A 144,179-nucleotide genomic window follows, 5' to 3' on the forward strand; every position below is an offset into this window, starting at 1 on the left:
AGAAAAAGATGTGTTGATGTGAATCTCATGGAGCACAGTGGTGGCAATGGAAGTGTACAGTAAAGCCAAATCTGCATTGGCTGCTGAGTCTCAGAAACCTTGACAAATCCTCAAGTGTCATTTAAATGTGCCCTCTGTGCCAGAATCATACCAAAGTGCCTGTAAATAGGATTTCAGATGCTTGGAAAAATATGAGGACTATTTTTTTTCCTGAAGCATTTTCAATGAAACTGGATTGCTGGGCCCTCAGTTGAACTTTCTGGATTAGGCTTTGATGTTTTATGTTTAATATATTTTGCAGGTTATAAAACGGTGTAGTGTTAACGACCCTACACTTTTATAAATAATAATGCATGAAATTGTAGGTCATAGTCTGCAGATGGTGCTATTAAAAGTTGGCTATTTACTACTGACAGCAGTTCAGTTTATAGCGATGGTTTAAGTTATTTTCCGTTTCCAGTATATGGAAGATCACAAATATTGTTGTTAAAGGAAATACAGCAGCTTGGTAAACATCCATTTCTTTTAAAATGTCCACTGAATGTGTTAAAAGGACATGTGTTATAATATCAAATAACTACAACAGCTTTTCAGTGGACTATATTTCCCCCAAAAGGATTACTATACTGCCCACAACTAAAAATCCATTATTTTATTTTACTTGTGCCCAAAAAGCTTGGGCACAAATCCATGTCTAATGTTTTCTGAACAGACATTTGGTACATAAGTATGTGTGTATTTGTGGCAGATGCTTAAAATGCATCATCCAAAAAGTGCTGGCTTCAGATCCTGCTGAAACATGGATGAATCACTGCCTAGGCCACATTCATATCCACAGCTATGCTAGCTGAACAGCAACATAGCTGCCAGATATGTCTACCTCTCCTCTCTCATGCTCTTTTCTCTATGCATGATTTCCCTTCATGAATCCAATGGGATCAGTGAACTCTTTCAAGTTGATAGCCCCTTTGGATTTGGCAGAATTATCATGGATAGAAGAAATGTATTAATGCTATGTCCAAAAGTGGTTGTACATTTATATACCCTGCAACACATTTGCCATGATCAAAAGCAGTTCTAGGCTTCAGCGGATCTCTGTGTATGTGGTGGCTGTCCAAGTATTTAAAATGCCAGGAAAAGCTCTGTATCCATATCCTGTCTACAAGCTGTCTACAAGAGTGAAGAGAATGGGTAAAGCTTCCTAGATTACAGTGGAATGAGGACCAGGGCCCCAGCCCTAGCATATAACCAAAGCTCCTAGTTTGGAGCAATTATGCAGACGTCACCAAAAAAAGCATGCTTTGAAGTTGACCCCCATCAAGAAATTTCACTAACCTTATAAGAGACACTCAGCTATAGTTCTCCTTTACACCTGCAGGTGAGGCAGTGAAAGTGGTGGACTTTCCTCGGTAATGGACTGGATGCGAGCCAACAAAGTAAAAGTCAATCCGGATAAGACTGAGGCACTGTTAGTGGGTGGTTCCCTAGACCGGATAGGTGGGAGATCGCCTGATCTTGATGGGGTTACACTTCCTCTGAAGAAGCAGGTTTGTAGCTTGGGGGTACTCCTGAATCCTTTGCTGTCGCTCAAGGCTCGGGTGGCCTCAGTGGCCCAGAGTGCCTTCCATCAGCTTTGGCTGGTGACCCAGCCACGCCCCCTATCTGGACAGGGATAGCCTAACTACTGTCGTCTTACTGCAATGCATTATATATAGGGCTGCATCTGAAGATGGTTCAGAAACTTCAGCTAGTGCAGAATTCAGCAGCCAGAGCGAGACAGTTTGAGCATATTACACGGATCCTGGTCTGACTGCGCTGGCTACCAATTAGTTTGTGGGCCCAATTCAAAGTGCTGGTTTTGACATTTAAGGCCTTAAATGGCTCAGGATCACAATACCAAAAGGACCACCTCTTTCCATACCAACCTACCTGGCCCCTGAGATCATCTTCTAAGGCCCTTCTTTGTGTGCCTCCTTCTCATGAGGCCTGGAGGGTGGCAACACAAGAATGGGCCTTCTCTGCAATGGCTCCTCGTCTGTGGAATGCTCTCCCCAGGGAAAGTTGCCTGGCACCTTCATTATACACCTTTAGGCACCAGACAAAAACATTCTTTTTTAACCAGGCCTTCGATTGATTTGATTGACATCCTATGCCCTTTTAGAATGTGGTATTTTTTGTGGGGAGGGGGTTACTGGGTTGTTGTTTTTATTTTGATTATGTATTTTGTGGTTTTATATTTTGATTTTATTCTGTGAACTGCCCTGAGACCTCTGGGTATAGGGTAGTATATAAATTTAATTAATAATATAATAATAATAATAATAATAATAATAATAATAATAATAATGTGTGATTTTACTTCTGTTCAAAATTCTTGGAGATTATTTGCTCAAATAATATTTGCTATGCCCGAGCAACCCTTACCTTATTGCTATCTCACCTCATCCCTGCCCCACTGCTGCTCTGCTAGCCCCTTGTGCAGAGCTGCTGTTCTTATTGAATGACTTCTGCCAGAATGTTTCTCATTCCCTGCAGTTATTGCTTCACTAAATTGGCTAATTTGAGTTTCCATGACGGTTGCACAAATGAAGCCCTTGTGCTTCTTGGACAAACCATAAGCCAAAGACCGAACCATGAATACAGAACCTTAGGTTAACATTGAGAAGCTGTCATAATGAGGAATTCAGAACCTGGGAAGTGTGATCCTACCCTACTCCCAAAGCATGAATGTGTATTAAAGGTACAATAAATCTCTCCATTCACCATTTAATGCCTATTGAAAAGTTCCCAGCTGATACCTATCAAAATATAAGAGCGTGAAAGTCTGAAGATGACATTCTTACTATCTAAGTATCTCATTCTTCTGATTTACTATAGTGGATGTATTCATTTTGCCCAATTAGTACTCCAGGGATAAGAATTTCAGGACATAACTACTGAGTAATTATCATGGAAGCAGTAACTGATTTGTGTTAATTATGATGGCTGGAGAATTAATGTATTTGAAGAGGACATTTCACTTATAGGGTGTGATTATATTATATCGTACTAATGTATGAGCTATAGAATGACTTAACTCTGAAAACTGCTGCAGTCATTTAATGTTACTGATGTAGATTCCTTGTGTGCAACATCATAGTATTAAGTAATGAGTTGTGTTTCTTTTTTAAAGTGATACAAAGACTTGGAGACCAAACTCTCAAGACACTACCCAGGTCACATTCCCTTTCCCCAGCCCACAGCCCTCACAAGCTTCACTTTGTACCCTCCTTAAGTGTTTGCCTGGCTACAATGTGTCCCTAAACTCTGATAAACCCTGCTTACCATTTGGGCCGCAGCAGCAGTGGCGGCCCACCACAGCTGCAGGTAAATTGGGGTGGCGAATCTCTTCCTATGTGGTCAGTGAACAGTGTCAGTACCTCCGTCGGCCACAGGGCTTGATGTGCCTCACCGGAGATTCAAATCAAACAATCACAGGCAAGATAATGGGTGGGGTGTCTGGGGTGAACCTGATTGAAGCTGACCCTTGCCTAGCTTCCCTCACACTTGGTAGCACAGTCAGCAATGGATGTCTCACACACACACCCCATGCCCTTCATCAGTCAAAGAATCAGGGTACCCTGGAGTCCAGGGGTGAAGGATTCTGTTTGAATGCCCAGATGTGGGTTAACAGACCATATAACTCTTCCAAATGGCATCACCCTGATTTGATGTACATCATAGGGTGATCTTTAACCCAGGATCAACCCAGAAGGAATAATCAGCCAGCAAATGAGCTGGTTGGTTCAGGATACATACCCAATGCCTAAGCCAAGGGTCAGCAACCCTTTTCAGCCGTGGGCCAGTCCACCATCCCTCAGACCATGTGACTGGCCGGACTATATTTTTTTGGGGGAAATGAACGAATTCCTATGCCCCACAAATAACCCAGAGATGCATTTTAAATAAAAGCACACATTCTACTCATGTAAAAACACCAGGCAGGCCCCACAAATAACCCAGAGATGCATCTTAAAGAAAAGGACACATTCTACTCATGTAAAAACACGCTGATCCCCGGACTGTCTGTGGGCTGGATTGAAAAGGAGATTGGGCCACATCCGGCCCATGGGCCTGAGGTTGCATACCCCTGGCCTAAGCCTAAGCCTACTGATATCTGTAATCAATAAAGTTGTGACCATTTCAATCCCAATATATTGTTCTATCTTTATCACTGCTTCCCACGTCCCAACCCTGACAACCTCATTGCTCATTGCACCTGGACCCGCAATATGTTCTGCTTGCCCAGACAGAGGGCAGAGAAGGGAGTTTGAGAGTATATATAAACTAGCCTCCAGCACAAAAGGCTACATCTATATGTGTACATTTACATTGGGTTCTGCTCGCTTTTGCCACTGGCCCAAACGCCACTGATTTGCGGACCATGAAATGAGGGTTATAAGAGAATGTGACCCTCAAGCTGAAAAGAATTCCCCACCCTTGGTCTAAGTGCTCACCAACTCATGGTTGGGCAAATAACTATGTTTCGGGTGGGTGGGTGGGTGATAAACCAATATTTTTTTCATGCAGCTTATTACATCCCCACCCCACCCAAGAACACGCACTCTCTTTATCATTGTGTGGCCAGGTGCATAGCAAAAGCATTAGCCCACTTGTCTCCTAATTAAAGGAAGAAGGTTCTTTGTCCAATACTAGCACATGAGTGGAGCACCGCTTCTTTGAAGATGTTGTCAATGTAGCAGAAGCTTTGAAATGCTCTGTACAAGTGTGTGTGTGTGTGTGTGTGTGTGTGTGTGTGTGTGTGAGACTATAAGTGAGGAGGGAAAATGCCCCACTAATTCTTTCTGCAAAGAATTGCTGTTTTCTTTGGTTTTGATTCAGTGCCTGCCAAGTAACAGGATTGAAGAAAAGAACCTTTGTAATATGCTAGGGAAATACTAGTACCTCAATGAGCAGCACTAACAGAGATGGCTAGACAATAACAATACCTGTACAGTGAAATATATATTTGCAAATATACAGTTTGAAAGTTGGGGGTGATTGAATAATTTCATGCCACTGCCCTCTAAACTAAGTATGCTTAGTATGCTTAGTTTAGAAATACAATACTTGTAATATAATCCCAGTTCATTTTATTTATTTTTAATTTATTTTATTTTTAATATAATGCCAGGCACAGCAACCAACACCCCCCTCCCAAATCTGCCGCACTAGGGGAAGATTTAAGGAGACAGAGTGGTCCCTCTGACTAGCTCTGGCCAGTTGTTCTGGGCTTTGCTTCCAGATAGCCCCCACTACTCTGACCAGCAGAGTATTGGTGGAAGCTACCAATAGAGATATCCCTACTGGAAAAATGGGCTGTTTCAGCAAGGAGTGAGCAAGGATCCACTATGTCCTAAGGTAGCCCCACAAGATCCAGGCCCATTCATTGCCCAGCTCTGAAGCTGACATAACAAAAAACCTGATGTCACTGGTCCCATCTCTGGCATCAGGCATGACCCCTAAAGCTGGACCAGTGTTGGCTCTAAATTTTGGAGGACCCTTTCCCAATGAAGCCTGCCCCCTCTACTTCCTCAACACATGTAGTTGCTCCTCCTCCACTTCCTCATCACTGGTACCACCTGCATGCCTGCCAGGCAAAGAGTCAAAATTAAACAGGCAGTGGCATCTACTGGTCCTCCTTCTGAACCATAGCAAGAGGTCCGTGAACAAGCAGGTTGCAACAGTGAAGAAGAGGAGCTCTCTGGTGGGTTGTAGACCCTAGATAGATGCTCAGCCATGCTGACTCTTAATGCTGGCTCAGCCCTGGACATCCACACATTGAGGCACATGTCTGAAAGGGGAAATATATGCTTCAGTTGCAACCAGGGTGCGTTGGAAGTGCTGACCCACCAGAGGCAGTGGTCCTGCTTCACGTCTCTGTAATCGCAGATCTCTTTCCTGCCACTATCTGTCTCATCATTGGAGGCTACCGTATCTGTCTCATCATTGGCTCTGAAATCCTCAAAGACCTCACTACAGATTCCTTCCCCTCATTCCTTTCCTGAACGTTTCCTCACCCAGCTGATCTCTGCCTGCCCTTTTAAGTTACACCCACCCACACACGAATGATTATTAGTGCAATATAATACCTAAATCTGGTAACTTAGAAGTAATCCCCACTGATGTCAATGGGATTTTCCTCTATCTTCTGGGTGGTACCCTTTATGTGCCATTATAAACTTAAGCCCCGTTTGATAGTGCATGGCTATGCAGTAGGTCTTCTGGGTTTAGTGAGACTATAACATGGCTTGCTTTATCGGGATTGCATTCAAAATATTTTTATAGCTAGGAATTATGTTTCTGGCTCCTCAATAGTCATAGAAATCTCCAGTTCTATTGGTGTAATGAATAGAGTGGTGGTTTGATTTTGGGATTCTTGGCACTGGATACTTTTTTTGTAAATAATAATGATAAAACATTTAATATGGCCTCTACGCTTAATGGGAACGCAAAATGCAATGTCTTGGCTGCTTTCTAATCTGCATTAGAGAAATGCCAAACTGTCAACAGCTCCTGAGCAATATGAATGCTGCAGTTCTTCACACCCCTTTGAGTTCGTATCAATCATTTGAAAATAACCACTTTTTTCAGAATGAGCTGTCACTATTAATTTGAATAGTAGCTGTTCAGTTGGAATTCATCCAATTTTTCCGCAGACCATTTGGTTTCTCATACCACAAACAAAATGACATGCAAAGCAGATTCCCCTGATCCCTTTACTCTTCACTAGAATGACAAGGTTGTCCCCAAAATTTTGGATTTGCATATTCTCTTGGTTTATTTGAAAGGACATTTTAGTACTTTATTAAGATAGGATCCTATTATATAATAATGTTCCACATGTCTACAAGCCTCTGTGCTCCAACTGAGTTGCTTCACTGGTGTGGGTGCAATATAGTATTACTGAAAAGTTGAAATGGAGGGCAAGATAATAGGTTGTACCTTGTAATTGGGTAACCTTTTACAGATGAATACCCTCAAATGCCCCTACTCCCAAGGAACTGCAAAGGGAAAAACCCTCCCAAAGAGCCCTTAGTACTCTTATGGCATCACCAGCCAATGCACAGACTCCATCCCTTCTCTTCACAGTTATTTTCATTATTTGAGCACAAACTACTAGAGAAGATGTATTTTCCATAATAGTAAAGTCTATATTTTTCAAATATTTGATACCTAAGCTAAGTGTAAGGGCAGGACCAGTGCTATTTTCCTTCAAAAATAGGTGCAGGAACTCACCCTTGTTCCCTTAGAATGGCAACGGCACCCACCTGAGAGGTGCTGGAACTGAGTTCCAGCTGAAAGAAGGCCCTTAGCACACCTCAGTCCAATACTAGTTTCAGCTTTCAGTTCAGTCTGAAAAACAGTTAACAACTAGCTCACTTTTCAAAACTAAAGCATAAGCTATAACTTCAAACTAGAAGGCAAATTACATTTTTAAAATTTAAAAATAAATTTAAATATCTGTGCAAGATGGCGTCTTGAAGGTAGCCTCGGAGAGTGCCTGGTAAAGATTCTTCCTTATTCTCCTTTACTTAGCCTCACAAGCCTCACAAGCTTTTTTTCCCGAGGGTACTAATGGCGTTTTAAGATTGTTTTAAGCTTGTTTTTATGTTTTTATACTTTTATGCTTTTACCACTCCCACATACCTGCAAATCTGCAAACCTGCAAGTCAGCGTTGTAGATAAAGACTGAAAGGGAGTGAGTTGTTAAAGAGAACGCACACTAACTAGCACAGTTCACTCTGCTTTGGGCTAAGTGGGGTTTCTCCCCCTCTCCGTCTGTGCTGGTATGAGAGAGAAAAAGCGTTCCAGGCACCATTCCAATGAGACCGTGGACGCAGCCAAGAAACAGATGAAAATCAGTGACTTCTTGCCCAATAATGACCTGGCAGAGATTTGCAATAGTTTCCCTACTGAAAACAGTTTCGCTGCTCTTGCCTCTAGTATTACCCATAAAGTGACTGGCTGTATGGTGGGCGAGGGGCAGCCAGCCCCGGGATTACAAGAGGAGGCCCCTCCCTCTGAGCAAATCCAAACTTCTCTATCCGAAATACCACAATCATCCACCCAACTTTTTGCGGATCGAGAGATGTTGGAATTGCTAACCTGCCAATCTGAACTGATATCGCATACAATCAGCAACCTGTATAAAAGGCTGGACGGCATTGAAAAGAAGCTCGAGGAAGTGCTCAGCCTGGCCAAACGACCACCCACTCCTCCCCAGTTTGACTACATTGCCAGTCCGGCTCCCCCCCCGCCCAAGTCTGCAGGTCGACTCCGCACAACAAGCAAAGGGCCCGGACGAACAAGCACATAACTTGAATCTACAACTCCAGCCTCATAAACTGGCTGTGCTAGTGGGAAACCACCCCTTGAATTACAACAATTGGGTAGATAAACTCTCAGTTGCCAACTCTCTGTCCCAACTGCTGGGGCACGTCCTACGTCCATCAGAGATTGTGGACATTCTATGGTTGCCCACTGGGTCCTTTCTGAAGCGGCTGGTTATTAACTTTAGATCTACTTATCCACCTGCTAGAATCCTAAAACTAAACGGTTGCACAAGGAAATGGCATATCTATTTCACAAGAGTGTTTGCTAACCAGATCTGCAAACCATTACCCATCAGGACAGGGGCCATCTGCTCTGAAGCTAGGCCTGTCTGTCTCAAGAAACCAGTGAACGGGGGGCTGGAGACGAGGCCTTCTCGTATGGGCAACGCCATCGCCCAACAGGACTCGGACAGCCCTGCACTGTACCAAAGTCTGCCTGCAATTGATTTAATTGACTTTTTACACCCTCCTCTTGGCTCCCAGGACGCTCCATGTGACGCGCCCGCCCCCGGTCCGCCTAAGCAACTCCAATCTGAAATGCGCTCTCCTTCATTCGCCTCGATGCCTGAACTGGAGACTTCCGTTACCTCCAGCCCAATACAAGGCGACAAGCCACAACACCCATTAAACTTTAATCCCCTAATTGATCCACCCCAAGATACAGTTGCTGACCTTTTACAATCTACACCACCCGGTGAAGTCTATGCCTTCAAAACAAATCCGGAACGCCATGTAACCTGCAATAGAGTCATCGAGGACCCTTTCGGCCACATCAATCTGTTGGCCTTTCAACCCAAGCCATCTCAGTCTCCCAGTTCCCAGCAATCTAAGGCCGGTCGGAATCCTTATACGGGGCAGAGTGAAGAAGTCCCCCAAATCATCCTAGCAAAAGACTCCAGGGCCCACGGACCAATAACTGACGCTCCAACGGTAGTGGTGGAAACGCGCCTGGGGCCGCCTGGGACATCAAGTGATAACCATCCTCCTGATATTCACCTAGATTGACTTGATGCCGCGTGTGACAAATTGAAGCACTTTTAAAATGTTTATTTCTGCCCGGCTGGCAAAGAGTTAACCCACCTCCAGCCTGACTGGCATAGAACTCTGATGGGGGCGGGACTGTGCCCGGTTTGAAAGGAGGGAGTGTCGGTTTGGTCAGTTAGGAGGGAGAGGGAGGAAGGTGTGGTGTGATGTTATGTGGTGGCTTGTATGAAGACAGTTAAGAGGCTAGGAAAACTTAAAGTTAAATGTTTGACTGAGTTTATTTTGTACAACTGGAACAAAGCTAATTAATAAATGACACGTTAAAGAATCACTTATGTTTTTAACACAATAAAACTTCATCTCTGTTTTTGCCAACAAGAGGTCCGTTTGTATTTTTCCAGCGAGGTACCAGGACTCACAGCCGTGGTGACTCAAGAGAGGGCCAAACTCACCTCAGGCAGGGAGGTGGTGGTTTGTGTCCTGAAGTTACACGGAGGAGGCTTAGAAGGGTAACCTGAGGTGCCAAGAAGTTACCAGAGTGCCTAGGGCAAACTTCTACAGTGGGGGAATCCAACTGAGGGAGACCCTTTACAGGAGGCAAGGGGTTATTCCTGGGGGACAGCCTAGAGTTTCTTAAGGTACCAGGCCACGTAGGCTGGAAGGCTCTCCTTACTTAGAAACCCATCAGGAAAAGGGGTTTATTTTTGAGGCGGCAGGAGAAGAGGGTGGGTGTTTTCCCCTCTGGATTCCTGTGTCGCAGTGATAGTAAGGTAGAGTGGGACCTGGGTTGTCACATTTTTTTGGTGGCAGCGTCGTGATCGAAATTCAAAGCTCACGCGCCTAGTTTGGTTTGAGTCTGTCAGGATTTTCCTGTGAGGAAAATGACTCACGTAAGAAAACCCAGAGAGACAAAAGGAGATGAAAGAACGGAAGGGGCTGAGGGAAGCCCAGGTTCTGAGGTAGAACTGATGAAACTACGAATTGAGATGGCCCGAATTGAAGCTGAGAGGGAAAAGATAGAAGCTGAAAATGAGAGGGAAAAAGCCAGAATTGAAGCTGAGAGGGAAAAGTTAGCATCTGAAAGTGAGAGGGAAAAAGCTAGAATTGAAGCTGAGGAGAGAATGCAGTCAGAGAGGATAAGGGCACAATTAGAACAGGACAGAATGAAGCTTGAAGAGATACGTTTGCGATCAGAATTAACTCGGAGTCCAGTTAATAATGATAGTACCGCAATTAATTTAAAAAGATTCCCCAAATTTGGAAAAGACGATAATGTCGAATCGTTTCTATTTACCTTCGAACGTGTTTGTGTGGAATTTCAAATACCTGAGGAGAACTGGATGCTTTATTTAAGACCTCAAATTTGTGGGATACTAAGCGAAATTTATGCTGACCTGAGGGAAGAAGAGCTGTCATGTTACCAAGTATTTAAGCAAAGGGTCAGGGTTCGATGTGGGATCACGGCTGAACAAAGCAGAAAGGCTTTTCGTGAGGCAAAAAAGGAACATAAAGAGACTTATGCCCAACTAGCTAGCCGCTTAGATAAATTACTTGACAGATGGATTCAAGGGAGTGGAGTGAAGGACTTTGATGAGTTAAAACAATTAATTTGTTTAGAACAATTTTTTAAGCAAATCCCTAGCAATTTACGTTGGTTCTTGAGGGATAAAAAACTGAAAACTGTGGCACAGGTTGCTGAGGTCTTAGACGAACTACAAGGAGATTTCAATGAAATAGCATTCCCAAAACACTCACAGAAGGGTAATCCATGGAGAAACAGAGAAAATAAAGACAGGCAAGAAAATTTTCCTGTCAGGGAATCAGTTTCTGACAAGACAGGGTCTAAGAAAATCACTTGTTTTTTCTGTAATCGTGAGGGCCATGTACGTGCCAGGTGCCCCCTGCTGGTTAAGTCGCAAACTACACCTACTGCAGCTAAACAAGTAAAACTGGTAATGCAGTCACAGGAAAATAGCTCGCCTCAGACAGAAGGCTCAGAGAAAGCAGACAGTCCAGCTGAGACTACTTCTAAGGTCTTACAGGTCTGGAGGGCTGAGCAGGAGTGCAACCAAGATTACATGGAGCCAATTGAATTAAATGGTCAGTCTTTTTTAGGTTTGAGGGACACAGGAGCAGAAGTCTCACTTGTTAAATCCCAATTTGTTCCAAAGGAGCAGTACCTCAAGGGTCAGTCCTATAGTTTAAAAGGCATATGGGGCCCACATTTTGAAGTACCATTAGCTGAAGTTGATATTACCTACAAAGGATTTTGTGGCAAATGGAGAGTAGGAATCCTAAATGAATTGGAGGTGCCCTTTTTAATAGGGAATGACCTAGCTAGTCAGAAGCACCGTATTCAAGTGATAACTAGGTCACAGTCTCAAGTCACTGAGAGTAATCCTCCTGCAGTTATAGAGACACCCATAGAACCTGGTGAGGATGAAGGGCTGATTAGCGTGCCAGTGGTCCAGGAGCACGGTGCCCAATTCTTGAGTGATCAAAAAGAGGATGAAACTATAAAAGAGCTGTGGGGTAAAGCACAAAGTCCTACTGCAGAAGTAACTGTGGAGAACCCCTGCTTATTTACCACCATTGAGGGAAGACTGTATAGAATTTCTAGGAGGAGGAAAACTGCTGCTGTTTGGGAAAGGAAGAAACAGTTAGTGTTGCCAAGAGCTTACCGGTTGCAAGTGCTACAAATGGCACACGACGCACCCTCAGCAGCGCATCTAGGCATTAGAAAGACTAGTGATAGAATCCAAGCAAGATTTTACTGGCCTGGGATGGGCAAGGACATCAAAGAGTATTGCAAGTCCTGTGTGATCTGCCAAAAAGCAGGCAAAAGAGCGGACAAAACGCGAGGCTTGTTACAGTCTATTCCTGTAATTACTGAGCCCTTTTCCAGAGTAGGAGTGGACATCCTCGGGCCTATCTCCAGAGTTACAAAAAGTGGGAATAAATTTATTTTATGCCTCGTGGATTATGCTACGCGCTATCCAGAAGCAATACCTCTGAAGGACATTGACTCAAAGACTGTAGCAAAAGCCCTCATGTCGGTGTTCTTAAGGCTTGGATTCCCCAAAGAAATTATAACAGATTTAGGGACATCCTTCACGTCCAAGACCATGGAAGAGCTTTTAACTCTTTGTGGAATTAAGCATGTTAAAACTACGGCTTATCATCCACAGTCGAATGGCTTGACGGAGAAATTTAATTCGACCCTGAGCCGGATGCTAAAAACCTATTCCATCAATCATCCTAACGACTGGGATGAGAGGCTGCAACACTTCCTATTTGGTTATCGCGAAGTGCCGCAGGAGAGCACAGGGTTCAGTCCTTTTGAACTCCTATTTGGACGACAGCCACGAGGACCCCTAGACTTGATGAAAGCAGCGTGGTCAGGGGAGGAGCAGATCGACAGCCCTGATGTTGTGACGTATCCACAGGAGCTGCAGAGCGACCTTCAAGAGCTACGGGAGCAAGCTGCTCACAACTTGCAGCAGGCACAGCGTCGACAGAAGCAGTGGTATGATGCACACGCAAGAGACAGAACTTTCCAGCCTGGTGACAGTGTGCTCGTGTTAAGAACAGGACGTCGAAAGAAGTTGGAGATGTCGTGGGACGGTCCCTTCAAAGTGGTCGAGAGGATATCTGCGGTGAACTATTTGGTAGAGTTAGATGGGGAAGGGAACCGATGTAAAAACTTTCATGTAAATTTACTTAAGCCTTATTTTGACAGAAATAAGTTGGTGTTACAAGTAAAGGGGAAGGTGACCCAAGGGATTCATTTAACTGGGTGGGGAGAGCTAAGTAAGGGCACAACTCTAGCAGAGGTGTCATTCGACGAAGGTCTGACCCCAGAGCAAAAGGAGCAGTTAAAAATAGTCCTTGCTCAGTTTGCTCAGATCTTCTCAAACATCCCAGGGAGGACCAGCCTAGCAACTCATGTAATAGACACAGGGTAAGCACATAAGTGGGAAGGAAAACATCATAGCGGACGCCTTATCCAGGTATTTTTGAGAGGTATAGGATGGTGCAAATTATTATATGAAACGGTAATAACCCTAGCAGAACATTTGTGCTTAGGCATTATAGTCTGACACATGCCAAACATGGTTTATCTGTGTACAAGTTTATGAGATGTTAATTTAGTTGACTTTGTAATATGAATGTTATAGAATGCATTGAAGTATTTTTAACCCCAAGCCCATTGCTTTGGCATTGCTCTAGTTAGTTAAGAGCAAGCCGACGCAATGTCTTTGTGGTGGGGGAGATATGTGACAAATTGAAGCACTTTTAAAATGTTTATTTCTGCCCGGCTGGCAAAGAGTTAACCCACCTCCAGCCTGACTGGCATAGAACTCTGATGGGGGCGGGACTGTGCCCGGTTTGAAAGGAGGGAGTGTCGGTTTGGTCAGTTAGGAGGGAGAGGGAGGAAGGTGTGGTGTGATGTTATGTGGTGGCTTGTATGAAGACAGTTAAGAGGCTAGGAAAACTTAAAGTTAAATGTTTGACTGAGTTTATTTTGTACAACTGGAACAAAGCTAATTAATAAATGACACGTTAAAGAATCACTTATGTTTTTAACACAATAAAACTTCATCTCTGTTTTTGCCAACAAGAGGTCCGTTTGTATTTTTCCAGCGAGGTACCAGGACTCACAGCCGTGGTGACTCAAGAGAGGGCCAAACTCACCTCAGGCAGGGAGGTGGTGGTTTGTGTCCTGAAGTTACACGGAGGAGGCTTAGAAGGGTAACCTGAGGTGCCAAGAAGTTACCAGAGTGCCTAGGGCAAACTTCTACAGTGGGGGAATCCAACTGAGGGAGACCCTTTACAGGAGGCAAGGGGTTATTCCTGGGGGACAGCCTAGAGTTTCTTAAGGTACCAGGCCACGTAGGCTGGAAGGCTCTCCTTACTTAGAAACCCATCAGGAAAAGGGGTTTATTTTTGAGGCGGCAGGAGAAGAGGGTGGGTGTTTTCCCCTCTGGATTCCTGTGTCGCAGTGATAGTAAGGTAGAGTGGGACCTGGGTTGTCACACCGCGGTTAGGAGTCAGGTGCACAATTCTCTGCAAATGATATCATGGAACGTGGCAGGGTGGTCTCCAAAGCTATGCCTTCCAGAGTTCTCAAACTTATTAAGGGCTCATGATGTAGTTTGTTTACAAGAAACCTGGTCATTACATCACATCGAATTTGCAGGTTTCAACGCTTACTCTGTTCCGGCAACTAAAAGCCACAAGAAAGGCAGACCTTCAGGTGGATTGTTAACTCTAGTGGCTCCCCATATAAAATGCGAACACATCCTGTCGACAAATGATACCTGTAAACTACTAGTAACAAAGATAGTGCTGGAGAACCAGGAAATGTTACTGATCAACGTGTATATTCCTCCCACTCCCACTGCCACAGTCAAGAACCTTCAATGGAATCTCATTACACATGTGTTCGAGAATCTGGACCTCATCTGCCCTGATTTACCTATCATTCTAACTGGAGACTTTAATGCTCGCCTAGGCCAAGGGTGGGAAGTGTACACAAAAGCCTGGGAGCTCCTGGATATTTCTGTCCTCCCAGATTTCTGTCTTTGGGAACGCAGATCCCTGGATCCAGTAATAAACCAGGCGGGTCTGCGTCTCACCAAGTTGACTACCACCAGGGCCCTGACATGGCTTAACGGGCTAACGGAATGGGAAGGCTCCGGGAACTTCACCCATATCTCCCCGCAGGGGAACAGCGTGGTGGACTATATTATAATACCTGCTGGAATGACGCCATTCGTGGATGAGTTTTACATAGGCGATCCTATGCTCAGTGACCATCTCCCTCTTCACTGCAAGCTTGTCTTTCCATTGAGCAAGACTGTACAGTTAAACAGCCCACTCCCCCAGGAACCAAGATTCCAGCTTCCAAGGATACAAACCAACGAACACACTCTGTCTCTCTTCCAAGGCCTGGTAAAAACCGACCGCGTGACCCAATTGTTTTCAGCAGAGAAAGGTGCTCTTACTCCAGCTGAGGGAATTACTCGGTTCGAGGAATTTATTAACATCTTAATAACAGAACTGTCCCACACGCACTCACATAGGCCTCCTAAGAAAAGGAGCCCGGGTGATTGGACCGACAAAGAGACTTTAGCTATGAAAGCCGAAATCAGGAAACTGTACAGAGAATCCAGAGAATCGGGCAGTTCCCGCCTACCTGACATCTATTTTTCTAGAACTCAACAACTAAGGGAGTCCATCCAGCTCGGCCGGTTAAGACATATCCAGAAAAGCTGGGAAATTTTACTCTCAGCCATACAATCTAGAGATCACAAAAATTTTTGGAAGGCCGTAGCAGATCCCCCACTGCCACAGAATGAGCAGCTAACCTCAATTCCATCGGGCACATGGATAGATCATTTCAAGTCAGTATTTTTTGACAACTGCATCCCACCGGACAGGCAAGATCAGAACACTCTCTCTTTCCTAGATGAGTGGCCTCCAGTATCCATGTCAGAAATCATAAATTTAATTGATCAGATGAAAGTAGGGAAGGCCCCTGGCCCGGACGCCATTCCATCTAAACTGATTAAAACTAAACCGGAGTGGTGGGCTCCGATATTGGCTGATTTGTTCACGTTGGTCGATAGCTCAGGAATTATGCCCAGCTCCTGGCAACAATCCATAATTATCCCTATTTTCAAAAAAGGTGACAAAAAGCTGCCGGCAAATTATCGGCCAATAAGTCTTCTCTCTAACATTGGGAAATTATATGCTAAGCATCTGTTAAACAGATTAACTACCTGGCTCGATGACAATAACATCTTAGGCCCTGAACAGGCTGGGTTCAGACCAGGAAAATCGACCCTACGAAACTGCACGGTGCTGTCTCACCTAGTCGCCAAATCCACACGATTCTATAAAGAACATCTACATGTGGCCTTCCTGGACATTCAAGCGGCATTTGATACCATCGACAGGAGGTTGCTTTGGGCCAAATTGGAGGCTATGGGCTTGAACCCAGACTTCTTTACCTGATCAAAAAGCTTTATACCAAAAACACCTGCTGCATAAAAATCCATTCTGGGAATGAAATCACAACACCAGTCAGTATCAACAGAGGAGTTAAACAGGGCTGCGTACTTGCTCCTACGCTTTTCAATCTTTTTCTCAACGATCTAGCCCCATTACTAAAGCAGGTGGATGCCCACACTCCAAAACTGCAGGCCATAAACATTCCCATCCTCCTGTACGCGGACGATATGGTTTTGCTCTCGCGGACCAGAATAGGTCTAAAGCGTCTGGTAATTGCCTGCATTGAGTACATGGCCAAAATGAACTTATGCTTGAACTTTGAAAAAAGCAAAATCCTGGTGTTTGGTAACTCACGCACGAGTTATAGCTGGGTTTTTGGAGGTAAACCCATCCAGCAGGTCTTTAAATTCAATTATCTAGGAATCACCTATCACCATAGGCTCCTCTGGTCTCCACATCGAGGCGTGGTGGTGAACGCCAGTAAGATATCCACGCAGGCAATTACGCGATTTTTTACAACAAGGGGCAACTCGCATATCCCTTCTGCGCTCAAGATCTTCAATGCCAAGACCATTTCACAACTGCTCTACGGCATTCCAATCTGGATCCCGGGGTTCACCCAGACAGTAGAGCAAGTGCAATCAACCTTTCTCTACAAGATTTTCTCTGTTCCAAGATGCGTCCCATATGCAGTTTTATGTCTAGAGGGAGCTCAACACAAGGTGGAATCTGTCGCCTGGGCAAGATTCCTTATATTCTGGCTAAAAATCTGCCTCGACTCTGACAGAGATCCCTTCCTCCAGGTAATGCTTTCGGACACCTTCCTCCCCCCAGGGCTGCAACACTTCAATAGGAAGGTACAGCAACTGGGGCTTTCAGTAGAACTCCTCCGCTCAATGTCCTTACAATCTGCCAAAGCCACAGTCATTACTAGGTTGTGGGACATTGAGAGACAGGATCTTATAGCGGCAGCAGGCACAACATGTTCCCCCCTTCTTTTCCACCTCCCGTGGGCTCATGAAACAAAACCTAACTATCTTGACTTCCTACTGAACCCACAAGAAAGAAGGGCATTTTTGTTGGCCAGGTTCAATGCAAATCCATCGAACCTCCTGTGGGGAAGATTCTCGGGCAGGGCGAAGGATGAGAGGATCTGTCCGTGTCATGACCCTCAGGTGGAAAGCCTTCCACATATGGTTTTTCATTGTAACCTTTACGTCGACCTTCGTCAACGGTTCCTGGACCGGCTCTGCATTCCCAGAGGGAGACCAGAGCGGGAAATCTTGCGGTTCCTCTTGCTGGGGAAGGACCCGGTCCTCACCGAGATGGTGGCTCAATATCTTAATTTACTATTTTCTCGGCGTTGTACTCTGCAGTCGTCTGAGTCGCCGGAAGCCCCATTGTCGTGAAAGCGGATGGCGGATGATTCCCTTCCCTCTCTTGGCACAGCGTTTGCCACAGTGACATTTTTAATCTGTTATTATTTTGTATGCGAGTTTGTTTGATGCCAATAAAGGTTTTACTTACTAATTTAAAAATAGAGTTCAAGCTTGGTGTAGGCTGCACTTCATATAGCCAAGCCTGCACCTTGAATGGAGTTTTTAAAAAAGAAAAAGAAAAAAAGTGTAATTTAAATTCTAGTTTTAAAGTTATAGTTCACACATCAGTTTTGAAAGGTGAAATAGTTTTTTAAACTAGGAACTATGTTTTAAATATGATAGCCCACAATACATGTGAAAAGCTCAGTTTTTTTGTTCAGTTTCAAAATCAGATAAAAACTAGTTCAGTTTTAAAACTTTCAAATAGAGTCAGCTGACCTAAGCCTACCTTTCAAATTTCAACGAACTGGTATTGGGTGCTCTTGAGTTGATTGGACATCACAGCAGCGGGCATAAGGTAGCCAAGACTATACATTTAGGACAAACCTGCCAACAAATCCACTCTACAAGCAACATGGACATCCCAGCAATAAAGTTCAAGGTAGCAAGTGAGTTTTCCCACTTCAGCAAAGAGGCTATCCAGACAGGGATAGTCTAACTTACGTTGCCTATGCTGTGGCAACCTTTAGGCTAGATTACTGTGATACACAGAGCTGTCGTTGAAGACATTTTGGAAACTGCAGCTGGTGCCGAATTCAGTGGCCACTGCCAGGTTGTTGGAGCAAGGTGGTCTGAACACATAACACCAATCCTGGCATGACCAACTGGTTTCTGAACCTGATTCAAAGTGCTGGTTTTGACCTATAAAGCCTTATGCAGCTCTGGAACCCAATATCTCAAGGACTGCCTCTTCCCACATAAACCAATTTTAATTCTGCACTCATTGTCTGAGGTCCTTCTGCATGTGCCTTCTTTGAGGGAGGTTGCAACATGAGAATGGGGCTTCTTTGTGGTGGCCCCACTGTTTGTTGTTGTTGTTTAGTTGTTTAGTCGTGTCCGACTCTTTGTGACCCCATGGACCAGAGCATGCCAGGCACTCCTGTCTTTCACTGCCTCCCACAGTTTGGTCAGACTCATGTTGGTAGCTTCGAGAACACTGTCCAACCATCTCATCCTCTGTCACCCCCTTCTCCTTGTGCCCTCCATCTTTCCCAACATCAGGGTCTTTTGCAGGGAGTCTTATCTTCTCATGAGGTGGCCAAAGTGTTAGAGCCTCAGCTTCAGGATCTGTCCTTCCAGTGAGCACTCTGGGCTGATTTCCTTCAGAATGGATAGCTTCCTTCAGAATGGATAGGTCGTGGCCCCACTGTTTAAGGAATACTTAATTTGATCTTTTCTGATCTTTCCAATGTGGTGGTGGTGAGTTGGATCTCTCTGCCTCTCTCTCTCTCTCTCTCTCTCTCTCTCTCTCTCTCTCTCTCTCTCTCTCTCTCTCTGGTGTGGTTTAGGTTGCTTTTTTTTTTGTAAGTCTCTTTGACTAAAAGTTACTAATATAAACAAAAACAAACAGACAAACAAAAATGATGATGGAGAAACTCACTAGCTTTGTTTGGCATCAGAAATACAGTCACATACCCAAATCTGATTTATCAGATAGTACTGCCATATCAAAATATTTACCGCATAGTCCATGTCTAGCTAGGATTTCTATAGCAAGCAGAAATCACCCCCAATCAGAACAATCAAAAGAAGTGACTCTGAAGCAGTGATAGGAAGAAAAAAAAATGTTGTTGAGCAGAACTGAACAGGGCTGGAAAAAAGCCTGAATGACAAAATGGAAAACATTCATTGCTATACTGGTATTTTTCATGTGTTGTGCTTTGAGAGCAAATGTCAAGGTTTGCTTTATAAATATGTATCTCAAATTAATTTCAAAATATGAACTGACATAAACAGAAGCAGCAGCTCACTGATGAAAAACTCCAGACATATTGAAACAGAATTATCTAGATGTATTGGTGGGTAGGACTTCACTAGACTACAATATAGCAAGGTATAATTTTCGAAGAGTAAAGTTCAAGGAAGATGAGAGTTACAGCTGGAGATTTCAAATGCTTTATCTCCCCCCCCCCCCAAATTGAAGTTAAGATTCTTCATGTTTATACAAAAAAAAAGACTTTGAATGTTTATGATGATGATGTTATATATACTTATCAGTCTTTAAAAGAAGTCATCTTTGTAGAAAATAGTAGCATCATATTATCCATTTTAGTAGACATGGCAATAATGATTGAACCTGACACCTGAAGGTACAAACTGCATTTCAGCTATTAGATCTGATTTGTATATTATCTATTATTGATTTAATGCTCCATCTTTGAGATCGTTGATTTGAAATTCAGGAAGCATTATGAATTTTATTGTTGTCAAGAGATTCCAACAACTAATAGAAAACAACTTAGTCAATTAAAAAAATGCAGCTTTATTGCTTTGCCAAATGAAAATTCCTGTAACTGCTTTTAAGACTGCACCATATTATCAAATGGAATATGATCTTATGAAATAGGCTGTCCAACCCACATCTCAGTCCTCCTAAACTTGCATATAAGCTGACTTACATTAGGTTGACATCAGGCTAAATCACACTGAGAGCCATTATAATTAATGGACCTGTTGATTTTCATGAATGTACTCTGAACATTATGGACATTGGATACCACCTTTCACCATATATTTATTCATTTTATTTATTATAGATCTGTGCCAGTCAAAAATTTAAGATCTCTGGGCATTTCTTTTCTTTTCTTTTACAAAACTGCACCAAGAATTCAGGAACTTTAAAACAGCATATATTTCTGGGATTTAAACAGCTGGATTGAACTAATCTTGCTTGCTCTCTCTGTGCCTCCCCACCTCAACCACATGTGGTGAATGGTTCTAAGACCAAGCCATCAGTTACAAGTATATACACTGTATGGTCAAATGCTTGAAATGAATTTTATGTTATCTGTTTTAAGTCTCAATTGATTTTGCTTAAATACAGAAACACTAGGAAGGAAGAAATACTACTTCACTGAAAAGAAAGAAAATATCAGCGGACCACTTGTGTCTGTTTATGTCATGCTTTGTTACACAGTTTAGCCTCAATTAATCCCCTTCTAAAACTCAGCAGTGAAGCAAATTCTTGGCGGACACATATATTAACTCCTTAGATATAATGAACTTGGATCATGTAATGAATTTGATTTTGGGCACTGTGGCATAAACTACTGCTGCCCTCTGCCCCACCTGTAGATTCCTAACAGGAGATGGGCTGGACTGCATAAAAACTGGGAAGATCATATTTGGCAAGAGTCTCAAAAGCCTGGTCAAGAGAGATTTTATTAGTAGTATTAGTAATATTGACCAATGGCTGAGTCAGTTTATATTAAGGGAGTTCTTTTGTTAAGAATTGCAGTCTAAGCCATACAAGGCTGTCCAGATTAAAACCAAAACTTTGAATCTATCGGTGCTGTTGTGCTAAAACAGGTGTTATATGATCAGACCACCATCTTCCCACCAGCAATCTGGCTACTGCCTTTTTCACCAGCTGCTGTTTCTAAACCACCTTCAAAGGCAGCCCCACATATAGCACATGAAGCTCCCTCTATTATCTGTGCCCACATAAAGCACAGCTGGGTAGAGAAAGACAAAGCGGGTAGAAGGCACTGCTCTGTGCCATTGAGACCCCATGTGCCTCAAGTGACAGTGGTGGATGCTGGAGAGCCTGGGGAGTGCATAGGGGTTGCATGGCAATGGCATGCCATGTTGCGTTTTAGTGGAATCTTCTGTACTAAAGTACACAATTGTTAGCTTTATCAGATATGATGGACAAATATATATATACAAGCATCTTCATAGAACACTGTATTATATGTCTGTCTTACTAGTGAATATACCTTATCTCATATTTTCTTATCTAAAGCTATCACTGGAGTATGGCTTTATTTGTCAGTCTTGCTGAGGATGCTCATAAGAATGTCTGATCTGCCTGTAAAACCTGCCATATTCATGTTGTTTAGAATCGCTCCCAAATTCTACCCTTGAATATCCAAATGTTCTCAGTGTTTCCATGCTACTAAATGCATACCAGACTTGTGCATTAAAGTAAGAGTGTCTCATTTTTTCTTCTGCATTTACCAACTTGAGTACCAAGTCAGTGTGTGCTCCCCACATTCTACAGTTATTGACTGCCTGGAAATAGCAGAGATGAGGAACCTTACATTTTGGGAACAATGTGGCCTGTCTTTTTAAGAGACATGTTTGGCCTGTTACAGGAATTCCCTTCCCCTCCCTGTGTGTGGTTTTCTCTAAAGCTCAGTGAGAACTAGCTGGGACCTTATTTATGTCTAGATGCTTTGCTTAGTTGTTGATCTGCTGTTCACAAATAAATGCAATCCAAATTTTCTTGGCTCCTGCTGTTCCCTTAGATTAGCTCAGACCTTTTCCAAGGTTACTTCATACATTGAGTACTCTTTTCAAACCCACCACAGAATCCCCACAGTCCACATCTACAACTCGGGCCACAAGCCCTTTCTTTTCCCAGGCTACACCTTTTATTGGCCTTGGCATGCTCTGTTTTTGCACACCATGACCCCCTTTTCAAGGATAGAAATGTGTCCTTGAACTCTGACAATGCTTCTTGTTTGCCTGGATGAGGGATAGAGGATAGAGCTTGCCTACTGTCAAAATTCACATCGTTGCTCTGCTCACTTTTGCCTCTGGACCTGTTCACCAATGGGCATGTAGCTCCCAGAAGGTATTGTGGCCTCTATACTGAAAAAGGATCTGGCCATCTGTCATGGATGCTTTAGTTGAGATTTCTGCATTCCAACTCTATGATTCTATGATCTCTCAGCTATAGAAACACAGAAAATCCACCTTTTAGAGGATGACAGAGAAATCCAATTACTCTACTGTGTAATTTAGTGATACCAGAGGATGACCCTTTTGACCAGACTTCTTATGCTTACTGCAGAGTTCTCTTGGCAACCAGTGGTAAAGTTTAGTATGATATCACTGGAAAATAATCGAACCTATTATGCTACTATCCTCGCATCACTTTCCTGAAACAGTTCAGTTGAAGTCAATACAGCTATTCTGGAAACAGCAATCTGAACAATGTAGTCCTTGGTTCTTTCATTTACATTTGTGCCAAAACAAACACACAACCAAAACCCATGACAAACTGTAGAGTTTATTATCGCTTTTTTATTTTTAGAAGGAAAGGACATGTCTCTGTTTTACAAGACAGAAAATGAACACCCTGGAGGTTGTTTAACAACTTTCTGTAGAGACAAACTTAAAGATGAGCAGGAGAGTTTGATTTTGACTAGAGTACTCAGCAATTGAAAGCTGTCTCATACAAAGGAGTTGTCATTTTTTTTAAAAAAGGCTCATAAATATTCATAACCCCACATAAAAATAGAAAGCAAACACGGGGGTACTCTCTTATCCACGTTCAGGGTTGTCTACTTTTCTGGACAGTTTATATTCTTCATAATAAATAACCAATGGACTGTACAGATTTCAACATTGTCCCTAAAGTAACATTTCTCTTCCAAGGGCTGAAACCAGGAGGCATCTCTAGGGCATCATAAATCTTAGTTTTCATTTGGAACGTAGAAGACATAAAGACTATAAAACAACATTTCTGCCTCAGAGAAGACCAATTTTAAATATAGAATAGGATTCTTTTGACAGTAAAGAAATGAGCAGATGAGAAGAGGAACTCTTCAATTCACCAAGGTTTTCAACAAAGAGAATACCTGCTAATCTGAGCCCAGGGGAGTGTATGCAATAGCAATGACCAAGCTGAAAACTTCCAGAAAGATTAATTCATTTTGGTTTCAGGCATATGTGTGATAGATCTATTACAGATAGAAAATATATAATATTAACATTCCATATTTCAAAATCAAATAAGAAACACATCCTGCATGAACTGCTGAAAGTATCAATTTCAGAAGTCACATGCCAAATTGCTTTTTGCTTTTTACACACAAAAGCATCCAAACATTTAAATAAGGTTAAATAAGTTGATGGAATTGGGTCATATTAGATAGTATAATTGCAGACAGCATCTTGGAACTTTTAAAAGCCATTACAGCATAGCAGGGGTCTGAAACATCCAATTCTATGAAAGGCTTTTTGAACAAATTCACTTTTTAAAGCTCACAGAAAGTCAAGAGAAACAGGATAAATAAATACCCGAATTCTTCTGTTCTCGCATCCCCATTGTACTGTAGTTTGTTTTGTGGAGAACCCCCTGGGTTTCTACCAGACACTACTGGACAAACTTCAAAGCATCAAAGAAAAAGCTAGCAAAAATCCCCTTTATAAGATAAGAAATATGCTTATATTTGTTTAAAGTGTAAGGATATGAGTTATGTCAGCTGGGGAAATACTTCTAATAACACAGCAAAAGAAAGGGAATAGACTTGTCTTTTTTCCTGTGAACTACAATCATTTAAACCACCATATATTAGGCCTGGATGAACACTGTGTATCCCCCTACTTCACACAATTGGACCATTGCTTCAGAATAAAACAAAACTGGAATCCTGGTACAATGGAAAGATTTTCCCCTGTCCCACTTAAGTGTAAAGACTCATTGACAGGACACTGAGCATACCCTCAATCCAAAATCAGCTCAGGAGATGAGGCCTTCCTCTAGCTAACTCACATTTTGCTAATATTGAATTATTTATTTCTATTGATACAAGTATCAACAGTTGCAAAGAGGCTCGTAAAAATGGTTTCAGCCTCTGCAAAAGTGTGCTATTGATTCTAAATTTTAAAAACTATGGGGAGCCAATGAAAGGGCAGAAAGTCTGAATTTAGCTTACAGACAATATTGAAATAGTAAAGTTCAAATATTTAAAAGGAAACAAACAGAGCATTAAAATGAGATATCAGCACTGAAAGAGATTCCTGCTGTGCTGATGCCCTTGAATCTAGACAAATGACTGTGGGTGAGCTGGATGCTGGGAGTTAATTTCCTCTTAGAAATATTACAAGGTTTTGGAGATCACAAGTTTGCAAATGAAAATGCAACATAAAAAGAAAGGAAGAAAACATTATTCAGCATTGGCAAGTAAGACAAAATGTCCAGGAATACTGCAGAATACTAAAAAGAAGAGGATGCAAAAGCATTATATGCAGATTCCCAACTCCAGTGTTACAATCTCGGATGGAAGGTTACCTATATAATCTGCATGTGTCTGTTAAAAAAACTGAGCAGCAGCTGAATGGGAAATGGCTTGAGAGCATTTGGGAAAATCTTGACAAGAAAAACAAACTAACAAACCAAGAGGTTAAAATGCTAAACTGGCTATAAAACTGCCATATACTATTCAACAGGGGAGTAGTTTAGTTTGTTGCATTTATTTTCTGCTATTGAGCAAGAGTTGCTGGAGGATGAGATGTTTCAAGCAGCCTGAAGGATTCTTTTTAAAAAAGGAAAAAAACAAGTTTTTTTGGCACCTTGAAGACTAGCATATGTATATATTTAATGATGGCCCATAAGCTTTGTTGGACTTGACCCAACCAACAGGAGCCTCAGCTGTTATCTTCAGCTGGTGTGTGTGTGTGTGTGTGTGTGTGTGTGTGTACACATCAGTCCAGTGAAAAATATAAACAGTGAGGTTAAATAGCAATGAAATGATTCAATTAAAGCTTAAATATATGGAAAAGACATATAATGACCATTCATGGCAGGAGTAATTGAAGCTAATTGACATCTTTAGTTGGATAGGAATAGACGCAGTTAACCTGAGTATGGCTGAACTGTGTGCTAATCAGCTGGTGAGCAAAGGGTTTAATCCTGCTGTTGCTGGGGTCTCCTTTGGCAGAGTATTCCTCACAGGGGAACTCGTTGCTGCTAAGTTAGGGTGCCTCCAGACAGTTGCCATTTGGGGGTATGATTCATTCTCATAGTGGAAAATTCAGGTTGCATGATTTGTCAGGTTGCACAATTGTAGGTGATTGGAAGGTCTTCCACATCAAACCCGCTTCCCCAATGGTTGGACCTCTCCTTTTTTGGCAAAAATGAAGGGGAACTGCACTGGAAAGTGAGGGATAACACTTGCTTTGATGCAACTTTGTCTAACCTACCTGGAAAATGCCAGAATTCTCATTAAGTACTGTAGACAAGGTCATCTAGTCTCCCTGCAAAGGAATCAGGATGAATGCTCAATAAACAGGTCTTCTAGCAGTGTCCTTGGCTAAAAAATGACCAAAAATTTTTTTTACTCTACTTCCCATTGGTTCTGGTTAATGCCCTAATGGTGTAATCAGATCCATGTGGCCTCAGAAGTGTGGGCCACTTATTTAAATGGACTTTAAATGTAAAGGTAAAGGGACCCCTGACTTCTTAAGTCCAGTCGCAAACGACTTTGGGGTTGCAGCGCTCATCTTGCTTTCCTGGCCGAGGAAGCGAGCGTTTGTTCACAGACAGTTTCCGGGTCATGTGGCCAGCATGACTAAGCCGCTTCTGGTGAAAGAAGAGAAGAAGAAGAGTTTGGATTTGATATCCCGCTTTATCACTACCCGAAGGAGTCTCAAAGCGGCTAACAATCTCTTTTCCCCTCCTCCGCCACAACAGACACCCTATGGGTGGGTGGGGCTGAGAGACTTCAGAGAAGTGTGACTAGCCCAAGGTCACCCAGCAGCTGTATGTGGAGGAGCAGAGACACGAACCGGGTTCCCCGGATTACGAGTCTACCGCTCTTAACCACTACACCACACTGGCTCTCAAAACCAGAGCAGTGCATGGAAACGCCATTTACCTTCCCGCTGTAGCAGTACCTATTGATCTACTTACACTTTGACGTGCTTTTGAACTGCTAGGTTGGCAGTAGGGACTGAGCAACGGGAGCTCACCCCGTCATGGGGATTCAAACCGTCAACCTTCTGATCGGCAAGCCCTAGGCTCTGTGGTTTAGACCACAGCGCCACCTGTGTCCCTAAATGGACCTTACTCTAGGCAAATGATTGCAGCCTTAAGTTTCTTAGTAGCAAATCTAATATTTGTCAGTAGCACATGCTTTTTAAAAATCAATTAAAAATATTCCAGTTAAACAGGAAAATAATTTGAAATTACTGCTCTAGGTTGGAATGAGTGAACCAGTCCATTGTAGTCCATGTCACCTTGGCAGCCTCATAAGTCTGTTCTGTTCCATTTCCACCTAAATCTTTTTTTAAGCAAGAAGGAAATGTGCATTTTTGTATTGAAAATTTGTTTTTGCATTGGGGGCTTCCGGTTGACCGCGCCATCTTGCTCAGACGGGGGTCCGCTCAGCGGAGCGGACCTCGGCGCTTCAGAGGTGGAGGGAATCGCTCCAGCGAAGCGAAACCTCCTTAAAAGCCCCAAATCGAGCTTTTTGGGGACGGATTTTGCCTGGCGGCGCCAAAAGCGGGCTCTCTCCTCCCCGGATCGGCTTTGTTTAAGCCCCCGAGAGCGAGGAGGTGAACCGCGGCGGACAGGCTGACACTGCTGCTCTGAGAGCGCGAAGCTGCGTGTCTGGGAAGTGGAGGCGGCCAATTCTTCCAAGAATATTCAGCAAATGAATAGACTGTGAGTAATTTGGATTGTTTGGAATTTAAATTAAGGCTATAATTTGGACCTGGGAGAGAGGGGGAAAAGAGGAAGCCACCCCCCCCCACGGTAACATAAGAGACAGTAAACAGAAACCCGAAGCCGTAAACAGAAGATTTTAACTTAAAAGGATCCCTCAAAGGCATCAAAGAGAATCTCCCCTAAATGCAGGGTAAAAGGGGAGAGAGACTGTGGTTGTGAATACCCTGCAGAAAGAGGTAAAGACTAAGAAAGACCTTTCTTTTCCTCGGGAGCCGGCAGCCCAGACAACCCAGTGAGCTGATCAGGATTTATAGTCAAATTTTATTTCTATCTTTATTTCTGGACTTTTTGGAAACTTCTTTTTGGTCTATATGCTTTTGAAATGTGAGTTCGAACTTTATTTTTTTTTTTTTTTTAAAAAAAAGACTTGAAGAATGCAGCCAGCTTGTTAAAATGGAGTCGAGAGGATAAACTGTGATCATATTCCACCCCATGTGACAAGTTTTGACCTTGACAGGATTGAACTATGTCAACAAAAAGGTACTCGCCTGAGTTTCAGCGGACTGTTTTGACCTTAATGTGGGAAGCAAGAATAGAACTATGTCAAGAGGAGACACAACGGCGAGAGTTACAGCAACAATTCCGGATGGTGATGGCAGAATATGATTTCATAGAGGGTGAAGCTATTGAAACTGAAGAAGATGAGAGAGAGAATGACAAGGATGGAGACTGTGATTTGGAAGAAAAAGAGGAGGATGAGGACTGTGATAATATAACACAAAATGAAGCCCACCAGGAAAAAAATGACGTTTTTACTCTACAAAAAGTCGGATGGAGTGCCTTCCCTTCGAGGGGGGCACGATTGGATTTACTGGAACTCCAGAAGGACCACAGGGAAGAAGGAAAAATCAAGCAGAGAAGAGAAGAAGCTCAGGGGTCTGATATGGAGGCCTGGATGGCAAAAGACTGTAAACAGGGGGTGGGGTGAAGGGAAAGTGAAGTTGTGATTGTAAGGATGGGTTAATAGGATTATAACTGGACTGCTGACTATGGAACTTGCTGGATTGGTGGGGTGGAGCCGGTACTCGGGGGTGTAAGGTTAGATTGGGAATAGTTATAGGTTTAAAAAGTGAATTGATTCTGGAAAAAGGTGAAAATATGGAGGCTTATAGAGGGGGTAAAAATTAGGCACGGGAAGAAAAAATGGGAGTTTGATTTTTCAGTGATTGGACATTAGGTGAAAATGATAATAGTTAGTTTAAAAGTGGGATAAGCTATAAAGGTGTATGTTATAAAATATGAAACTATGAAACTGTTGAAGATGATAAATAAGGGAGGAAAACTGGGGAAGGGGGGAGGGTGGGGAAGCCCACAAAATATGGTTTAACAATTATGAATTTATGCTGAATTTTTTTTGTCTTTTTTCTTTTTTGTCATTTTTTTTCTTCTCTTTTTTCTCTTTTTCTCTTTTTTGGATTCTCTTTTTTTTTTGGTATGATAATAGATGGTTGGATGGATGACCTCCTGCGTACTGCCTTGGTTCGCTGGAGCTTCCTGGTGGCAGGGGGGGGCTTCGGGGGCAGGGGAGGGGGAGGAGGACAGAAATTCAATCATAAAATGGACCACCTCTGACTGTTCACCTGCATGGGATACTTCTGTGGCAGGGGAGGACCCATGGGGGGGGGGGAAGAAGGCGGAAAAGGTGTTCATATATGTACCCTCTTTGTAATTTGTAAAAACAATAAAAATTATGTTTAAAAAAAAGAAAATTTGTTTTTGCATTGGAATATGCATATTTTAAAACTTGTTTTATCTCGCAGTGAGGGAACCGCCCTCGGCGCTGGATCTCAGTGTCTGGGCTGAGCAACACGGGTGGAGACGCTCCTTCAGGTATATAGGACCGAGGCCGTTTAGGGCTTTAAAGGTCAGCACCAACACTTTGAATTGTGCTTGGAAACGTACAAATTAATGGTGGCTGTGGATTTTACCCTGGTGGAACAGCGGTTTGACATTTGCAGTGTTTCTCCTATGCATTGAATACAACCTTCCGATTGGCGTACAAATTATAGAAATGTCAACTTAGAAAAACTAATGATAATTGACAATGCTTCAGTAGCCAAATCCAAAGATTTTAGCCATTCAAACACCACATGTTCCAAACTTATTAGATACATTTCCTTACCTTACAATAAACGATTAATAAATACTATCATGTGGAATTTACCTTAATAAATTACCTTAAAAAAGAAAGGTGCAGTCAAGCAACAGCTGATTTCTCACAACCTTATCAATGCTTTAATTAAATAAATACCCCAACATGATTTAACAGCTGTAAACGTATACCCCAGGGATATGTGCTTATTTTGTGCTCTGTCGTTCTTTCTTTTTTTTCCTCAAGAAAACTCGGCTTAGATTGAAAATATGTTTCATTTAAAAAGATTTTGTGAAGTTAATATAATTACATGGAAGTTTTAGAAACCAGTAATTTTAATTACTGTGTATGAGAGATGTGTGAACAGTCTTGAAAATTGGAGCCTTATATACTCTTTAGTGTAGTAATTGGTTTTGATTTTGATTTTTTTTTACATTTTACTTTGGTTTAAAATGTGTCTTTCCGAGTCTACAATTACCTAATTACACAGACTTGAATCAATAGCAATTTCTTGGCTTTGAAAAGGATAAAATTCAAAGATTCTAGCTTGGAAAATGATATATTTATTTAGTTACCTTATACCTAGAGGTTTTACTGCAACTTCAGAGAATTGTCTACATTTTAAATGGCTGAACACAGATGATTCATTGGATTATTACTATTTTCTTTTGTATTTTTGTACAGTCATACCTCATGTTACGTCCGCTTCATGTTACGTTTTTTCAGGTTGCGTCCTGCGGTGACCTAGAAGTACCAGAAAGGGTTACTTCCAGGTTTCGTTGTTTGCGCGCACACAGTAGTGCTAAATTGTGCTTTCTGCATGCGCTCAAACGCCAAATCGTGCCATGCACAATTACGGTCAAAGACCAGCTCGCATAACACAATAGTGACAGCATTCATAAAGATAAAATATACAATTAGAATGGATTGCAGCAATAGCTATGAGTTAAAATTGGAATATATACATACATCCGTACAACTGAGATTTGGGCTACCATAAAAAAATGATCCTAAGGTACCCCAAGAGGGGACTTCAGCTTTTCCCTAGTAAGCTATTTTATTCTAAAGGATGATCTGTGCCTACAAATCTGGGAACAGAATCTGGCTACCAGCCAAGTCGTCTTGTGATCTTTGCCTAAGAGGAGAGAATTAAGTTTAGACTTGTCTGGAAGATCGGCTAGCCTCTTCAGCAAAGGACCGATGGTTTCTCTACGAATCTCAGCATAAAAAAGGACATCTAAAAATATATATGTTCGGGGCTTCCTATTTCCCCTAATGGGCAGGCGCAAAGTCTCTGTGCATACGGGACTCTTCCATAGGAGCCTGTGGAATAGAGCCTATGAGGCATAGTCTATGCTCACCTGGGAGCATCAGCACTGGGAGTCATTCAAAAGGAGATAATGGGCAGCCGGTGGTTAGAATGTTCTCATATTGAGATGATAGCAGGAGATAGAGAATGATCAGAAAGTTCTCTCTGACACCATCTGCTCTACACATTTAAAGCAGTATCATACCAAAACAGTCATGCATTCCCCTGGATTGTCCTGCAATTCATTTGTTAGGAGACTCTATTCCCCCACAGAGCTACAATCCTCAGAGTAGCTTATCACCTTTCCAAGGATATTAGTATCTGACATCCAGCGAATGTCTTGGCTAAGTAGGGACCTGGACCTTGGTCTCCCCTGTCCTAGTGCAACACTCTAACTGCTCTGCTATATTGGCTCGTGGTGTCTACAACCATTTGGGGAGGACCACATCATCACTGGAACATTAGTATCTGACACTGGTACCCTTCTTCCTCTTCGTGATTGCTGTTCATTAGTATTCAATTCAGTTCTTACATATTTCACTTTAAATCCAACTTAAATAAGTCTTACATCTGGTCACTGTAATACTGTAAGCCTTACTCTGATATAATGCCATTGTATAGTCAATCAGTTTCATAAGGGCACTTATACAATAAAACCATGATTTTATGAAGCACTTTATCTTTTTGCAATTTTTAGTTTCAGCTGACCATGGCGAGCAAAGTTAAGGGATGCATTGTAGAGCATTTTTGCCTCTGGCAAGAATATATCTTTTCCTCGAAAAGCCATGGATTTTAAGAAAGGAGAGAGAGAGAGAGAGAGAGAGAGAGAGAGAGAGAGAGAGAGAGAGAGAGAGAGAGAGAGAGACATGCCCACTGAAGTGATAATGTCCACAGTAATCACATAACAGTTTTATTTTCATTCTTTCCATGTGTCCCCCTTTTCCACTCCTCAGTTTCATCTCACGGGCTGCAACATACCAAGAGCTACTCACAAGTAACTCCTTCTTATTCAGCACAATGGGGAGAGTGTGCAGGATGATTGTCAGTAGTGCATCTCATTACAATAACAAAGGATCATGGAATGCCTTAAAGAAAATGGCATGGTCAGAACATATTTTTGCAAAGCAGTTTGCCCTAAAATATGGTACAGGTAACATGCAACTTATGTGCATCTAACTTGTGTGCATTCAGCTTTACTGGCCTGATGAGAGATAGATAGATAGATAGATAGATAGATAGATAGATAGATAGATAGAGGAGATAGATAGATAGATAGATAGATAGATAGATATAGAGGGGTGGGAGTCCAGGGACAAAAACCTTTGGCAATCCCACCTGCCATTGAACACAATGTGTTTTGACTATACTATTGACTTTAGGTGCTATCCCTTTAACGTAACCCAAGCATATGTTCAGAGGACCCTGTAATGCACTTCTCTCACCCTCCCTCCCTCCCTCCCTCCCCCCTCCACACACTGGATAATTTACCCCAGTAAATGCATTTTTTCACACATTCCATGGCTGGAGAATTGCATTGAAAAATTCAGAGAAGTGAACATTTCTGAGGTTGGCTGTGTTCCCAGTTCACATAGCACAGGCAGCCCCAAACTCAGCCTTCCAGATGTTTTGGGACTACAGTTCCCATCATCCCTGACCACTGGTCCTGTTAGCTAGGGATGATGGGAGTTGTAGTCCCCAAACATCTGGAGGGCCGAGTCTGGGGATGCCTGACATAGCATTTCAGAAACTGCAAATTAGGTAAGTTTGCCTTTAAATGCAAAGTGGATCAAGATTCTCGCCCCCATCCTTAGGCCTCTCCCACCACTGGCATGCAGACCCTGGAAGCAACCATTTAAATGGACATGCTCTAGTCATAAAAGAAGCATTGTCTTGCTCTGTAGGAATCCATATCTGTCAATAAAGATAAATAAAATAAAGTATGCCTCATCCCTATTTATACTATAATGTCTTCAGAAAGTCTTTACAGTACTCTTATTTGAAACTTTATTCCTCTTAGGAAAAGTTTTAAAATATAACATTTTGACCTTTCCCATACTCCTTTTCTTACTCCATGGCATTGGGCTTTTGTCCAGATTGGCCAATTACAGAAAAAGCAGTCGAATGGGATCATTAGAAACCAAAGATTAGTTATAAATCTTACAATATTTTTAGAATATATAACTCTGTAATAGAGACAATAATTGTGACATAATTGCACTAAGTATTGTGTTACACCTCAGTCTCTAACCATTACTGCACATTAAAGAATTTCCATCCCAGTAACTCTGTTCTGAGCAACTTCAATCCATTCATCATCATGAAATGTGCAATACCATGAGTGCATTACACTGATGCAAATTTAATAATACTACTACTCGACACTTAATTAACAACTCACATGGCAGGATCCCAGGTCACTTTGCAAACATTAATTCATTAAACTCCTGAACACCCCTGTGAAACAGAAGCTCTGCCACATAGGCTGCCAATGGGCAAATGTGTCCATCTTATTTTTTTTTAAAAGAAAAACTGTTAAGTGTCTTGCCCAAGGATTTAAAGGTAATAAGAACTGCACTTGCTGATCTATGGAATTATGTCTGTTGCCAGCAGTTAACAGACAAAAAATTGACTAGATGTGGGGCAAATATATTTTGTAGGGAAAAGCTTAAAATATGCATATTGAGATATATAGGGGCTCTCTAAATCTTTGAAGTGAAAAAAGGGAAGAAAGATATTGGTAACATTCTGGGGCAACAAAAAAAAACTAGCTGGTGGTCCTTTAAAAATTTTTTAAAGCAGGTAAAAAAGATCTTCGGGTAGGTCATTATTGAGGGTAGCAATGGTTTAATCCATGCTATAATTTATGACTATTTTACACATGCTTACCTGGAAGACAGCATCACGGAAAACATCTCTCTCTCTCTCTCTCTCTCTCTCTCTGTGTGTGTGTGTGTGTGTGTGTGTGTGTGTGTTACACACATAAATATATGATTGCACAGTAATATAATGTGATTGAAAGCTAAAGGGACTAAATGCTGTACTGATCAGTATGTGGAGGAAATACCTATTAGTAGGAATAGGGGAGAAATTTGATTTAGTTCCCATTTAAAGGTGAACCTACCCCATTTGAACTTTCCAAAACAATATGCAAAGCAAAACACAGTCTTCCTATAAAATTTTACACTTCCCCAAATTTTGCAATTCTGTTCGTCAGCTAAGTAATGTCTACAAAAATGCAGAGAGTGAGGTAAAAGAACACCTATTAGTTAAAATAGAATACAGAGTGCATTGCATTGGGTAAAAAATTGCTTTGCAAAAATGTATCTTAGGAGAAATTTGCACCAAAATGCTGATGAACTTCTATGAGAACTTTATAATAATAAAATTGCAAAATAATGTGGAAATGTAGACAACTGAACTTAAGAGGAAAAAAGAAAAAAGAAATGGAGATAATCTGACATCCCATTAGTGTTCACTGGTAAAATGTTCTCATCAGAAAATTCAATTTTTATTCACGGTATCCCAGACTGACACAGCCAGATAGGATACAGACCGTGAATCATGCAGTGGTACAGTTGCCAGCCTTCCCCTGATTTTGTAGCCCACAGCCTGCAGAAAAACAAGTGAAAATATTGAGTGTTTGGTGAGCTTCCATATAGCTGGAATGTGTTCAGTTTGATGGGTCACAGTTTGTGATAGCCCAGCAGTTGCAGCAATTGCTTCAGGATGTAAGTGAGATGATGCTAATACTACGAATCCTGTATTGTATCCTGCCATGTAATCAGGTTCATTTGTCTAGACGGTTAACTTTCAGAGAATCCAGTGGTAAACGGGGGGGGGGGGGAATTGGCAATGGAAGGAGTGGATGGAGTTCTCAGTTAAACTATATCTGCTTTCTTATATTTGTAAGGAAACCAAGATACACAACAAATAGCAAAGAGATCTGAGAACCTGCCAAGACCATAAATGAACAGGGAGTGTGGATTTGTCCTTTACTTTCTGCTATTACTACAGAAGTGAACTGTTGTTGTTGTTTGCTCTTACCATCTTTCCAATTTGCAACAGTTGAAGGTATTATCTTCCTTTATCTCACCAACCCTAGGCTGCAGCTTTCTCACTATTTGGTCACTGTGTTACAGCTCAGATACCAGCAATGTCCAGCATCATGAAATGGTCCTTCTTCAGCGACCATCTCATTCACAGCATTTATCTTCTGATAAAGCCATGCATTGAAATGAGCCATCTATAATCTCCATTCCCTCTCTGATCCAGCCTCCAACTGTAATATACTTCTATTGGAGCATATCAGAAAACACCAATCATCCATCAAGATGTCCCTTTAAAAAATCATTTCACCAAAAAATGAGACATTATAATGAAATAATCTGACAAGCTTTATACACACTGTAATGCTGATTGAATTTCATTGATATTTAAAACTGCTTTTAATTATCAAATTTCCACCTTCCAGTGCTATGGGCAATGAAAAACAATGAAGGGCAAGCAGCATATTGTTTTAGGCAAAAACTGAAATGCACTAAAGTGTAGCAGCTAAATATTTCCTGCAAGTCCTATCCTGAAGAAGTCAATATAAATATATTATTTCAAAGCCTATATTATATTAGGATAACGAAGGATCAATGAAAAGTGCCCAAACAAAACATTAGTACCTAGAATATACTTAGCTGGCAAAGCTGATGCTAATCATAAGACCCTCAAATATTACTTGATAATTGATAATTGCCAAAGGGGAGCAAGCATACTTCTAATTACCTATTTTCTCTAAACACTGCATGTCCTTTCATCAAGGACAGCTAGTGTTGCATAACATCTTGCGGCCCAGATGATATTGTGGGCATACTGTGATACTGTTTGTCTCTGCCCATCTGTGGGCAGAGACCAACTACTGTAGTTATGCTGCAGCTTACTTCTACTTCAGACAATCAGATTAAAGATAATTAGATTCCCCACCCACCCATTAGACCACCCCAGAACCTCCACAGACCTTTCCAAGCCAAAGTGCAAGATTTAAAGTCTCCACCACAGTATAAATATTAAGAACCTCATCCCTCCAAACTGTTAGGTAATTTTGTCACTGTCACCAGCCATGAGTTGATACCACATAATTCAAAATCAACCTTTTTTATTATTATCCCCAACACTGTGAAACCCACATACATTGTAAACAAACTGAACTTTACATCAGCAAATACAGATAAAAGGTGCTTTATCCACAAGCACCTTGAAGCAGCCAAGACTGGATATAACTAATGAATGTGTCACAGAGGCAAGGAGATCATCAGAAGTCAAATGACAGTAAGCAAAACTTAATGGGACCGTGGCTGACAAAGGTCTTCCAAAAAGAGCATTCAGACAGATGAATTAATGCCTGGGAGTAGGTTGTAAGTAATTTGTTGTATTTCAGATACTGAGCTACTTATCATGGAGATCACTGATCTATCATTTATACGCACCTCTTCAAGCACTTCACTCTGTTTTACTGCATAGATCAATTGTGTTTGTAGGGTGTAAAAGAACCACACACTTGAAGACAATGGAATATACCCTTGACAAAATTGACTTCTTCCATAAGAATGTATGTGCTGTTGATACAAGAGTAAACATCCTGGGGGGTATTAGTGGAACCTAGGTTCTGGAGTCTGAATCTCTGTCTCATCATTTCTCTGGCATATTTTGGCTAATAATGTAATGGGTAGTTTACAAAGCTAGTTATTGATAAACTTGAACATTCAGAGTTCAATTGTGTGGTTGATTGGACTAATTGTTTAACATTAGCCCTTTGAAACCTTTGGACCAGAAAATTGCCTACAAAATACTGCTTATTAATTTGTTCATTTATTTCGTACAGTGGTACCTCTGGTTAAGAATTGAATTCGTTCCGGAGGTCCGTTCTTAACCTGAAACTGTTCTTAACCTGAGGTACCACTTTAGCTAATGGGGTCCCCGCTGCTGCTGCTGCGCCGCTGCCACACAATTTCTGCTCTCATCCTGAAGCAAAGTTCTTAACCTGAGGTACTACTTCTGGGTTAGCAGAGTCTGTAACCTGAAGTGTTTGTAACCCAAGGTACCACTGTATAGGAAATTTTGTGCTACCTTGCTAGCAGCCATCATATTCGAATCAACTTATGGATGAAATCAGAAAAATAAAAATAAAAAAATAGATGAGCCATAAAACAACAGTTAGAAACAAATAATTGGTGCCTCTGTTAATTAACCAAGAGAAATCAAAACAGTCCAGAAGATGTGGCAATAAAACAGCAAACAATGTAAACAGAAACCAAATTATGAATAACCAAAGGCTGAGGCAAATACCACAGGCTATGTGTGGTGCTCAACAGATAACAAAGTTGGCCACACAAAAATATATTTGAAATGGGTGTTTTGCTATGATGAAGAAAGGGTTATATCCATTGACCATCCACCTGACTTCCATAGATAGGAACACCCAGGCAGGGGTCTCTAGCTTTCATATAAGTTGCCTGCTAATGAAGTATCTAAAAAAAGGTCAATATTTCTATGAAGAACATCCAAGCAAATATACCTGTGATGAAATTCTATTTCCTCTGCATAAAGAGCTGTATGTTGATATCAGTATGCTCATACCTAAATAAAATTAAAGGAGTACTGAACACAGACACACACAAATAAAATAATAAAGATTATAGATGCCAAAGTCAAAGAGAATATTATGCTTGAAATACTGGCCAGTAAAACTGTTTGTGTGAAACCCACACTACAATCCCAAACAGTTTATTGTTTCAGAAAAGCATAAATTCAAAACTGGAGGCTCAAGACCTTGCAGATAGCATCTGCTATACTTTCCTTGCCAAATGCATAAATACAAGCCTCCAAGTTCAAGTGAGGGCTGTACACAATTAATGTAGAGTTGTTTCCTTCTGAGTGAAAGACTACAGCAGCAATATTTCTTTCCATTAAATCTGGAATGAAGAATGTGCCAGTGAACACAATCCTAAATAACGAGGGAAAAGATCAGAGGAGAGCAAACAAAACAGTGTAATAAGAAAGGCAGGCTCATTCTGAAGAGCTGATAGGAAAACAAGCTTTCCCATCAGAAAAACATGGCATTATTGTTTGGATCCTTTTGTTTTTGATTCTGTAGCACTCGCTGAGAGTGTGCATGTTTTGGGCTTTGTTGCAATTCTTATAAGCTCTTAAGTATCGTAAACTATTTTAAGATTGCGAACTCATAATGGCTTCCAACCTAATTTAACAACGAATAAAAGCACTCCTCAACAGTAGAATTTGGCAAACTCATTTTCAACAGTTAATCAAAACATTTAGTTTTATGGATAGAAAACAGACTTTCAACCCAATCCTGGGTTGAACCAAAGTTGGAAGTACGGTCCAAGTTCATTAGATATTCCTTTTGAGCTTGAACATTTAGGATTGGGTTGATTTCCTACAATTCTCTGAGTTTGTGCTTCATCCCATATAACAAATAACCACAATGATTTGCAGTAGGTCCACAGGAAGCTGCCTTATACTGAGTCTGATCCATTTTGCTCATTACTGTCATCATTGAGCGGCAGTAACTCTCCAGGTCTTCATAGCATCATAGAATTGGAGAGCTGGAAGGGACCATGAGGGTCATCTAGTCAAACCCACTTCAATGCAGGGATCTTTTTGCCCAATGTGGGACTTGAACACACAACCCTGAAATTAAGAGTCTCATGAAGGAATCCTTCCCAGCACAACCTGGAGATTTGAACCTGGGACCTTCTGCATTTTTACTTTTGATTTAACAGATTGCAAAAGGCCATTCTCATACTTCCTGCTTTAAACCTCTGGTGTTGCAGGTTGAAGGGGGCAGCATGGGGAATGAAACTGCTGCTGCCACCACTGTAGATAGCCAGAAAGAAGCATGCTTTTTGAAATGCTGCCTTCTTACTGGCTTCCCTTTGCAGCAGGCACTTAGGAACACTGCAAGGCATTTTGAAAGTTGAATCAAATGTGGCTGATCTGCCCCACAGAGGCATAAAGGTTCCCCATCCCTGACCTAAGGGGGCTGGTGGTTTGGCAAGCTCTAGAGGTTGGTGAGAGGTAGGATTGGTGAATGTGCAAGATGCAGTCAAGATATGCACATTTCACAAGCCTTGTTGGGTACTTTCCATAATAACTGGCGAAAGTTCAGTATTTAGTCAATATATGCATATTCCCAAGGCCTCTTGGGGATTATGTATATTGAATGCAAAATGTGCACAATTCCTTCTTCATCATGGAAGGAATATGCATACATTCTCAATGAGGCTGGTTAATGTGCAGAAAGGCTGGCTATTATGCACACTAACCATTCAGCTTACATTCCCTTAACACAGATGAACAGATATAACTTCAGAGTCCTTAAAATATATATAATAAGATGTTAAAGATAAAGGGGCCCCTGACCATTAGGTCCAGTCGTGACCGACTCTGGGGTTGCGCGCTCATCTCGCATTATTGGCCAAGGGAGCCGGCGTATAGCTTCCAGGTCATGTGGCCAGCATGACAAAGCCGCTTCTGGCAAACCAGAGCAGCACACGGAAACGCCGTTTACCTTCCCGCTGTAGCGGTTCCTATTTATCTACTTGCACTTTGACGTGCTTTCGAACTGCTAGGTTTTGCAGGAGCTGGGACCAAGCAACAGGAGCTCACCCCGTCACAGGGATTTGAACCGCCGACCTTCTGATCAGCAAGCCCTAGGCTCAGTGGTTTAACCTACTGCGCCACCTGGGTTAGTGTACTATTAAAAACTGCTTTGAAACCAATGGAATTTAAAAGTGCTCACTGTTGACTGAATTGTAACCTGACTTATTTTTGATTAAAATGCAGCAGTACCTGGTCTAAGGCCATGGAATTCATCTGTGACCGCTACTGCCTTCCAGACTTTGCTGCCCTGACCTCATGGGATAACGATAAAATCTGCAGTTGGATCCTAGTTGGATCCTAGCTAGGGATGAAGCTGTCGATCTAGCACAGGCATCCCCAAACTGCGGCCCTCCAGATGTTTTGGCCTACAACTCCCATGATCCCTAGCTAACAGGACCAGTGGTCGGGGAAGATGGGAATTGTAGTCCAAAATATCTGGAGGGCCAAAGTTTGGGGATGCCTGATCTAGCACAATCTAAAGCGGCCAAACACTCCACGTGGCTTCCCCACGTGAAGGCAGTTAGATCTCTGGCCCACTATCTGAGCGAATTGACAAACCCCATGCTAAGAAGGACCTTCACACTAGCTCGATTCCACGTCATCCCCACAGCTTTCTTACGTGGCATTTTTTCCAACACACCATTGAACCTTTGACTCTGCCCTTGCAATGAGAGAAAGATTGAGGACTATATACACTTTTTCTTTTACTGCCCTGTATATGCCTCAGTAAGATCCAGGCTTCTCTCTTTATTCCCGATGACCATCGCACGGGACATCGACCACATGAAGTACTTATTGGTGGACACCAACCCCTTGGTTTCACATGATGTGGCCATCTACATTTTACAGGCCCTGAAACTCAGGGCCACCTTTTTGGCTAACTTGCCCAGCCCTAGTCCTATGTAAACCCCTGTTATACTCACAGTTGACACGCCTTGCTTTGTCTTTTACCTTACCAGCCGCACTCAGCTGGATTTTATATTTAATGTTTTACTTACAGGTAGGTGGCCATGTTGGTCTGAGTCGAAGCAAAAAAATAAAAAAATAAAAAGGAATTTTTTTATATTTAATGTTGTAGTTGTATTTGTTGTATTCTATGTTGTTGTGTGACAATTGCCTGTTTGATCTTTTATATGTGCTATGGCTATATGGCTAATGCAATAAACTTTTGATTGATTGATTAAAATGTTACTGCATCCTGATGTCCATCACAAAAGTCAACTGGAGTCAAATTAACACCTATAATGATGCATTTCAATCTTGAGGATAATTTCTCAGTCTTTCAAAGCATTTCCTCCCACCGAGCAGAGGTTGTACACCCTCTTCTAAGCTAGAGCTAACGTCTCCTTGGAGTCAAAACTTTTTAAAGAAGCATTCAAACAGGCTTTCCCTATATTCCAAAGTTTTCCCACAAAGAGGAATAAAAGGCTTTCCTTTACTTCATTAGGCCTACAATCCTATGCACACTCTTGAGAGTAAGCCCATTGAATTCAATAGGATTTACTGCTGAGACTGCACTGTAAATTTGTCTCATTATCCAGCTACTGAAATTAGATAAGGCAGAAAGGGCCACTGTAGAGGTAAAAGAGGAATCAAATCACTCTGAAAATATTACATGTGTATGCAGCCTAAGGTAACAATGTATTAAAACTAGCAGATGTTGCCTTTTTTTAATAGAGAAAGAGACTGTTGTCTTGTTAAAGTATTGTATGAAATTTAATTATCTATGGTTTATGCCTCTAGATTTTATCAACCGTTACTAGCTTGAATTTATCTGTATATAAAGTGTCATTGCTGCTAAAACTATACAAAGGTTTTCAGATAGAATTGAGACTGACTGAAATTGGTGTATATGTTTTCATAACTTTAAAATAAACTGAAAATACAGTTGTCAAGGCAAAAGGAACAAGACCTTTGCAAATTTCTGCTTCATTATCACTGTTTTCTACTGCACAATGTGTCTTGTGGTTGTAAGGACAAACAAATGACTGTGTTGCATTGTCAAGCAGTACAGTTTTAAATATAGGACAGAATGTCATATTGCAGTGGCTAATTACACTGGAATTAGGTGATTAGCTGCCTTGCAAGCAGACTACCTTTTGACTTTGTCAGACAGTGACATTTTCAGATACTAGTATCAACTTTCTTTCCAGCTGGCAAGATGGGGTGACAAAAATGTCACAACTGCCTACAACGTTCACAATGTATGGTCCTGTAGAACATGAAACTTTACAGGCTCAAATCAGCCCAGAACATTTGACTCAGATGTACCCTTTTCACACTTGGCCACCGATACACATTCTGAATCCTTAGGAATATGAGAACGTTTAGGTGTCGTACTTCAGCAAAGAGGCACATTGTTAATAGCCAGTACTTCCCAATGTGCTTGGGATTTTTTTTAAAAAAATGTTTGGCAGAGGATCACTTGTGGTGATTCTGCCCAAAGGTTACCAGATATAGTGCATGGTGTTACCACATCATAGTTCCTGCTGAAGGTTGTGACCCTTCTTAAATTGTGGCACAATTTAAGAAGGATATTGACAAGGTGGAATGTGTGCAGAGGACAGTAATCATGATTAAAAGTCTGGAAACCAAGCCTTATGAGGAACGGTTGAGGGAGTTGGGTATGTTTAGCCTGGGAAAGAGGAGAGTGAGAGGAGACATGATGGCCATCTTCAAATGTCTAAAGGGCTGTCTCTTGGAGGGTGGAGTTTGTTTTTCCTGTTCCAGAGGGGATGTAACGGTCCGGTTTATGGGTGGTTGAACTCCTGGCTGAAGACACCGGGACTGGGGGCAAGACGGCGGGGTGGGAGCAGGAACCGGAGTCCGGAAGCCAGAAGTTCGGAAGCCGAGGGTCCGAAAGCAAGGAGTCAAGAAGTCAACTGCACCAAGGCAGGAAGTGTGTTGCTGTGGCAAAGAGCCAAAGGGAAATGCTGACCTTATATCCCTTCCCGGCTCTTGGCATTAGGTGCTGTGAGTTTCCAATTGGCCTCACCTGTGCAGCCACGCCTTGCCTCTTCAGAACAAACATAGGAAAGCCCCAGTCCTGCGAAGCCCTACTGGTCACAGGGCCTGGCTCCTGCAGATAGGAGATTCTGATCAAACATCAGGAAAAACTTTCTGATGGTTAGAGCTGTTTGACAGCAGAATGAACTCTCTCAGAAGGTTGTGGAGTCTCTCTCATTGGAGGATTTTAAGCAGAGTTTGTGTGAACATCTGTTATGAATGCTTTAGTTAAAATTCCTGCATTGCAGGGGGTTGAACTAGATGACACTTAGGATCCCTTCCAACTCTATAGTTCTATGGTCCTTTCCCTGGCTATTAGAATAATTTAGCTGCAATTTGCTTTGAGTTCAGTCATTTTTCTATCATGCACATGAACGGGGATACTGCAGAATGTAGAGATAGTAAAAAGTCAGTGTGACCCTTTGATATGTCTCTTTGAGAAACTGGACCTGCCTGTGTCCTCCCATTAAGGACATAATGATTCTCCTGGTCTTTTTTATTGTTATCCATTAGGGAAGGAAGGAAGTCAAGGAAGGGGCTATGATAATATGAATTCTGTGCTAGAGTGGTGTCATGTATTCATCAGTGCTCATTTAGTCTAAAGGCAACTCTGCAGTTTGATGATGCAGGAGCCCCCAACTGCAGTGAAGTAAGTGATAATTTATTTCAGTTGGAGTGTAAGTTCTAAGATGTATGTACACTTTTAACATCCAGTGTCTGAAAATATTAACCATTTGTGTGTGCAGGTGTGGTAGTGGAAGGTATGAGGAGAAAGTTGATAAAAGGGTTATACAAAACAAGATCAGAACCATAGAGAATAGTACACTTCCTTAAAATGTATCCATTTGGATTTATATGAGGAATAGGATGCTACTGTGCTCTGATGTCAATCTTCTTTGCCTACTGTCATCAATCTGAGGAGATTTAAAAGAACATGTGACAAAGTGCTGGAGCAACTTACAGTACATATTTTTGCAGAAAGGTGCAATTTTGGCTTTGACTATTTTAAAAACTAAAAAATTGAAATACCGGTACATGGATTTTACAAGGGATGTGTGTATAGATGCATCACACACACACACACACACACACAGAGAGAGAGAGAGAGAGAGAGAGAGAGAGAGAGAGAGAGAGAGAGAGCAAAGCTGAACAAAACTCAGTGTGTTCAGGAACGATATTGACTAGAGAAACTTTACCAGCATTTGAGCAAATAGCTTACACAAAAGGCAGGCCACAAAACACATTACAATCTAGTCATATATATTTTTTCAAATGAAACCACCAATTGTATTAACCTCAAGTAACTTTAAATCAGCAACACGCTCACAATAGTATATTTAATTTGCATGGTAAGTAGCAATGGTTTAATATTTAAAAGCTGGATTTATAGCCAAACAGACTCCAACATGTGCCCAATTGCACACCCGCAGGTTCTTAGAATCATGAACCCTAACATGAAGGGAGTAGCATCAGGATTCTCAACTTGCACATACAATAGATACAATCCCTCTTCCCCCATCTATGCAGTCATGTACACCCTTTTAGGATGAGGCTTTTTATCACATCTACAGTCATGTTCATAAGAAGTAATAGTAATTAGATATTCCCATTTGGATATTTTTGAAAGCTTATTTTTTGCAGTGCATATAAGAAAATTCCCATTCCTTTTCCTGCACTGGGGTTGGGTGCGGGGAGGAAACCTAAGAGTTTAATTTATGTGACAGTTTGGTGACTTGCGATCAGCAGTGTAATGCACTTGGCAATGTAAACGCCTGAAATCCTTGAGAAAAATCTAACATTGTCAGCCGTCATAAAGTTTTCAGACATTATTAATTGATCAAAGATTATCACATCCTCCCAGCTGAGCTCTCAGGGTGCCTGTCTAGCCATATCCCAGGGCACTATAATTCATGACAATCTCAAATGACAACTGATAGACGTAGCATGTCTGCCCGTCTGGCCATGGATAGTAGCACTGAAATAGGCTGCCAAACTCTCCGTAATGGCCTTAGTTTCCCTGCAGTATCAAGCTAACATCTCTGTTGAGACTTAACCCTAATGGAAGTAACAATGACAGTATGCCAAAATAACATATGTGGCAGCCAGTTTAAATTTCACTGGAGTATGTTCCAACAGTGAAATTTAGATAGAAACCAGCATAGCATTCTTTCCCTTTCTGCATGCCTGCTGACTTCTCACTGTTCACACCCTTCAGGGAATGGGCCTTTGTTTAATTTGCTTTGGCACCTTTGACTAAATTGAAGCAGACTTATTTCCACACTTGTGGCGTAGAGCAACAGCAATTGCATAACATGGAATTCAAAAAGAGTGGTTTGAGAAACCATGGCTGGGCAAAGTGACAGACACTTCTGTAAGCTTCCCATTCGACGTTTGCAAATGTAAAGCTAATTTGACGTCCCTGCTGCTCGCTGCATACAAATCCACGGTAATGCTTCACATCAAATGTCACTGCAAATGTCAGTAGGTCTCTGCTAGTAGACATGGTGACTCTCTGCTCATGTAGACATGTCTCTCATTTGCTTATTCCAGGCTAGCTACCTCCCTGCCTTTGTCAGCTGACTTCCCACACTAGAAATTACTATTTTTCATTGAAAGTAGCCTTCACTAGTGGCTCACCAGATGGGGCAGAGCTGCTACACTAGCTTTTCAACACAAGATAATATCACCAATATAAACAAACAATAAAAGTCCATAAAAATGGCAAAAGTAGTTTCTTTCCCAAATAGGTTTTATCTTAAACAATTGCAAATGCATTAAATAAAGAGTCCACTTGTGATATACCAGTGGTTTAGTGTTCGGACGTCATTCCAGTGAACAGATGTTTCATCACTAAAGAGCTTAGTCATTGAGCTTTCTGGTAAATAATATACAAGAGAAAACAGTATGTAAATGACTTAAAGCAGGGGTAGAAGAGTTTGGATTTGATATCCCGCTTTATCACTACCCGAAGGAGTCTCAAAGCGGCTAACATTCCCCTTTCCCTTCCTCCCCCACAACAAACACTCTGTGAGGTGAGTGGGGCTGAGAGACTTCAAAGAAGTGTGACTAGCCCAAGGTCACCCAGCAGCTGCATGTGGAAGAGTGGAGACACGAACCTGGTTCCCCAGATTACGAGTCTACCGCTCTTAACCACTGCACCACACTGGCGTATTGTCACACTGGGTGTATTTGTCCCCATTTGCATATTTCCATTGGGAGGAGCATAGAAAGAGGACGATGTCGTTCAGTTTGTTAAACTTTGGGAAAGAAACTACTTTTGCCATTTTTATGGACGTTTATTGTTTGTTTCCAGATAGTTGCCCTGGTGATATTATCTTGTGCAGATGGCAGTAGTCGTTGTATCACCACCCTGCTCATTGTTTTATTGTTACATTAGCTTTTTGGCAGGTAGGTTGCTGTTGTTTACTGGAAGTGAAAGGGGGGGGGAGAAAGGAGGCAAGTGGGAGACAGACTATCATTTGTTTAACACTTTCCATTTAGTGTCTTATTCATAGAAGGTTCCCATTTCCAACATGCTGAGCTAATTCCATTCACATATTGCCAATATCATAACATAATAATAAGAGCAGAGACATAGTGTCCAGGGTCGGATGTCAGTTATGAAATTAGCTTGTTTCAGTATACCATAGTTAAGATGTGGCACAGTTAAGGGCTGAATGCCGAACTGTGGTTACTAACAAATAGATGGTAAAGCTTCCAGTCTTCTCCTTGCAGCCATGCCAGAGGAAAGCGGAATGAGAGCACATGAACCCTAGGGGAGGTCTGGGTCATTCTGCTAACTCTAAACCATGGTTTAACTGCAGCTTGTCTCATTATCTACAAACTTTTGATTTGCTTTCTGCGGCGGCAAGAAAACTAGTGATTTTTTTCCAGGCTTCCTTCAGAGAAGGAAGGATTGGAACAATCCAAAACTGGCAGGTATTGTCACCAACCACCTGCCATTATAGAACTTGGTGCCATGTTGGCATATTGCAGTATGTTGGAAGTGTTAGGAAGGTCCAAATGAGTGCTGAAACCCCTTACAGCTGCTTGGGCATTGGTATAGAACATTCACATAAAAATGAAAATGTTTAGTTCTTAGTATTACCTAATTTAGCACAAGCTCTTCTAGTTTCATCCTTTCTAATGCTAGGGAAGTGGACAACAGTAAGCCAATAATGCTTCAGCTGAGATGACCGTGTACAGAATTTGGCCTTCAAATATACTGTCAAGTTTTTCATAAACTTGGTTGGCAGTGCAGCTATAGTGACGCAATATCTGAGAGCCATTCCTAGGTAAGAGTGGCAGCTGGAAGACAAACTTCCAAAGCTTCTTGGACATCCACTTTACATTTTGATAGTGCCTTTCAAATATTCAAAGTGCTTCATACACACACATATATAAGAGGTCCATAATTCTTGCAACAACCCTGCAAGGAAGACTAATATTATTCACATAAATAACTTTCCAAAACCACCAACCTTCCTTGTACTGATGCTTATTTTGGCCACTGCCTTCTCTCATGAGAGTTCACAGATGTCAGCTTCAAGTACATCACCGATCTCCAAAGTTATGAAAAGCATCTTCAATGTCATTGTTGTAACACTAGTGGAGATACATGAGCACCACAGGTTATATTGTTCAGATAATTAGGCAATTCCTCAGGTATTAAAAAGGCTAATGAGAAAACTCCATTGGTCATGTTTCGATTAAGTTTACCTAAGTTTTACTTGCAACTCTAGTCATTTAATTTCCCTTTGATGTGCACACAGATGCTTACATATTGAGTGTGGAGTGCGGAATAAATTTTTGTCAGCTTGTATAATTTCCAGTATTTATTATGTTGCAATAAAATGGGGAATACTAATATGACAATTGGATAGATCTAAAAACATTGGGTCTAATCAGATTTATTTCCATGTTGCAACATGCAGCGGGCAGGCAGGCATATACTTGACTAATTTCTTCTTGTTAAACTATTCAGGCGTGCCTCCCTAGTACTTATTGTGACAAGATGGAACAATAAAATCAATATCCTTAACTGTCAAAATAGCATAAGGAAATTGCAAACACTGAAAAGCTGCCTTTGAGAAAGGAAAGGGAAAAAATCAGTTTAGTGAATTCAGAATAGTGTATCAGCAATATTGTTAATCTCCCCTAATGCACAGCTTATCCAAAATTGTATATTATTTACTCTGCAGTAAATCCAGCCTAAAATCAGTGTTCGGGTAAGTAGAGTAAGTATTATCATTTTAACTTGCATTTTCTGGAAAATGGAATAAAAATGCTTATTTGCCCAAATTGGCCGAGATCTTGTGTATCTAATAATGAATATGATACTACAAATGTGTTCCGTTTCAAAGTCCAGTTCATTTGTTTTAAGCCCTGACAAAGCTTTTTTTTTTTTTTTAAAAAAAAAAGAGCTATATTGCAATTGGGACTGAATTCAAATGAGATTCTGGCATCTTGCACCAACAGCATTTAAGAGAAGCATCCCTAGCAGCAAAATGGAAGGAATATGCTTTAATAATGGCGATTGATAACTAAAAGGGAGAAGGGTGGATACTGAGCCTTCCTAAAGTCAATGAAACAAGCCTGGCTGTTTGGATCTAACAGCATTTCAGAACCTGCTTGTGGCACTGTTTTCAACGGAAATGCTACAACAAATTAAGAAAATGAAATAGATATATATTACCATTGTATACGACAAAAATATGTTTTAGAAGTATCAACAATTAGGTATGTGCAACCCATTTGGACAAATCCTGAATTCTGAGCCGAACTGGGCTATTTAAGGCTAAATCAAATTTAGATCAAGGCAGCTCCAAATTGGTCCAAACCAAATTTTATAAGTTCAGATTTATTCTGACCAATTTGGAGGTCAAAAACATTCTCTAAAAGAAAAAAAAGAACCAGTCTCCAAAATATTGCAGAACTGTGAAGCAACACCTTATTAGGATAATGGCAGCGTGGAAAAGAGAGGAAGGAAGGGAGCTGGACTTTTCGTATTGTCAGCTGCGGTCTTCAGCTGTATTTCCAAACACAGAAACTTTCACTCTTTTGTAAGTTCTCTTAACATTAGTTTGGTGGCATTTATTCATCTTATTTTTATTTATTCTTAGGTAGCATGTTCAGCCTTTCTTATACATAGCATACCCGTTTTCCTTCAATTTTCAGTCAATCTCAGTCCCATACCTAATCAATATTTTTTTTATAAAAAAAAACCACACAACTTGTTTGTTGCCTGCACCTTAGTCTTAGTCAGTGTCACACTTTTCTTATCCTCCCCTCCATTTTATTCCTGGTTATTTTACGGCTACTTAATATTTTATTTACAGCTGTGTTTTGTTCTCTGTTTCTATCTTTATTAGTATTCCGTCATATGTGTGTGTCAGTAAACCTTCTTGAGTACTCTGTATACAGTCCAGTATGATAAAGAGACCCACAGAGATGAACACACACCAATATCTCCAAACTTCTTTATACCAATAATGATTTGTTGTCTCTGTCAGGTACTGTTACAGCAGCTCCTTATAGAGGATGCTGAATGCTCTCCATCAAACACAGTCTCTAATGCTAATTTTAAAAAGATTCAACAGGGTGGGGTGGGGGAAGGTATAACACTTAATGAGCCTTCCATTATTCATCACTGTATTCTCTATATTCTTTAAGGTACACATTCCTCAAAGCCTAATTTCAAGAGAAGAATTTCACCGCCACCACCAAAAGATGCTAATCTCAGCAAATGGTTAGCCTCGCAATATACATACATCTTAACTTGAAATAACATATACACTCTCTATTTAATCTGCTCCTATATGCAACTGGTCTTTTGATCAATTACAAGTCTTTCTGTGTGTATTTTGATATAATGCATTTATTATGACAGTGTCTGTATGCTCCTCCTTTTAGTACAGAAAGATACACAAAACATAGGATGTCTTGGTTACACCTTTGCAGTGGAGTGGTGGGGAGCAGGATAAATGAAAAAGTTAAAGCAAATGAACTCCAGGCTGAGAAAAGAAACATTTGTCTCTATTTGTATTGCAGGATTACATAGTTTGTAGTCGTAAGAGGTTTCTTTTGTGCTAGTCAGCCCTGTTTGAACAAGTATGATTACTTTATCATTACTCCATTTGTTTAAGAGGAAAATGTATGTTTTTTGAAATTAATCTCTCTAAATAATGCTGACCATAAACTGAAGTATTTGCATGCTTGCAAATCCTGAAAGTCTAAGCATATTACATTCACTCATTTTGCTTGCTAGACATAATTTTTTTTTGCACTTACCCTAATTTTGTAGAAACATGTAGAAATTTACTACCTTGCAATCTTGTCCATTTTACCTTCCGTACATTTATGCACTGGGGTGCAGAGGAAGGGGAGAGGCAGAAACAATGTATTTAAGCTAAATCATTCACAATATTACCGGTATTCACGATTCATCTTTCTCATTAACTTGAGTCGTTATTTTCTTTATAAATAGGCAGCAGAGGCAGATCTTATAAATCAGGCTCTGATCAATGCAATGGGTGGAAGAAGTACAGGCACACCTCAAAGATATTGTGGGTTCAGTTCTAGACCACCACTTTAATAAGTGAATATTTCAGTGAAGCTAGTTGCACCATTCCCTTCCCAATGCATATAAAACTTATATTTTTTTATCATGCGGTACTCTATTAAGCCAGAACCCTTCACTTGCTCCCTGGCTGCAGGAAAGAGTATGGGGAAATCCTATCTCCAGCCCTAGCCAGCTCCATTCCCATAGCCAGAAGAGGAGCAACGGAAACAAGGGTTTCTTTGCCCTGAAAGCAGTCAGGTTGCCTGAAGCTGCACCCACGTCCTTGTAAGTTCTCCCAAATTGCAGTGGCACCCTGTGCAACACTTAAATTTGCTCCTCCCACCTGTTGTGCTCCATTCTACTCCATTGTTGTGGTTCCCCCTGCAATGATGCACTCAGCACCACCTAAAACTCCTTCTGCGTACCATGAATGCAAAACCTTCTGGACCTTTCACAGAACATGCATTTTGTTGTTGTTGTTTAGTTGTTTATTCGTGTCCGACTCTTCGTGACCCTATGAGCCAGAGCATGCCAGGCACTCCTGTCTTCCACTGCCTCCCGCAGCTTGGTCAAACTCATGTTTGAGAACACTGTCCAACCATCTCGTCCTCTGTCTTCCCCTTCTCCTAGTGCCCTCAATCTTTCCCAACATCAGGGTCTTTCATGCCTTCATCATTCAGCTATGGAGCTAATACTGTTGGTTTCCTTTGCTCTTGTTCTCGAGTGACCTTCCTCAAAGAGTTAAAAATGTCAAGAAGAAAAGCTGTTTTCTTAGAGGCTATCTATGAAGCATTTAATCACGGTATACAATCTAAGTGATTTGGGAATTTTAACTTTGAATTTTAACTCTGGTTTTAGGATAAATATACAAAGCTAGTGACTTTTTGAGGATGAGTGAATTCATCCATAGACATTTGATATTTGCGAAGATAAGTATAGGTCCAGAAAAGCCTCAACCTACAGATAAGAGCAAAAATATTGAATGCTGACAAGAAAGTCAAGGCAGCCAAGTGAAATGAGCTGAAGAAAGCTGACTTAAAATCAAACCATTCCCACCAGTCTGATGTGGTAGAAATGGGAAGAGTTTGAGAACAAATAGGCAGATGCAGCCTGACTGTGGAAAATTACAGGCTGATAAAATAAAATAAAAAAAGTTCTTGGTGTTATCTTCAAGTGAAAAAGGCCTGCTCTGATAGACCCCCGTTTCTTAAAATCTCAGTTGTTGATCAACAAACAGATTACTTCCTGATTACATTTTGATCCACAGTTGCTTATCTCCTGTTATCCCCACAAGAACTCCGTAGGATGGTATGCTGGGAATTTCTAGGACCATAAAAAAAGTTTCAATGCAGCACAGGGATTTGAAGACAGGTCTTAGGTGTTTTAAAGCTAATGTTCTAAACCACAATATCACTCAGTAGCTTGCAATCTAGCATCCACAGAGTGACCTGGGACTTTAGGGAGTCATTGATCCACCTTACTAATGTCACAATCCAACTCAGCAAAGCAAAAAAACCTCACCCAGATCATCCTTCTATTTACCTTGTGATTTGAGCCTGTGCCCATCCCTTGTATATTCTAATATAGTCACAGCTATAGCACCTTGGTGGGAAGGAGGCAGGAGGCAGCCAACTCTGTTTGCTCCCAGGATCTGTTAATCCAACATAGGTGAGCTGCCTGAAAGCACAAATATTTCATTACCTATCCTTTGCCACTGATCGACCAAACCAGTGCATAAGCTGCTTTACATCCATAGATGTGAGGAACCACCCCCCACATCTTGAACTAATTCAGTGTTAATTATTTCATATTTCCCTGACCAAATTGCTTAGATTTGTTTTGCTGATCAAATCCCCCATAGTTCTAAAAGGAGCTGTCTGTAAATGATAGCTCATTAGGATGTCCTAATTCTATTGTGGTCAGTGGCATTTACAGAGGATCAGCATTGCTTTAATTTTTCCATGTTCTGGACAGCACTGCTTTAAATTGCCTCATCTTTTTTATTGTGCTGTATGATTCATTTCAGTGGTTTCTAGTTGTTATTCAGTAGCCATGCTTCTCCAGTGAAAAAAGAAAGATGTGGGTGTTCTCTTGTAGCAGGGGGGGAAGACGAAGACCTAAGGAAAGAAAACACGTGGAAGAAATTTGAGCATTTCCAAAGACAGAATCCATCCAGTGTTCCCATCCCTTCACAATTGTGAAAGTCAGAGAATTGTGCTTTTTTAATTTGTTTGCTCATGCTACAAGCTGTAAATCAATAGAGTCAATTAGAAAGCAAGGCATCAAAAGAAAGATACAAAACACTCCCTCACCCACCTGAAATCCCAAGAATTACAAAGAACTGCAGAGGAGTACTCTCCAAGGACAGCTATTTTAGCTCTTGCAACCAAAAGATTCCCTGCTAATTGACCTTTTACTCATAAGGCAAACAGCGGCACTTTGCTAAAGTGACTTTTTGGATAATGTTGCAACACACCATTACAAGACACAGGGCACCACATCAGCATGGCTGTCAAGCTGTGACAACTGGATGAAGAGCCTTTATTTTTCAAGGAGGGGGGCGCTACACATTTAAGGTATTCTCAGAACACATATGCACAAAGAGACAGCTCTAAGTACCCCTGGAAAAGTGGCCAGTTGTCCCCCCCCCATTGCAGAATTAATATTGCAGAAAATGAGACATTGCTTAATAAGTAAGCTCAGTTCGTATTAGTACAAATCCCAGGAAAAGCAATATATATTTCTGCCTAAACATCCTTACATAGCAGTGTTTGTTTTTTTATATTATTGTCATTATAACAAATGTGGCAATGGGAAGCTTGCAACCAGCCATTGCTAAGCTGTGCCTATCACACATTGCGTGGACAGGCGGAGCCCCCCCCAACTCCAGGCGACCCCTGAGCAGAATAATGACTCAAGACCATGTGCTATGGGATTAAAATTGGCTACAACTTTATTAAGTTTCAGATGTAGGGAGACCTTGGCTCAGGCATTCAGCGATTATCCTTTCCAGTCCCCAGCCAGGAATCTGGGAGACTTCAGGGTTATCCAGAATGTGTGGGGATTGGGCTGGTTCTGGAGAACATATGTTCAAGCAGAGAGCCCACCCCCCATTTCGCGCCGCTGGAGGGGAGAAAAATGACAACCTCTCGGCATATGGCCAATTACTCCCCTCAAGACCCCTTTAATGGGGAACCCTGGTATCACTGCTGCAAGGGGGGGCATGAGTCACCGCTTCATGCCCCCCTTTAGGAAGACAGACTAAAGGATTTTGCCCAAGGCCTGAAACTGCCAAAGTTGTGATGTTTTGCTATGGGAACAGCAAAACCTGCCAATGCAGGAAAATTCCTTTCCGCCCCTTTAACGGCGACCTTGATGTAGCAGCGCCTGCATACCTGTGGGGAAGAAGTTAATATGCAAAAGAAGACTTAACTGAGGGAGGGGAGGGTGGGAGAAGCTCTGGAGCCGACTGCTGCTTCACAGGTAAGATTCACCTTCTGTTGTGTGGGCAGGACGGTCCAAGCGGGATTGGATGATTGGCTGAGGTAGGCGGAGACCTCCAGGTATCCAGCCTGGGGAAGGTGAGACCAGCCCAAACTATCAGGAGTTGCATTGGGATCCAGGGGGCTGCGCATGACCACACAAAAGGCGCCCCCCCATTTGATGTGGGGAGCGGTCATTACCACATGTACAGACATTCCTTCTATAAAAAAAGAGAAAGGTAATCACTAAGCTCAAAAGGAAAGTTACAAACATTATGGGAAACATAGCTGCCAAGTTTTCGCTTTTCTCACGAGGAAGCCTATTCAGCATAAGGGAAAATCCCTGTAAAAAAGGGATAACTTGGCAGCTATGATGGGAAATGAAATGGGGGAAGACCTATTTGAATATGCAGAAATCATCAGGCAATATATGAATCCCTATATATCAGGGGTTGGGAACCTGTGACTCACTACAACTCCCATCACCTCTGGTCATGAGCTATGCTAACTGGGGCTGATGGGAGTTGGAGTTCACCATCTAGAGGGCTGCAGGTTCCTCACTCAGCTGCATTTAGATCACCTGTTGTTTCGCAAAGTAGAGCATGATTTCCAGTAGCGGATGGTGTGAATCATGCTGCTGCGCACCTCCAGTCAGTCATATTGCTGCAGATTATTCACTTCTCCTCCTATTGGTTAGTGATGTGCAGTGTACAGTGGAGGCTGGTCCGCTAGGGTTACTTTTCAGATCAGTTCAATGCTAAAATTGCAATGCTTAAGCAGCCACAATAGGGAAGAGGATGGGGGGGTGCAGAACAACATAGATGCACCAGTAAAACAACACATTCACCAAGCCTCACCTTCCAGCTACCGGTAGATGGAATGCTATGTCCCCTCCCTCTGCACTCTCTCATAGGCTGTCAGGGAGTAAGGAGCTGATAAGCTTATAGCAAGCTGCCCCAGTGAAAGGTGACATTTCTTTCTTTTTCTTAAATCTCAGAATCTGCCTCCCACAGACATAAAATGCAAAGTGCTTGATTGACAATCCATGTAAAGTGATCTTGAATATTCACCTACATATAATATGGTTGTGGAGGGGGGTGGGATATCCCTGACTTTGACTGACCCTGTATGATTAAGAATTCAGCCAGAAAGGGCAGAGAAAAGCAGGTCAACACTGCAAAGCACAGCCATTCATACTAACACAATCACACAACAATTTCAGTGCTGCAATCTAAGGCTAGCTAATTTGTCTTCGCTGCTCTCGTCTGACCCAGTTAAGCGGCAAGTGCACTCTATAACTGAGGTTTACAGCGGAATAACACTTTAACCAAAGTGCTGGAGTAGGAAAGGTGAGCTCGAAGAAAAGGTCAAAGCCATCAGGTTACTGTGTATGGCCAGGAATGAGTCCAGCAAGAATTCATTATGCTGCTAGAGATTCCCGTCCCTTTCAGCATCTTAAATAGGCTTTCTAATCAATTTGATTCTCTGATTCCAGGGTTACTGTGATGCTTGTGAAAGCCGCAATTTAATGCAGGCTAAAAAGAGACAGGATAAGACAAAATCTTGTTTCTACATTTTTGGGGATTAAGGAGAGTCTCTGTAGGCTCTGCATTGGCCCCCTTCAGTACAAGTAATCTTGTTTGAAAGCCAGAAAGCACAGAAGTAAGTAGCTTTAAATGTGATGTAAAGTGCACAGGGCCAACACTTAGAAACTGCCTGGTCATGGTCAAATGACATTTTAACCACTCTCTTTATAGGTTAATTAAATAATAAAATGAATTAATTACCCCATTCCTTACTGCAAGAGTCCAGACTATTTGAAAAAGGACTCTATCCGTGCCAACTGATGGGGACAGGCCTGCCCATGTCGCAGAAGCCAATGGCTCACCTTTTGACCTTTCTATGAGTAATACTTTAAATAATGTAGAGACTGCTTTGACTTAGGAACTAATTTAGATACACCATTGGGCTAAGAGCCTCTGCTACGGTTCTACTGCATATCTCTATAAATATTACAAGGAAATCTGTGGAGGGAATTTTTTGTTCTTTCTCCTTCTTCTGTTTCTCTGTTCTCTGTTTTCTTATTATTTCCCCACCTCTACTACATTTTTATCATGGTTCCTTTCACCTTCTTCTTCACCTTCTCCTTCTTTTAAAAAAGCATGCAATTCCTGGAAGTGAGTTACACTTGACAACATCCTAGTTTTGATCATCCTATAAAGTCTAGGCTATCTGTATTTGGGAAGGGATCATAGCTTTCAAAGCTAGTCCATATGCTTTTCATGCAGAAAGTCCCAGGTTCAGGCCCTGGCATCTCCCATTAGAAGGATCAGATAACTTGTGATGAGAAGGATCCATGCCTCAGAGCTGCTGATAGAGAAGACAATCCTGGATTAGATAGACAAAAGGGTTGGTCTGGTGTATGACACCCTCCTGTGAGCTGCTTGATTGGAGAGGCATTTTCCCTTGCAGTTTAGAAAATAACCTACAGAAATGAGGGCTTCAGCTTGGAAAGCGTTCAGTTTGGAAGAGTGCTCTGAAGCCAGTTGTTGCTACACTACCACCACTACAGAAACTGCAAGGCCCATTTCCCTTTTCACAGCTAAAAGTTATAACAGAGGCAAATAGTTTTGGAAGAAAACAACATTCTCCAATCACGAACCCTCCAACCCCTACTTCAGGCCCCAAGTTGAATCCACCAGTTCAGACAACTCTGGTAGGTCATGGCTCAAACATGTGTCCCCCTTTTTGCTATTGTTGGACTAGCTGATCCTCAGGGTCCACTCCAACACTACAGCTCTATGATTCTATAAATACACTCTTCCATTTCTGCAAATTTGCTTTCAGAAGGGGATTTTTCCTATATACCTCAGTGTCCAGGGACCCCATGCAACCCCTTTCCTCATGGTGTGGCGAGTGCAACGAGAAACATCTACTTTACTTCTGGAGGAAGCAATAAATGTGAACCTGTTAAGAACATGTCTCTCTGGATCCTTAATCAGCTTTGGTGCTCAGACTAGGTTGATCTTTAAGCTGATCCTATGCTTATGTAAATTCCAAGAAGGCACCTTCAAAAAATTGTGCAGAGAAAGGTATTTTAAGTGGGACAGAAAGCAAACAGAGCCACATACTGTACATCCAATATGGAATGAACAATGACTCTGCTTTATATCTATTCTGCAAACAGTCATCTCAGTTTGCCAATCCCTAAGACAGCACCAAGCAAGGTGCTGGCAGTAATGTAGTCAGGCCTTTAGGCCAGTAAGGCCACCTTCAAAAAAGAGGACAAAATGAGAAAAAGTGTGTGTGTGTGTGTGTGTGTGTGTGTGTGTGTGTGTGTGTAAACACTGCTTCCCTGGGTCTCTCTGCAGGTGTATCACCTGTCTCCTACCAAATTGGGTGCTTTTTGCCATTGGAAAACATGGGTAGCACTTACTACTTACCTTGTATAAAGCATAAATCCCTGCCTAATTCAAAGCACCAGACCTAGACATTTGTGACAAATAAATAATGATGCCCAAATGTCCCTTCCAAGACCAGAGTGAGTGATGAAATAAAAAATGCCTGAAAAAAGCAATCAGTAGAGATAACTAAGATCCCTAAAGTACACAGCAATAACTGTTTTTTCTTTTCTTTTTCCCAGCCTCAGACTTTTGGTAAAGGTAAATATAAAGGGACCCCTGACCATTAGATCCAGTTATGACCAACTCTGGGGTTGTGCCACTCATCTCGCTTTATTGGCAGAGGGAGCCAGCGTACAGCTTCCGGGTCATGTGGCCAGCATGACTAAGCTGCTTCTTGTGAACCAGAGCATCGCACGGAAATGCTGTTTACCTTCCCGCCGGAGCGGTACCTATTTATCTACTTGCACTTGACGTGCTTTCAAACTGCTAGGTGGGCAGGAGCTGGGACCAAACAATGGGAGCTCACCCCATCGTGGGGATTTGAACCGCCAACCTTCTGATTGGCAAGCCCTATGCTCTGTGGTTTAACCCACAGCACCACCCACGTCCCCAGACTTTTGGTAGGGCTGCCATATTTCAAACAGTAAAAACCAGGACACCCCGAAATTTGTTGAGATTTATTTTAACAGACTCCAAAGTTGTTGAGTTTTTGTTTACAAAAACACCAAAATCCCCACAATTCTGCCTTTGAAATCCCAGTAATGGCAGCCCTACTTTAGGACAGATATAAATGAAAGCTACAAAGAGCTCAGCAGTGCCTCCAGCAATGAACTAATTTTATCTCTGTGAGAAAGTGCCCAGACCTACAATTCTCATTCAAGTCTACCTTGTCTGAGACTTCCCCCAATCCACAGCAGGGGCCATGCCAGACACCTTTCTAGGATTGCTATAACCAGTGCTGTCTACAAGTTTTAGGCAATGCACCCTCTGTGATCCTCCCCATCAGAGGATCTGCCTCATCAGTGCACCAGAGCCCAGGGGATCTTGCCAGTGGATCCCCTGCTGGGCTGCAGGTTCTCAGCGGATGCCCAACTATGCCTCTCACTGATGCCAGCACTGGCTGTACCCTATCTAATATCCCTGGCTCTGGTGCTTCCTGGCTGATGGTTCCCCTTCTCCCAAACCCACCAAACAAAACCCATCTGTGCTTGAATATGGGAACCATCATTCTAATTTCAGTCCTTAGCCTCTCCTGGCTGTTGTAGGATTCTTGAAGATACTTACTAGACACCAATGTCACTGATTCTATCTCACTGGTGCTTGTTTTCCATTCTCTAGAATTCTTCATATTGTTTAAATGATATATTTCTAGCCAGAGCTGTAAATTCTTTTTGTTCCAGGGCTGATGCCATAAATCTTGTGTTGTACATTTGCAGGTTTGTTCAGTGACACGTAGCAATATTTATCTTGCATTCTGCTATTTCCATTTGTCCTCACACTTTTCCACATTCCTGTTTGAATCTGAAGTGTATTGAACTTTGTTCACTGTACTTCAGATGTCAGAGTAGATGGATGACTTTTCTGTAAGAATGAACATTGAAGCTGGCACTCGAAGGGTAGATTTGATGCCGGACATACATTATTTTCTTACAAATATGTTGGCATATCAATAGCTGTCCCATATTTTTCTGCTATTCCTTGCACAAAATGCATCTGATGTCAGACTTTTCCAATGTCTATGAATCAAGAAAAGATATTCCCCCCCCCCAACCAAGGAGTAAAACTGATTCCCAGGACATTTTAATGCCTCATATAAATATCCCTTTATATTCTACCCAGAAGAATATACAGATAACACAGTCAAATATTCATCCTCTGTGCTTCTGCTACATGGACTCTTTTACATTTTCAACTAATAACGAGAACAATGGAACAAAAAATGTATTAGAAACTAAACATTATTTCATTAATAGGACCAAAGCTTTATTCCCCTCTCTTTGATATGTTTATTAATGCCTTTTAATCCTGAAGAGCATATTAATGGAAAATCTTCATTTGAATAATGAGACAATTAAACAGCTCATGCCATTCATAATCAAAGGCATATTTAAAAGTGGCTGTAGAGAAAAAGAGGGGCAGAAATGGAAAGTGTGTGTCTTTGAGTCTAAGGCCTTGCTGGGTGCTTGCATGCTGGTGAATTAAGTTGCAAAACCTCCAGAAATATTCACGAGAAATAAAGCAGAGATGGTTTCTTTCAAGTTAAGGACATGTGCATGAGTACTACAACAGTCAGTGGTTTGACTGTGCAAATCAGCCATCAGCAAAGATAGTGATTAAAATAACAACTAAACGTGTGAAGTCCCTTTAGATGCAACGTTGATACTGCTGAACTATTCTGTCACCCTCTATAAAGGAAGACGTTATTGGATATTATTGACCAAACACTGGAAGTCATATTAATCCCTCATTGGAAAGAATTCATTAATTTGCTATAACAGCAAACACACATCTTATTTAAGAGAAAAATACAGCGAGTGAGTATATAGAAATATATTTGGGGGGAATTGGATGCCATTTACACAATGTTGTGAAGAAAAGCATTACCTCCCACAACGGCAAGTCCAAGTAGGTTTTGAATGTTCTTTCAGGACAAGATTTTACCATTTCTGATGTTAATATTATATGTATTTAATTGTGCAACATTGTGATGTATTTTTAATCTTGGAAGCTGCCCAGAGTGGCTGGGGAAACCCAGCCAGATGGGCGGGTTACAAATAATAAATTATTATTAGTAGTAGTAATACAAATATTTTGGTTAGGATTTTTTTATTGCTAATGATTTCAAATAAAGGCAGACAGAGACACTGAAATAAAGATTCCCCATTGTCATCTCTAGTGCACTACTTTTCAGTAGAGACAACCGCAAGTCTTGTGTTGATTTTTCAGATGACTCATAGCACAAGTATGTAACCAGCACCTTAGGCCCACTGATTTTGCCTGCTGATTAGGCCTACTGATGGGAGGAGTGTCAATACACCAAACTCTCTCAATGAAATCAGCAGAATTTAAAGATGCATAACCTTTGGGAGATTGTGCCAATAGCCTTCTAACTGGGAATGGATAATTCACACCCCAGTTTGCATAATGTGTGCCTTATTGGGTCGACACAGGCACTCAGGTCTACTTAACTCCCAACGAACTAGGTGGCCACCTGCATACTGCTGAAAACTGCTACTTCCTTGGGGCTGCATTATGTCTAAGCCACTTGTTTTGTGCACTGGCCTGATTACTTGGATAGTTTCTGCATTAATGATGCCACTCACTATGAGAAATATGCGTATCAGTGCAGAAACCCTTCACATGACCAGGCATACAAATGTATAGTGCACACATGGAGTATTAACCACAGGAAATATGTTTCTCCATAGGGCCTACTCCTGGATTCTGGGGGTCTTTGGCATGCCCCCCCCTGCCACGCCCATGCCCCTCTACATTAGAAAGGTTGATGGACTGTTCCAGTTCTTCTGTTGCCCCATTCCACTCCCATTACTCCTTCCTAAAGGTCTTCTGCCAGTGGATAGGGACGTGGACAGGGCCATCCTACATGCAACTGGGAAAGAGAGGAGGTGGTGTGGCCAGAAGAAGCAGATGCAGATGCAGAAGTTATGGAGGGCAAGCATGAAGAGGTGGCTCTGGGCCATTGGCAACTGCCACCTTGGCCCTTTCAAAATATTAAATCTGCATGGTATGAAAAAGTTCTCAACAATATCAACTGCCCAGAGTTGTGGAGAGTTATGGGTGTTTGTGTGTATGATACCGTTTTCAAATTTCACAGACTGAGTGGCCATGCTTAACAGTTACATTTTACCACAGGATACCTGAAGGTGCTGATGTCTTGAAACAGTTGGTGCACTGTGTAAATTGAAATTGAATTGAAATTGAATTGAAATTGAATTGAAATTGAATTGAAATTGAATTGATATTGAATTGAAATTGAATTGAAATACTTTATTGCCACTTGTACAACTTGTATACAGTGAGATTACATGAGCACCCCCACTCAGCTCTCTTAGTCTTAATTCCCCTCCAAACCCGAAAGTCACACACCCACCAAACCCGAAAGTCAGTTGCCCTGTTGTTATCTTTTCATTCAGCTGCCTAACAGCCCACGGATAGAAGCTGTTCTTTACCCTGTTGGTGTGACTAATTATGTTTCTATATCTTCTGCCTGAGGGCAGGAGATCAAAAAAGTGCCGGCCAGGGTGTGAATCATCCCTAAGAATTTTCCTCACTCTCCTGAGGCAATGGTCTTCCGCGATGTCATCCAGCAGATTTATGGGACAGCCCATATCTTGTGCTGTATTCACCACCCTCTGCAGGCACTTCCTATCTGTTGATGTCAAGCCAGCGTACCACACCATGATGCAGTATGAAAGGACACTTTCTATTGTGGACTGGTAGATGATCATCAAATGTTGATCAACATCGTTCTTTCACAATACTCTAAGGAAATGGAGTCTCTGTTGGCTTTCTTAACCACCTGGGTTGTATTGATTTTCCAGGTAAGGTCTTCACTGAGATAAACTCCTAGGAATTTAAAGGAAGAGACTCTCTCCACACAGCCCTCCCCGATGTACAGCGGGGCTAGTTCTCCTCTCTTCCTCCAGAAGTCCAACACCATCTCCTTTGTCTTGCTGATATTAAGGTGCAAGTTGTTCTCTAGGCAACATGTAGATATTTTTTGGACCTCCACTCTATACGCTGATTCATCTCCACCTGTTATTAAACCCATTATGGTGATGTCATCTGCAAACTTAATAATTGCAGTAGACGGGTCAGATGATACACAATCATATGTATACAATGAATACAGGTAAGGACTTAGCACACATCCCTGTGGTGTGCCAGTGCTGATTTTTAAGGAATTAGATGTTACTTGTCCAATCCTCACTGTTTGTGTCTGATCTATCAGAAAGTCTTTAATCCAGCCACATATGGTAGAAGAAAGGTTCATGTCAGTCAGCTTTTTAATGAGGATGTCCTGAAGGATGGTATTAAAAGCCAAATTCTGGAAGTTGATGGCACATGGATGAGCTGGTGGCTTGAGAAACTCTGGAAACTTCTTTAAAAATACTGAGACTGGTTGCCTCAGTTGTTCCTTTGGTGTTCTGGGCAGGTGGAGCATAAGACATATGGTGCAATTCCTAAAGGTATAGCTGTTGCACAGAAAGTATTTGGTAGGTTTGGGCCTATGTTGTTATCTCTACTAAACATGAAACCATTTCAAGGATCAGAAACTGCCTTGCATCTTCTGCATGAAATGATTTCTCCTGTCCTTTTTGTCCTCTCCTCTGTGTAGGCTGAGGACTAATGAGGCAAATTTGGAACATCATGAATTTGAAAGCTAAACACAATTTCAACAAGAGTATTCTCCAAGTTTTGCAATGCCTTCTTATTGCTTTGCCTCAAAAGCAGCAGGTTGGAAAGGCAGAACAGTTTAGCTATGTTTCCACATTATTTTAATTGACTAAGAGTGAAGAAAAATAGAATTTGGTTACTTAGGCAGCAATACCATGCATAGTTACCTGCACTGGCATCTGTAGAAAGGAAACAGAAAGGACTGGGTTCTTAGAAGCATAAATGCTCTGGAGAAACTCTGACCACCTTCTGTGCAGGAGGCTTCCTTTATTACAGAAAATGTTTTGATTTGATGGGCATACGGTGGCTTATTTTTCATATAAAGTTAGGCTGAAATGATATGAACCCCAGATAAACTGATAGCATCTCCCATATAACCCTGATGTAGAATATCATAAAGGGGATATGGTGGTAGGAATAATATGTTATGTGACCTGACAGAGCCATCATTTGGATGAGTTAATATCACTAGGCAGTTCCCATGAAGCCAAACTGTTTTCCATTGGGCTACATCTGCTCTGCGAATGAATAAAATATATGCTTTTTAAAAAAAGAAAGAAAGAAAGTCTTACAGCTTTTTACTGACCTTGGAAGCAACATTATTATCTAATAAAGTGTTTTAAAAAATCATGGCAAACCACAAAGGCTCCTGCAATGCTGTGCTACAAAAGGGGGGCACTTTGAAGCTTTCAAGATACTTTGAAAGTTACTCAGGCATAGAAGAAAGCTCATGGCCACTTATTCTGTGCTATTAGCCTTCCTGTGCTTGGGTGCACAAAATGGCAGCTGAAGAAGAGAGTTTTGCTTTTGCCAACAAGGATACTAACCCCAACTGCTGTGAAATATTTGTTCCTAAATAAATTATAGGGATCTGAACACAGACTTATCTAGTGCATTAACATCTTACTTGGATCGATAGTAACATTAACAGTAGCTTCTCTTCCCACTACACTCCCACACGTATGGAAGAGGATTTCTGTGCCTTCAGCAGTTGCCTTCCAAGCAGAAGCTTAACACTTCCTTCATCATGGCGCCTCATGCCGGAAAGACTGCAGATGTTTCATTCTGGACCCACCGTCAAGTGTTCAAGGCACAATACACCTGTCAGGAAAGAAGTTGCAACCCCAATAGGAAATCCTCTCTTTTTATTTTGCTGTGAAATCGGCCAATACATTTGTAGCTTCTATATAAATAACAATTATTACCCCAAGATTATTTGAGGTCCATTTCAGACTGCTGCAGTGCCAGATCTTTGCACGGAGACTGAATTTTAATCACTAGCCTCTGTGTTTGCTATGAAACTGTGGCAGGGAGCTATCAGACTCTTGCCCTTGCTCATTACAAACTAGAAAATAGTTCAATGTATTTGGTTAAGCCTGTAATTCCAGTGATGGGTGAAAATGAAACACTGACACCCATTTTACTTGTTCTTCCTCAGTAAGTGCACTCCAAGTAACTCAATATCATTCCTTGAAAAACAGGAGCATCTTCCTTTGCAGCTGTGTGATCTTACGAGAAATGGTACGAGGAAGCAAGCATGTATAACAGAGACTTGGTGGAAGAAGAAGAAGAAGAAGTCCTATGATGCTGAGAGGGGAGTTGGGAGTCTGAATCTGATTCGGCAAACAGCCCCTTCTGCCTTCTGATAAAAGTGAGCGAAATCCTTTGCACAATAGAGCAAGCCAGTGTAAGTTAAACCACCATAAAGTTACACAGATGCAAACCAGATTCAGCAACAAGGGGGCCTCCTGCTCTGGTTAAGCCTGGCAGAAGTAAATCAAGCCTTTCAAAGAGTGTTTCAATCTGGATCTACACTGAGTATGACAAACATTGGTTACTGCCCACTGTATCCCAAATTGCATTCCATTAATGATTTGCCGGGGGGGGGGGAAACAAAATGAAAGATGTGTTCACAACTGTAAGATCACCAAACAAAATTCAGCATGCCATAACAGAGCCTACAATTCCATCTTTCGAAACATTATACAGCCATGATTTGTTTTAGGTAACCATTCAGATTTCTTTCTTAGCATACTACACAAAAGCAGTCCAGTTTGTTACAAATTAATCATGCCATTCTATCTTTCTTTAAATCATTTGCAATGTATTAGTTCAGCCATTGAAGCAAACTCTCCAGAGGTATTTCCAATGTCTTCTTCTTCTTCTTCTTCTTCTTCTTCTTCTTCTTCTTCTTCTTCTTCTTCTTCTTCTTCTATCACTCATAGCCGAGTAAGATTGTCTTCCATAAACACGATTTTAACAATGGGTCCTTAAATGACTGTGGAGGCCAATTTTGGATCCACACGTCCTTCCACAGTGGGGACATTGGTTTCCAGGCGGGAGTTGATCACAGTGTGGATTTGCCAAGCACGCCTTCCTCTTAGCACGTTTCTCCCTTGCGTCCTGAGATCGAGTGTCTTCAAAGCCCATGACACCTTTGGTAAAGGCTGTTTTCCAACTGGAGCACTCACAGGCTTGTGTTTCCCAGTTGTCAGTGTTTATACTACATTTTTTAAAGTATTATTATTATTATTATTAATATTGTTATTAACCATGAAAAACACACCCTTTTTAAATGCCCCCCTTTGTTAGATAACGAATGCTAACTGGTGCATCTGCCTTAGAAATAAATAAATAAAAGGGAGATTTTTCAGCTAGATAAATACAGTTATGTGCAGTACAGATATTCCTTTACACACCCCAGCAACCTCCTTAAAAGTATCTCATATGCTGATACATGTTATATTCAGTTCGGTTAACACACCAGATTCTGACAAACCGCAAAGCAACTGAAGACAGTGTAGCAAAAGGTTGACAGCTTAGATTGCAGAGATTGCCTTAAATACTAGGTGGAGGCAATATCATTTTAACCTCAGACTGACCGAGCAACTGTATCAAGCAAGAGGACATAAAAAACTTTAATCAATAGAAAGATGTCATGATCACATAGAAAAAGAAAAATGATTGTAAGTCATAGTGATGGATTTTTTTTCACACAATAAGCTTCTCCTCCTGCACTGCGAGAGAATCACACAGAGCAAGGATGGAGGAGGAGAAGCAGCAGCAGGAGGGAGGGAGGTGCCAAAACACCTTCCTTCTGAAACAACAATTGCCTTGAACAATAAGCACACCAGCTCAGGGAGAAAAGCTTTGAATGCAGTATGTTCACGATCAAGGACAACAATCTTTTCAGTAATTATCGTAAACATAATTGTGCAAACCTAACACGTCCTTCAGGAAGCAGAATGAAAAGTACACAACTTTTCATATTAGCCAACTCTAATCCTTCACAATCTGAATGCTCATCTTTGATGCAACGGAAACAGCTATGAACCAAAGGCTACATGATATACCAACAAACAAAACCTTTTCGGTTCTCTTGTGGAGAAAGTAAGAAGAATGTTAATTATACATTTCAAACTCTCTGCTGCTGCTATAAAAGTGGTACCTGGTCAAAACTTGCTGTTTGATTAGTTTTTAAACACACACACACACACAGAGAGGGGGGGGCAGTGCCCACTTCCATTGCCACCAGTGCCTGCTGTTACTATTTAATAAGTATTTAGCAATACTTGGGTTACCTTGGTAGCCTTACAGCTCAGCACTTGATGAAACATATTTCCAACCTCCCCTGCGATCTAAGAGTGAAGGGTGGGTAATATATTTTTGCTGTTGATGATGTTGGATATTATGTACCGGTATATGGGTTGGCTTAAGACTTCTGTCCTCATACAGAGGGAGGGGAAGGAAGGAAGGAAGGCATAGACTTGCTATGCCCTACCCAATGGGCTGAATTGATTTAAATGGGCACAGTGAGAGAATGGCAAATCATAAGTGTAATGCAAGTAACTGGAGTAAATTTAAGACCTCAATAAGAAATAAAGGGTTGTCAGGGGTCGCAGAGGGGTAGCACAGAAAGGGCAACCACGTCTCCCTTTATATTTCAGAGTAGCAATGGATGAATCTGTTTCCTGTTCTCTGGTGGAAGCCATCTTTTTAAAGAAAAACACACACAACGAAAAGTTCTCCTTTCACAAAAGTTTTCTCTCTATCCTCTTCAAAAATCACAGATTCATAAACTGTATTCATAAATTACAGGTAGGAACCTTAGAGTTAACAATTGCCCTCAAGGAGGGAGCTAATAGTACATATATAATTATTAATAGCTATAACTATAATTATCAATCTTGTATTACATCTAGTAAGCACAATGTCCTAGCTTTACGCATTATACTGCTTGCAGGAGGCAAAAAAACCCCACAAAAAACCCCAATCTGATATGTGAAGACATCTCAACTTATCTTTTAGGTTTGGGCAAGTTGCCAATCAATTTATTTTAATACTTAAAGAATGAGTGGATGTATGATGGAGATGGCAATTAGAAACCAGTTCCTAAAACCCTTGCTTATTTCAGTAATCCTCCTGAAAGAAGCATGGATTAATAAATTAAATGTGAGAAACACCTTAATTCAGCTACAGTATAAGGAATAATAGCAAAAGGCAATGAGGAAGCATCCACAGAAGCCACACAGTTTCAAAAACAAAGCAGACATCTGCAGCATGAGAATACCAGGTCATTAATGCATGCATAATACTAAGGTCTCATCCAGTGCTGGAATGAGCATATGGCATAGGGACTTCTTTTCATTTGAAAGGACCAAGCTCATGCTCGGGGAAAAGCTGCAAAGAAGAGATTCTGGATTACTGTCTGCTCACTTTGGGGTGATTTATACTCACCCCAGACAACCGGATGAGTGATTATTTTGTAAGCCTGTGGCTGTGATAGTAAATATAATCATCCTTATTTTCAACAAAAAGAAGAATTGGACAAGTTCAGTTGTGAATATAATTGGACAAACTGGATATGCCTTTCTCAATCTAGGCTTTCAAGTTCAGAGTTGATGGATTCTATTCTGGCTGCAGTTGACATCTTCTTGATGAAGATCCTTTTATTTGAAACAGAAACTTGCTTTTTTTTAAAAAAAAACCCTGTCTTGTCAAGCCTCTTTCCCCCCTCTTACTCTCATTGCAATCTGTCTCAAACTTGGCTTGGAGGCTTATTGAGAATTTGCTTTCTACACTGCCCTGGGCAGCCTCTCTTGTTCTCTTCTATTTCTCAATTGCTTCTTTTAATTACTGTTGCTCCTGAAACCAACTGTTTCTTCCGTGTAAAACAAACATACTCTGTTTTCTGGCTGCACTGATTGACAAAGCTGTTAGAAGTAAACTGGAGAGAAGGTTACAGGTGGTTGTTTTTTTAAAAAAGTAATTAAAATGTTATGATAATAATGCACAGCATCTGAGACCTATTTGAGTTTTGACAATTCATTTCTACAGGATGACAGTACCCACGTGTTCTCAATACAGGAATAAACATACGCTGGCAGAGATACGCTGGGAATAACTTCCCAAAAATGGTTGCCAAATGATGTTTAAACATTACTGATATTAGATTATTTTGACACTCTCAACCTAGGTACATTTATTTTGATATATTCAAAATGCTTGTTTGTAATGTACCTCTTAACACCTGAGACTTAGTTTTCAGGTCACACCCAATTATTGTGCCTATAATCTGAATTTTAAATGGGCATAACCCGTCTCCTGGATCTGATGGTGAAGGGAAAGTAATAAATTTGCTACCACTACTTCTTCTAAATCTTCTAAATTCTTCTAAAGTTATAAAGTTCCTTTCATCTACTAAAGAAAGTCTCAAGCTATTAACAAACCTCATTTATGAGCAAGATTATTTGTCTCTAACTGAGCAATCGCAAGTGGGGCTATGGAGAAGTAAAGCAAGGGATCCCCTACTGCCCTCCAAACCTTGCAGGCCTGACCCTTCCAGGGCAGAAGGTTGTTTCTTTCTTTTTGCTATGCTAGCTCCATACTGGCCTTGGATCCCCACCATCAAACCAGCCAGTTCCAAAAGTGAAGAGGAGCATATGTGCATGCATGAAGTGGGACAAACTCAGACTCCCTTTTGCAAACAACCTTCACAAGAATTCATGCCAGTAATGTAGTAAGTAAAACCTTTATTGGCATCAAACAAACTCGCATACAAAATAATAACAGATTAAAACTGTCACTGTGGCAAACGCTGTGCCAAGAGAGGGAAGGGAATAATCCGCCATCCGCTTTCACGACAAAGGGGCTTCCGGCGACTCAGACGACTGCAGAGTACAACGCCGAGAAAATAGTAAATTAAGATATTGAGCCACCATCTCGGTGAGGACCGGGTCCTTCCCCAGCAAGAGGAACCGCAAGATTTCCCGCTCTGGTCTCCCTCTGGGAATGCAGAGCCGGTCCAGGAACCGTTGACGAAGGTCGACGTAAAGGTTACAATGAAAAACCATATGTGGGAGGCTTTCCACCTGAGGGTCATGACACGGACAGATCCTCTCATCCTTCGCCCTGCCCGAGAATCTTCCCCACAGGAGGTTCGATGGATTTGCATTGAACCTGGCCAACGAAAATGTGCCAGTAATGTATTCAAATAGATAAAGCGGGAAATGGTGTAGCCAGACAGGCAGACTTTGCAAGTGTGGTCAGAAAGGGTTTGTGTGGTGGTGGTGGGGAGCGGCAATGCTGGGCTCCTGGCTGGTGTTTTGCTGCCACTGTAGGAGGGAAAGGAGGCAGCGGGGAGATTTCTGTGCCAGGTGCACTGGCAGAACCAGTCTGGCATGCCCACCAGTGTGCTGGCAGCACCACAATGCATCTCCTACCTTGCTACCCTCCTCCTTGGTAAGTGGGGGTGGCACACCAGCTGGATGAGGGCAAAAGGCATGGCCTCCTGTTTTCCACCCCATTTCTGCCAGTCAATCAACATGTTTAGAATCAACTATGAAAATGGCTATTGTTGGAGTGAAAGGAATTGCAGATAAATTCCAAGTGTGGCAATAGCTTGGGTCATGCAAAGTAGATTCTGAAACAGTAATACGGGGGCCTACCTATTTCCAGATATAGTCAATATCAGGAACAAAGTTGTCCCTCCCCTGACAAACATCCTTACACAGCTTAAGCAACCAGTGGTGACTTTATTCTGAAAATTAATCTACTAGGGAAAATGTAGCAAAGCATGCAATATATAAAAAAAGCTTATGTGCTGATTTGTTTCTTGTTTCCCATCAACAGTTCACACAGCTGAGCCACGGCAAACAGCACAGCAGCAGGCATGCCCAGAAACTGGATATTGCACAAGGCACAGACCATGTAAACACAGACAACTCTGCCTCGTTCCCGATGGAAGGTTTTGCCCATGTAGCACCTTCCAGCTTTTTTCTTCTTGGTAGCACAATCACAGTTCTCATCTGGCTGCTGATCAGCTAGTTAATTTTGATAATGGCATAAAGTTGCTGCAGTATTTTGCAGTCTCTCAGATCCTTTTGCCATGATAAGAATGTTGCCCATAACAGCAAAGGACACAAAATGTGCTTTGCTGTTTACTATATTCAGTAATGGCTTGAAAATGTGGGCTATTGCTCTATTGAATTGCTCCTTTTTCAGCTGGAAAGCAAACAGTTATTTACTTTAAGCTCAGGCTTATAATAGTTTTGTTTTGCTGTGTCTATAGTAGTGGTTAAGATTTTCATTTAATGTGTGAATTAATTCTGTCCTGTTGTTTTCTGAACATTTTAACAACAACTTCTTCTGTTTCAGCCTCTCTGCACTTTGCTTCCAATGTTTGCAGAAAAGGTCTTTGGGGAGTTGAGCTTCCTCTGCCCAGTGCTTTTTCTTGTCTGAAGTGAAGACAATTATTCTGCCCCTGAGGACTGGTTTAAGGGTTTCTCGGAGTGTTTCTAGTGCTATCTCTCCATTGTTATTAATTTGCAGGAACTCATTTTATTCCCATTTGTTTGACACCTTTGAAAGGTGACTGTCCCAGAAGAAACTTGTGAAGTTGCCACAAGCTAGCTGTTGCTCTCAGGGCAGCTTTCAATGGTAGGAAAGAAACAGGACCAAAATACAGGAATAATTTCATACTTTTTCAACTTTCAATGCACAACATCACGGGGATGTACAGACACACACATACAAGAATTAGCTTGGAATTAATTGTTGGAGTGTAGCAATAGCAGCCATGGACAATAATGCCAGCTCAGAGCATAAGAAGAGAGGCCACAACTGTAGATAACCAAACAGCAACAAGAATAGCTGGAATAAGTGAGTTAACTATGCCCTCCCTCTTTGAATTTAGACTGAGCAATCTTTTGGACTTATTAAGCTCATGAAAGGAATAAATACCACATGCATATCCTACACCACAGAATCCCAATGGTTCTTCCATATGATATGTACAGAAAGGACATCTAGGAATAATTCACTTACTTCAAGTTAGGGATGGGAGAATCAGTCAATTCCATTTTCTCTCAGTTTCATTTTTCCAGTCTTAAATTCAGCTTTCCACAACAGAGAAACACGTTTGGCACCCTGGCTGCAGGACTTGCCAGAAGGAGGCATACCAGACGCCATCCAATCGTTTTAGGGACTCCACTCTGGATTTGTGCAGGGTTTACTCCTTAGCCCTCTCTTCTCCTGAAGGTCTCCTGCAAGGCAGTGGGGTCAGAGTTTTTATTCTCATCAATAGGCTACCTTCCCGAGTTGACAAGCCCCATCTGCCCCTCACTTCCTTCTACAGCATGTGCAGAAACCACCTTCTTGACTGTTGGACCTACTACTGGTCTCATGCACCTAAAGTGCTGGACTTTGTCTTTGCATGCAGGGGAAGCCACTAACTCACCAAGGCTTTGAGTCCCATCAGCTACCTTCACCTGGTTTAGCCAGCCAGTTGAAGCCATTTCCAAGGGTGTGGCTGCTGTCGCATGTTGTCAGCTTCCAGGAGCCACAGGTGAGAGCTGAGTGCAGGGTGGAGACCAAATATGGACAGACTACCCCAGAAGGAGCATGATGGTCAGTGGAAGCACACTCTTCATGAGGTATCTTAAGCCACACTTCAGGGCAACAGATGTAACAGACGGAGTAGGTGTGCGGTATATGAACAGCCAAGGCACAATCCTATGGCAATTTCTCCAGAGTGGAATGGAGCTTTTGCAATAGCTCAGTAATCTCCTCTGCCTTCAGAATCAGCGATGTAAGTGAATGCACTTTATCCTCCTAAATAAGAGGCTGCTATTGTTGAAGGAAGTATGTCACACATGCTTCTCACAATAATTGGCACTTTTATAGATCCATTGCTTTAAGTCTCTTTATTCAAAATAAAAAGAACACACAACAGCAATAGCTAACGAGCATACAATTGTGCACATTATGGCTCTTAAACTGGCTAGTTGATATATAATTAGACTACAGCAAATATATGTCGGCAATAAACAAGAGTGAGCCACAGTTTGGCAACAGATCTTCTTGATAGTATATTGTGGGAGGGGAAAGGACAATGATTTACAGGCATTTGTTATTCCCCTGAATTGAACAACTGTAAATCTCTTGAGAGAATTAAGAACAGAGCATCATAGACCATTCCTTAGTTATGCTCTTCAAAGAATTATGCAAAACCAATCAATTTCCATTCAAACTGCTTTCCGCTATTAGGATTATTTCATCAGTTGGCAGATCAGGGACCAACCCCCCCCCCACTATGATTCAGATACAGCAGGCCTGCCCAACTGTTGGCCCCTGAAGCCCAACACAGATTGGCCACCAGGAAGCAGTAGACAGCTTGAAGGGGCAGCAGCATTCATTTGACCTCCTGGCAGCTGAGACACTGCTGCTTACCAGGAAGGAGAGGGGAGAGGCATGAGGGGACTGGCCACAACTGCAACCAGGCTTTCTTCTCTTGCCCCCTGACCCCATTTACAGTTGCAGATAAACAGCAAACAAATGTTCAGGAGGTTATTGAACTCCTGGTAGACCAGCATTCATGACTGGTGGTTGCACTGAATTTTGTGGTTTATAAAATCTAGTTCAGAAATGAACAGAAGGTAGGTCAGGATCTACTGGTAGAGCTCTGGGTGATTTGCAGAACATCCAGATTTCTGGATCCAATTATTCAGCAAGGACAAAGTAACTAATTTTCATCTAAATCTGGCTGGTGAAGTGAGGAAAGCTAATTAGAAGTGGGCTTTCCTGTGGCTCTGAATGTGCTCAGAGGCTACCTATATGTCTTTTGCACCTGGCACTGGTTGCTAGATCTTGGGGTTCTAGCAGAAGTGGCCCATCAGGTGGTACAGAGCCACTATATTAGCTTCCTGGCATGTGGGGTGCTGTTGTTTACTGGGAGGGAAAGAGGAGAGCAAGCAGGAAGTTTGGCACACTGCAGTCACAACTTCAGGATTGCAGAATTGGCCCTGTCAGTGCATTTGCACCTTGCCTCTCTCGTCCGGTAAGCAACAGCAGCCCATTTCCTGGGAACCTAATGTATGGCCCTACCCCACCTGTCCAGCCAATTCTGGATTATATTTTTAAAAATGATGTAGCTTTTTTTTGGCTTTCATTTTCTGTTCTCTAGTTCATAGCTCACTACTTTTCAGGGGATCCACCACACATTCTAGGCAATTCATTTATTAATTTGAGTAATTTATAGTCTTTCTTTATTTTTTACAACTTTGAGGGTAGTTTCCAATAATCTTAATAACAATAAAAAAACTGAAAGGATAACAAACCCCACATATCAATATTAAAATTTAAATGAGCCAGAATCAGAAGCACATGTTAACCCCGTAAACCCTGCTGAGTCAATAAAAAATCAGCAGCAGCATTAGTATCAGTGTTAAAAATAATAAATAGTCTGCATGTGCTACAACACATATAAAATTATTGGTTGTGTTACACCAATGGAGGACACTGAACTCGGGCTCACTAGGACTTGGCTCTAGAAGTTAATGTTCTCAGTCTCATGACCTTTTCTTTTTCCCCAATGAAAGCTTTGTACTGAAATATGTGTGGAAATAATAAAGAACAGTGTGTTTAAAGTGCATTTCCCTCAAAGCTCTTTAATGGTCCCTTGTCTACATTTGAAATAATGAGGAAGAAATCCCAGGCCACAGAGTATAAGTTCTTGACATGCATTAGTCTTAGCACGTTTTTTTCAAAGAAACAAATGATTATAATTTGAAATAGGTCACCCTAGGGGGATTCACTCTACACCCCTTAATGTTGAGAGACCAGCAAGTCTACACCAATCTGCCCCATCTCAAACAATGTACACACTTCATTTGCCCCACCCTGATTCTGATACTTGTGTGCCTACCACAGCCCTTGGAGTCTGCTTTGTGTCGGTGCAGAAGAGTTCTACACAAATTTAGATTCATGCACATTGGAACAAGTAGGAACACAGCTCAGTGATCTGGGCATTATCTTCACATACATCAGAATCTTCTCAATTGCAGGGCTGGAGTGGGGCTTACTGAAGAATGAGGGGGAAAACAATTATTTTGCCCCCAAGGGAAAGCTTCAGGATTCACTCTCTCTTTCTCACACAAGTGCACACTTCAAAACTAGAGCAGCATCAAATCCCCAGTTCGCCGGAATTTATACGCTCTATGATATAACAACTGTATCCAGTTGCAAAACAGCCTAACAAATCTGTCCAGCATCCATTAATTAGCCTGAGGCAAGCAGACAGGCTGCTAAATAGCCAGCCACAGCAGACATAAGTGATGTTCAATTTAACCATATATATATATATATATATATATATATATATATATATATATATATATTATTGCAGTCAATACCAAAGAAATAAGCCAAAAGAAGGCATGGTGATCAGAGCAGCTGGCAACAACTGGGAGAGTGAACTCAGGGAGGGCTGGCACAATCGTTGCGCTGAGTTAGGCAACCATCTCAGGTGATGGGTGATGAGAGACAAGGAGCACAGTGAGAGTTTGGAGGATAGAGCTGTGCACCCCACTTTGCTTGCCCTGGACCTCCTAAGCAGAGCTGTGTGCATCACATTGCCTGCTCTGTGCCTCCTATTGTCCTCAGGTGTGGTCCTATCATCAGGGTACGATTCAGTTGCCAGTCCATCAGCTTCTGTATGCTGTTGAATATGAGAGGAGAAGTAGCAGTTGGTGCCTATACATTTTGCTAAAGGACAATATAATTTTCAGCTGGGGTGAAAGGTTAGGCTACAGTTTGTTAGATTATAAAAGGAGGAGAATATTGGTGAGGGTGAGTAGAGCAATTTTCTTGGCTCTTCCCTTCTTCCATTTTGGAAGGCAAAGAGCACCATTTAGTTCACCTCTGTTGCCTAAATGTATTGGGCCAGCCTTGCGTACTGGATTTCAGCCTTGGGAGGAAGCCCCGCTGCATTTCCTGAGATTGATTTCCAAGTTAGACATGCATTGGCTTGTGCTGTGAGACTGCAACCCTATGCACACTATCCTGAGAGTAAATCCTATTGAATGCTGTGAGGTTTCTGAATGAGCTTGCATAGAACCATGTTGCAAGCATTTTTCTACTGAGTTATGGTGTGTGGATGTCAGAATGATATTGATATTGTTGTTTATCTCTTCCACAGACAAAAGACAGAAAAATGCAATGGAGAATAATATCTGAAGAAGAAATGTTTTCCCCCAAACATTACAAGAGAAAGCAGGAAAAGAAAAAATGGTGGTCTTCATAACTCATCATTCTCCTTATTGAGTATGATAATGTAAAAGTATAGGTGTTCTTACAGAACAACAGTCTAGCAAAGCAAAACAAACAGCTTGAAGTCGTCACCTAGTATTTCATGATCACAGTTCTAATATGACCTGCTATCATAATTCAAACAGAAAAGAAAATTCTTCCACAGTTCATGGAGCTTATGGTTCAAGCCAAGACAGCTTCCATGTGGCTCACCACACAATGAATTCGATAAGTCAAGAAGTTTAACCAGTCAAGCAAAAGAACTGTCACAGCAAGCAAGATGCTCTTTCAGGAGAGGAAAAAAATCTGGCGCAGCGCGTTCTTAAGCAGCATGTCGGCTAGACTTCTGCGTTAATGGCGCTGATTTCACAGCAGTTCCTTGGCTTTAGAAAACTTAGCCCTACAGAATGTTCCACATGTTGTTCTTCCATTCATCTTTCAAGCAATAATATGTTTTTCTCAACCTCATGAAAACAGTAAATCTGTCAACAAAGATCCTGAAAGATAACCTCTGCCTACCTGTTAATAGGCAGGCAACTGAGCTGTCACAAGCTGAGAGGTCTGTGAAAATTGCAAGCAACCCAGCCCTAATGTGAGTTTAACCAGCTTGCACTACTCATCTTATTGTAGGCCTAATGCCTAAATTGCTGCATTTTGATTGCAATTAATTACAAGGGCATGGATTCAGATTTTCCTTTCGTGAACAAAGTGAATGTCACATTCATGAAACAAGGTTTTTCCACCTCCATCTTTCCTCTAAAGCTATGAAATCCTGCTCCTGCAGACTGTAAAACCCTTGGGAATGGTGTGTTGGTGGCAGGTAGAAGGGGAGTTGACAGAAGTTTCTCTTCCTTGTGTAAAAATGGGAGCATTTTAATATCCAGGATAATGGATTTCATATTGATTTACTGCTTTTATGTCTGTGTGGCAGAAGATTGGCTCTTTAGCAGCTCCTCTTTATATGGAAGCCTAGGGAAGCTGCATATGTCCCAAACGCAGTGCATGGGTCTGTGTCACAAATATACAGCACTTGTTACAAAAGTGAATGCAGACAGCTTGAAAACGCATGAGGAGGCTCGTGAAACAGTCCCAGTTCAACTCATGAACACCAACAATTTATTAATGCTCTTTCCAAAGCAACTTTGTGGGTATTTTTTTTTGAGTCATTCAAATCAGGTGCACTTTCATTTAAACTCACATTATGTGGGCAATTATTTGATAGATAACTCTTATCTGGAATGACCTTGGAATGATTCCTGCCAAACCCCCTGCCTGACCAGCAGATGATTAAAACCATGTGGAAGTCCTGACTCACGAAGAGCAGCAGAGTATGGAAGAGCACTGCATGGTTGCCCAGGCAACAGGTTGCCTCCTCCTACCCTGTGCAAAGGATGGGGAAGAAATTCAGGTCCATTCACATTCATACTTTAAAACCTGTCGCACTTCCTGAAACAATCTGTGAACTAAAATGCAGCTATCCTTTGAAGTTCAAGCTTCTTCAAATTTTGTGATGCTATTTTTCCAACCAAAAAATGTTCCCAAAATACATATATTAGGGAAAGTAATGTACAAAATGCATCTTATTAAGGAAATTGCTTGCAAAAGTATGTCAAACCTGCATACAAAATATGTATATTAGGAGAAGTGAACAACCAAAATGGTTATATACAAAGACTTATTTAGAAAATGCAAACTGATGCAGAAATGTAGCAAACTGAAGGTAAGTTTGGGGGAAAGAGAAAGTGAGAGAAACTAGAATGGATAGATTCATCTATCGTGTCTCTAAACTAGAGTTTCCAAACAATTAGAGTTCCAAGTGTTCAATTAACATTATGTTATATGGTACTTATAAAGGCGCCCCCACAACTGCAGTTTTGTCATTGTGCTTCATTGAATTTTTTTGTTACCTACCCTGAGATGTTCTGAAATGCTCTGGGTGTTTTTGTTTGTTAAAGCAGAGCAACAAAGCAACAAAGGATTTTTTTAAAACTTAAATGAAGTTTTCAACTTAAAAAGAAAAATATAGGTATATACTCTGATGCTGAGCCTTACAAAGCTCTTCAGTGCTCTGCAGGAAACATTTTGGACAGCCTCACTTCTTGCAAAGCCCCCCCCCCCCGAGAGAGAAAGGGGGGGGGGAGAAACACCCAGTGTTTTGTGGATTTGTGTCCCTGATCTGACTTGTGGGGTATTGACATCTTGCTTTCATTTCAGAGAGAGGAAAGAACTCTAAATCATCTCGTTCCACCTTGTTATTTGCTTCCCACAAAGAGACCCAACACAACCCTTAGTAGATATTGCTATCATGGCTGATGCTGATGAAAGACCTATCATCCACATTTTGTATAAATCTCCTTAATAAAAAACAAAAACAAAGCTAGAGATCATGACCACTTTCTCTGGTACTATAATGAAAACCCAGCTTTTCCATTAAAATCAATTGGTATTTATAAACATCTAGCCTTCCTCTGACTGGTAGCAGCTACCAAAGTTCCACAAAGAGAGTGGTTTTTCCTAGCTTTGCTCTCTGTCAGGATTCCTTCTTTTAATTGGAGGTGTCCAGGATTGAACCCTGGGATTGTATGCATGCAAAGCATGTACTCTAACACTGAATTATGAGACTTCACTCATTATTTACTGAACCTATTTATTGTTTAAGGCTTCCACGTTCTGCCTTGTTCACTTATGGTAGACTCAGAAAATTTCAAAATGTAGGTACGGATAGGTAGGGCTGCAAGTATATTTCAGTTCCAGGATTGCACAAGTGTAGAAAGAGGGCACAACTGAAGATCCTGAAATATCTCAATTGTCATTCAGAAAAATACATATGAAATATATAGAGTATATGTTGGGATTTTGCCTACATGCTTTGATGCAGCTTCTCACAGAAGCAATTAGTGAGTTGGCCGAAGGCCAGGAAGACTGAGCAGAGGAGTTTTCTGCCTAGGGTTGCCAAAGGCTAGACGATGCTACCATTCAGTGGATTTGTAACTGGCTGACTGACCGAACCCAAAGGGTGCTCATCAATAGCTCCTCCTCATCCTGGAGAGTAGTGACTAGTGGGGTGCCACAGGGTTCTGTCTTGGGCCCAGTCTTATTCTACATCTTTATCAATGACTTGGATGATGGGCTTGAGGGCATCCTGAGCAAGTTTGCAGATGACACCAAATTGGGAGGGGTGGCTAATACCCCAGAGGACAGGATCACACTTCAAAATGACCTTAACAGATTAGACAACTGGGCCAAAGCAAACAAGATGGATTTTAACAAGGAGAAATGTAAAGTACTACACTTGGGCAAAATAAAAAAATTAAAAAAATGAAAGGCACAAATACAGGATGGGTGACACCTGGCTTAAGAGCAGTACATGTGAAAAGGATCTAGGAGTCTTGGTAGACCACAAACTTGACATGAGTCAACAGTGTGATGCAGCAGCTAAAAAAGCCAATGCAATTCTGGGCTGCATCAATAGGAGTATAGCATCTAGATCAAGGGAAGTAATAGTACCACTGTATTCTGCTCTGGTCAGACCTCACCTGGAGTACTGTGTCCAGTTCTGGGCACCACAGTTCAAGAAGGATACTGACAAGCTGGAACATGTCCAGAGGAGGGCAACCAAAATGGTCAAAGGCCTGGAAATGATGCCTTATGAGGAATGGCTTAGGGAGCTGGGTATGTTTAGCCTGGAGAAAAGAAAGTTAAGGGGTAATATGATAGCCATGTTCAAATATATAAAAAGATGTCATATAGAGGAGGGAGAGAGGTTGTTTTCTGCTGCTCCAGAGAAGCGGACACAGAGCAATGGATTCAAATTACAAGAAAGAAGATTCCACCTAAACTTGAGGAAGAACTTCCTGACAGTAAGAGCTGTTCAGCAGTGGAATTTGCTACCAAGGAGTGTGGTGGAGTCTCCTTCTTTGGAGGTCTTTAAGCAGAGGCTTGACAGGCATATGTCAAGAATGGTGTTTGATGGTGTTTCCTCCTTGGCAGGGGGTTGGACTGGATGGTCCTTGTGGTCTCTTCCAACTCTATGATTCTATGACTCAACAGAGGACAGGACTTCTTTGTTTAATTTCCAAGCAAAGGGTCTGCTGGTTTCTCTTTAAGGTTTCCAGACTCAAAAGAGAGCAGGGCAATTAAAGGCACAGAAGTCCTGTCCTCTATTGAGTCTGGCAACCCTATTTCTGCCTAGTTATAGGAGAGCCTTGCTATTGGACGAGGTCACCCATATAGGCATGACTTCTCCATGGCCAGTTGGTGGGTGGCTGTGTGTGTAGGGGAGTCTTGGAGTTAGTTGAAGTTTGTTCAGAGAGAGAGTTAATATCTGAGTTTGTATCTTCTATATAGTAACTTGTGAGTTTGCTGTAAATACCTCTAAGTAACCAAGTTACTAGTGAGCAGTGTCTTGTTCCTGTTTCATCCAGTCAGCTTGCAACCAAATGCTTCCTGAAAGTCTGCGTATTCTCTGCAATATTCAAAAGTATATAGATTTGAATATTTGATACAAAGCTTATTGAGATTCCTGGTTGGGAATTGTGGGACTGAGCTAGATAGCCAGTGGTGCAAAGGATTTTGTTCTCTCTCTCTCCCTCCCCCCATGACACACTACTGTTCCTTTTGGTGATTAGCACGAGCAACATGAAGTATATTTGCAAAATAACCAGATATGCCAATGTACTAATTTTGCATTGCCAACACATCATTTAAGCAGAATTCAGATGCTGTGGTTTAGAACTTTAGTTAACATTGCAGAGTATATATAGCTTGGCTTGGGATAAAAAATAGATGATTGCAAAGTACATAGCTCTCACCGTTTTGCACTTCACATTTTGCCAGGTATGCAAAGCCTGTGGGAACGTCTTTTTTTTTTTTTTAAGGGGATGTGGGGAGGTAATGTATGAATCAGTCCCAAGACCGAGGCTGAGGTTGAAAAACTGGCAGGAGTCTATTACTGGACACTAAAAAGTTAGCTTTCTAAGATTTACTGTTGCATAGGAGTACAGCACTGTAATAAAAATACGGTTGCTAATTAATCATTGCATGACTCAATGGTCTGCTGCTCCTGTGCCTTGCCATTTCTTAACAACATGACTTGATCTCTTTGGGCCTCGTTACTCAAGGATAAGTCATTGAAGTGAATAAAAATGTTGTATAACCAAGGCCAGCTGGGCAATGTAACTAGCTGTATGATTTTGTTCAGGAAAAAACTAAGAGGCTGTATCCATGAAATTATAACACAGGCCTTATTAGCCACTGTATATGGTGACTGTGGATTCAGGTGTGTGAAATCTAAATGTGTTTTCCTCTGTGTGTTCCTTACCTTTCAAATAAAAGCTGCAGGATCTATTAATCTTGATTTTGTCACATTATCTATTAAAGTTTAACACTGGCCTTATTAAAAAATCTCAGTCTGACCCATTGGAATATCCAAAACATTCAAAGTCTGTGTGGTAGCAGTGTTTCTGCCAGAGTTGATCATTTTTCTCAACTCCTGCCCACGTTAATGTACCAAATATGTTGAAAGGCAAAGTTTGGAGCTACAGTAACCGAATAACTTTCTTCCATTACAGCTTTGTTCAGGCATACAAAACCCTTTGATTGAAGTCCCCTTTCTCCCTTACCCCAATATGGGGTACCCTATGGATCCAAATCATCCAGGTTTTTTTATGTTCTCCTTGTGGCTCAGGTCAGCTTTGTATATAGTTGGGAGACAGATCTTTATAATTCCTCATGCAAATGGACCATGCAGAAGAGGTAGAAGATGGAATATCTCAAAGTCCCTTTCATGTAAGGCTCAGATGTGGCACTTGTGGCCTTCAGATGATGTTGGACTCCAACCTTTATCAGCCCCAGTCAGAATAGACAGTAGTCAAAGATCGTGGGAGATATAGTCCAAGAACGTCAAGGGCCACAATTTCTCCATATTTGTAGAACGCAGAGGTGGCATGAGTCCCTCCCCCAAGTTCAGTTTGGGGAAAAAAGTACTGCTAACATGTTGCTGCTGTTGTTTCTAGGGTCCGAACTTCAGAGATTGTCAGAGAGGAAGGAACAAGGAGCTTTGTTTCCTTAAATGCTAAGTCACATTTAAATTTAACACAAGTAGGCTACTGAGACTTTAGCCAAGCAATTTTCTCACCTCTCTAGCTCCAAAAGTTAATTTTCCACCTCCTGCACTATAACTTCTTTGCTTACTTTTAAAAAATTTGCATACTGCTCTATATCCATAGATGCCAGGACAGTTCACAACATAAAAATCTTACGAAGTCATAGGATATGTGACTTGAGGGAGCTGGAATTGGTTAATGGGCATGACAAGTTCTTTCACTATCGATTATCTGTTGAGAGTGTTTCAACAGATGATTGCCAGCTGTTTTGAATGCTATAGATCACTGAGCACCATAGCTTTTTATCATGCTTTTGAAATGTTAATATAATTTTGTTTTTTTGTTATCTTTGCTGCGTTAAATGTGCATTCTGTAGTTGACTTCCTTTGTAATGTTTTATTTTGAAGCCTTTATGCTAATATTTTAGTTTCCTGTTAATAATGAGGCTTTGGAATATATACCTTATATTTGACTTTCTACTGTAATGCTTTAGTCTGGATTGTTTTATTTGATATTTTAACGTAAACTTAAACTTAAACTTTAAAAAAATAAAATGGTATAGAAATGAAATGAATAAAAATAAAATAAAAATAATACTGTTATAAAAATGTGGTGTCCTCCTAGCCAAACCATGATCCTAAAAACCATCCCATTGGCTCAGTATTCTCTCTTTTCTCTGCTCTGTCAGATCAAGATGTCATTCTTATTATGGACAACTAGAGTTATGAAAACAATCTTAATATAAATGTTAGCTTTCAACCAAGTATCAAAATAACACCACTTAATCTGTTTTGCCTTCTGTTGCCTCATTTACACTTTACAGGGTGTTAAAAGCTGGAGAGGTGCGGAATTAGCAGCGGGTGCTAGTAAAGGTATACTTATTTCTGGTGCCATTAAATGTCCTCTACTCTTATCAATTATGCATTGGGATACAATTTTCACTGGAACTGATCCGCCACAGATGCTGGATTTCAGTACGCCTATTACTGCTGTTACTATATTTATCCACTAAGTGGGAATGCTAATGTTTTCCAGATGTGGCTGCCATTTTATAAGTCAAAAATAGATAGTACATCTGTCTGCTGTCTTTTCCTTGCATAACATGGGCTCAAAATATCTATTAGCTTAGGTACTATGTTACATAGTTTCACATATTTAACCACAGCTGGCCCAAGACATTTTGCTGCCTAAGGAAAAAGCCAAAGCATAAGACAACCAGACGGGCAGCTAAATATTGATTAAATACTGGGTCCTCTGCCATGCCAGCTGGTGGCAGAAGACTAGCTTAGGGGTCGCTAGCTTTGGGGTCTCAAGGACATTGGTGTGGAGGCAAATTACCACAGCTGCTCTATCATCTCGTATCTTCCGCCTGAAACAGCCGCCTCAATCTGCAAAGGCCCTGCCTTTTCTTAAACAAAGTTTAGGAAGAAGCCACTGTCAGCACTGGTTTATTGGTAAAAATCCAAACCTTCTGTAATCAAATCTGGACTTTCCCCCCATTTGAACTGTCTATGTTTATGCTTTCTGGTCAGTCTTGGTAACCAATTATTTTCTGCTCTTCAGATGTGAAGTCAACTCCTGCCATGTTATGTGCATTTTCAAAGCCAAAATTGGTTTGATCAGACTGAACAATGTTATTGTGCATTAATGAACATATGACATACTTTAAAACATTTCATTTTTTTATCCTTTCCAACTTTTAAGAACCATCTCTTTCCCTCAGGCATAGACTTGAAGTTTTTATTAAAATCTCAAAACATATAATAGCAAAGATTGACCAACTGTACAAACAGGAATACATAACACTTGGGCCACTTCTTGATTATTTTTAGGTAAAGAGAAACAAGAGTAAAAACCCTGCCCCTCTCATTTCATGAGGGTTCCTGGAGAAAAGTGAATTTCATTTACTTCTTTCAGAAATACCACTAGATTTAGTTGCCTGTAATTTGGAAACTAAAATACGTATAGAAACAGATCAGAATTTTAATAATATACCCATTGGGATACAAGGTTTATTATGGCATATCCCTAATATATATCAAAGTAACAAAATGGAAGATCTCCATATTAAATTCCTTATTATCATTGAATCCTGGATGATTTGGAAGTGGGCAGGGTATCTGTACATATTTCTGAAAATGACACAAGATGCACTTAATTTCTACCCTCCTCAGTGTTTTCCTCAATTCTAGGCAGCAATAAGTTTTGAGTACAGCAAGAGGGGTTTGTTTTTTTGAAAGACCTGCTCTTCCATTAGCTTTCTTTCCAAACAATAGAAGCTTTCAACAGAGCTCTTATCATTCCTCATCTTTAGATAACCTCTTCTCTACCTCCATCTCAATGCAATCTTTACCCATCCCCAGGATTCGTACAGAATTGTTATAATCTTCAAATCAAATCAACTTGAGGGAAAGAAAGTCTTAAGCTATATTATGTATACAGGCCCATTATTGCTTCGAGTGCTTGATTAAAGAAAAACAACTGCAGAAATACGCACACTCCCTCCTTGCACTTTCCTTCATTAGTACAAAGGTTGCAACTCTGCCTCCACTTCAAGGAAGCTTCCAGGAGGGAGAAAACATTTGTCCATTCCTCACTGTTGCAACCTCAATAGCCTTTTGAGATAATTCCATTATAAGTTTCTTTTTAGATCACATAAGCAGCTCTGTTCAGGCAAAACTGGACTTGACCTTGGTTTGGCAGAGTACATGCAAGCCAAGTTTCTCCATCTAGATTTGGACAAGTCTCTCTCTCTCTCTCTCTCTCTCTCTCTCTCTCTCTCTCTCTCTCTCTCTCTCTCTCTTGACTTCAGTTCCCCAAGTGTCAAAAGGCAATATAATGAATGGATTTATAGTTTGGATGGATCCATCTATTTCTGCTTCATGTCACTTTTGTAGGTATTCATTCATGAGTCCAATCCATCCCATTTCCACATCGCTCTCATTTAACAAAACGGAGAACAAAACAAAGAACCATGCAAATTTGCATTTCGGTTGGAGGATTTTGTCAAAGATGCATTTTGGTAATAAATCTTATCGTAAAATATTCATTCCATATGCATTCTGGTGTGTGTGTGTGTGTGTGTGTGTGTGTGTGTGTGTGTGTGTGTGTACATGCTGAGAACTGTAGTGCAAATTTCAGAGAAGTGAGAAACCAAGAGATAAACTGCTTTTGGATCCACATGTTAGTCCCAGAACTTTAGAGCAGGTCAGTTCACTTGGAAATGGAGACTGGATGAAACCCTTACACATACTTGCATGAGAACAGCAATCCAATCCACCCTGAGGCTCTGCAGGGTGACTGGTCTATCACCACATCCACAGCCTGGCCACTAATGGCAGCAATGAAAGTTGGGTGGTCAGGCAGACTGGGCCCAATCCCTGTACCAGCTCTAGTCTGGTGCCAGAATCAGGCTGGATCAGGGTCTACATTGACTGGCACTGGCTGTGAGAGTTGCTTGTGATCCAGGGGATACTGGGCAGCCTCCATCCCATTCCACCCTCAGAATGCCCCAATTTGGGGTGTGTGTGTGGCTTTCATCAGGCTTTACCAGTGTGGGGCACCAGTGGGCAGAAGAGTTACTCTATGGCTCGCAGGATGATGACTGAGCTGGCAGAGGGATGCCTCCACTCAATCCACCCATCCCCAGCCTGGTGTAGTGTGTGTGTGTGTGTGTGTGTGTGTGTGTGTGTGTGTGTGTATCAGGCAGGGTAATGATTTCGCAGGGTTAGAAAGATGAATACAAATGGCAAATTGCCCTGTTTGTAAAAGGACAATAAGCCACGTTCTTCACACGTCCATGCAATCTTTATTGCCGATGGTCAAACACTGCAACTATCAACTTTTTACATAGTAAATTATAATATTTCATGATTCTAGACCTCCTTGTTATTTGTAACAATGTGCTTATGTCATTAATAATGTGAAATATTTATGGAGTTATATACAGAAATCTATAATGCACATAAACAGTGGTTTTATTCCTCCAACCAATGAGTCCATGATAACTATTTTTATACCTATTGCTATACTTGGTGCATTTCTCCAATTAACACACTTGTAAATATGTGATTGTTCCCTTTGGCAACAAAAGTAATAGATATTCATTGTATCCCAATTAAAGTGTAAACATCCTTTGCAGACAGGGATGGATGAATCTATCTATTTCCGGTCTGTGACATTTCCAAATCTTTTCATCCATGATTTCATTCTGTTCTGCTTCTGCATCAATACAATATTTTTTTATTTAAAAATCCTCTCAAAACATGTATTTGTTTTTTAAAAAATGATTTTTATTGATTTTACAAAATAAAACATGAAATACACATATCAAATTCATTCCACCCTCTTCCAACCCCCACCCCATGAGTCCCCTCCTGCCATGAGAAGGTCCCGCACCGGGCGGATAGTTGAAGGTGGTCCATTTTCTAGTTGGGTTTATCCCCCTCCCCTTCCTCCCTCCCCCAGAGCCCTCTTCTGCCACCAGTGGGCCCCGGGTTACGAGGCAAGACAGAGAAGAGTGTCCACCCTACTTCTATCCATACATATAAGAAAAAAAGGAAAAGAACCCCCCTATCCCTCCCTCCCCCACCCCAAAAAAGAAAAATAATCCCCTCCCCCCCCAAAAAAAGAAAGCTAAAAAAACGGGGGGGGAGGAAAGAAAATAAAAGAAAAAGGGGAAAAAAAGAAAAAAAGGAAAAAGGAAAAAAAGGCATTGAAAAAAAACCTTAATTCATATCATTATTTAAAACAATTTGGACTTCCCCGACTCCCCCCACTCTGGGTTCTTTGTTAATTATCAATTAGGCAATTTCCACGATAATAATATAATCCTTTTTGATACTCAAAATTAACTCTTCTGTATTATACATGATATCCATATTTATATATCTAAGTAATTCATTTTCATACTGTCAATTCCCAAACTTAAATCACCTCTATTTTAATTCTTCTATCTTTTATTTCTTCCCTTAACTTATTATTTTTACCAAAAATGTATACATTTCCATTTAAAATCAAATAATCTATCCTCTTTGTTCCTCATTAATTAATTGATCCCATCCCCCCTACTGCTGTAGCCAAATCCTCTAGACATTTCAGCGAATTCCTTTTATCATACCCAAGTCAAGCCATACATATCAGTCCATTGAAAGATATTCTTTACTTATTCATCCTACTCCCACCCTATCCCAGATCCAACCCCAATGTTCTTTCCACAAACTCTGCCGCCCCGCCCCCATGATTACACCTGTTGTCCAATCCCTCCCCTCTTCCTTTGCGCTCTTTTTCTCCTCTATATCTCGAAACCGAATCTTTGCATTGTCCATCTCCATATCTGTCTCTTTTTTCCTCCTTTTTCCTTCTGTCTTGCAGCTTTTACCCTGAACTCCTCCTCTCACTAGGAGTTCAGAAGTGTCCGCTGTTTCTTTCTTGGGGACTCCTTGGGAAAAGTCTAAATCTCGCCCCACATCTCCCACTTGTGGGGGATTATGTTCTTCCTGTTCCTCTTCTTCCAGAGTTTGTATTTGTAAGTCTTTTGTACTGTCTCTGTCTCTCCATAATTTGTTCAGCTCCTGCAGCTGTTCTGAATCTTGCTTTAACACTTGCTTAATGTCCAGGAGTACAGAGGAAATCTTTTGCCAAACAAGGTCTTGTGATGTTGTTGTGGCTAAATCTTTCTCAGACATCTCAGATTTCATGTGCCTCTATTTGTTTGGGCAGCTGGAAATGGCAGGAATCAAATTCCAACGCTCTCTACACCATTTTTGATTGAATTGTGTATATTCCTCCTTTGTTATAAAATATCATTTCCTTCATGTATCTCTTAAATCCATTGTCCCCATTTTAACAGTTCTTTTTTAAACACCTCCAGATTGTTCAGTTCCAGCTTCAATATTATAATCCAAATCTTTAATAAATTCGTATTCTCAGGTCCATTCACTGAGCTGTCCCTGGACCCGGGTACAGCTTTCAAGGGGACTCTCTTTTGTCAAATTACGTTGCTTGCAGGCTCTCCATTACAATCAATTCTCCCCTCTGCCTGCAGCAGAGGGGCTTCTATGTCCGCTTCCTGGTAAATTAGATACTTTCAATCTTTTTGACAGCCAAGGGCTAAGTCACTGCCTCATTGTCTCACGGGGGGGGGGGTAATCGACTCCCTTTTTGAATTACCCCCTGTTGCCAATTGGTTTTTCTAATTAGATTAAATTCCACAGTCTTTGGTAATTTTAAATAATTTGATCCTTACTTTAGGGGAATCCGCCGCTCTCCTCTGCCGGTGTCAGGGCTTCGCCCCGTGAGGGTAAGATGACGCTCAAAATGGCTCCCGCGGCGCTGCCTCCACTTTCTCCGGGGCTCTTTCGGAGCTTACTGGGAAGTAAAGGGGCCTGCGTACAGAGCACTGCTGAGCACTTCGTCCACAGAAAGCTCAATCTGTGGCTCTATGGGGGTCGCGACGCCCTCGCGACTCCCCCCCCCCCCCGCGGAGCTGGGTTGCCTCGGAGCCAAGGCAAATCCTGCCGACGGAGCTGGCGGCAGACCGGAAGTCTCAAAACATGTATTTGAGTATATATTTAAATATCCCTTTTCATATATATTGATACATTTATAGATAATTTCATCACAACATTATAAGAAGTGTTAAACCTGGTGTTCCGATATGTACATTATTAAAAGAGGTGCAGATTAGGCCATTTCATGTAGGAATTTGCAAATATTACATTCCTTTATCTTCCATGCTTCCATGCAGAGTCCCCTTGACTCTCACAGATATGATCGGTTCTACCAAAGCTGTCATTGCAGCCCCAGATGCTGGACACAATAATTTGGCAAACTGGCAGTGGAATTGGTTGATGTACAAAAACCTGTATCCAATGCAGATTGGCTTATCTGAATGAGAAGTTATTTTTTGTTTCTAAGAGTTTGCTCATATATGTCATTGAAAATATTTATAAATGTCAAGGAATGAAGAAGAAAACATAATTCAAACTGAGTTCCTACATGAATTTAAAATGTTTGCTTTTTGTTACTAAGCACATGGCATTGTAATAAGAACCATATGTCTTCAGTGACTGGGGAACATATGGCAGAAGTTTAAAATAAGTAGGATTCTGAGGGGAAAGAAGGATGAGTCTTTTTTTCTATTAAAAAGGAAAAGGAAAGGGAAATTGTTTGTAAAAAGAAATGTTGTTTTTGTAAAGAGTGATTAGGTAACAGCACATCTTTGGCTGAATCTAGCAGACACCTGGATCAGATTTAACATTAGGTGTTATAAAAAGTTACAGGGTGACCTGAGGCCCATCACTCACTCTCAGTCTACCCTACTTCACAGGCTTGTTTTGAGGTTGTTGGTGTTTTTTTTGGGGGGGGGGGGTTGAACTGATTGGAGGGGCATAAATCCCTCCCCACTGCTCCCTGTCAATTCCTTGGATATTGTTTGTGTAAGGCTAAAATGAATGACCTGGACTTTTAAATTTATAATTTATAATTTTTAACTTTCTAATTTTTATTCTCTTTTATATTAATCTTCTCTGTATATGGATATATGATTGTTAATGCACAGCCTCTTATTGCACAGCCTCTTATTGCACAGACCATGTTTTCATAGTTCTTGTTGATACAATAATTTCTTGAAAAATGGCTTTTTGAAAAACTCACATTGGGCTATTTTGAGTTACACCATGATTGTTGTTGTTGTTTAGTCGTTTAGTCGTGTCCGACTCTTCGTGACCCCATGGACCATAGCACACCAGGCACTCCTGTCTTCCACTGCCTCCCGCAGTTTGGTCAAACTCATGTTCGTAGCTTCGAGAACACTGTCCAACCATCTCGTCCTCTGTAGTCCCGTTCTCCTAGTGCCCTCAATCTTTCCCAACATCAGGGTCTTTTCCAAGGATTCTTCTCTTCTCATGAGGTGGCCAAAGTATTGGAGCCTCAGCTTCACAATCTGTCCTTCTAATGAGCACTCGGGGCTGATTTAATAGACCATGATTAATGTCTATTAAAAGTTCTATAAACACACAATTAAAAAAATTTAAACACACAATTTTTTTTTTTAATGAGCAGAGCTGTTACTGAATGAAAATACCAATATTCTCATGGACATTATGTCATTGGGTGCTTAAGGTGAGACCAAAAGTAGTCAATACACTGCTCTCCAGATTTGTAGGACTATTTCTGGGATCAGAATGGCAAATGACCAGGAATGTTGGGAATGGTGATCCAACAACATCTTAAGGGCACCACATTGGTTTCCAGTACAACCTAGAGTTGTGGCAGTTGTGGCAGTGTTGAAACACAATGGAGTCAGCATTGTTAATACATTCATCCATGTACTCCTGCTTAACCAGGTTGTGAAGTGGCCAGAAAGATGCCAACAGTGACAGTACTGTGCAGCAAAAACCTGCACGTCCCAGTATTTTGTACAATTACTTTCCTAAAAACACTTCCCTGTTAATTCCCTTTGGCAATGGTTGATTGGGAGCGATTTGAGGAGTAGCCAGAAGGCTGTACAATCCTGACCATATTACATTCTGGCTGAAAACACTGAATAGATTGAGCAAGGATAAAGAGGAGAACATCGCGGTGGAACAGTTCCATACCATTGTCTCTCCATTATTCTGTACCATATTGTACACCTGCCTGTGTATGAAGAAAAGGAAGGTAATTGGTTAACTAGGGTTTATATTGCCAATCACTGTTTCTAGCAAAGAAAGAGAAGGAGGAAATAGAATTGTGGAGGTTTGATCAACTAAAGAAGCTAGGATATAGACAGGCTTGCTTTTCTGTGACATACTTAATACAGCTTCTGCTGAAATTCCACATGTGATACATTGCCCTGTGCTGTGAGGTGGCGGGTTGCTTTTGATCAGTCACACTGGATTACATTACACATCAGCAGAATGAATGCCATCAGTCAAGTCACATCACATTAGAAAACGACATATCATTGTGGAAAGTTAAGAAATGGAGGAGGAGGACAGAATGTTAGAGGTTATAGTTAAGGAGGATTTCACTTTCAGATCTAACTAGCAGTCTTTTTTACTAGGTCTCTTGAAGGAGAGAGAATGGAGAAAATGGAGAATGGGATAATGGAGAAAACAAATCAGTTAATGAGAAAATAGATAAAAATGTACATTGGAGTTGCTTCTCAATGGCAGTTTGTTGCCACCCCCCCCCCCCCACTGTTGATTGACTGAGATCCTATCTGGGCTCAACTTACAAGGGGAGTTGGGGCTATATCAGTGGCTGGGCTAATGCCAGTGGCAGCCCTGCTGGTCCCAGCAATCCCGAAGAGGATGACACCCAAGAGTATGTCCCCTTTTGTGGGTCTGCTTCAGGGGAAAGGGAAGGGCCAAGGCCACACCATTAACATCTGGAGGCAAAGGGTATTGGTTGTGTTTCTTTGTTTTGTTTCATTCTCTTGTAGGGATGGTCCTTACATACTGTAATTATAAATCTGCTACCATGTTGTTTTACATTTGAATTTTTGGGAGAGGGGGAAAGATATGCCTGGGATGGGATCAGCTAGGGAGAGTGGGGGGAATTGCAGAGGGTTAGGGATGGCTGGCAGAGCTATAATGGCAATGAATGCCTCCTTGAAAGAGCATGTGGTCCCTGCCTGCTTAAAGGAGACAGTGGTCAGACCACACCTTAAGAAACTCTCAGTGGATTTGGAAGTCAAGTAAATACCAGCTGATTTATTTTAATTTCCCCTTCTGGCACAAGGTTTTGATTGGGTGGTTGTGGTGCAGATCCAGACCCTCTTGGATAAAACCAATTTTATAGATGCCCTTCTATTAGGGTCTAGGCTCTGTTTTGTCATGGAAACTGCTTTGGTCACTATGTATGATTACCTTTGTTGAGCGGGGGTAGGGAATGTGTCCCTGTTAATTCCCCTTGATCTCTCAGTGGCTTTTGATACCACCAACCCTTCTGGAGCTGTCTGAGCTGGGGGTGGGTGGCACTGCTGTGAGGTGGCTCCTACTTGGATAGTTGTTTCCAGAGGAGGATGCTTTCAGTTTAGGATTCTGTAGGGTTGATCTTATCCCCCATCTTTGTTTAATATCTACATCAAACTACTGAATGGGTTCACCTGTTGTTTTGGAGCACCTTGTCACCATTATGCTTATGACACACAGCTCTACTTCCTCACGTCTGCAGGTGTGGCAGTGCATTTGCTAGACTGATATCTTGTCTCAGTAAGGGACTGGATGAGAGACAATAAACTGAAGCTCATTCTATACTGGAGCCTTTCTTTATGCTCCTCTTCCATGGGACTTCCAAAGGGTGACAACACAAGAGTGAGCTTTTTCCTGGTGGCTCTCTCCACTTGTGAAATATTCTCCCCCAAGGAGGCCCATCTGGCACTTCGTCTAGTTTTAGTAACCAGGCAAAACCTTTCCTTCTTTTGGTCTTTATTTTGAAAGGTTCTTAAGTATTTGTGTGCTTTTTTTGAAGGATCCACTAGACCTGTCTTTTATTTGTATAGATGTTGTTTGTGTGCGTTTAGGTTTTTATTGGTTGTGTGATGATTGAAATGGTTTTTAGTATTTCTGTTGTGTTTTTACATCAGTTTGAGTCATGTGTATGAATAAAGCATAATAATAATAATAATAATAATAATAATAATAATAATAATAATAATAATAATAATGCATTTTTTGCAATGTCGACATAATATCATCCTCATCAATATCTTTCCACCAGTGGAAATATTTTCAAATGAAATATTGTATATTTTAAAAGATGTGGATAGGAGTCCTTTACTGTGGCTTCTCACAAACAACTTGATTTTAATTTTCCAATATGATGCATTGCCCTATGCTGTGTTATGGCAGGTTGCATCTGATCAGTCACACTGGATTACATTGCACATCAAAGCAAGTGTTATCATTCCAGTCACATCACATTAGAAAAGACATGTCATGTTGGCAATTTGAATTGGAGTCTTTTGAAGGGTAATTTTCAAGTGCAAGATTAAAATACTGATCCTAATCAAAGGTCAGCAAGTAAGCATGCTTCAGCTATTGACTGCAATATTTTGTGGGGAGCATTTTATTTCAAAATGTTTTGAACATGACTGATTTAAGTAAATGCAATACGATGGAAGGTTGGGAGATCAGGTGAGGAGCACAGAATTCAGGGGACAGTCTTCAGAACATCAGTGTCTGTGCCAAACCTGAAATCATGTACAAGCACACCTATGACTGACAGAGTTCAGGGAATGTAATGAGACCTTTTTGTCAGAGGAAGAGTACACAGTTGAATTCATGGCATGCACCATAATCTTCCAGCATGTATACATACCCTGTCAAACATGTTTGCACTATCTGCTTCATTATTAGTTTGATATGAAGAAACTGGGGAAGGTGCAATCCTCATCCTCAAATGTGCTATTGTTTGATGTTTTCTTTTGTGTTTTCTTTGTTCACGCATAGAGAAGTGTGTCCTGCTTATAGTACACATAGGAACTCCTGCATAGAGACCTGGGTATATATCATACACCCCATACTGCTGAACAATAGCTAGTTAGTGAATTTACTGTAATCTTAAATTGCACTATTGGCTCTATTTGAAGAGTAGAAGGGTCTGCTGAGCTGGTATAAAAGTTCTTAAGACAGGAGCGATGTATCAGCAGTTATATTACCACAGCAGGGCAGAATGTGATGCTGTTTCAATATGGCAGTGATATTGCAGCATCCTGACTGGCACATAGAACCAGGAGGTTGGATGCAGACTAACAGAGTTTAGATATCATATACACCAATGGGGAAAGTTAGTTGTAGCGTAAACCCCATTGATTTGAATGGAAACTAACTGTAAGGGGCTTAAGATCCAACCCAGCTTTTCAGTATTTGCAGAGGCCTACTACTTTTTAATGTAGCCATAGACATTCCTGCATACTTTCAGAAATAAGAATGGAAGAGGAGATTCCTAAACAGCAAAAGTAATCTTCTTGCTTCATGTGATGAGAAATATCACAAGCAGATAAGAAAAGCAGGTTTAACATGCTGATCTTTGAACAGAAGGTCAGTGGTATGAATAAAGCGTAACAATCCTGGATTTATTCAACCTGCAGTGAATATTTTGTGCTAGTAAAACTGGCTCCGTATTATTCATGCTCTTCAAACATTCTGAAATGAAGCGACGGAGAGGTATGCACATCTTTGGACTGATTCACCCTGATTCCACAAAAGCCATGCAGAAATGATTAAATTCCAGGGATAATCAACCTGCTGTGCATTTAAGTTCTATAGGTCAAAATTTCTCAGGAACAAAATCAGATAAATTTCCTGCGATTTTCTTTTTTGCTCTCTTCTTAGCCTACTGAAGTCCTCCCCCAAATATATATATATATATATATATATATATATATATATAGAGAGAGAGAGAGAGAGAGAGAGAGAGAGAGAGAGAGAGAGAGAGAGAAGAGAATTTTGGGAATAGCTGTGGATCTAGTTTTAATATTGTTTAAAATCATTTTAATATCCCTGAAGGATTCAATGGATCTGGCTCCACTCTTTCCAGTTCTCCTCTCTACAGAAAACCATACTATAGGCAACCCTATTAATAAGAGAGTTTGACACCTCTCCATTCCTTGGCCAAGCATCAATAATCTCTGGAATTTGGTTGTCAACAGGCATGGGGCTTAAAGTGAAAATTAATATGCCCAGATTCAACATTAGGAGGAAGGGCCTTAGCTCAGCAGTAGAGCAACCACTTTGCACGCAGAAAGCCCCAGATTCAATACCTAGTAACTCCAGCCTGAATTTATGGAGAATTTTGACACTGTAAACAGTGCTGGGCTAGATGAACCATTGGTCTGTCTCAGTATAAGGCCACTTCCTATCTACCATTTTGACTTGGTTAGGTTGCAGGTATTATTTTCAGTAGCACATAGCAGACCATAAGACAGACATTTGAGCTCAGTTCCATGGACTGATTCTTTTTTAAAAAAACAACATGCACCCAAATATTTTGTTCTCCGATAGCAGTTTTTCACCGGTTTCTTTTCCGCTTGCGACGAAGGAGCAGGTACCAACAATGGCCTTCCTGAAAACTGTCCTTTCTTCTTTTAATGCTTGTTCCCAGCTCACAACAGAAACATGACTTTCTCAAAGATGAAACATTTTAACCAATTTATTTTATCGCTACTTTGATTAAATTCAATCACATTGGTAGTGTATGCTGTGTTTCCTTAATTGCTTCTTGGCAACTAGCCGACTCACTCCATTATAATACCCTTTATATCTAATAAGCAATTTGATAAAAGAAAATTTATTTTTGTAAGCTCTCTTTATCAAAGACTTTCCTAGAGTTAATGTTGGCAGACTTGCCCAGTAATGATTTGAAGCCACTTTCTGATTTTTAAATACAGGCTCAATTCAATCCAATTGAATAGAATTATTCTGGGCCAGACACTCAAGTCTCTCACTGGCTCCAGAATGCATCTGCAGAAGAAGCATGGAGACTGTGCCTAATGTGAGTTTAACTTAAATAAATAAATAAATACTTAAAGTGATTCGACGTTGTTCTTGATCTTTATTAAATATATATTATACTTGATCTTAGCCAAGGTCTTCATTTGAAACAGGATTGCTCATCCTATAACATTTGTGCTCCCAATAGAAACCAATACAAGTATAAGAAGACAAAGAAAAACAAAGACAGCAGTTGCGGCTGGCTAATGCTATGGTCATCCTGCTTAAGTTACTTCATGTGTGTTGTTCAGTAGAGCTCTTTTGGTGCAAAGGGAACATCTCCCAGTTCTGATGCGAAACATTTCCCCCATTTCAGTGGAGATTCACCCAAGTCCTTTCTCTTGATTCACACCTTCATTGGCATACTCTTTCAGAATATTCCATCGGTGGCCTACATAGAAAAGCTTAAGTGGAAGATAAGTTAGGAATCACTTCCTCATACCATCCTTCCCACCCCCTAGGAGCAGAAGTCTCTGTGTCTCACCAAGGGTGGCAGCACGGCTGAATTGGAAGGAAGTAAGGCCTTCTTTAGGGACCCAGGTGGCGCTGTGGTTAAACCACTGAGCCTAGGGCTTGCTGATCAGAAGGTCGGCGGTTCGAATCCCTGTAACGGGGTGAGCTCCCGTTGCTCGGTCCCAGCTCCTGCCAACCTAGCAGTTCGAAAGCACATCAAAATGCAAGTAGATAAATAGGAACCGCTACAGCGGGAAGGTAAACGGCGTTTCCATGTGCTGCTCTGGTTTGCCAGAAGCGGCTTTGTCATGCTGGCCACATGACCTGGAAGCTATACGCCGGCTCCCTCGGCCAATAATGCGAGATGAGCGTGCAACCCCAGAGTCGGTCACGACTGGACCTAATGGTCAGGGGTCCCTTTACCCTTTACCTTTTTAAGGCCTTCTTACCTAGTAGCTGCACCCAGATTGCAGAACATCTTGTGCTTTAAAGTACAGCTTCTTCCCACTCACTGTTTCTCATCAGTTACTGAAAACCTCATTATTCCAGTTTAAATGATTTTTAAAAAACTGCTGACCTGGCATATTTTGTAATTGCTTTGTACTCTTTTCTATGGAATTGATTGTTGTATTTGTCACCCAGAGTGATGTATTTACCCTAAAAAGACAAGATATAACTACTCTAATGAGCAGAACAGAAGAGAATAAAACAAAACAAAACAAAATCCTACTTTTAAAGAGCTTTGCATCTCAGTCATTGTTTCCAGTACAACTGGGTGTGCATTCAGGAGTTAAAGCTACATGTACACATCCCTCTGCAAAAAGGAAGTGGAAGGACCACATCCATCTGTCTGCTTCCTCTTCAGCAGCTGATGGACTGAATAACTCTTCCTGAAGCTCTAGCAGCCAGAAGCAGCAAGATTGAGGAGCCAAACTGTGCATGCAGCACTCATTTTTATTTGCACCCAGAGAGGGGGAAGCCTGCTTCTATAGTTCACTTGGAAGCTTATCTTATTGCTCTCAAATGGCAACATTTAGCAGTGTTTTGAAAGTAATCAGACTACAGCCAACATCATTTTTTTTGTTGGGGAATGTGTTTTTTCAGGGAATGTGAAGGGGTTTTTTTGGGGGGGGGGACTCATTAGACCTTGGAATTTAAATGCTTAATTTAAGAGTTGCAATATTCTCTGTATAACTGCATCAACTCATTAACTTTTTATGACCTCGAAGACAATAATTCAATGCCAGTTTGTCACAGGGAATGTTGTGGAGCAACAGATGGCTTTGGGTCCAGATGTTTTGCCAACCCAAGAAATGGTTGAAGGCACAACACAAGTGCCAACAACTCCCACCCCTAATTGTGACCCCCCCATCACACTTGGACTTGGAAAGAAAGCCTTCTGTTAACTACAAAATGGATCTTTCATGCCTAATTTTAGTGAGGGATGGGACACATCCCATCTTTCATGGACAATGGCAGAGAAGGGATTAAGGGGTTCCCTCCCCCTCTAGGTCAATCACAGATGTGTCCTCGAGCAAATACTTGTTATTAGTGCATGTCCTTATGAAAATCTAATCTGTTAGTCAGAAAAAATCCAAACATATTTCCTTTGCATGCAGCTCTTGCTTGGATGAGATGAGCTCCCTTTCCAAAAGTGCCTTTCTGAAGCACATGTGCTGTTTGTTCAATGTTCTGCTGTAGTCTTTCTATATTGTGAAGGTTGCACAATAGGCAAGGGAACTAGATGGTAAGGTCACTGGGTGGTTTGAATCAGAGAGCTAGAAGAAATAATGATTATCCAGTGGCTTTTCTGGTAAGTTGCAGTTTCTTTAAATCAGTTATTGTTCTTTTCTGAGGAACACTCAGCAACTGAGTCCTTTGATGCAGAACCACTGTGAACTTTGACAGAAAATGCCTAGCTCCCTCCATTGCTGCCCAGTTGCTTGTCTGTTGTTCCCCAGCCTTAATGGCATTAGACAAGCTTATCTGAAACAATTCGGGGAATCGCAGCAAATGTCCTCTGACCTTGATCATTGTGGAACAGTTTAACGAAATTTCTTCATACAACATGTTTATTTGCATAAATCATTAAGATGCAGGCCAGCAATTCTAAGTGCATTTTAATTTCAGATATCTGTGCTTTGGGAAGAGACATGTTACACACACACACACACACACACACACACACACACACACGCAAAAAAAGAAAATGCAGAAACAGAAATGTAAATGAAATCTATTTAAGTTTGGCAGATGTGTGTATCATATGTGTTGAACTTGATGGTAAGGACTCCATCAACTAGGAAGAAAGCAGAAAAGTTTTGCACCCTCTTGGAATGATGCCACAAATGTACTCTGGTGACTGGTGAGAATAAGAGTAGTAGTGAATCTCTTTTATGGTGCTGTTTTCAGGACATAATGTGCTGGTTTTATGGCATACCGCCACAGCCAGTGCCTGAATTGCCGATGGAAATGCAATTTAGGATCCTGAGCAAGATCTAGCAGTGCTCCAATAATTTAATCATATCCATCATAATTTTTATCCCGTATCACCATTAGGTGATAATTACTTATGTTAAAAGAAGGCATTTTAATCTACGTCCACTATAGTTCAACATCACCTCTGAGTTTCAACAGAATAAAGCTACAGGGAGATAGAGAGGAAACAAAAGAGCCTTTTGATGTCCTTAAGGCTTGAATGACTATGTACTTAACAACAGCATGAAACACAGATGCAATGCATCTTTACATCTAACAGGATGTTTATGGGGGATCTATGGTCAGTCCTCACTAAACACATCATAAACACATCCCTGAAGGTCTAATGTTTTATGGTTGCATCTCATAAAATCATTCCTACTTTCAGAGAATGTGTTTATACATTTGGAAGCTTATCCGTATTTTTACAGCTGGAAGTCAGACATTTCATTTTGTTCGCTTTTCTCTTCCAGTTAAAAGCAAGGTAAAATGCATTTCATTTGCCAAGCCACTATTATATGTCCTCCTGGTAAGGCCCAGTTTGCCTATGTCAATACAGATAAGCAGATGGTTTAGTAGGCTCAGGCAGGTGCTCACCCTGTTCAGAGCATTGAATCAGGGCCGGCTCTAGGCCCGCCCCCGGTGGTGCGGGGCACCAGGCCACCAGGGGCGCCGCTGCGCCCACTGAGAGGCACGGCTGCGCCCACTGAGAGGCGCGGCTGAGGCTGCCCCAGGCGTGCCTCTGCTGTTCAGAGGCTTCAGGCCACTCTCCGGAGGCGTGCAGGCCTGGGGCCGCCTCCGCCGTGCGCAGGGGCGTCGCAACAGGGGGCGGGCGGCGCCCCCTGGCCCAGGGCCAGCCCTACGGCAGGCTGGGTGGAACAGTGCAGCTGCACCCGCGGTGCCCGCCTGCCCGTCGCGCTGGGAAACGGGGCGGGGGGCGCCGGAGGGATCCGGTGTGCCAGGGCGCCGGGCATGCTTAAGACAGCCCTGCATTGACTTGTCCAGATTGATGAGCCATCCCAGAAACAACAGAGATATACTGTACTTGTCTATCAAAACAAAAGAATCCACCACCTCCATTTCTCCACCCCTTCCTCTCTCAAACTTGGGTGTTGTACCAGTCAACTTGGTTGTGCCTTTAACTTTTTTGGGGAAAATGGTACAGAAGAGCTACTTGGAATCTTAGGGTCTGTGTGTCCCTGATCAATCTCAAAACTCCTTGCAAATGTCACAATCCAATTTGGGAATATGAGATTCTGCTCTCAAATAAACCCGCTTCACCTCATTCCTAATACACAGTACTAACACATAGTGGGGAAAGAAGTTGTTTAATTAAAATCTGGCTGGTTGATGGGACTACCTTGGGATGGAGCTCTGAAAATCATGGCTGTCTTGAATGAATCATGGCTGTTAAAGGGTAAGAACTCTATTTACCATCATTCCTTTTGTCTTGACTCCTACATGCCACACATTCCATACCGTAGTTCTGGGACTTAAGTGTGGTGAAAAATGAAGGGAAAATGATATGACAGAATGAAAAAATCGATTTTCCCCTCCATGGGCTGAAGCAAAATGTAGCACTACTAATATCTTGAAAGGGGTTGAGCCTGACAGAACACCTGGTTCCAAATTTTTACTGGGAATACACACCCAAATTTCTGATCCCATATAGACCAAAAAAGGTTTACTTACAAAGTTCAGTATCAAGTCACAGCAGCAAAGAGGAATCCTTTACAGATGTCTCTAGCCCCTTCACCACTGTGAAAAGTGGTCTTCTTAGCCCCTGCTTCTTCACTTTATGTGACTCATATGCAGCATTTAATAAATTCCTTCTTGAGGAATTTTAGAAATTCAAATGTCATAAATGTTTAGCTCGAAATGTAGCCACTGGTTTTGTTTTCTCCAAATATTCTAGAAAAGTTCTTGGTGGGTGGGGTGTGTCAAACTGAGAGACAATACATTTAGAAATGTTTCTTTGACAAAAAAAATGTATTGTAAAATATCACAATTTAGTTCAAATATATATCACAGATTAATATGGAGCTGAGACTCAATGAATTTATTGTTGAATGCAAGTGAAACTGATATAGAATGATTTGTCCGTCCCCATCTGGAGACTAATTAGCTCTGGCTGTAACTCTACACACACTAGCTAATTGAACAGTTATTTTATTCACTCATAGAAAATAACTAAACACAGAGGCAGTATTGCAGCAGAAGCACAAATGCAAATAGAAATCTCACTCTTTCTGCTTCTTCACCATAAGTACTACTTCTATCGCAAAGGCTAACAAGAGCAATGAAGATAAACAGGTAATTCAGATAAATCATACTCTGGGTCATTACATGAGTTTTGTATGCATGTAGAATGAGGAAAGGCAAATGTGGCAGGTATTTATAAACAAATCAGTTCTGCAGAAACCCTGACATTCTTTGGCACAATTCTTAGGTGACATTCCCCATTAATTTGAAAAGAAAATAATAGGTGGCAGGGGAAATATGAAAACAATAATTCACTTCAAGTGTATAGCACAATTCTATGAAATGCCATTTACATTTCTTTGCCCTGGGAGCAGACCAGAGTGAAAACTTCAGCAGCCAGGTTCAATCCTTGGCCCCACCCCCAAAGCCACTGTGGATTGGTGCAAATTCAAAACTGGATCTGGCGGGAACCCAGAGAGCATTGGGGTGGCCAGGCAAAGGGGCCAATAGCTGAAACAAACATGGTGTAGCTCCGCAGGGGGGGGGGGATCCACCATGCTGGGTTGCAAGTGCCTCCCACCCTTGGACTGATTAAGTGGTTATTTCCTTCATCCCTACCATCCATTGCTGAATGGGGTAAGTTCTGGAAGAGATATAAGCATAAGTCATTGAGAAGATAATGAAAATATTCGCAGTAAGCAGTGTGGTCCTTTTGTATCGAAATCTAAACATAAATTCAAACATCAATTATTTTGCTGCATAATTATCTATTTTAAATCACAACATTCTAGAATCTAAGGAATGAGGTTGTCTAAAAGAGTGATATAAAATACCACTTTCAAAGCCATGAATCAAAATTATCAGTTGCTGTGCAATTAATAGTTGGAGAGCCTATCACACATTTTATGCATGGCCCAAATTTTTGTGAATCTTTTCACATATTAGGGACAGTGAGTTCTCACAGTGAGCAACCAGATGTCTAGAGAAGCCCCCAAGCAGTGTTAATGGGCTCATCTTGGGCAGCATCTGTGTGCATGGTGAAGGCAATCACTCCAAAAGCTGTGAAATGGAATAGACAAAAATGTTGGTCAAGAGACTCTGGCTCATGGGGGAAATAGACCTGCCTTGAGGGAAGAAATGCTTCTTTTCTGTCTGGACTGTGTGACAAGCAGAAATGTCAGCAAAGACAATGCACCAACGTGAAGAAGGTACAAAATGTGTTACTCCATGGGGCTGGCAGTGCTGAGTGACCCAACAGAGCTTGGGGGGTCACATCAACCCCCAAATAGGGGTGAGCCAACAAGGCTTTAGATCACATCAATCTCTAACACAGTATAAAACTGTTTATGCAGGGGTTTGCCCCATGACCTCCATTTACCAATACAGAATGAAATTTAGTTGTGAGCAAGAGAATTAAGAGGAAGAAACTAGGAAAAGGTTTCTGGGACATTGGAAAGCAGATAGAAGTGGCACATTCTTCTCTGGACTCCATCTTAGCCTCACCGTTTTTTTCTACATAAGCAGATTTTTTGAGTGTCTTCATATGCTGTAATTTCTCTCATGCAACCCCCAATCTCTGCCAAGTGGTAGCAAAATTCCAGGGGGGTGGTGGTTCAAGCACTTACCCAGGTTTGTGTTTCCATTGGGAATCAAGACATTCCATTGGGAATCAAGAAATATGGTTTGTTAACACACCTGGGTTTACTTGGGAGAGAGTTCAGAGCATTGCATCTCAAGAAGGGCTTGTTCCCTCTGCAGTACAGCACTGGATGTCCAAGGTACCCTGTATGCCATCTTTCTGCCTCTGTCCTAGCCTGCTAAGATGGTTCTGACCTTCAACTCCAACATGGAGCTCTAACCATTTCCTCCTCCTTCCCAGCAGACTTCGCAGAAAAACAACTCCTACCTTTCGCTTCCAGCACGCCATCTGTCTGTAACCTCCATTTCAAATACCTTTTACAAAAGGCACTCCCCCGCCCCGTGGTGATACCAGGTCCCCATTTTATCTTGGTAGCCTCCCACTTTCTTGTCTGAAGCTGAATGTCTCACCTTTTGTCTGGGTATTGACTCTGCTACCACTTGTCTTCAAGGGTACCAACTTGAATAAAATATTGCAGGGGCCCAGGTAAGCTCCAGCCTACATAATCTATCAGAAGATGCGGTGCATGCACACCATTTGAAATGCAATGTCCATCAATTTTGGGACGGGCCCAGTCCCCTGAAATATTTCATTGTGGGGAGGCGAAAGGACCTCAGCCCATAGGAGTTTCTGCTCTGCTTGTCCTTATTCCTGGGTGGCACCTCTCTAAGCCTAGCACCTGAGGAAGTTGACTAATTGACTAATTTCAGAAATTATGGGGAGAACATGGCACCCATGAATTTAAACAAACCCATATGCAAACCCATAGCAGTAAATTTTGTACAACTGTATTGTGGAGTTGTTGGAAATTAAAAGGGTAACTCTGAACTGCCCAACACTAAAATAAAAAATAGCATCATGGCAGGCATTAATAGTGGGTCATGCCAGGGCAGTGGGGCACTGACAGTCACATGATAATGCCAATCATGAGTACTAGAGTTAAAAAAACACCAAAGCAGTCCATGGTGATAAAACTTTGGATTGTCAGGAAACACCTTTAAAGTTGTGGGAACAGAAATAACTGTAACTGACCTCATCTCTGGCCCTTTACAAAACATTTCAGCCTATTCAATGATGTCTTGAAAATCCTTTCTACAAAATTAATCAAAATAGGCTTGGAAACCTGTCATGTGAACTGAAACGTGTCTGAACGACCATTAACAAAGGATAATGATACATTGATGTGTATCAAGTTGTGGGGAGGTGCCCAGTGGGAACTAAAGCAACTGGCATTACTTCCATATTTATTTGACATCTTCATTAATGATCTGGAAAGGGGAGTAAACAGCAGGTTAATGTAATTCACATATTATCCTGAATTGGGAGGCACTGCAAAATAGAAAACAGCCAAGGCATGGAAATAATAGAGAGGGAGCTAGGATATTGGAAACATGGCCTTAGCAACAAAATGATATTCACTTTGGAACACAGTAATATAATAATATCGGGGGGGGGGGTAATAATCCAAAGCAGATCTATTGAAAGCGGGAGTGAAACCTGAAAAGCAATAAAGCTTAAACAGCCATAGAGATGGTAATGGAGAGCAAATTAGTCAGGAGTGCATAACATAATGTAACACAGAAAAGGGCTGAGCCATTTTGATGGAAATATCAAAGTGATAGTAGAAAAAAAAGATGGTAACAACATCAGCCAACATCAGCCCAGAGTAATCATACCTGAAACACTGTGTGCAATTTTGGGTAGCACCTTGTCAAATTCAAAGCATTTTATTGCAAAACCTGCCATACTATCAAGGGTCTTGGGCAAGGGAGACATTATCAGGAATGAATTTAAGAGATAAGCATTAATCTGTATATCATGTACAAGCAACATTGGAAGGAAGGACAGCTTTATATTAGGCTTAAATGCCCAAACAGGAAGCCTTGGTTATGTTTCCAATTGGATATACCTCTGGGATGACATGCAGAGGAAAAAGTTGCAATTATTTCCATATTTATTTGACATCTTCATTAATGATCTGGAAAGGGGAGTGTAAGGGGGAGGGATTACAGAGAACCCACCCCCCTCATCAGAAGCAGCCAGTCTCCAAGCAGTCATGAGAGTGAGGGGTCTGAAGAGGTGGGTCAGGAAGCGGAGAAGGAGTGCCAGGGCTTTGGCAGGACTAGAGAGCCCCTGCTCCATAGGCAGGAAGAGAGAGAGGCGGAAAGAGTGGACAGGAGTAGGGCAGACAGAAGACCAGTACCTCCGACGCCGGAACTGAGAAAGAGAAGGAAAGGGAGGCGCTTCGCAGTTCCGAGGCTTTTATGCTGGTCGAAAACACGGAAGAGTTTAGTGCAGGAATCTGACTCGAGTGGGTAGACATGAAATAAGCAATCCATTACACTGTAAATAATGTGCACCAATAAAAACATCTGAAAGGCAAGCATGTGGATGGCTGTTACTCAAGAGTAGTCACAACAAACCCTGACAGGGAGTAAATAGCAGTTTTGCTTCTTTCTGCTCCCCACCCCAATGGGGTTAAACATGCCACAACATTATTAAAAAAAAACATAACACAATGCAAGTTATTAGACTACAAAAGGATAGTTCTAACCCTTCCTACTGCAGTGCCCACAACTGCTATGCATAATTACCTGTCAAGGTGACCCCCTGGGATAATACTCTGAAGTTAACACCAATAAATTAGCCATTCTTTTTGCAGGAAAGGGTAAGTTCCCTACGTAGCTACCTGCAATTCTTAATGGTCGTATTATATCCAGGTTGTACCATACCACAGACAGCAATTCCACTCTAAGGCCACTCAGCCCTCTGAATGCCCTGCTTTCCCCTATCTCTTCCTAGGTAGCCTTCACAGACAACTTCCTGTTCTGCACTGATAGCTAATGTAAGGGACAACCTGAGTTAGTTCTCTCTCTCTTTCTCACCTGCTGCATCCTATCCGCAGGTCTGATCCGGGTGCCTGAATCCGAAAGTCCCCATGTATTTATCATTATTATCTTATGTATTTTTATCCCACTTTTTAGACCCAGCCACCATATGGTGGCCTACAATTAAAATGTTAAAAGCAGTAAAAAGAAGAAGAAAAGAAATATGAAACATTTAATAAAAATAGCATTGGATAAAATTCTATGAAGAAAATCCCAGTCTTCTGAGCTGCTATTACGTACTTTCAGTGTAGAAGCCACCATGGAAGCTTTTCACTGAGATGACGAAATAAGGGAAAGTGCTAAACCCCTCCTTCCCACCTCCTGCAGTCCTGATCCCCCCCCCCCCGGTCACATTGCTTTCACACAACCGACATCATGTCTTCTTCTTTTCCCCCTCCTGTATTACACACCGATAGTAATTGCCTTGCTTGGTCATACACCTGTGCTTGTTTAGGAATTCCTATCGATAGGCTTTCCTGTGGCTTTGAAGGCTCTGTTGCAGAGAGACATTTGGAAGAGTGCTTCACCTCCTCCCATCATTGTACGGCAGAGATGAAAGAAGCTTTGTTTGCCAAATCTCTCCTTTCATGCAGGAATTCAAAGCAGACTATCCACCATTAGGCCAGGAGCTGGAAGCTCTCTCAGGAATTAGCCTTTTTTGGCACTGGCAGTGCTATAGTTGGCAACAGATATTCTAATCCGCTTCCGAATGACTAGTCCGCTTGTGGGTTCTGTGGATTTTCATTTCCTACAGACGCTCATCTCCTGCCCTCTCCACCATAGTAACCTTGGTTTTTGTTTGTTTATGCATTGCATTGCACCGTAGGGTCATGCCAAGTGAAAATACTTACACTCTAATTTATGGCTTGCCTGACTTAAGTTTAATTTAAAAGAAGAAAATGGGAAGTTTGCATGCAAGCAATAGGTAGAGGTCTAGAATATGCAATATCCTGAAACAAATAATTCATGTCATTCTTCAGGCTAACATTTAGCAAATGTGGTGACATTTATGCAGTGTTAAATGATTGACACCTCTTAATTCTAATGTAGAAGCTAGTCTAGCATTTCTTTTTAGAGTGCTAACATATCTATGTGACATTTCTTTGCAGTAAAACTGTCAGGTTTGTAGCACTTCCCATACATGAGAAATTTCTCTCCCTAACACAACATTATTGCAAAATTTAACCTTGTGTAGAAGGTTGTTATGACACCCAAACTTAGTGAAATATGGCTGAGGAGAAGCACAGTGACACTGTGACACAAGACAATTTATTTGTTACCTTTTCCTATTTTTTTTCCTAAAGCAGGGGTTTTCCTTATTAGTTGAGAAGCTCCATCTTTCACTTGCACCCAGAGTGGGAAGGTCAGTGGCATCTAAGTGCAAACAAAGATACAATGTGATATGTTAGTTTCAGAAGATGGAGGATTGGATATTGGAATTATATTTCAATTTATTTATGTGGACCAGTGCTGAGGCAGTTGAACATTGTTTGGAGCAGGCTCAGCAAGACCATAGGTTCCCAAGACCTGGAGACCTCGATTTCATGAGCTGATTTATTGTCATTTCATGTTCCACGAGACAGGGTGTCTGGTATACATGTCCAGAATTGCCAAAGCACTAATTCATCTCTTCATAAAGTCATTAGAACATTTCTTTAAAGAGGGCACTTTTAGAAGCCTATTTGAAGCTATACCCCCTGACCTGGAAGCCCTGTCTCCAAGTCCCAGATATGTGACTCTACCTATTCAGTTTGGAAAGAAAGGCATCTAAAGCAATTCAACCACCCTCTCTACAGATGTCACTGAAGTGATGGGGTCAGGGGACGAAACTGTGGCTAAGTGCTACTCTGATAATGCAAAGACTGAAATAGGGCCCATTAGGTAGAGCATAGGCGCCAAACCACCAGGGGCTGAGATCCCATCAGCCCCCCCCCATAAAATATTTGAGGGGTTGTCCTCCCAGTTGATGGGCATTGCCATTCCAATGGTGTGTGCTTTGATTATGTAGGGCAGGGCTTACCTGCCCCCCCCCTATATTTTATTCAAATTGGCAGCCCTGAGGCAGAGTGAGACAACCATCTCAAGTGGGAGATGCTGGGAATCAGCATTTGCCTTAACTGACCTGCTGCCTTCGGATGCCACAAAGAGCACTGATGCATTGCCATTAATATTGAACTGCCAATCAAATCAGGTTTTCTTTTTGGTGGAAGGGGTGGGTGCCATCTTGTCCTTTGTCTCAGGCTGCAAAATGTCTTGGCTTCGTCCTGAATTGGACCAAAGTCAGAGGTGTTTTGGAGCCTGAGACAAAGGACAAGATGGCACCCACCCCTTGCACACAAAAAGGAAAACCTGATTTGATTGGCAGTTCAATATTACTGGCAATGAGTCGGTGCTCTACATGGCATCTGAAAGTTAAGGCATCTCTCACTTGAGATGGTTTTGGATGTTAATAGATCATGCATCTTGCCAAAATGGAGCTCCCTCTTCTGATTTGTTGTATCTGCTAAAGTGGCACTCACGGATCTCACCCGTGATCTTGTTTAAAGCTTTGCAGCAGAATTGGGGATTTAGAAGCATATGTCGTGCTTCTTAACTGTGCATGATTGGCCCTTGGCGTGAAGTCAACTGTGACTGGCAACCACAACCATTGTAAATATTTGTATATCATAATTCCACAGTCAGAACGAGATGGGAGGTGAAAAGAAAACAGGGCAACCCTCCAAAATAAATGCCAAAATATTCAAATGCTTAAATATTTGCAGCCCGCAGACATAATTTATTTGCTGTTTTGTGTGGCATTAATATGGCCCTCTGATATAAGCAAAGAGTCATGAGCATTTTCCATAAACTTTTAAGTTCAGCCTCAAAAGCGGAGCCAGTTAAGTGTCTTCATGCTGCAATGTGAGCTCTTGTGCTCTGTTTGCACAGCAGCAAAATCTAAATATTGAACAACGGGAATGTATTATTGACTGACTCCATATTAAGCAACTTAACCTGAGAGAAACCTCAAGCACCTAACAGTTGGAAAAGCTCTATTTTCTCTTCTGTTTAATCATAGCATAGTCTTTTATTTCACAGTATTAAATATGCATAGACAAGTAGGCACAACGCATATGCCACAGTGGCCCAATTTACATTTCCCTTACACAATAAATCCTGCTCCTATGAGCCGCCATGGCAATGAGCCATTAGCTCCAATGGAAATAATGGCTTGTGGGATTGTGACCTGCTCCAGTGGTATCCATCAGGATTCAAAAGACCTCCATAATGAATCCCCTAATACAAGTGCATGCTCATGTGGAGTTCCAAGGGAATGAAGAAATATTTCTAATTTCGGGAGTACATCTTACTGTGCTTTGCATAATGACTGTGAATGTATTACATCAGATAAATGAATGAGAATAGCTTTTAGTGCGGCATTCCATCAGGGGCAAATAATAAATCAACAACCTATGAACCAGAGGTCCATTTGGAGCATGTTTAGAGCCCTCGTTAACCCACAGGGGCCAATTTGAATAGAAACAATTTTAATGAAGGAGCAGAGGAGCTTTTAATAATTTAATACGTCATGGGAGAAATGGAAATGTACCAGGAATGATAAAGTCTGTCTGAACACGAGCAGTATCCAGTGGCTTTGATGTAATTCTCTGGTAGTCCTGGGAACTTCCGCATTACACAAAACAGAGGATTGGTTGCCATGTTCAGTGCACACTTACTTGGGAGCATGCCCACTGAACTCAGCAGGGCTACCAAAGGATTGGTCTTTAAGAAACAACCTGCTTGTGATGGAGAACCATTAGCCTTCCATGGATACCCCTCAAGGATAACCTCACCCTGCTGCAGTGATGGAATGCTATGGGCTCATGTTTTCACACCCAGTTATGGGACCAAGTTTGCAGGCTACACCTGCAAAGGTGTAGGCAATTTGCAGGCAATTCCTTACAAGTAGTAGTACACAAAGATTACTAGATTGCTTAGCCAGACATGAAGGCAGAGCTTAATGTGTTGTGGTAAAGAGACCAAAATCTAATGTGACATTTTACAGATTAAACCCACAGTCTATCTTCATATTACCTCTGCATGTGTGTAACAGAACTTAAAGGACCTCAGATTTTGGTGTTCTGCTTTGTTTTTAAAAAGAAATATAACATTAGGATGCTAAATTTGAACTAGAGTAGCAGTGGAGATGAATGAATCTTTAGCCATTTCCCCCACAGTGTTTGTCTACTCCAGTCATACTGCCAAGCCATTTCCCCCCCCCCCCACTACCGGGTTTCCAATCCATGATTGGACGTTTACTGTACATGTGATGTGAGGTGAGCCTCTACTTTTCTTGTCATATCAGCTTATATAAGAAGAGCATATTTCATCAGATGTATGCACAGAGTAGACAATAGAGCAAAGGAATATGGATGGATGGGGAACTAGACAGACAATGCAGGAGAGATTTGTTTTTCAAGGTGTGATTAAAAGGTAAAGGAAAAGATCCCAGTAACAGAAGTATGGCACTTGGTCTATTACCATTTGATAAGAGATCCACTGATACAAATGGAGCTTACACACACTGAGATCCTGCAACTGGGGGCTTAAGCTCAAGTGAATCGAATCTCCAATATTTTTATTCAAATCAAGGGATGGATTGTTAAATCTGTAAAGGATCTCCCAACCAGCAGCCTCAAGTTTATCAATCTGCATTGCTTAAGTATGGCAGATTTAAGGTCAAACACTGAATGTACAGAGAGACCGAAATATTTGTCCATTTGGTCTTTCTGTGCTGCTATTTTAAACGTCTGATTCATGTGAATGCATACCTTGACACCAAAAGTAATCTCATTACCTTGTGTGAACTGTTAAAGAGCACTCCTGGCAGATGATCAAAGGATGTGCACCCCTTGCTTGCATGGCCGATTGCTATTGGATGCAGACTCTAGTACTGCCAGATCAGATGAAGGGGTGGGCTGGCAAGGGGTTTGTTGCTAGGCAGAATTCCTGAGATCAGAGTTTCCCTTAGAATGGTAGATCTTGTTAATTAATATTTCAAATTGCAGATTGACTATAAGCAAAGGTCAGATCCAACCTTCTTTCCAAGCCCTCTGCAAGAGGCTCATAATTTAGCAGGATGAACTTGCAGTGGATAATTATACAGTAAAGCTCAGTGAAACAGTTGTAGTCTTTTTTCCCGTTTTTTCTATTAAAAAAAAGCCTTTTTATATAAGAAAAATGACCTCTGACAAATGTGTTTCGGTCAAAGAAGCTTTGGTTTGAAGTTATAAGTGAACCTCTTGCTGAAATCCCACAGCCAATTCCTAACACACCTGGAAGCTGAGTAACTCTTTGAGCCTGTTCGGATATTGAGCCTTCTGTTACTTCAACATGAAGATGAGGCATAACAGCTCCTTATGTCAGCACAGGCTACAGAAACCAAGCCAAAATATAGCAATCTCTTCTGAGTTTAGTTCCCCTGTGGTGCTATGTTTTTACAGTACCTAGGGTTGCAACAAGGAGATGAAAGATACAAGGACGCGTGGGAAACAGGGGAACTGTACCTGGGCAGCCTATTTATATTTTGTTCTCGCTAAACTGAAGGCCAAGACATTTTATACAAGGAGTACATTGTGAGGAATAATGTCCCATCAGTTGTCTCATATCTGAGGTACAAGTGAAATAGTTTTGGATGTCCAAACTACCCAACTTTCTTTTTACAAGGAATCTAAAGCAATGCTATTGCTGCATGTCTTGAAAACACCCACAGTGCCTGGTGCAAGGCATGATGTGTCCCCTGATTTTCCTATGATGGGGATCATTATTTCATAGCCAGAGGACACTGTATAGGGTAGGTTCAGTAAGGATGCTTTGGACATGATTAATCTACCTTTACTTACAGTGCAAGCTTGCTGTCCTTACTTGCAATGGCTTGTCAGTGGGATCTATAAATGTAGAACCAATTGAAAAATCAGGCCAATGTACATAGTAGCTATTGGAGCACCTCCTTCAACTTCTATATGACATTCACTATGCCTCAGGGCTGTCTCCTTCACTGAGATGAAGTGCTAAGTACAAGAAAAGGTCTCATGGATTTATAAATTCACTTTCCTTCTGTAACCAAATATTTGATTTGAAAACACTTTATGCCAATCTTAGTCCCAAGAGGACGAGATTCTTTTAATATTCCAGGCTACACAAAAAGAGGGGAAAAAATCAGCAATAAGCTTTGCACGTTTTCAAATATGAAACAATCAATTTGGGGGGAAAAAACCTGGAAGAAACCTCTCAAATGGCTGCTTGAGGCGACATTAAGTGTTACTAATCAATAAAATTCATTTGATTGTGCAAATATGTATGAGATGGGCTTGCTATCAGAACATAGCATGTGTCATGGGAAAGTAATCAAACCACTCTGATTAAATTCTCGTAGTCGGAAGAAGAATTTCCATATGAGGTGAGTTTTATTCATTCACACATGATTGAAATCTATCTTACAACTTTCCAAACAATTATCCAGCTGATAATGCAAAACATGCAAGCATGAAGAAGTGGAAAGAATGAAGATTTGATTACGCTGCCTACTGCAAAGCCTTTGGAAGTTAGGGAAGGTTGGGTTTTATTTAGAAAAATGGCATTGGTGGCAGTAATAATATTACATAATTGTGAAACAGACTACTGGATATACAACACAAGAGTTAATCATGATTATGAGCTTTCCATGAACATCTGTTTGGCCTCTGAATACTGGAATCGATGGGTTTTTGACTATTTTGACAATCATGAAGTAATTCATAGGATGTAATCCTTTAGTGTGTATTTAAAAAAGGGTGCCCAAGGCACCCTTATTTCTTATTTCTCACCCATTCTGCACTCATCACAGAAGGACATAGATATAGCGGCAGAGGTGCATAGTATGCTTGGGCATTTTAGAAAAGAATTTAGAAATAAGATATGTACAGCTTCCATATGCCCATCTCACCCTCATTGTCCGTAGAGTCAAGATATATGATCCCTAGAGATAATGTGGCCAAAGTATGCCTGTTGTCTTTGGCCACCTCATGAGAAGAGAAGAATCCTTGGGAAAGACCCTGATGTTGGGAAAGATTGAGGGCACTAGGAGAAGGGGACGTCAGAGGACAAGATGGTTGGACAGTGTTCTCGAAGCTACGAACATGAGTTTGACCAAACTGCGGGAGGTAGTGCAAGACAGGAGTGCCTGGTGTGCTATGGTCCATGGGGTCACGAAGAGTCGGACACAACTAAACGACTAAACAACAACAACAGAGATAATGTAATTTGACTGAGCATTGGATGGAGATATGGGAAAGCAGCACAAACTTTCCATTTCTTTATGAAAGCCTGGCATGGTGCCTAAATGCAGCCACATGGCTCTACTAAGATGGAAAATCAAGGAAAAGATCTCTATTGAGCTCTATGGAGATTCCTCTGAGTGTGGGTACTGCATAGCAGAAAGCATTTGCACCCTTATTTGATAACACTTTTGTTCTCTGAAAAGATGGATAATTATTGGAGTGCATTGAAACAGCATATGGCATATTGACTGATTTTTCCAAAGGAACAGCACAACTTTTCCAGACGTTTCAAAATGGTTTCATTTTAGTGTGTCCTCTCAAAGTGGGCAAAATGTGCTATGATTAAAGACAGACACTATATAGATAAGTGTCCACTGAAATCCCTCTCTAGTGTAACGATGCTGATTTACACACACACACACACACACACACACACACACACACACACACACACACCAATATCCCTACATTGTGTGTGTGTGTGTGTGCATAGGAGTGTGTGCCTATACACAGTACACTTCATTTAATTTGTTCGCATTTGAAGGAGACAGCCACTTTCAATTAGGAAAACCAGAACTGCTGTAAATGACTGGCAATTACATTGAACTGTCAACTTTTTCATGGGGTAGCTGTGACTGTCACTGATTTGTTCTGTCACTAGGGACTAACTAAAGGAACAGGAGGAGAGCCTATAGTCCCTCTGCTGTTCTCAGATAATCCCACTCAGTTTACTATTGGTAATACACCTGATACACCTATGGAAGTTTCTTGGAGCACATGCAGCTCAGAACAAATTTCAAAAGATTTGCCCTAAAGAGCTTGAAATATATGATTAATGGGTTTTTCCTATAAATTCCTAAGGGAGTTAGGGATAAAGGGTATAAACAAATATTTAATGAGGGAAGGTTACACAAAAAGGGTTTTTTAAATAAAAAAATAGAGCTGTGGTGCATCTTGGCATCATATGCAATGAAGAGCAGGCTTTCAAGTCTATATTCCTAGCTCTGGGTGAAGAACTATGCATGGATGAAGGAGCTAGATACCTTATTTCTGCTATTCCAGATTCCAGTTGTAATGTTCATCCTGACTTACCTGCATTTGTAAGTTGTGTTCTCAGATAAAGTAAAAGCATCTCATTGTCTTTTAACTCAATTCTTCCTTATTATTTGCTTGTCTTCACAATAAGGTATCAACCAAGTAATCAATAATTAATATATATATATATATATATATATATATATATATATATATATATATATATAAACAGTTAAGAAGCTTTTTATAGAATACTAGCTGACCCGGCCACGCGTTGCTGTGGTTCTTTCCTGTGATCCCCACCCCACCCTGTCCCGATCCATGATGTATCCTGCCCCTCCTCCCTCCACCCCGGCTCATCCCTGTGTTTCGGTAGGATACCCTTTCCTCTGTTGTCCCTGGGGAGTGTTGGCCCTTCCCCCATGTATGTCCATACCTTGGCCCCCACCCTTGGAGAAGGAACTGTTAGGTTCTGGGTTTTATTTCCCAGCATGCACTTTTGTCTGAGCCTTGTGTTGTCCCTGGGGAGTGTTGGCCCCTCCCCCATGTATCTCCATACCTTGGCCCCCACCGTTGCAGAAGGAACTGTTAGGTTCTGGGTTTTATTTCCCAACATGCACTTTTGTCTGAGCCTTGTGTTGTCCCTGGGGAGTGTTGGCCCCTACCCCCGGTATCTTCCTACATTGGCCCCCACCCTATTTACTTTTGTCTGAGCCCTCTGTTGTCCCCTACCCCCTGTATCTCCATACATTGCCCCCTGCGCACGCATGGTGAGCATTTCTATATATTTAGATTAAGGATCGGGGGTGATGATGTGCCCTGGGAGGCAGAGAGCTACTTAAAAAATCCCGAGGGGGGGTGTCAAATAGCGAAGCCCCATAGCCCTGTAGCAACAGACAGGCCCAGACAGAAGGAGGGGGGTCATATGGGCCACTTGGTGCAGGCCTCCAAATCTAAAGGGGGCCTCGGTCTGCATATTCACAACCAGTAAAATGAAAAAAGTAACAAAAGGGTTAAAAACAGGGCCACATTATCTTATCTATCTGGCCCGGGCCTCTGGCTGGCCCTGCAAGGGCCTGGCAGCAGAAGGTGCATTCTGAATTACCTAAGTTGTTCAGTTCCATAAAAAACCCAGGAAGTGGCAAGGGGAAGGTAGGGGATTTTACATGGGGGGGGGGTGGCCACTGCAAATATCTGAGGACTTAAACTGGGGAGAGAAAGTGCATGGTTGTTGTTTTTTTTTAAAAAAAGACACAGAGGCTTACAATCAGGATTTCTAAGCATTTGCGCAATATGAGCCATACCCCAAAAATAAGACATAGTGATAGGCACAGTTCTGCAGGGCCCCAAGGAAGAGGCAAGGCTGGACGCGTAATAAAAAATAAGACATCCTAGAGCTGGTCCTCGACCGTAATAATAAATAAATATAAGACATCGCCTGAAAATAATCCAATGTGGGGTGTGTTTTTTTAGGAAAAATAAATATATGACAGTATGGGTAGAAATGGATGTTGGAATGATCTGCAAGTAAAAGGTGGGAGGTGGGTATGAGATCTGAAAAGAATTGTAAATATTAGGAAGTTAAGAAGTCATGTTGCTGGGGGTAGAGATGTGGCATCCTATCTTTAGAGTCCTTTTTGGATTGGTGGAGTTGTAGTTTTGGTGAAGGTAGTTTATCCTAGGGTTGTCCTGGATATTTACTTACTTAAAATGGCCACCGTAGCCTCATCCCCGAGTGCGTGTTAGGAGAAATGATGAATGACTGCCTAATGCTGCCAGGCATTTATTAATGCAGCCACCGGGAGAGGCTTTGGGGTTGGGCCTTGTGGGTGGAATGGCTGTTTTAGTGGTTGTTGGACAGTTGCTCCCCCTACCCTACGTCAGCCCATGACCTATTTGGGCTCCTCCCCCCCCACCTCCCACCCTGGGCTCTATTCGGTTTAGTATTTAAAGGGCTGTAGACTGAGGCCTGGTCTGTAAAATGGAGCCAAGGCCTAGTCTTTAGGCTGTAAAGTAGAGGCGGGGCCTTGGCTTGGGCTAGTATTTAAATGTGACCTGAGGCCTCCGCCCTGTATCTGCATTCCTTGGCCCTGGCCTGACTGTGTGGGTTGTCTGGTAATAGGCCCCCTTCAGATCCCCCTGAGCCTCAGAGTCCCCCTGTTTTACATGATCTCGTGGCGGAGGCAGGGTTTGTGGGTGTGACGCGTCCTTGTGGCTAATCCCTGTGACTGCCCCCACGTGTCCCGATCCATGATCTATTCTGTTTGTGTCCCCCCCCCCCCATGACCAGCATATCTCATGACGTTTTGAAGGATGATATTTATTTTTGTCTTGTGGGTTTTTTTGGGGGGGTTGGGGGGGTAGTGGTGTTAAATTGTAAAGTAAAAACCCCATGCCATGTCCCCAAGTGCGTTGTTGTGGGTTATCCCCCCCCCGGGGCCTAGCGGAGGCCTGGCAGCCTGACAGGAGCCTAGGGGTGATAATGGACGCCTTTGTGGCCTTCAGTTGCTTGGTTGATGATGATGTCATTTGGTTTGTGGGTGTGGCTGAGATTTCACAGGAAGGGAGGGGGTGTACTATGGGAGGAATTCCACTTGAGGGCGCTGTTTGACTTGGTGGAAAAGCATTTCTGTACCTGCGCAGGTGTGCAATTTCAGGAATGCTTGCCCCCAACAACGCTCTAGGAGTGGTCTGGATCGTTGTGTCCAAATTTCAGGACGATCGGTCAAGCGGTTACGGAGAAAAGTGGAACCCCGGATTTCACGATTTTTACATTTATATATATATAGACTAGCTGACCCGGCCACGCGTTGCTGTGGTTCTTTCCTGTGATCCCCCCCACCCTGTCACGATCCATGACGTATCCTGCCCCTCCTCCCTCCACCCCGGCTCATCCCTGTGTTTCCATAGGATACCCTTTCCTCTGTTGTCCCTGGGGAGTGTTGGCCCCTCCCCCCTGTATCTCCATACCTTGGCCCCCACCCTTCCAAAAGGAATTGTTAGGTTCTGGGCTCTATTTCCCAGCATGCACTTTTGTCTGAACCCTCTGTTGTTCCTGGGGAGTGTTGGCCCCTACCCCCGGTATCTTCCTACATTGGCCCCCGTCATTGGACAAGGAGTTGTCAGTTTCTGGGTTCTATTTCCCAGTATTTACTTTTGTCTGAGCCCTCTGTTGTCCCCTCCCCCCTGTATCTCCATACATTGGCCCCTGCGAACGAATCATGAACATTTCTATATATTTAGATTAAGGATAGGGGATGATGATGTGCCCTGGGACCCAGGTAACTACTTAAAGAATCCCAACCCGGGGGGGATCAAATAGTGAAGCCCCATAGCCCCATAGCAACAGACAGGCCCAGACAGAAGGAGGGGGGTCATATGGGCCACTTAGGGCAGGCCTCCCAATCTAAAGGGGGCCTCAGTCAGCATATTCACAATCAGTAAAATGAGAAAAGTAACAAAAGGGTTAAAAAAGGGCCACATTATCTACCTGGCCCGGGCAAGGGGGAGGTAGAGAATTGTAAATGGGGTGGGGGGTGGCCACTGCAAATATCTGAGGACTTAAACTGGGGAGAGAAAGTGAATGGTGAAAAAAACAACACAGAGGCTTACAATCAGTTGTTTCTCCTAAAATAATACATACCCATAAAATAAGCCATAGCAGGATGTCTAAGCATTTGTGCATTATAAGCCATACCCCAAAAATAAGACATAGTTATAGGCGCAGTTCTGGAGGGCCCCAAGGAAGAGGCAAGGCTGGACGCATAATAAAAATAAGACATCCCTTGAAAATAAGCCAATGTGGGTTTTTTTTTAGGAATAATAAATATAAGACGGTGTCTTATTTTTGGAGAAACACGGTAAAGCCTAAGTTAAAAGGGGCACGACTGCCCTTACTTAAAATGGCCGCCGGAGCCTCGCATGTGACACAACGGCCACTAAATTATAAAGCGAAAACCCCTCGCTGTGCCCCCAAGTGCCTGTTAGGAGAAATGATGAACGACTGCCTAATGCTGCCAGGCGTTTATTAATGCAGCCGCCGGGAGAGGCTTTGGGCTTGGGGTGGGATAGCTGTTTTGGTGGTTGCAAGGCCTCCTGTTTTACAGGATCTCGTGGCAGAGGCGGGGTTTGTGGGTGTGGTGTGTTGTTGTGCCGAATCCCTGTGACTGGCCCCATGTGTCCCGATCCATGATCTATTCAGTTTGTGCCCCCCCCATGACCGGTGTGGTAGTGTTGCTAAATGGTAAAGTAAAAACCCCTTGGCATGCAGGGGCCTACATAAATCAAAGGCTGTGCTGTGGCCTGTGCCACCACCCCCCAGGCAGGCCCCGACCTCCACTTGGCAATGTTGGTTTTTTGGTGGGGTTTTTTTTGGGGGGAGGGTTAGTGGTGCTGTTGTGTTGTGTTGTTGTGGGTCCCCCCCCCGGGCCTGTCAGGGGCCTACATTAAACAAATGCCTAATGGCCGCCTTGGGGGATTTCAAGTTGCTTGGTTGATGATGATGTCATTTGGTTTGTGGGTGTGGCTTAGATTTCACAGGAAGGGAGGGGGTGGAGGAGGGTACTACGCCACTTGAGGGCGCTGTTTGACTTGGTGGAAAAGCAGGTCTGTACCTGGGCAGGTGTGCGATTTGAGGGATTTTTGCCCCCAACAACGCTCTAGGAGTGGCCTGGATCATTGTGTCAAAATTTCAGGACGATCGTTCAAGCGGCTACGGAGAAAAGTGTCAAATGGAATTTCACGATTTTTACATTTATATATACCGTGTTTCCCCCTTTTTAATACATAGTCAGAAAGTAAGCCATAGCAGGCTTTTTAAGCATTTGTGCAGATTAAACACCCCCTGAAAATAAGCCATACCTCCGCGCAGCAGCGCCGCTCGCCTTGAGGCAGCGGGACCCAGCAGCAGCACCGTCCTTGTCCTCCCGCTGCTGTTGCTGCTGCTGCTGCTGCTGGGCCAGGCAGAGGTGAGGCCGCTGCTCGCCCCTGTGGGCTGCACCACTGGAGTGATGGACGGCGGCGGGAGCGCTGCTGGCCCCTTCCGCGATGCCGGAGTGTCATGGGCTGCATGGCCCAAGGCAGAGTGGTGACGGGAGGCCCGCAGGCCCTTCCGCACCACCGGGGCGACACACTGCGGGAGCGCTGCTGGCCCCTTCTGCGCCGCCAGAGCGCCCGGCGAGGAGGTCTGCCGCCCCGGCGCCCAGAACCAGCAGCGGCAGAGCGGAGCGCTCCGCAGCGCCGATCGGGCGGAGCGCTCCGCAGCGCCGATCGGGCGGAGCGCTCCGCAGCCCCGATCGGGCGGAGCGCTCCGCAGCGCCGATCGGGCGGAGCGCTCCGCAGCCCCGATCGGGCGGAGCACCGAGCCAGCGACCTGGCCTCTTCCTACCTGCCGCCCGCCGCCCGGAACCGGCAAGGAGGAGGGGAAAGGGGCGCCTGGGAAGGAGTCGGGAGGGCCCTTGCTGCATGAGCTGTGGGCGCGCAGCTCCTTCCAAGTGCAGTGAGCGCCTCGTTTTGAGTGAGAGGCTTGAAAGGAACACAGCAACAAGGGCGATGGCTGCGCGGCCGTGGGGGCTCTCAGTGCCGCCTTGCCCGGGCCCCACATTCCCCGGAGGGCTTCCGCCTCGCCAAGCTCGGCTGGCCAAGCTCGGAAGGCGCGCGGGTGGCCTGTCTAAGGCCGGGCGGGATCCCTCAGCCCTGCTCATCCTCATGCGAAACACCCCCCCCCCCAAATAAAGTAGCAGGAACCTTGGAGCGGTTGGCAGGGGGGAAATAGAAGAAAGAATTAAAAAACCGGGACAAAGGCATCGTCGGGCGGAGCGCCTAGCCAGCGGCCTGGCCTCTTCATGGCCCGGCTGAGGAGGCCTGCCGCCCCACCGCCCGGAACCATAGATACCATAAAAACATAATAACAATAAGACATCCCCTGAAAATAAGACACCGTGTGTTTTTTTGAGGAAAAAAAGTTATAAGACGGTGTCTTAAAAAGGGGGAAACACGGTATATAGATTGGATTTCAATTTAAATAGTTTCATCCTGTCTAGTATCCTTATTCAGGCTTGCAGAATTCTTCTTCAGTTTCCTGCTGTCTCTGCTTTAGGATTCGAGGTTGAGAAATGCCAGACTGGGCTATCTGTGATATCTGTTCATTTGGGTTGATACAAATTCCCCACCTGCTTCCTGCTCTCGTGTCAGTTAACCTTCTTCAGAGGGTGTAGGAAGGTATTCAGGGATGAATTTGAATTCCAGCCTGGGGTTTATCCTACCTACACTACTACTTACTTCTGACTTTTGTATTTCACACACATACATGTGCGTAAGCATAAAATTAAGAATCTGGAAGTGAGCAACGGAAGTGGTTGAGATCACTAAGGAGATAGGGAGACAGCATTTGGGGGCAACAACTGTTGATGGCAGCAGTGACAGCAGTGGCTCTCAGCAAGCAGCTCTGAAATAACTTTGTAGGCTATTTTAGAGGCTTAGAATGGCTTAGAATGAACAGTCCAACTCACAGCAAGGAAATACTGTACACAGAGGGAAGAGGGAGGCAACTCAATTAAGCCATGATAGAATCAAAAGAGACAAGGAACATTTAGGGGAAGAAAGCTGGATTAGTTTAAGTATAGTAGAAAACAACCCAGATACATAGAAATGAAGAAGTAACCATAAGACCCAGTCTAGGATTTTTTTCTGAAATGAGAGTCTGATGCAGCTTTATAGATTTATTGCAGGGATTGCCATTGACAGCACATGCAAACATATCTCAGAAGTGGGTTCCACCATGCTTAGATTGAAAACAGGGTTGCCACTTTGCACCCTGTACAGCAGGTACACCTTTTAGATCTCCCAGTGTAGCAATGGTAGCTCTGTCCACTCATTCCCTTCCCAGGCTTGTCATCTGCTTGCCTTCCTTCCTTCAGTTTCTGTGGCAAGTAGGGATTCAGGTGTGCCACATGGTAGGGGAGATGGTGAAGGCAAATTACAGGGCTTTGGGAAATGGGCAGGGGGATTTACTGCCATGTACATTTGATGCCTTCACAGCAAATTGGTAGATGCTCTAATTTAAAAGGAACTTACAAATACTCCCATGGACATAACTAGAAGCACTTACCGTGTTTCCCCCTTTTTAAGGCGTAGTCATAAAATAAGCCATAGCAGCATTTCTAAGCATTTGAGAAATATAAACCGTACCCGGAAAATAAGCCATAGTGATAGGCGCTGTGCGGAAGAGAGCACTGAGCTCCCCGAGTCAGCAGCAGCAACGCCGGCCGCAGCAGTGTTTGCTGAGTCCTTTCTTGCTTTTGGGACTTGGTTACTGTGCTGGCTTGGGATGATGTGTGTGCAATTGCTGTTGCTGCTTCGTGTTTTTCAGCTGGATTCTCTGGGTTCTAAGCACTTTCCCCCGTTTGTTTGCGAAGCAGCACTCGGCTGCAGCCCCTGCCTCTCCCGGTGGCTGCATCGATCCCCAGGAGGCTGCATTTGATCGCTATCTCCTTTTCCATTTCTTTTGTCTTTGAGCACCCGGCCCCGCCCCCTCTCCCCTTCGTGGAATGAAGAACGGAGTTTTAGCAGCATTTCCTCATTATAAAAAAAAGGTCAGGAACTTTTACTTTAACCTCAAAAATGGGATATTTCCTCTCTCTAAAAACAACTCTGACCTGAACACCAATAAAACGGGGGTAGATCACCTCCAGTTTATAAATCCGCAAGTAGATCGCAGTCTCCTGGAAGTTGGGCTCTATACTTTGGCTGATTGCAAGCCTTTGCATCTTTAAAAAACAAAAACCATGCGCTTCTCAGTCTTAATTTTCCTTTAATTCATCCCCCTATACCCTCCTCCAACCATTGCCTCCTTCCTTTCCTTACCCCCCCTCCCTCTCTCCCCACTTCCCTCACTCCTGTGCGATCTCATTTAGTCATATACTTGCTTTTTCTGTTGTGTTGTCTATTTTATATTTAATATTATTACCCTTTATGATGTTATTTTTTCCCTTGCGATAATTATTTATTTTTTATCTTTAACTAACTTTCCTTTCCATATTTTTCCATATATAACTCAACACTTTCCCATTCCTTCTTAACTCTTTGGATAGAGTGCCCCCCTATTATTGTTGTTAATTTTACAATTCCTGGATTTTTTATGGAACCGAACAGCTCGGGTGCTTCAGAATATGCCTTCTGTTGCTACAGGGCTATGGGGCTTCACTATTTGACCCCCCCCCAGGTTGGGATTTTTAAAGTAGTTCTGTGGGTCCCAGGGCGCAGAATCACCCCCGATCCTTTCCTTTGTATAAACAGACCTCTTCCCCCCTGACTTTGGAAGGCTGTGCTTCAAGGGTGATACCAGGGGTTTTTTAAGACCTGCGCCTCTTAAGGATTGTTACGGTCCATAACTTCCATTGCTTTCTACAGGGTTGGGGGTTTAAAGCACTGCCACCCCCACCCCACCCTGCAGGCACTCGGAACTGGCAGCGCCAACAACGCGCCCAGCAGCGCGCAGAAGAGAGCACTGAGCGTCCTGAGCCAGTGGGTCCCAGTTGTACCAGCACTTTTTTTTAAAAAAAGACACCCCCTGAAAATAAGCCACTGTGTGTTTTTTTGAGGGAAAAAAGTTATAAGACGGTGTCTTAAAAAAGGGGAAACACGGTAGATGTTGAGGTGGGGATGGGTGGAGCTGTCTCTGGTTCATTCCCCTTGCGTATGTTCACCACCCATAAACCTATTCTGTTCTAATTCTGCATTAATCTGCATTTAAAACAACCACCCGGACATGTGCATTAAATTGCACATTTAAGTATGTATATTTGGACACATTTTATCTTCTGACCGTGCAACTCTACACATATCAACTCAGAAATAAACCCCATCAAGTTTAATGGAGCCTGCTTCCTCACAAGTGTGCCTAGGGTCAAATGCACACCATAAATTTGAAGCATTCTTATTCCACTTAAAAGAGCCCATTTCAGATGCTTCCTTTTTTTCTTTGGAAATATTGCCACAGCTCCTGATGTGTTAGAATAACGGCAGGGATAGGCAGGCAGATGGAGACACACACTTCGGTACTATTACCATACCGTTATGTTTTGTGCTCTAATCCTGCAAATCAATTTTGTCGGCTGGCGCTTGAAAATGTGGCAAGTTTGTGCTATAAAGATGTTCCAGGAGGAAAAGAATGAGAACAACATTGCAACGGCAAACAAATCAATTGGACTGTATTAAAGCTAAACAGACGGTGCCAAAGATGAATGTTGAGACAGGAACATGAACAAAGATTACCATGGGGTCTAGACATATACAATGATTAATTGTCACCTGCATCCTCAGAAGAAAAAGCACAAAACAAAACAGCTTTTCCTTCCTGGGCTGGACAATCAAAAGAGAAAGGAAATCACATTATCCCCCTCCAAGGATGAAGGAAATAGAAAAATGGATATTAAACGTCCCTGGCTCATACAGCACTAGAGATCTGTCATTCAGCTAACAGTTCCCATTTTTAAGAGCTGTATACGAAACAATGCTATCACTCTGACCCAGTGCCCAGTCATAGTTGCAGGAGTCCTACCGGTATCAGCACTCAGTGCTCTCCTCCTCCTATACATTGTTGCCATCACAATGCATCACTTAGCCAGCCAAATAGAGTCACTAATAGGGCTCTAATTGTGGTGCAGTTCTCTCTGTGTGCCCCTCCAGGATGCAATCGAGGAGTGTTTATACAGCTTCTGGCCATTACCACATGGTAGTGAACCAGTTGCTCAGAGAGTAATTGATGAATTTCGAGACTCCCAGACAAATTTCACCTTCGTACAGTGGGTGCTTGTAGCAAATTTGCTTGTAGCACCACATGATAAAAGAGCCTATTAGTATAAAGAATTTATTTGGCAGATATAGCTATGAGGACTAGGTCATGGGAGCATTAGGATGTCAGCTGGGAGCAATGCATCAGATTTATTTAGGATTATTTGTTAGTTACCAGGTCCACAGAATAAGAAAAATAGATGTCTGTTTAATCTTTTATGCCTCCCTAAAGTTGCTTTGGCACCTGGTGAGTCATTTTATGAGCTCTCGCAACCCTGGTTTTGTCAGAGACAACATTTTTCTCCTAAGCCATCAGATGCTTCCACTGCTTGCCGTAGAGCACATGGAATCTTTTGCATAGATAATGCACATCAATTTGCTGAGCTTCCTGCCAAGAGGGCACAGCATTTAAAATAATGGAAACCCATTATTGAAGTCATTGTTAGTAGAAAACATTGAGCAGCTCTTAGGAGGCACTCAGGTCCCTGGAGGATTATGCCATCTACTGTTTATCATTCAGCTTGTCTTTAAACACCAACCCTAGTTTCTTCAGCAGTTTTGCAACTAGAAGGTTCATTCTCCATATAGGTTCCAAAAGATTTCAGGCTATAATGTTTGCCCAGCATTTGCCGATATTCCAGAGAGGTGTGTCCATCAGTGCAGAGTAGATGGCCTTCTAGTTGTTGGATGCCAACTTTCTTCAAACCCAACCAACTTGGTCCGAAAGCACTTTAAAGACTGCCTGACCCCTTATGCTCCACCCCAGTCACTGAGATCCTTCTGGTGGTTCCTAAGCCCCCTGAAGTTTAGCTGAACTATAATGACATTTAACAGGGGCTTTGTGTTTAGTGTGGCAGGTGCTGCCCATTGGAACTCCCTACCAGCAGGTTTGGTAGGAATCATCCTTGTCATCAGAGGCAGATTTAGGGAAGTGTGACTGGTTTGGTTGCACTAGGCACTGAGCCTCAGAGGTGTCACAACGATGCTTCAGAATGGAACGAGAAAGGTGGTGGAGTGCCACTTTTTGTCATTGCACAGGGTGCTGATCAAATGTGAGACCCCAAGGTCTGCCACTGCTGTCTAAACAACTTCTGAAAAGTGTGTTGTTTAGACAGGCCTTTGCAAGATTTTTTCCTTTTTAACCAAACAGTATTTATTGACGTTTTTACTGATTCCCAACCAGATCCTCTTCCTCATGTAGAAAACTGTGGCATATTGCCATTTACAGCAAAAGAGTTGGCTTGTCCTCAGAGTTCTTACCGTTCATTTTGAGGCTATTGTGATCTCCCTGTTTGTGCAGCTTAAAATATGTTCTGAAATGACATAATCATTGAAAAATATGGATGATGGAAGGAAGCACCTCAAAGGACATCTTAGTTGTCTGGTTCTTAGTCTTAAGTAAATATACAGGATTGCTTCTGGAAATGTATTGCGAGTGCCAAGAGAGTAGTAATTAAGCTGTTGATAATCATTTGTTCCAAGTGTATGGATGAGAATGAAACAGGACACCTTACATTTGAGAAGCCTACCTTTCGGATATTCTTCTTCATTTCCACTTCAGACAATCCCCACCACCACCACTTAATGGAATTTTTTTATTTAAAGATACCCAACAATGTGCATGTCAAAATGTTACTTATACAACACACACACACACACACACACACACACACACACACACACACACACACGTCATTAAACAGTATTGGTGATGGAGATAATATATTGTCCCTACAGAAGGAAACATGATTTAATGGATGGATTGTGGTGAAAATGGTGAGCATTGTAGTTTCTCATTGCCTAATGCTAATGGATGTAAACCGCAAGTCATTTGTTAAGGGTAATTATTACCTGCTGAAAATAGCTTAGTATGGAATAAATACAAATGAAGGACAGCCTTTACCAAGACCAATATTCTGTTCCTGAAAATGAAACATATATGTAGTGTTTTAAATTAAAGTTCTCACCCATCTTCAAAATGCCTGGCAGTGCTGCATGAGTCAGGGCAAGCAAATAAGTTATTGCCATTTCTAATGGGATAGATGTGGTTTTCAATTGTTGTCCTTTTTCTTTGTGTGTCATCAGCCTACAAGGCTATGTTTATGTTTATAACAAGCCTTCTCCAACCTGGTCACCCCTAGTTGTTTTGAACCACAACTCCCAGCAGCCCCCGGCCATCAGCTAGGCTGGTGGGATTCATAGCCCAACATCTAGAGGGCAGCAAGTAGGAGAAAGTCAGTTCATACAGTGATAATTTGTGCATTGCAATCTGCAAACAAGAGCAGAAGATAGGAACTGCATTGATCCCACCCACCCTGCCACCAAAACTTCTTTTGGACCTGCAAGTTTCTTTCACTGTCTCTTGGTAGTTTTTACACTATAGCAGTTTTTACTTATTTATTTCATATATATCCCACATTTCTTCCTTAACGGACAGTATTTAATAACAATAATGAATATTCTTGTTGGGCCCTATGTTCTTGATATGACTTTCTTGTCCACATTTATTTTGTTTAGAATGGGAAACTGAAAGAATATGAAATCAAATAGACTTGCCCATCCTTATTTATTGCATAACAAAAATGTATTCAAGTAATCTAAATGAACGCATGATGAACCATGCAAAAAGAATGTATGGTTTGCAGCACACATGCAAAAAGCACAACTTTGACATTCAACAGATAGCCAAATGCGCTGCCCAACATCTGATCTATGGAGAGAGCCCCACAGTACAGTACTCCAAACAGCTCTTAGTTTTCAAAGCTCAATAGCATTCCTTTGTCATGCCCAAAACTCTGGTCAGTGATTGTCCTAATCTACTGCTCTTCAACCTTGGGTCCCTGGATGTTGCTGGGCTACAACTCCCATTATCCCTGGCCATTGGTTAGACTGGTTGGGGGTGATGAGAGTTCTAGACCAACAACGCCAAGGTTGAAAAATGTTGCCTTAATCCACAGTGATAGTTCTAATTCACAGAAATCTGATAGGCAGCTCTTAAAATAGGAACACATAAAATTTCTGAAAGACTATCATTCAGAGTTATCCAAATTTTTGGCGTGAATCTAAGCAAGTTAATGTTTGTTATGCATAAGTGATTACTCAATGCATGCTTCAAACACTTAATGGTTAAATCTACACTTGACAAGACAGAAATAATCTGAAAAGAAATATACATGGAAAATGCCAGAATTGCTATTCATACAATCAAGAAAATGAAACAATGGATTTTGTTCATCAATGACAACCATTTTTCCAAGTGCTATTCTTTCAGATAGTCAGCATTTACAGGAGATTAGCCTTGACACTATGGAACTTAAACACTACCTGTGCTATTTAAGCAGATTTCTTTTCTCTAGATTAAATAGAACACAAAATCTTGCTTTCAATATAAGTGCTGTTTTGTTAGGAAGAACAAAATCACACAACCTTATGTGAAAATTGCATAAAGAAAGCAAGTAAATCCATTTTCATTTCTAACTAACAAGTTACCTTTGTAAAGATATGCTCGTGCGCACCTGTTCTATCCTAAGAATGGCACAATATATTTTCCATACCAAGCAGTAAATAAGTTCACCGTTTCTTCCACAGTCTCCCATTCACTCTGGCATGTAAAGAATCCATGAAATAGGAAGTGCAGGAAAGAGTGTGGAAATGGGTAAACAAGGAAAAGCAAAGTCCTAGTATAGGCATGATGAGAAAGAATGGTAGAGTCACATCAAACATTTGGATTGGAGTCAGGAATGCACTTTCTAGGACATTGCTAGTCCCAAAGTGAAGGAAAATATATAGAAGAAAAGGATGCTCTGCAGAGGAGCTGAGATGCCTTTGGTGGCTCTTCCTTCCAAACCCTGGGTAAATTTAGTGGGTCTGGGCAGGAGGTGGTGGAAGCAACATCCTTAAAATAAATAATGCAGATTGACTAGCACAACTACATTCTTTTAAAATAGATAAAACAACAACATTTCCTGCCTGCTGATTCAGAACCAGGCAAAACAACAGACACAGGGTGCTATAACTATGGTGAGAAGTCAAGAGAAAGGGTCAGGAAGGGAAAGGATGACACATTGATACCGGGCTGCATTCCACCCACTGTAAGGATGGAATACAGCAATATGCATATACCCAAAAAAAGAGAAAGAAAAAAGTATACCCTCTGAACAGTGAATGGTAATTCCATTTGAACCTTACAGTGCTATTCAGTGTTATTTTTTCTAGAAAAATAGGTTCCAGAACTTACCACAAATGCCTCCCTTGTTCTCTTATAATGACAATGGTGCCCACCTGAGAGGTGCTAGAACTGTTCTGGTGAATTCCAGCTGGGGAAAAAAGACAAGGGTTCATTGGGTAATATTAGGAACTGACTGGGACGTATAAAAGCACCCAAAAACTTAACATAGCCTGCACGGGCTCTAGGCTCTTAACTTTCTTTTCTTTTTTAAAATTAAGTCTCTCTAGTCTTACTAGTAGGAAAGTTATGAAGCAGAATGTGCAAGTGATTTGCCTGAAATGAGCCAGCTGAGCTACTCCTGCCTCCCAGTGCTTTGAAGCAAGGGAAGAAGTCAGAGATGTGATTGATAAGTGCACTGTTTCGACGCCAAGTGAAAGGGATCCCTGTCCTAAAGAGCTGTGGTTTCCCTTTCCCATTTAGGTTACTTTTCCTGCTTCTTTTCTAGTCCTTGTAATGCATGGAGTCATTGCCCCCCCCCCAGCAACCAGGATGGATCTTTTCCATGGTCTGCAGTACTCTCTGTAAGCTATTTTTTGCTAATGCTACTACTTTACATAATAAGTGCAGGTGGAGGTTTAAAATCCCACATCCCAAATAAAATGGCAAATACAAAATGTGAAAACTTTGGAAAGAGGTTTAGGCATACTTCTTGCTGTGCAGAAGCCTAAAAACCAGGCACTTAGTAAGAATTTACTATATACACGTCTAGTCAGAAATAGGTCTCTTTGCGTTTAATGGTGCTTACTTCAGATAAGTGGTTATAGGGTGGGAGCCTCTCAGCTTTGTTTTAGGGTTGGCACTGGGGGAAAGTAGAGTTCTTGTGCCTTCATCAGCTCTGTACAAGGCAGAAATTCAAAAGGCTATGGCTTTTCTAGTATGGAAATGTAATAATGTGAAAGGTTTACCTGTCTGTCAGGCATTTTATTATATGTGTGCCCACTAGTTTATTTTAGAGCCCTTCACTCCACTTGCAAAGGATGACACAAATCTGCATGTGACGCAAAGTATATTTGCAATGAAAAACTGTGTCCTCTTTTGCAAGTTGGCCCAATACACATCCTGGGTCCACAAAATCCTGTTTGGCACCCCTTGTGGAAAGTGCCATCATATGATGCTCAGCGAGTTAAAGACAGAGCAAGAAAGAAAATTTACTCACAAAGAGATGAGAGAATAAGAAACCCATTTTGAAGAATTTAACTAGATTAAAAAAAAGTCTGTGAACATTTGAAAGACTAATGAATGACAAAGACAGTTCAGTGCAGATAAATGTTGAGCCACAGTGACTTTGATGAGTCTTTATAGCACAATTGTGCATGTATTATTTAAAAAGGGAAGAATGAAAAGGGGGGAGAGTCAAAGGGGAAAAATCTATGCCATTGATGTAAGAACAGAAAGCCAACATACATGGAAGGGTAATGACTCTAAGGGACCCTTGATGGCAAATGTCTGTGTGGTTTCTAAAAGATGAAATGAAAGAGAAAGAGCTTAAAAGATAGAAAAGATGGAGTCTCCGTGTGCCATAAAGTATAATCACAGCAATGTTTTGTCAAAGGGTGGGGTGGGGTGGGGACAGAGAATTAGTGAAAAAATGAATAACTCATACCAGCACAAAAGTAGCCTTTATCAAAAAGAGAAAAGGCAAAGGAAAGAAAAAGGATTACCACTTAGTCACCACTAAATGCTCCTGTTCTACAATGTTGGTGGAAAAGGAGTAGTGGTGTTATACCTCAAGCTGACCTAATCCTTGCTCCTTGTATACATTGCTAACTAAAGATGACATTGATGAGAAGAATGTCATGCAGACAGCAGAGAAAAACAGACGGCAGAGATGAAATTTAAAAGGTGGCCAGAGAAAGGAGATGGTGATATGAATACAGTGGAACCTCGGTTTACGACTACCTCTGTTTATGAAAACCTCCGTTTATGAACGCCACGGACCCGGAAGTGTTTACATCTGAGTTCCGTGGCATCAGATGTGCAGATGCTATCTGCGCGGCTCGCGCATGCGCAGAGGCGTGCCTTCGGCGAGCGGATGCCGCGGCGAGCAAACGCCTCCGCGGAACGGATTGTGTTCGCAAACCAAGGTACCACTGTATTCGTAACTCAGCCACCTTTTGAAAACAGGTCAGCTAGTCCTTGAATCTGCAGGGACAAGATGAGTAGGAGAGTCTCATGGGACTTCTTGTGATAAGGGAACTAATAGTGTTCATAATTTGGAATCGTGTGTCGAGTCACAATATTTTAATTATTGTAATAATTGCAAACAGTGTTTGAAAGCAGGTCAGTAATGCCTAACGTTAATTATAAACTCTTATAAACCCTCATTATCCTACGTGCAATTTTAACCATCAGAGTGGTTAGAAAAAACAAATGACATGAAGGCCCCATTGGCATTATACATTTAAAGCAGCCTCATGTCATGCATCCCACCGGCCCCAAATCCTGGGAATGGTGGTTTGCTAAAGGTGCTTGTTCAGAGACCTCTATTCCTCTCGCAGAGATACAATTCTCGGAGTGGCTTAACAGACAGTTCCTTTTGTCAGGGAACTCCGAGTATTGTAGCTGTGTGAGGAGAAAGGGGGGATAAAAGATGTACCAAGGAAATCTTCATTCATTTTGTGGGGCATCAGGAAGGGAGTACATCTTAAGGCTGCCTTGGCAGCTCAGCAGCATTCCCTGTCTTAAGGCACTACATTGTGAGAGCAGGCAATAGGCCACCAGAGTGAAGCACAGAAAGACTGGAAGAGTCACCAGTCCAGGCAAATCCATAGCTTGATCTCTGCCACAATGTGGAGGGGGGAAGAACAATGTCTCGTGTTGCACAGACAGCCAGGTAGTATTCCTTGGCTTCCTAGAGCCAGTGTAGCATGGCAGAACAGGGAGCATTGCCTAGTTATTTAAGGAAGAGATCTCTGTGAGTAAGCAATGGTATTCACAAAAATTTGAATTCTCAAGCACCCCTAGGCTAGCAGCCGTTCAGTTCCGTTTTCAGCTGCAATGGAAACACATAAATCCCTTGTGAGGCAGAGCCAAAGTATATATGATAGCCTTCATATTAACACACCTGAAAATTAATTTTAGGTGGTACACTAACCCCTACTTATAATTAGCTAGGCATGCTTTGCTGACTACCATTCATAGATAACAGACTTGCCATTGCTGGACTGATCCCTGTTCCACTAAGAAAGCAAAGTAAGACATGGTTTTGATTTTGCTGAGGTTTGTTGACTCTTTTCAGTGCTGTATCTGTACATCACGATCATCCTTGGGAAATGTAAAGAAATCATAAATTAAAATGACATTCTTCTTCATCCAGGAGCTAGTAGAAAGTGCCTGGCATTGCTTGGGAATTCTAAGAAACTCAAAAGAACCAGTGCACCAGTACAGTTTTGAAAGGTTCAGTCTGCCATCTTGATTCAAAATTGTGCCCAGTTGTATCCAAACAGAGACAAAAACCTGCTCCTTGATCTCAGGAACCATAAAGCAAATTTTAGTCACAGGATCTTAAGAGGTGTCCAAATGTGCACAGGGGAATTCAACTAAGTTTTACTCAGGGTAGACCCATTAAAAATAATGGCCATAACGTAATAAATTTCAGTGAGGGTATTTTGTATAAGACTTAGCTGAAATCCACCCAAAGAAAGCAAACAACTTTTCAAAATACAGAATATTGTAGACAGCCGGATATATAGAAAAGCCAATTGTCATATTAATATTGGTAGTATTTCAAATATTGATGAACGGTCATAAATAAATTCCTGCGGGTCTTAATTTTTAAAGAATTCATATATATATTTATTATTTATGAATTTAAAAAGAAGATTGCCAAGAATGCTGAAAACTACATTTTGAGTTTGTTGTGGCAGATGCCATGCCTAGTTTGGGATCAGGAGTCTTTCAGCTATGTGTCCAATGGGCCCTTAGGCGAGCAATATTTAGGATATTTTAGGCAGATTTCCTTTGCACCCACAAGGCTTATGCAATTTGTTGTCGTCTACTGGGAATTAGAGGCCAAAGCTGTAGACAGAGGCCTGGAGATCTAATGATGACTCCCTACAACCTTGTTGAAGACAAACAATTCACAATGAAAATGTTTCAAAGCCACCTAACCTCCAATTCCATTTAAACTTTGGCCCTTTTAATTTTTTTGAGCATGGGCCAGGTGTCTTGGAAAATACAATGGGGTGTCCTCTGTACTTCTTCTAGCCCCTAAAAATTACTAGGTCTCTACATATTTAACTTGCCCCTAGGTATTCTTCATATTCTTTGGTGCCAAAATTTTAATGATATCAATATTGGTGCCAGTTTTTTTTAATACCAGCTGCACTGGATTAATTATCTGATTTACTCAAATGTCTGTTTCTGCAATAATGATTGCCTTTGAGGATGTAACAGACTGCTGTGGGCAGAGTGCAATGCTAAATCTTCTGTTTGAAGAGCTACACACACACACACACCCTTTGTTACATACATTTTTGGATGGAATAGCCTTTATATTATTTCAGAGTATCTAGAGGGCTTCTATGCTTGCCCACACAGTTCTGTCTCATTGTTTTTTGTTTTTTGTTTAGTTTTTATCTCTGGATAGCTTCCTCTGATTTATTTGCCACTAATTCAATTTTAAAAGCTTCCTTATGGTCAAGGGACTCCAACTTAACTTTATTTCAGATCCGTTAGTGGTTTAAAATGATATATCTATTTGTGACTCATGTTCAGGAGTTAGTTGCCTTTGTGTACAGCTCTATCAGATAAAAAAATTACAAAGAGTCAGCACAGCTTCTGTCTGTCCAACCTAAAGGAGCTTTTTGGCTGTTTGGAAATGGCAGCAACCATATTGACAATTCAGGGGAGGTCCCAATAGAAATAGTCTACTTGCGTTTTCAGTCATTTGGTTTTCTGACCAAATACACTTCAAGAAATTCACAAGACATTGAATAATGTTCCAGATCGATTTTTTAAAAAAAATGTTAAAGGCAGGAAAAACATTTAGGAGTGGGAACCTGGGCATTATTGGCGGTGTAGAAGTAAATCTGCCAACACATTTGCAAAGCTAAGCAGGGTCAAGGTATGGTTTCAAATTGAATGGGGAAATCACATGTTGAAATTGCCGCATTGCAAGAGGTTGAAGTGGATGACACTTGGGGTCCCTTTCAACTCTACGATTCTATGATTCAATGAGAAGAAACGTGGAAATATGTTCACACAAGGATCTGTGCTTTTTCACTCATTCATAAATTATATAAAGCCAGTAATGAAAGAGTGAAGTAGCCCTATTAGCAGATGACACAGTATGTACTATAACACTATATGGCATTGACCGTATGGCACCATATGGCATTGCCATTGGCACTCAAAGGCTGCCCCACCAATAATACTACAATACTAAGGTGTGAACCAGTAGTGAGGGAAGTCACGGGGGACTGGCAACCATGACCTGCTTGTGAACCACTCTGAAGTATCTGTTTGACCAGCTTTAGTTGAACACAGTGCTGAGCTAGAGTGTTCATTGGTGACTACCATGGCAATTCATGCATTATTATCAAAACAGCTGAAACCCGAGGCCCTGGGTGTGGCCAGATTTGTCTCTTAAGGCTTGCTACACTCAAGGAACAGGGTTTCCTATCCTCTGTATAGTTTTTTTAATCATTGGCTATGATTCTAAGCACAAGCACAGATACTTGGAAGTAAGTTCAGCTCAAATCAATGGGGTCTGTACTTCAAAGTGAATGCATTTAGGACTGATTGAGCAGTTCTTCCATTTTCTGTGAAAGGTTATCCTTTATCTGAGTGTCTCTTTCCACATCACAGTGCACTGAAGTCTATATGCGAGTCACTCCTGTGCTACAAAAAGAAGAAGAGGAAGTATGTCTACAGCTGAATCAGGAACCGCACAGGAATACAGGTGCATTATTCCTGCCTGATGGACAAGGGTTTAACTTCAAACTCAGCTGAAATTATTCAGAAAATAATTTTCTGACAAACGTTTGATTTTTCCGCCTTTCAAGTTCCTTAGAACTTGGGAAAATCTCAGTCCTCCTCTGGGGAATATTCAGATAAATGGCCTTCCCAACCCACCATCCATGATTTGGGGGAATGATTATGGATTCAAGTTGTAATATTGCTTAATATATGTTAACATAGTCAAAGGAAGCATTGGAATTGTCCCCTATGCCTTCTGATCACTTCCTTCTCTTAGCTCATTGCTGCAATCATCCACCAATATAAACTAGCAGTCCAGTTTCATTCCACATTTAGTGAGCCAACATTTTAAAAAAATAAATAAATAAAACAACAGAATTTCCTACAATTTTTTTTAAAGCTCTGACTTCACTCGTTGGCTAAAAACATTGAATGACAGGAGCAGCCACATGGGCTTATTTCACAGAAATGGTTTTCAAGAGTACCTACACATTTTGCTTCATAGCTTTCTTTCTTAGAAGACTAGAGACGTAGTTATTTAATTAAAGCTCAATGCATGGGACACTGGCTGTGATCTGTAACCCCCGTACCCTTCTCTACACAGGCTGGTGTCCTCATCTATTGTGAACCCTTGTGCTGCTCCACCTAATACTAACTTCTATGAGAGCTGCATACCTGATGTGACAATATACTGAACCTAGAAACACAGAACAGCTCTGATGACCCTTTTGCTACGTTACATGAGACACTGGTGGCCTGAAAAAACACCCACCCTCATAACTGATAGATCTTATGTATTATTGTTCCATGCTGGCAGGGGTGGGAATTGGATAGGAAGGCAGTAAACCTGCGTCCAGTGAATTGTGCATGCTGTTTGTTAATCACAGTAAGGCATGCACAGCATATATGATTAATAGCAACATTGCACCAAAATGGATTAAGCTACACTGCATTATTCTTTGGTTGAGTACAGAGCCTTATTTAAACATCCTGATAGATGAACAGATGTGTAGTCAAAATGTCTATTGCAGTCATTAATTTGTTATCTGTTCCTTGCTTTCCATTATCTCTATTTTCCTTGCTTTCAAGTATTTCTAGTTTCGAGCTACCATAATTAATTGTGCAAAAGAACCAGAGGCTAAAACAAACACAGGTCACACTATGCAATTGTTTGATAATACTCAGTCCCTTTCTTTCTACTTTATTAACGGTTTGTAGAAGGCATATATTCACTACAACCTTGCATAGATTTTTTAAAGAAAATACCAGGTGCACTGTTGTGGCTTTCTCCAAGTAATCTGAGGAATTATTGGTGACAGGACAGGTAATTGTTTTGACAGAGATCTCTAGCCTGCCCTCTCTTCCAAAATTCTCCCTTGGGGAAATGAGTTACCTTTAATCCCCTTTACATCTGTAGTAGATACACTCAGATGTAAAGAAGTACTTTATTAGGCATACACGTTGCTATGTCTACATTAATAGAATCATCAAATCTTAGAATTGCATAGTCGGAATGGATCCTGAGGATCATCTAGTCCAACCCCCTGCAATGCAGAAATATGCAGCTGTCCCATATGGGACTCAAACCTGTGACCCTGCTGTTATCAGCCCCATGCTCTTCTGTATTAGGTCCTCATTGGGTATTTCCTTGTAACCTGACTCATTGTTAGATCAGCAAAACATCAGTACCGATTTTTTAAATCAGTTATTAAAATATATATTATTGGCCGGGGCAAAAACTTTGACAAGGAATATGTTATTAAGCAGGATTTACTGCTTAAATGGAAGCTAAAGCTAGAGCAAATTTGAACCTTGGGGGACACATTTCTAGGTTTCTAAAAAAAAAAGTAATATGGGTCTCTTCAATTTCATTCTAGATTAAGATGTAGTCTCTCCTTTAAAAAAGAAAAAGAAAAAACCTAAAAGCATAGAATTTTGAGCAGGATTCCATTTTTCATGATACTACAATACGTCAGATTAGCAAATGCCCAATTTTCACACTATGTTTAAACATGAACCATAAAATTATGTTACATTAATTGTGCCTGCTTAAGATGTTTTTTTGAATGTGTCTGTGTGGAGGATTCTTCAGACGGTAAAAATGGTTCTTTAGCATGCTCAAGAAACCATTTGAAAAATGGGAATCATGCTGGCATAGGGAATACAATCTCTCATCATGCCAGGATGCATTTAGCCCTGTTAATTTGATTAAAATTATGTGTATTGTGGTTTCAAAAGAGAGAAATTCTAAGTCAGCCTTCCCTAGTTTGGTCCTTTCAGATATTTTGGATTACAACGCTCTTCAGCCCTATGCGACATGGCTGAGGATGCTCCAGACTGGGAGAGAAGGATCTCAAACCCAGGGAATGAATCTGTCTCTTGGGACTTGCCTCAAGGCATCACACCCACTGTCCCTGCTTGTCATTCAGTGTTTTTACCTGGTGAAATGCATTATCAAACTCAGATAATGCCTCTTGCTTTCATGGAGGGAGAGATCTCTGTGGGAACATAAAATAGCCTACCGTACAAAAGTAAGGTTGAGACCCACTTTGGCCTCTGACCCTGCCTACCCCTCTGTCATGTGGTTCCTGGAAAGATGCACAGGGGGGAATGTAACTTTCAGGATAAAAACAAAACAAAAAGGTTCATCACCCCTAGTCTAGAACTACATACCAAGTTGCCAACCTGTAAGAATAACTACCTTGTTTACAAGTGAAAAATGATTTCATTGGGATCGTGACATGGGAAAGGGGGGGGGTAGAGAGTCCTTTCTAGCACTGCTGAGTCCTCTCTGAATTGCCCTTCCAGCTGATCTGGAAGTAGAGAGCCTTTATGTATGTATATATGCATGTAATGAATGGGATCACACATTTAATGTAATGTGTGTTTTAGCTCTCAGCTGTATGGTTCAAGAATTAATTTCCTGATGTTTCCAATTAAGTGAAATGGGTTTAAAAACAAAAACAAAACACGTTTCACACCAGGGCTGATGCTACCACCAGTAGCGAACAACTAGATTAGCCAGTTAGCCTTATAGTCAGAGTATTTTGATATTCCTATGATGGAATCGTAACCCTGCTAAAGGAGTTTATACCTTTTTTTAGTTTTTGTTTTGTTTTGTTTTAACTTTAAAAAGTAGCACAACACTTGAGATACTGTAATTAAAGCTGCAGTAAGCAGTCGCTTACCTGGGAGGAAGCCCCACTGACCTCAGAGTCACTTCCTTCTAAATGGACAAGCATTGGATAGTCCTGTAGAGGAGAACAAAGCAGAAGGTCTTGAATTATTATTACCCCTGAAATACAGGGAGTGAAATATAACTTCACAGGCTTATTTGCGTGGCGATACCCCAACCTTCCCCGAATGAATAAGACACAGGACACAGTGTTTAAGGTTAATGGGCATAAAAAGGCCACAACTTTATTGATTACGAATTGTAGAGAGGTATTGGCATTAGGCATTGGATCTAACCGACTATACCCGACTCCAGCCCGTTGTGCTGGCAGTCTGAGAAGGGTTAACCACCGTTGGGTGAGTCCTGCGATGCGGATCCACTAGGAACTCACTATGGGGCCACCGGAGAAGGGCGTGCCTTGGCCCTCACCTTCCACAGCTTCGGACTTGGCCATGCCCCTGGACTCCTTAAGGAAGTACCCCTCAGCATTTTGGGGGAGGTGATGGCAGCAACCTCCCCCCCCCACCTGAGACCTTTCTGAGATAATCCAATGCCTAACCGCCAATCAAGCCTAAAAGGCTCGCCGCTGGGGGCAGGGACAAAGAGGCTGAGCCCCGGCCGCGCGCCTGCTTTTAAAGACGCAAGCCACGCCCCCCGTGTGTCCGGATTGGATGCAGCGGGAGTGACGCATCTGGAGCACAGCCAATGGCTGGAGGGATGACAGCCATCCCTCCAGCACGTGAAAGGGTCGTGGTCACCCGCAACCTCCCTCTCCGGTTATGACGGAAGGGACTATATAATACAAATGGCTGTTTGTATCATGCAGTGGCAGGCTTAGGAATTCACTGAAGGGGTGGGGTTGCTAAGGACTATGGGGAGGGCTCCAGCAGACTGGGGAGGTTGCTGCCTCCTCCAGGGGAGCCTAATGTTGAGGACCCTGGGAACGGTCCAAGTGAGGGAGATGTTCCTCTACACTGGGTCTAGTCCTGCTTTGCAGGAGAGGGATACTTTGCCTGTCCCATCAGCCTCACAGGAGGCAGTGACACTTTCCCTGTCACCTATGTCCCAGAGATGCCAATGGAGGCATGAACAGGTGGCTTAGGTTCAACCTTCCAGGCAGAATATTAGCTTGCTTGCTAAGGAACAGAAACACTTGCCCTGCTAACTCGTGCCCATCTCATTCCTTTATAACAGGATTGCTAGGGTAGTATCATTGTTGTATCCATGTATTTGCTTGAGTAGTCATATCCCTTACGGTGCCTTTGTGTAACTGTGTATTTGAGTAGATATGCATATTGCCTGCTGTACCTTTCAATAGCCTTTTCAGATATGTATCACAGTGACTTGAACATTGAAGCTTTTGGGGGGGAAAGCCATCATCTCAGTCTGTGTTAATCAGCGACTGGGAGTCAGGACAGTTTGTTGTGTTTCTTTGGAGTTTGACCTCAAACAATAAAGTGGCAAGCAAGATCTGCCAAGAGAAGGACATTCCTGTTTATGGGAAATCTATACAGATATTTCTTGGTTGAGCCTACTGGATCCAGTCATCTGAACATTCTGCTCAAATTCTATGCTTGATCTTTATCTTCTGTTCTGGAAGTACTGCAAGTCCCCACGACAACATTTTATCTTGAAATTACTTTCCACTTTAGATGCAATTTTCAAAACAATGTACAATCTTCAGCCTTTGTCTTTATAATGTCAGATCTGGTCATTCGTTTCCAATGCATGCTCTTTCTAAAACTCTAGAAGAATTTAAAGATTTGATTATCATTGTGTTCTTTACAAGTTTTTAGTTTAATCACTGCCTATTTATGTTTGAAATGCCTACTCCCCTTTATTTCCCTGAACACCCAATTTAGATGTTCAGGCACTGAGAAGTTTCCGACATGAAATAAATGATTCCATTTAATCTCTCATGTCTTTTTCTCCAAGAAGTCAAACAGTGATGGTGAACACTGGATTCTTGATTAAAGGGTATTTAAATAGGGGGGAAATGATAGAAGGAAATTATCTGACTTCATCCAAAAAGCAAGGACATTTCAATGCTAAATTTGTTAATATATTTTTCATGCCCTTGTTTTGTACCCGCCATTTATGCTGTTCATCAAAAACTGATTTACAAATCCATCTACTCCTAAAAATTCACTCATATTTAAAATGGAAAAGTGTACCCTCAATTAACTATGAACAATAAGAATGTATAGGCCCAATGCCTATGTTTAAAATATAACAACCCTTGACATAACATGCATATCCTTCTCTCTCTATATTTTTCAGGCTATTCTACTAATTGTGATGGAGCAGCATTTTTTACATCAATGACGTGGGTGACTACCAAGTCAATGTCTACCTTTGTTTCCTAATTACTGTTGGCAGCTAAGCTACAGTTAGTGTGGGGGTGGGAAGGGAATAATTCGTCCCACCTTGCTCCATTTGATGGCTTTGAATACTATGATTTGCTCATTGTTGAGAAGTATACACTGTGGGCAAGAGCTGAGCTAAAGACCTCTCTGTTTCCTTGAGATCCATGCACTAAATATTCCAGAGATCTTGAGCAATGCCTCCCTCTGAATATAAAACAATATAAGCATGTTAAAGCCCATAATGGAGCTTTGCCAATTGAATCGCCCCCCCCCAGTATATCTCAGATATATTATTCCCAATGGATTGCTTCTAAAGTTTTGGATTTGCTTATTGTGTCTTTGGGTTGTTTACATCCTTGGAGTTTATAACTGGGATTGAATGGGGGCCGTTATATATTGTGGTGTTGGATTTGTCAGCCATGCTGTTTCTTAAAAAAAACCTGGAAGGTATATGTATTTAAAATAGATTTAAAAATAATAGTTTCAGGCCCCAACAAAGCTTTTCAGCTGGTTTTGTAGCTATATTTCCTATAAAAAATGCTCACCTGGCCAACTTGCTTTATTTACATATGACACTGATGTTATTCTCTTTTCTGTAGCTTTTGTTTGCTGATTATTTCCTAAATAGACTCTAATTGTTTGATTTTGTTACTGTCCACATTTATGTTGTGCTATGCTATGATGATGATTATTTCATTTTTTAAAACAACAACAACAAATTAATGAGTTATATTCTTTCTTTCTTTCTTTAAAAAAAATGCTATTGTTGGTTTTCAGTTGAGCTTTGGGTGTTAACAGATGCAAGCATCGGAAGATGCAGTTACAATTACAGAGAAACAATAACAAAATACCCCAAGACCCCAAAGTAGGTTGTAAATGTTGTCCCCAGTGAAATATATTGCCTCCATGAGTTATGTTCTTCCCATCCGAAATATCTTCAGAATCATTTCAGTAACATTCCACATGCCAAACTCAAGACAAGGGTCCAATTCATGTGCATAGGCTTTGTGGGAAACGCAATGATGGTTGATGCCACTATTGGAAAGCTAATCCCATAATTCCGGTCCTAGCTTCCACACACACCACCAGTCTTCTCTGCTTTTAGGTAGAAAGACTCCAGAGCAAGGATCCTAACCCTAGCCAGGAAGCAGTGGGTCAGAGCATAGCAGCAGATGGACTGCCACATCATAAGCCCTGCCACTCACATTGGCCAAGACAGAAGAGGGTGTGTTTAGTTTTACCTGTGTGTCAGCCCTCAAGAGCCCCACTGCACCCCACAATCTGCAGGTTGTGGATCCAGCAAACACAAAATTGCTAGTGCCCCACCCTACAATGCCCAGCTTCAGTGCTTTTTGTTACTGCTGGTGGGAGAACTAAGAACAGTAGCTTCTTACCTGACTGGGCACAGTGTGGGACTCCAGAGTGATGGATACCTCCCCACCATGACCTGGGGAAATTGATGGAGAACAGCAGATAGACATCACTGCAATAGTCTAAATGCCTCTAGCAACATAGATGAGCAGGTTTGTTTTGCTGTGTAGCAAATGATTCATTATTTCTCTTTCAGCTAATGAGAGTTAAGGCTACAGTACTTTCATTTACTTAAATAGTCTCTCTTAAATCTGAAGGTTCAAACTGACCATTACCATAGACAGCTAAGCTCTCCAATAGGAAAATTTGATGCTGTATTGTCCTTCAGACCTTCTGTTTCTTCTCTATTGTTTCCGGAAGTCTGTACTTAACCTGAAGCGTACTTATCCTGAAGCGAACTTTCCCATTGAAAGTAATGGAAAGTGGATTAATCTGTTCCAGACGGGTCCACGAAGTACTCAACCTGAAGCATACTTAACCCGAGGTATGAGTGTAATTGGTTCCAGAAGTCTGTACTTAACCTGAAGCGTACTTAACCTGAAGCGAACTTTCCCATTGAAAGTAATGGAAAGTGGATTAATCTATTCCAGACAGGTCCGCAGAGTACTTAAACTGAAAATACTCAAACCGAGGCATACTTAAACTGAGGTATGTCTGTAATCCTTATATTTCTTCTTCATTCTCTTGATTGGCATAAGAAAAAAGAAGATAGCCCCATGATTCTTAATGATATATCAAAAAATGCATTCTTGGGATTAAATCACCGGTAATATATAAAAGAGAAGTGGAATTTCATGTCTGCCTTTAAATTTTAAGACAGTTTTTTAATATTACTTATTTTATGATTGGCACAAAGTCCTTACACATAGCTAGGATTAACATTCCTTCACAGAGACACAGAATGAAATACACTTTGATTGCAACTAATCTATTTTGTCTAACTATTCTGTTCTCAGAGGCTAGTGACTGCCTGGAAGGTTCCTCTGTGTTAGAATGAATGTTATTTCTTTCCATGATTTCTATTTATCACAGTGCTGTGGGACACTACTGGCAATTTAGAGAAGAATAATGCCCCACAGGTTAGAGACCAACAGCAGGAACTGCTCCCATAAAGACAAATGTACTGAAGATTTATCTGTTTACCTATGTAATTTTTCCCCTCTTTAAGATACCGAGGGATTTTTGTGCATCATTTGCTCCTGATTTGTAAGAGCCTGTTGTCTAAAGGAAAGAAACATAGCACTTTCTACTCCTCACAGATACAATTCCTCATTTCCAAGATCCTTGTAAGAAATCAGAAATTATTTCATAGTGAAATGTGTTCTGTGGAGTACTCAATGAAGGCACAGGGATGCCTTAGGATGTGGGTAATTCTGACAGCTGGATCCACCACTCAGCTGGTGATATGAATTAAAGTCAGCATCACTCCACTTTGCTTGAGATGGGCAGAGCAATCCCATATTCTCTTTGATGATAGTGGGAGAGATTTGCCACCACTAATGACTGCCATATGTGAGCAGCCCAGGAGATGAAGGAAAAACAAAACACTTGGGCTACAATTCAGATAGCATTGTATTTGATTTCCTTGACATGTCCTTACCTGGATTTTTTTGTGTTTTATGTGATTTTTTTCACATGACATGAAAGGCACTTCTGGAAATCTAGCACAATCTAGCAGAGCACCCATTATCGTGTTACCGGTAGTTGCTTCCAGGAAAAAAAATAATGTTTGCAACCCGTTAGCCTGGAAAATCATGGGATGTGAGACCTGTGCCAAGATGTAGACATGTAGTTCCCCAATGCTATTCTCTGATACAGGTCCTGCAGGTTGGAGCAGATGCTCTGCAAAACAATGCCTTCAGCTCCCAAACCATGGAAACAGTCCAAGAGGATACCATGCCCAATTCTATCAAAAGCTGCTGAAAAATCCAACAGCAGCAGTGGAGTGGCATTCTCCCTGTCTCTGCCTTGAAGGTCATCTGTCGGGGCAACCCAGGCTTGAAACTAGATGGGAATGGGTTCAAATAACCTGTTTGCATACGTACATATTATACGTAAAATATGTATTAACATTGATGGCCTTAACATAAGATTAGACAAACTCATGGAAGATCACACTACCAGTGGCTATTAGCCTTGATGGTTATGTTCAATCTCCACTGTTAGAGGCAGTAATAGGTAGGCAGTAAATAAATTCATTGCGGGAAACTTCAGAAGGGGAAAGTGTTGTCCTCTGCTTGCAGGCTTCCCGCAGTCATCTAGTTAGCCAATGTGAGAACAGGATGCTGAACTAGATGGGCCACTGGACTGATTCAGCAGGCTTTTCTTATGTATTGCTTTGAAAAGTGTGTGCATTTTATGTTAAAAGTGTGCATTTATTAAAGTATTAAATAAAACGTCTGCAGAAAACTGTCTGCACAAAGCAGTGAGGGAACGGAGGGAACGGAGTCATGGTTGATGGCCAGTGATACCAAAACAAGGGAGAGCCCACTCCCAGAATAATGTTCAAAGATCTTTTTAAATACTAGGTTTAGTTTAGTGCTTTAGTTCTGAAAGGAAACAATATTCAGTTGAACAGAGAGTATGCGGGGAATGTACAATGAGACAATAATGGAAAACAAAGTTAAAAGATGTCACTAAGTGTGTCTTACAGAAAAGTGAACTTACAGAACGGTGACATTTAAAAAGATATAAAACACTATTAGAAACTTCATTATCGTAGAGGTTGCAATTATTTCTTCTAAAAACAAACAAACACCAAGATAATTAATGATTGATGTATATTTCTCATAATATTTATTTCATAGTTGTATCAGATTTTATTTAAGTACAAAGGTAAGCAGTTTCTAAAGTGATCAGTGCTTGTTTGTGAAATACTTAACAGGACTCTGCAAAGATAGCAGAAGTGAAGTTGGAACACCCCCCCCCCTTTTAAAGAAAGCTTTACTCATTAATAGCTGGGGAAATACATCTCATTAGTTACATTTAGAAGCTCCCTTTAAATTAATTGGCAAAAACTCAACTTAAAGTAATCAGGCTCAATGAAACACAGCTCGTTTTTGCTCTTAGAATTCCTTTATTAGTCATGTTTCTGTTAATCTTGAGAAAAATGGAGAATTTTTTTCCCTATTAATACCTACCCCTTTTAACCCTGAGCAGTTTGGACTGAGGAAAGAAGGAATGCTGATTCCATGTACAGCAGATAAGAAATGTATGTTTTCCAGGTTACAGATGACTAGGGAAGGGATAAAACATACTATTCAGGTCACCTCATCTCCAATTGCCCTCATATTGTGGACTTCCATAGGTATCTGTGGGAAACATAATTATTTATACATACATACATACATACATACATACATACATACATACATACATACCCTGCCCATCTGGCTGGGTTTCCCCAGCCACTCTGGGCGGCTTCCAACAGAAAAATAAAATATAATAATTGATTAAACATTAAAAGCCTCCCTAAACAGGGCTGCCTTCAGATGTCTTCTAAAACTCTGGTAGCTGTTTTTCTCCTTGACATCTGATGGGAGGGCGTTCCACAGGGCAGGCGCCACTACAGAGTAGGCCCTCTGCCTGGTTCCCTGCAACTTGGCTTCTCTCAATGAGGGAACCGCCAGAAGGCCCTCGGCGCTGGACCTCAGTGTCCGGGCACAACGATGGGGGTGGAGACGCTCCTTCAGGTATACTGGACTGAGGCCATTTAGGGCTTTAAAGGTCAGCACCAACACTTTGAATTGTGCTCGGAAACATACTGGGAGCCAATGTAGATCTTTCAAGACCGGTGTTATGTGGTCTCGGTGGCCACTCCCAGTCACCAGTCTAGCTGCCGCATTCTGGATTAGTTGTAGTTTCCGCGTCACCTTCAAAGGTAGCCCCATGTAGAACGCATTGCAGTAGTCCAAGCGGGAGATAACTAGAGCACGCACCACTCTGGCGAGACAGTCTGCAGGCAGGTCGGGTCTCAGCCTGCGTACCAGATGGAGCTGATAGACAGCTGCCCTGGACACAGAATTGACCTGCGCCTCCATGGACAGCTGTGTGTCCAAAATGACTCCCAGGCTGCACACCTGGTCCTTCAGGGGCACAGTTACCCCATTCAGGACCAGGGAGTCCTCCACACCTGCCCACCTCCTGTCCCCCACAAACAGTACTTCTGTCTTGTCAGGATTCAATCTCAATCTGTTAGCCTCCATCCATCCTCCAACCGCCTCCAGGCACTCACACAGGACCTTCACCACCTTCACTGGTTCTGATTTGAAAGAGAGGTAGAGCTGGGTATCATCCGCAAACTGATGAACACCCAGCCCAAACCCCCTGATGATCTCTCCCAGCGACTGCATGTAGATGTTAAAGAGCATGGGGGAGAGGACAGAACCCTGAGGCACCCCACAAGTGAGAGCCCAGGGGTCCGAACACTCATCCCCCCCCCACCACTTTCTGAACACGGCCCAGGAGGAAGGAGCGGAACCACTGCATGACAGTGCCCCCAGCTCCCAACCCCTCTAGACGGTCCAGAAGGATGTTATGGTCGATGGTGTCAAAAGCCGCTCAGAGAGCCAGCAGAACTAGGAAATATGGTGGACTAGATAGGTCTTTTGCATAATCCAGCAACTTTCTTCTTGTGTTATTAAAGAGAGGGTACTGATAACATTTAAATATCAAAATCATTCTGCCAAATTACTTTTTCACATGACAATGACCTCTGTAGCTTTTAAATATAGCCATTGCACAGATGAAAAATCATTTGGGGTAGGGTGATTCTGAACTGGGAAAGAACTTG

The sequence above is a fragment of the Zootoca vivipara genome, chromosome Z1, assembly GCF_965207765.1.
Source record: "Zootoca vivipara chromosome Z1, rZooViv2.hap1.1, whole genome shotgun sequence".
Taxonomy (NCBI): Eukaryota; Metazoa; Chordata; class Lepidosauria; order Squamata; family Lacertidae; genus Zootoca; species Zootoca vivipara.